General features: G+C 43.1%; 3 protein-coding genes across 5 annotated transcripts; all 3 read left to right on the top strand.

The window, feature by feature from the left end:
* Positions 1-44,044: 44,044 nt before the first annotated feature.
* Positions 44,045-73,353, top strand: CIBAR1 (CBY1 interacting BAR domain containing 1). The gene is made up of 9 exons (XM_056522328.1): positions 44,045-44,215; positions 46,346-46,580; positions 50,813-50,881; positions 51,956-52,057; positions 55,593-55,598; positions 57,949-58,053; positions 61,980-62,093; positions 69,782-69,886; positions 71,711-73,353. Exons 1-9 carry the CDS (start codon positions 44,187-44,189, stop codon positions 71,816-71,818), a joined length of 873 nt encoding a protein of 290 aa, XP_056378303.1. The 5' UTR covers positions 44,045-44,186; the 3' UTR covers positions 71,819-73,353.
* Positions 73,354-87,475: 14,122 nt separating this feature from the next.
* Positions 87,476-135,335, top strand: LOC130274242 (RNA-binding protein 12B-B-like). 2 transcript variants are annotated; one of them, XM_056522325.1, is made up of 3 exons: positions 87,476-87,551; positions 127,163-129,424; positions 133,627-135,335. In XM_056522325.1, exon 2 carries the CDS (start codon positions 127,169-127,171, stop codon positions 129,386-129,388), a length of 2,220 nt encoding a protein of 739 aa, XP_056378300.1. In that variant the 5' UTR covers positions 87,476-87,551; positions 127,163-127,168; the 3' UTR covers positions 129,389-129,424; positions 133,627-135,335. The 2 variants fall into 2 exon arrangements, with proteins under 2 accessions (XP_056378300.1, XP_056378299.1); XM_056522324.1 differs by lacking the exons at positions 87,476-87,551; positions 133,627-135,335 and adding an exon at positions 115,700-115,811 and having other exon boundaries at positions 127,163-131,196.
* On the top strand, positions 87,487-97,540 carry LOC130274243 (RNA-binding protein 12-like). 2 transcript variants are annotated; one of them, XM_056522327.1, is made up of 2 exons: positions 87,487-87,519; positions 95,521-97,540. In XM_056522327.1, the coding sequence occupies exon 2, from the start codon at positions 95,545-95,547 to the stop codon at positions 96,847-96,849; it is 1,305 nt and encodes a 434-aa protein (XP_056378302.1). In that variant the 5' UTR covers positions 87,487-87,519; positions 95,521-95,544; the 3' UTR covers positions 96,850-97,540. The 2 variants fall into 2 exon arrangements, with proteins under 2 accessions (XP_056378302.1, XP_056378301.1); XM_056522326.1 differs by lacking the exon at positions 87,487-87,519 and adding an exon at positions 87,574-87,832.
* Positions 135,336-144,179: the final 8,844 nt, after the last annotated feature.

The following is a 144,179-nucleotide window of genomic DNA, read 5'->3' as shown; positions in this document are numbered from 1 at the left end:
GAAAATACTGTGTATGCCAGAGATGAGAAGGCTGAACAAGGACCTCTCTGCAAAACATTAGTTTCTTCTTTGGTCTCAGGTTGGATTTAGTGCTCCTTGACTTCCTTATAAGAAAGATTTCCCTCGATATGTCCCTATGGAGAGTGTGTCACAAAGCCAGAGTTGTGTGAGTAAAGAAAAATTTACATATTGCTCCACAGTATGTCAACCTGTTGAGACCCTCATCAGTAGTTTCTGTAATTTTGGACTGAGAAGTTGATAATATGACAACATATTACATCTGCATTAGACATTACACATACATGTGCTTAAAAGCACCTCAAAGATTGCCAAATTCAAAAAAAGCTTCTAAAAAAAACTATTTAAGGGACAGTGACCAAATATTTATTCTTCTGGCTAGTAAAGTTCTTAAAGTTGTTTTATGGAATTCAGGTGCCAAAGGTCTTATTCATGCACTTTGCACATGAGAACAGCTTCCTTGGTAGAAGATAAGTGTGTGTTTTGTGGGAAAACCCCTTAAAGGGCTATTCCACTGCCCCAGCGTCCGGACATCACACCCCCTCCAATAGACTTGCATTAAGGGGGCGTGACATCATGAGGGGCGTGGCCAAGACATCACGACCCCCGCAGCCCGCACTCAGTGTTCAGAACTAAATGTTACGGACGCTGGGGCAGTGGAATACCCCTTTAACCTTGTCCCTAAACCCAGCATATCTTGAGATATACAGCACAAAATTTTAAACAACATCGAAAAAAATGCATTTGTCAGACAGACTCCTTGGCTGATGCCATCCTTTCGACACCCATTGGCCATCTGCTACCTATAGGCTCTCGTGCAAAAAAAATAAATAAAGTCTATATATGTTTTTACTTGATGCCTTCTGTCGATCTGTTTTTTCTGTATGAATCCAACAGAAAACTCCCATTGGATTCGGGGATGGGGGTGATTGGGGTCACTCATGTACAAGGGTCTGAGATGGTTGACACACCAGAAATTACAATCCAACCCAGGGATGTTAGTTCTAAACTGACCTCAACCAGCTTTATTCTTCATCCATAGCAAACAAACTTTAGCAATACATGTTCACATGGTACAAAACCGCTGAGCTCCATCTATGCTATACATTACACTGCCCCTAGCTGTACAATAAGTGTAGCACTCATTGCAGTACACATCACATATGTCACATACCAGAAAGTCTTCATCATTCTTGTCTTTCTCTTGGCTCCTTAGGCTTTACACTGCCTGTCTGTGTCAACTTGAACAATGTTCACACCTGAGCCGCCTCTAGCCCCTGGGATCTCTGAGGCAGAACCAATAACCTAGACTAGCCAGGAAGGGAATGGTAGGCCCCACTACCAACCTGCCTATTATTCCATGAAATCAGAGCCCGTAAACAAGACTTATCTAAGTCCCAAGAAGGCTGTGTCTTGCTAAGGATAGCCAGGTACTTTGGATTGCACACATCCCCCCCAGCTTTCCATGGAAGAGATGTGAACTTTCTTTAGTCTCAGAATCAAAGGGGAGGAACTTGCAGACATGTAATGATTCCTGACTGCCATTTCTCTCTCTGTCTCACAGTATATTAGCAGAATGCGCTAAGGAATACAGTGGTCCCTCAACATACGATGGTAATCCGTTCCAAATGGACCATCGTTTGTTGAAACCATCGTATGTTGAGGGATCCGTGCAATGTAAAGTATAGGACAGTGGTCTACAACCTGCAGACCTCCTGGGAGTTGTAGTTTTGCAACATCTGGAGGTCCGCAGGTTGAAGACCACTGGTATTGGAGGTTATACTCGCGTGTCCCCGCCGCTCCGGACTGTCACCGCTCATCACCGCTGCCCTGGATGTCGCCTTCCATCGCTGTCGCCGAGTCCCCGGGGTGTCCCCGCCGCTCCGGGAAAGGCCTCTGCTTCCCCGGCATCCTCGCTCTCCGTCGTTGCCATCACGTCGCTACGCATGCTGCTCCTATTGGATGACAGGACGGCATTTGCAGCAACGTGATGACAATGATGGAGAGCGCTGACGATGCAGGGGATCCCGATGAGGACGCTCCGGAGCCCCGAGGACAGGTAAGTGATCGTCAGCGGACAACACGGGGCACCGTAAACGGCTATCCGGTGGCAGCTGAAGCAGTCTGCGCTGCCGGATAGCCATTTATGTGATGGCCCCGACATACAAAAGCATCGTATGTTGATGCTGTCTTCAACATGCGATGGCCTCTGAGAGGCCATCGTATGTTGAAATGATCGTATGTCGGGGCCATCGTAGGTCGGGGGGTCACTGTAATATGTATTGTGTTATTGGAGAAAACGTATATGTATTAAATGAATATGAGATAATTTGTCTAGTCCAAGAAAACTTTTTATGGATATTGCTGCACTGAGTCATAAGAACCGGCAATGTGACACCAAGCAATAATACCAATCCTTTGTGACTGTAGGTAGGATATTATAATACACATAGCATTGAGTGGCGGATGGACAAGTCTTGTAGATTCTTTTTTGCTTAATATAAATATTCAGATCACATTTGACTAGGGGTAAACATATTATGATTTTGATTGATGCAAATGCTATTGCACTTTTCATTTATGAGCAGAATGACTCAATCTTCTATACAGGAGAGACAGAGTCATTATTCCAGCATATTTCATTTTAGAGGTCTAAGAAATATGTCCAAGGTTTTTATGTACCATAAGGAAATAAAAAGAAGACATTGTGATTACCATAAAAGACATATTCATTAATGTATGAATATGCAAGTTTATTAGGAACCAGATGTTTCCTAATCGTGTTACTCTTACTCTGCAACTATTAAAATCAAAAGCTACGTAAACAAGTATATTTCTTTTAAATATGTTTGGATAAAAAAGTAGTTGTTCGGTGTCAACATTTTCAGTGCCCGTGTCACTTTACTTCCTGCATTTTGTTTTAAAAAACTTATTCCACATCCAGTTTAGGTAAGAAATTAATTTATATCTACAAATAATGGGACTTACTGAAGAACCAAGGCTATTGGGTATGGAGCAGGGCTTATGGCAAGCAGCAAACCTAAATGTTTAAAGCCTACATACAGCTCCTAATCATGGTCTGTTATACTCCTCACATGCTACATTCTAAAGTGGAATTTAACTTGGTTTTAATCATTGTTATATAGTTAGTATGGTTGAAAAATACATACATCCATCAAGTTCAACCAAGGAATTAAAGGGGAGGGATATGGTTGGATGAAGGGGAAGGGATGTGATTTTATATTTCTGCATAAGCATTAATGTTGAATTGTTCTAGGAATGTATCTAATCCTGTTTTGAAGCTTTTAACTTTTCCTGCTGTGACCAGTTCCTGAGGTAGACTGTTCCATAAATTACCAGTTCTTATGATAAAGAAGGCGTGTCGCCCCTTGCGACTAAACCTTTTCTTCTCCAGAGAGAGAGAGAGCCCCCTTGTCCTTTGAGCGGGGTATCTCTACTCAAAACTAAACAAATTTAATTATTGTAATCTTTCCTATAGCCTTAGAAGCGCCTGCCTGTCATTGCATGCTATTCTGTAGTCTATGATCTACAAGTACACCCAGATCCTTCTCTACCAGTGACTCTCCCAGTTTAACCCCCCCCCCCCCAAGACATAGGATGCATGCAGATTTTTAGTACCCAGATGCATAACTGTTATATTATGTGCTCCAGCCCCACACGCTGGCCGTGAGCGCATGGTCCCGTTACCTGCTGCTGCCGGCAGAGCTGGGATTTGCATGCGGGACTCGCCTGATTCTTCTCCTGTCCCTGCCTCTGCCTCTCTGCTCCAGTGCACGTGTCACCGTCTCCTAGGGCACGCGCTGGAGCTTTAAGATTTAAAGGGGTACTCCGCCCCTAGACATCTTATCCCCTATCCAAAGGATAGGGGATAAGATGTCTGATCGCCGCGGTCCCACTGCTGGGGAGCCCTGGGATCCCCACTGCGGCACCCCGCTATCATTACAGCACAGAGCGAGTTCGCTCTGTGCGTAATGAGGGGCGATACGGGGGACGGAGCAGCGTGACGTCATGGCTCCGCCCCTCGTGACATCACGGCCCGTCCCCTTAATGCAAGTCTATCGGAGGGGGCGTGACGACCACCACGCCCCCTCCCATAGACTTGTATTAAAAGGGGCGGGCTGTGACGTCACGAGGGGTGGAGCCGTGATGTAACGATGCTCCGGCCCCTGTATTGCCCGTCATTACGTGCAGAGAGATCCCAGGGCTCCCCAGCAGCGGGACCGCGGCGATCAGACATCTTATCCCCTATCCTTTGGATAGGGGATAAGATGTCTAGGGGCGGAGTACCCCTTTAAAGGGCCAGTGTGCCCATTAGGGAAGCAACACCTGTGGCTCATTGATACATTCCTCCACCTCCCACACTTCCCTGCTGGATCTTTGTTGCCCTATAGCCTTAGAGAAAGCATTCCTGTGTATTGCCGTGCCGTGTATCATACCCTTGCTCCATGGCCTGACCTTGCTCCTTTGCCGCCTGCCTATTGACCATTTGCTACGTTCCTGACTATGTTACTGTGCCGCCTTTCCTGACATCTTGCTATCCAGACCTCGAGTTGCCTTATCCCACCTGTGCCTCAAATCTCTTCAGTCGCCTCAGTCGCCTATGTGGTCGAGCTGCGCCAAGGGTAGCGACCTGGGTGCCGCCTGCTGCAGCAAGTTCATCCCTCTTTGCGGCAGGCTCTGGTAAAAACCAACAGCACCTCAGACTCCACTCCCTGGTACAGTCCGAGTCATCTACCACACAGGTCCAGTGGATCCCCTATCATCAGTGTTCCAGTCTAGTGAAATGTGAGTGTTACAAAAACTTTACATTTATCCACACTGAACCTCATTTGCCAAATAGATGCCCAGACACTTTGTTTATCCAAGTCATCTTGTAACCTATACACATCCTCTATAGACTGTACCGTGCTACAAAACTTGGTGTCATCTGCAAAGATAGAAACAGAGCTGTTAATCCCATCCTCTATATCATTAATAAATTAATCTCTATACTATTTGGTTGAAAATAGTATGAACATATTGTGGTGAACAATCTTAGATTTTTTAATACTTTGGCATGACTTTTTGTCAGACAGAAACATAATTTACTTATAGGACCTATAGTATTAGCCATAGCAGAGAACTGCTGAAAAACAGCAGCCTTGGACTGTGTTCACATGGCTTCTTTTTTTTTTTTTTTTTTTTTTTTTAGGTTTCATTTCTTTCTGAAGGTCAGACTTTATATAGCCCTATTCTATCCAGGAAGAATTCAAGTCCTGATTCAGACCCATTCTGCAACTTCATTGTGAAAAGCTCTAATCTCAAGCATCTCCTGCCTTGTATAGATACAGACCATTTGAGTGTGATTACAATACTGCACATCTATAGATTTCATAATCTATAGATTTCTATGTATATGAGCTCCATGGCACCACTAAGCTAGGCTTCGTGGATGATGGTGTCTGTTGTTAAGTCTTACTTAAAGGGGTACCCCACCCCTAGACATCTTATCCCCTATCCAAAGGATAGGGGATAAGATGTCTGATCATGGGGGTCCCGCCGCTGGGGACCCCGCAATCTTGGCTGTGGCACCCCAGACATCCGGTGCCCGGAGCGAACTTTGCTACGTGATGGGTAACTGGCGATGCAGGGCAGAGGCTCGTGATGTCACGGTCACGCCCTGCTCGTGACATCAAGGCCATGCCCCTTCAATGCAAGTCTATGGGAGGGGGCGTGAAGCCCCCTCCCATAGACTTGCATTGAGGGGTGATGGTTGTGATGTCATGAGTGGGGCGTGGCCGTGCCGTCAGGAGCCTGCAGCGCTGCACCCGACGCTCTAAAACGAACGCCGGGTGCAGCAGGGAGATCGCGGGGGTCCCCAACGGTGAGACCCCTGCAATCAGACATCTTATCCCCTATTCAAAGGATCGGGGACAAGATATCTAGGGGTGAAGTACCCCTTTAACTATATGTATAACATTCCAACCTTGACATCAATCATTTATTTGACAGCTTGTATCCTATTCCAATGTCCTCTAATAGCCATGTTCCTTCCATAATGCTACAGAATTTACAGTGTAGAGCTCGGCTAAATGTATTCAGATCTGGAATATATTCAGTTTGTGGAGAATATGAACCAGATTGAGTATGAATAGGCACCTGATGTATTTGTGCTATCTTAATACACAATGGCACATGAAAAGCAGACTAGTACAGTATTGTTTCATATGAAGTCTGCAGATCTTGATAAAAAAATGAATTTTCAATTATACAAGGACAAGTTATCAAAAGCCAACAGAACCTTTTTTTCCTGAATAAAACGGCACAGCTGTTTCTCTGTTATGAACGCCATTTACATGTTTATGTTATTCTCATGAATTTATACAATGTAAATATCTGTTTCAATGACAAACACTCTTGGTTTAAGATGACTTGTTGGTAAATCAGGAATCGTAATGGGGGAAGATGAACTTCCCTGAATGTCAAAGATCTATACTACTGATCAAATAATTTTCCTTCTGTATGCAGGGGTACACTGACAGAATGGTAGAAGAAAGGATCTGATGAATCTAGACTTTTTTTGTGTTACTGGCCAGATCCTTGCACCTCCATTAGAACTCGGGCAGAGCAGAGATCATGCACTGAAGCTAAATAACCCCCCAACCCTTTTTAAATGATGAAAGTATAAGGTACAACTGATAAATCCCTCTTCCTGCTGTACATAGCTGCACAGTTCTTTTTATGCTCTTCCTGAAGTTGTGGACTGTAGTGGATTATGGGGAGCAGTCTGTAGGAAGGGGGGAAACCGTCTGTGTTTGAGGTGGGGAGAAATCTATGTGGGGGGGAATAAGGAGCCATCTGTGAGGGGGTCGATAGTCTGTAGGAGGCTTAAGGAATTTTTTTGTAAATAAAGGAGGTGCAGTCGTCTGTGAGAGGGGGTATATAATGTTGTCTATTTGTAAGAGGCAAGCAGTCTGTGAGAGGGGAATTAAGGAGATATGGGCCAGCCAGTGAAGGAGAGCAGTCTGAGAGAGGGACATAAAGAGCAGTCTGTCAAAAGAAGCATGACAGCAGTCTCTAAGAGGGGCAAAAAGAGTAGTCTGTGATACAGGGTGAGCAGCCTGTTAAATGGACATGAGGAGCAAGGGGGAGCATGGAGAAGGGGGGAGCATGGAGAGTAGTTTGTGTGGAGAGGTCATAAGAAGCAATCTATGAGAAGGGACATGGGGAGCAGTCTGTAGGGTGGGCCATAGGTAGGAAAACTTTGTGAGATCCCACTATTAATAGTTGATTCTTATCCTTCCTACTTTACACCATAAATTTTTATTTTCAAATATGCAATGAGTATTACAGAGGTGACCTATTCACTTAAAATAAGGTGGTAATATTTGCTCTGGCATAAAATCAAACATATTACATAATAACTGTGTAAGTATATAATCTCTTTTGAGGGAGGGAATACACACTTTGGGGCATGTAAGCTGTTATTTCAGGACCCGAGAAAAGCCCCTCATGTAAATAGTTAAGCATATGATACAGCAATGTGTTAAGGTACAGCTTACCCACTAGCCTCCACTGCGACTCGGACGAGACCGGACCCACGTCTCATGAAATATGAACAAAAGGCAAACAAAGTCCAGCACAGTCTCGATGCAATACGTTTCTTTCTATTCAGCAATCAGCCAACATAGAGAACAGGTGACGCGTTTCGGCCACAGTGTGTAGCCTTAGTCATACAACAAACAGACAGCTGTGAACTTTATTTATGGAGGAAAGGGTGGGGTCCCCACTTCAAGGGATCAACCCATGGTCGTTAACTCCATCATTTCCATCACTATAACAAAGATAAAATTGCATGTTTCAAAACATATAGTGTGAACACAATACAATTAAAAACATATAAAATTATCCTTGTTTCATCCAATGTATCCATGATGTCTTGTATTTTTCGGCATATGTGCGTTGCCATTCAAATCAAGATATATATTTTGTTTTCAATAAACATACAATATATATTATGTAGTACTTGATTCATGAAGGCAAAGTCCAAGTTGAAACATCATGATAAACCAGAGGGTCAAATATTGAACTGTGCCAAGCATTTTCCTTTTATTTTACTGTATATAAATACACCCATATATTATATGAATTATTCCTTTTTATTGATTCTATATCTTTCATGTTACCGCACATGGCAAGATAGCAAGATAAAATTTAGAAAAATAAAAAACCCACAACAAACCCCAGAGGCACGTTTGATTGGACAGTTTTAATAGTGGAGGATTACCTGTGTTTGATCCTGTCTTTCATTAAGCCCTTTCGGGTACCGTGTTTGTATTTTTATTATCCAGTAGATTTCTCTGTCTAACAGTTTCTGTAAGGCTACCTCCTCTTATTGGGGTTACTATTTTTTCAATCCCCTGAAGGTTCAAAGAGGAAAAATCCCCTCCATGGACTTCCACACGGTGTCTGGTGGCCATGGACACATATCTGGATAAAAAGTGTGGGATGTCCGACAAGCGTTTCCTAATGCGAACCTTCAGGGGATTGGATGTGCACCCTACGTATTGTACCTGGCATACTTCACACGTTAAGAGATAAACTACATTGACAGTATTGCAGTTAATGTAATGTTTTATATCATATTCTTGTTTCGTCACTGATGAAGTAAATGTTTTAGCATTTTTCATAACTCTGCAACATGTGCATTTCAAGTGTCCACACTTGTAGTTCCCCTTAACTTTAAGCCAGATAGTTTTCTTATCACTCTTGGAACAGAAGAGGCAAGGGGAAATATACCGTCCTATAGTTTTAGCTTTTTTAGATACATATTTGTATCCATGTTCAAATGCTTTAATATATTGATTATCATTCGCTACCCTAGAAATATATTTTTCTATTATTCTACATACATCTTTAACCCCTTAAGGACCCGGGGTTTTTCCATTTTTGCATTTTCGTTTTTTCCTCCTTACCTTTAAAAAATCATAACTCTTTACATTTTTCACCTAAAAAATCCATATGATGGCTTATTTTTTGCGCCACCAATTCTACTTTGTAATTTTACCAAAAAATGTACGGCGAAATGGAATTTAATGATATATTTTTATAATTCGGACATTTCCGCACGTGGCGATACCACATGTTTATTTTTATTGACACTGGGTTTTTTTTATGGGAAAAGGGGGGTGATTCAAACTTTTATTAGGGGAAGGGTTAAATGTCCTTTATTCACTTTTTTTTTTCCCTTTTTTTTTGCAGTGTTATAGCTCCCATAGGGACCTATAACACTGCACACACTGATCTCTCATGTTGATCACTGGTTTCTCATAAGAAACCACTGATCGATGATTCTGCCACTTGACTGCTCATGCCTGGATCTCAGGCACTGAGCAGTCATTCGGCGATCACACAGCGAGGAGGCAGGTAGGGACCCTCCAGCTGTCATGTAAGCTGTTCGGGATGGCGCTATTTCGCCGTGGCGATCCTGAATAGCTCCCTGAGCTAACCGGCATGGTTTCACTTTCATTTTAGATGCGGCGTTCAACTTTGAATGCCGCGTCTAAAGGGTTAATAGCGCGCGGCACCGCGATCAATGCCGCGCGCTATTAGCCACGGGTCCGGGCCGTTGTAAGAGGCCGGGCCCGACCCGCTATGACGCGGGGCCACGCCGTGGCCCCCCGTTATAGAACGGGAGCAGACTCAGGACATATAGGTACACCCTGGGTCCTTAACAGGTTAAAGGGGTACTCCGGTGGAAAACGTTTTTTTTTTTTTTTTTTTGTTTTTTAAATCCACTGGTGCCAGAAAGTTAAACAGATTTGTAAATTACTTCTATTAAAAAAATATTAATCCTTCCAGTACTTATTAGCTGCTTAATACTACAGAGGAAATTATTTTCTTTTTGGAACACAGAGCTCTCTGCTGAATCACAAGCACAGTGCTCTCTGCTGACATCTCTGTCCATTTTAAGAAATGTCCTGAGTAGGAGAAAGTCCCCATAGCAAATAAATGCTGCTCTGGACAGTTCCTAAAATGGACAAAGATGTCAGCAGAGAGCACTGTGCACATGATGTCAGCAGAGAGCTCTGTGTTCCAAAAATAAAAGAATTTCCTCTGTGGTATTCAGCAGCTAATAAGTACTGGAAGGATTAAGATTTTTTAATAGAAGTAATTTACAACTCTAAAGCCACTAGAAGGGGAGAGAGCACACCATGCAGCTGAACATGCAGATATACGATACCGCTGGTGTACACTGGCAGTCTCCGGACCCGATAAGTAACAACGCAGCACCTGCGGGGTGCACACACTAGATGAAGTATCAAACAATACAATGCAAAGAGGTAGCGTGCACTCACCGCGGGTAAACAGCTGCAGGCCCGAGGTCCGGGATCACCACGGCATAGACAGAGACGGTAAGGGGCGCTCAGAGGCTACGCCGGCTGTTTCGGACGTAGGAACGTCCCTCTTCCGGCCTCCTGGAGGCCGGAAGAAGGACGTTCCTACGTCCGAAACAGCTGGCGTAGCCTCTGAGCGCCCCTTACCGTCTCTGTCTATGCCGTGGTGATCCCGGACCTTGGGCCTGCAGCTGTTTACCCGCGGTGAGTGCACGCTACCTCTTTGCATTGTATAATTTACAACTCTGTTTAACTTTCTGGCCCCAGTTGATTTAAAAAAAAAAGAAAGGGTTTCCACCAGAGTACCCCTTTAAAGTTTTGGCTATAGGAGATAGATAATATCAATGGTTTTATATTGTTATCTTTCTTATTTTTCCAGATACTCCCATATATCACTTCTTCCCTGTTCATATTTTTAGCTATATTTTTTGCTCTATCCAAAGACCATTCATGATAACCCCTTTGGGACAATCTCTTGGTTATGTCACCCGCCTCCATTTCAAATAATTCATCAGTGGAACACTTACGTTTAGCTGTTAGAATTTCTCCCACCGGGAGATTTTTGATGACATGGGGTGGGTGACATGACCCTGCTTGTAAGATGGCATTGGCCGACAATTCTTTTCGATATGTGGAGGTTGTTATTTTGGCTTGTTCTACATCCCCCCTTAGTCTCAAATCTAGAATATTAATCTCATGTGTACGACTTTGAACAGTAAAATTAAGATTAGAAGGGTTATGGTTCAGATATTTCTCAAATTGCTGCATGGTCGGCATAGACGACTCCCTGATAAACAGGAGGTCGTCTATGTACCGACCATACCATACAATGTCCCCCACTGTAAATATTATTGTGGGAAAATTGAAACTCCTTTTCTCACCAACTCATGTAGATGTTTGCTAGTGATGGTGAAAATTTAGCATACCCCTAATCCGAATTTTTATCTAATCATGTCTAGGACCCCCGTTCTGGACCAATTTCAAACATTGGTGGAGCGGGATTTATTTAACTTGTCTCAAAGTATTTCTCCAATAAAATACATTTTGCAGTATCATAAAAGAAGTGCTTTACAGGAACTAATGGAGAATGAGGGAGTGGTGATTCACAATGCGGATAAAGGGGGGGGGATTGTGGTGTTGGACGAATGGTTATATTATAAATTAAATAGGGATATCCTGTCCTTATCAAAATACATATCAAAAATTGCCAGTAAATCCAACACCACAATTCAAAAGGATTTTTCCCGATCTGGTGGACCTCAGGGTAAAGGAAGGTAATTTAAAGGGGTACTCCGGTGGAAAACATTTTTTTTAAATCAACTGGTGCCAGAAAGTTAAACAGATTTGTAAATTACCTCTGAAAATCTTTTTCTTAAAAAAAATCTTTACCCTTCCAGTACTTTTTAGCAGCTGTATGCTACAGAGGAAATTATTTTCTTTTCAAATTTTTTTGTCTTGTCCACAGTGCTCTCTGCTGACTCCTCTGTCCGTGTCAGGAACTGTCCAGAGCAGCATAGGTTTGCAATTTCTCCTGCTCTGGACAGTTCCTGATATGGGCATCAGGTGTCAGCAGAGAGCACTGTGGACAACAAAAAAAGAAATAAAAAAAGCTGCTAAAACTTACTGGAAGGGTAAATATTTTTTAATTGAAGTCATTTACAAAGCTGTTTGACTTTATGGCACCAGTTAATTTAAAAAAAAATGTTTTCCACCGGAGTACCCCTTTAACAGTTAAAGAAGCGGAATACATTAAAATATCACACCCGATTATATCAATCTTTCATTAATTGCCGAAAGTGCATAAATATAGTCCCGTCCCCCCCCCCAAATGTGCCCGATAGTGGCCGGAATAGGATCCCAAAATGTAAGGTTATGTGAGTGGGTCGATTCCAGGTTGCAGCCTTTGGTCCCCCTTATGCCGGGTTTTTTGCAAGATACCAAAGATATTCTGGTTGCTATGGACAACATCAAGTGGGAACCTGGCATGAGGTGGATCACAGTGGCTGTAACTGCATTATACTCGGTAATTCCACATAAAGAAGCAACCACAGCCCTTAGATGGTTTATTTCTACATATGCCCCATACTCCGGTGATCTGCAGGAATATATTTTGGTGGTGGAATATTTGTTACAACACAAGTTTGATAGGGAGTTTTTCCTGATGAAGCGTCAATGGGTGCGAAATTTTCACCGTCACTAGCAAACATCTACATGAGTTGGTGAGAAAAGAAGTTTCAATTTTCCCACAATAATATTTACAGTGGGGACATTGTATGGTATGGTCGGTACATAGACGACCTCCTGTTTATCGGGGGGGGGGGGGAGTCGTCTATGCCGACCATGCAGCAATTTGAGAAATATCTGAACCACAACCCTCGTAATCTTAAGTTTACTGTTCAAAGTCATACACATGAGATGGATATTCTAGATTTGAGACTAAGGGGGGATGTAGAACAAGCAAAAATAACAACCTCCACATATCGAAAAGAATTGTCGGCCAATGCTATCTTACAAGCAGGGACCCGCCCCATGTCATCAGAAATGATAAGAGCTGTAATTGCTCCAATGATGAATTATTTGAAATGGAGGCGGGTGACATAACCAAGAGATTGTCCCAAAGAAGTTATCATAAATGGTCTTTGGATAGAGCAAAAAATATAGCTAAAAATAGGAACAGGGAAGAAGTGATATATGGTGAGTACCCAGAAAAATAAGAAGGATAACAATATAAAACCTTTGATATTCCCTACCTCCTATAGCCAAAACTTTAAAGATATTTGTAGAATAATAGAAAAATATATTCCTATGGTAGCGAATGATAACCAATATATTAAAGCATTTGAACATGGATACAAATGTGTATCTAAAAAAGCTAAAACTATAGGACGGTATATTTCCCCTTGCCTCTTCTGTTCCAAGAGTGATAAGAAAACTACCTGGCTTAAAGTTAAGGGGAACTACAAGTGTGGACACTTGAAATGCACATGTTGCAGAGTTATGAAAAATGCTATGCTATGTTATAAAACATACGGGCAACGGGCATGCTGGGAGTTGTAGTTTTGCAACATCTGGAGGTCCGCAGATTGAAGACCTCTGCATAGGAGGTAATACTCACGTGTCCCCGCCACTCCGGACCCGTCACCGCTGCCCTGGATGTCGCTCCATCGCTGTCGCCGTGTCCCCGTCACTCCGGAACGTCTCTGCTGCCGGCCGGGTATCCTCGCTCTCCGTCGCCGCCATCACGTCGTTACGCCCCCCCGACGCACGTACGTGACGACGAGGAAGGAGAGCGCCGGCCATACAGGGGATCGCTGAACGGAGAAGACACCAAGGAGGCAGGTAAGGTCCCTCCCGGTGTCCTGTAATCACTAACCCGGCTATTCAGTCGGGCTGTTCGGGACCGCCGCGGTGAAATCGCGGCGGTCCCGAACAGCCCGACTGAACAGCCGGGTTAGTGTCACTTTCCCTTAAGATGCGGCGGTCAGCTTTGATCGCCACGTCTGAAGGGTTAATACAGGGCATCACCGCGATCGGTGATGTCCTGTATTAGCCGCGGGTCCTGGCCGTTGATGGCCGCAGGGACCGCCGCGATAGGGGTGTATTCGCCGTATAAGACGCACCCAGTTTTGGGGAAGAAAAAGTGCGTCCTATTAAAACTGTCCAGTCGCACTTTGTTGTGGGTTTGTTGTGTTTTCTTTTTTGGTTATCTTGCCATGTGCGGTAACATGAAAGACATAGAATCAATAATAAGGAATAATTCATATCATATATACAAAAAAGGCGTTTTTTACACAGGGTGTATTTAGTTATGTATTTATATATAGTAAAATAAAAAGAAAATGCTTGGCACAGTTCGATATTTGACCCTCCGGATGATTCAACTTGGACTTTGCCTTCATGAATGAATGAATGAATAAAGTACTACATAATATATATTGTATGTTTATTTAATGAAAACAAAAAAAATATATATCTTGATTTGAATGGCAACGCACATATGCTGAAAAATACAAGACATCGTGGATATGTTGGATGAAACAAGGATCATTTAATTTTTTTAATTGTATTGTGTTCACACTATATGTATTGATACATGCAGCTTTATCTTTGTTATAGTGGTGGAAATGATGGAGTTAACGACCATGGGTTGATCCCTTGAAGTGGGGACCCCACCCTTTCCTCCATAAATAGAGTTTACAGATGTCTGTTTGGTTTATAACTAAGGCTACACACTGAGGCCGAAACGCGTCACCTGTTCTCTATGTTGGCTGATTGCTGAATAAAAAGAAATGTATTACATCGAGACTGTACTGGACTTTGTTTGCCTTTTGTTCATAGTTAAGCATATAGCTTAAAAAGCTAAGTGACCCTTATGTCATACTAAAAATGTGTCTACCATTGTTAGAGAGATCGTGTAAGTTGGGAATTTCTCTTCTCAAAACTTAGCATGTATTTTTATGTGCCAAATCACTATTAATGCATGATGGTTATATGGTACAGAAATAACAGCAATACAAGCCATGTAAATTGCTTTTGTTTGTACACCAAGCAAGCCTAAAGCATTACATTGCACGCATCACTTGTCACAATCTCCAGGATGCAAGATGGTCCATCCATTAGTTACATTTCTAGGTGTGACCCCTGTCTTTATGTATCCAATCATAGAACTACATGGTCATGAATAAATTATTTAAAGATGCATTACCATCTGAAATATCTCACTGAAACAGCTGACCATGTAAAATACCTAAACACAAGGGATCCACTAAGGCAAGAGCCCCTCATTTTTCTCATTTTGACATATAGAGGGTGGCATTGAGCAAAAGATTTCCCCCCCCCCCTTTTTTTTTTTTTTTGCTCTTCTAAAAAACACTCCTGTCGGTGAGTAAGACTGGGTTCACACCTGCATTGAAGGCACCATTAGGTACCTCTAACCCAGATTCCATCAAAAATAGCATACTGGGATATTGTGTCCAGTTATTCCATATACTGTGCCAGAAACCTAATGGACCACAATATAGTCAAAGTGATCTGTCATGTGGCATTAATGGTCAACACAGGTGAAAACCTAGCCTTCAGCCTTCTTTAATGAAGCTTATTTCTTCACCTCATGTGAAACTGATCTGTTTATGTATGGAAAACCACTCTTCCCTGAAAGCTCACACTAAGGCCCCTTTCACACTACTGTTGCCATACAACAGTGTGACAGCCATTGGGGCCACCGGAGAGAATAGCGGGAGAAAAAATACTGCTTGCGCTGTCTTTTCCTCCCGCTAATCCTGGTAAAAAAAACAGCAGCACCCGACGGACCTCAGTAACTATAATGGGGTCCATCAGGACCTGCTGTTGCCTGTTGCACCCCGTCAAAATGACAGCCATCAAACTAAAAAAAAAAAAGAGAGAGTATGATGGCTGTTCTTGACGGGGAGCAATGGCAGTGTGAAAGAAGCCTAAGATTGTTCACATAATGTTTACTGACCACATCAACATATATCTCTGAAATGTATAAAAAATATATACTGTCATTTTCAGGCCTCATGTATATACGAGTGAATGCACAGTATGCAAGTTTCACACTAACGTAATACAAATGCAATTTTGCAAGTCTTGGCCTGACCGGAGTTCTGATGTCGCAGTGATAATGCATTTCATACTCATCCCATTTTATTAACAACAGTAATAAATAAAAAATGAAAATGCAGTTGCTAGGTGTGTCACATTATTTCATAAAAAAATATATTATAACAAGTAATGTATACATAACAATGTACAGTTTAACTGATACTATAATAAATACAAACAGATACAAATAAAGAGTCTGGTAAAATGGCTGAAGAGGTGTGGAGAGATGTGCAGAGGTTCATTGGTACAGTAGACATTTATTCAGTTGGGATGGCAACTGAGGCCAATAAACAGGGCTGGGCAATGGAAACCCAGGACGCGACAATCTTATGTTCACCCTCATTGGCAGCAATCATTTTGGATGTGACTGTGGGTGTAAGAGTCTAGTTACTTTAGCTTGTTGTTTTCTGGAGTTGGTAGTTACTTTGCCCTTGTGTTTTTCAAGGTCTCCTCTCTTGCCTTGTTAGGCTATATTCACATGACGGAATGTCCGCACGTCCTCTCATAGACGGCTATGCATTTTTTGCGGAGTCCGAAAAAGAATGAACGTGTTTGTTTTTCCTGCGGACACAGAAATTGGAATTTTCATGCCGGGACTCTGCTGCAGTGGAATCTCCATGCCGGATTCCAATGTGGAATTCGGCACGAAAATTCTGACATGTGAACTTGGCCTTAGGATCTTAGGGTACTCCTTCACATTCTGGGGTGCACTTTGGGTGACAGTGAGACCCAACATCAGGCAGCCAGGATTTAAGGACAGGTGGCTTCTTTTAGATGGCTGGATTTACACTGGATGACATGGAGTAAGTGTGGTATCCCAGTACAGGCAAAGACAAAAGGGAAAAAAGAGGGAACACGCGCCCCTAGTGTGATACGTTTATAGACAGTGAATAAGTGCAATAAAGGTCACACTTACCACAATGTGTTGCGCTAAGGGCACAACACCATACAGCGTATTAATCAGGTTAGGTTGTCAGCAGCCACGATCCTCTGGTCTATCCTGGTTCACCGGTCCAAATAGCATCAATGAAAAATAGCAAACATGGATCTTTGCAGGCGCATGGACAGCAGTGGATAAAAGTTCATGGAGTCTTCAATACATATAGATGTTTATTTTGAGCACATAAAAGCAACGCGTTTCCTGCCAGTAGCGGGCACTTCATCAGGCAAGTGTGCATGTATACAGGTATCTCTGATATATAAGGGGCTGTAGTCTCCAATTTCTGCACAATTGCAGCCACTTCAAAACATGAGTTATCAAGCTCTATCTACAATTCTAGTGACTACTACTCAACTCAAGTATACAATTAATAGCACAGTGGCCTGCATAAATCTCAATACTACAAGTCCCAGCAAGCCTGTGAGGTATCCTGCATCCCGGTTGCCTCTACAGAAACTGCATAAGTGTAAAGACTGTTTAAAGACTGTTTCATAAGAAGTTTAAGTAAAAGTTCCAGTTATCTCATAATTCCTGCTGTGGACATTTCTTTATCGCCTGCCGTTTCTGGGTTGGTTGTCGGCAGGGTGTTATACAGAAAACAACCACATCCTGGCGTCACGACAAATCAGGGGTTAATAACACCTTGTCCCACAGGGTTAATACCACCAGACCCTGCTACACAGTTGCAATACCCCGGCACCACATAAGGTTTTACTTGAGTTCCATAAGTTTGAAATATTGCACCGAGTGCCTGATGTCCTTTTCATTCACTTGGGTGTAATAACTTGGGGTCCAGCCTTTTAGGAAATTGATTAAACACATTGGCCCTCATTTACTTAGGAAATCGGGTTGTAAGTCTATCTTGCTTTCTTACCCGACTGCTTTTTTCCCCTGGTATTTATTATTATGTCGCATCCTGTTTGTCGCACGTGGGTTTTGTTGGTTTTGGTTTCCAACTCCTCTGAGTTGTCGGGAAAAAATCCACAACAATACAACAAATTCGGGTTGGAAACCTTTATAAATACGTGGGAAAGCTCAGAAATGTCGGGTTACGCCCCTTTTTCGGGTTTGGGAGAATCCACATCGGGTCCGTCGGGAAAAAATGTTGCATCGTGTCGCAGACTGGCGCACGATGTCTGCGAGATGTCGCAGACAAAGATGCGCCAAAAAAAACTGACAAAAGAAGTTTTTGGTTTAGAATAGTAAATGAGGGCCATTGTGGTTATGATCCTTAAATCCAAAGGCTGTCCGGGCATGCTGGGAGTTGTAGTTTTGCAACAGCTGGGGGTACTCTGCTTGGGAAACACTGGTCTATGTAGAGGACAGGAGCTTCTTGTACAGTACATGCAATGTCCTAAAAAAAGTAAAATGGAGTCACCCTTACCTGGTGTCCAAAGGAGCAAGTAACCCTGGTACAGGTAAGGAGTACAGAACATGTAATACCTCCCTGTACTGTAGGGAGCGCTACCAGACATCAGTCAGTGCATACACTTCAGTAATACACGTGTTTTACCAGTAAATTGCCCATTCTGATTGGTCAGTTCTTCCGGCCAATGACACATTGCACAGATCTGGATTGTCCGTAGCATTGTATGTTGAGTCTGGTTTCAACTTACAATGGTCCAGAAAAGACCATTGTATGTTGAAACTATTGTATGTTGAGGCCATTGTAAGTTGAGGGATCACTGTACAGAATGATACAACTGGCAAAGATCAATAACTCTATAATGCATTTTCTATATTGTAATTCTATGTGCTATATGTGGTTTTACATGGGGCTGCTTTGTCCTTACTCTAATCACGACACATCAGCAATGTAATCTGTGTTCTATGAAGGACTGATGACCCAAATCTGTATATTTCCATATTCTGGGGATTTTATTTCTGCTTCCCCTTTAAAATTTAGGCTCCTTTTTTTTTCTGCATGAAGAAGTGTCACACACTTCAGTAAGCAGATCCAATGCATCTTCTGCACACGTCAGGCAGCGTTTGCTATAATCAGATGCATAATTTGCATTGTAAATGAGCTTAATATCTTCATACATCTTATAATAAATTCCTTAGCGTTAAAAATATGTCGCACAGATAAATATTAAATACAAACAACTTTATATTCAGATAAATGGCCCAAATTTAGGATTAATTTGAAATAAATTAAAATTGTAATTTAAAGAAAGAAAATACGTGTCATTTAAATGCACATCATCTATTATAGATTAGAATGATTCTGTTTTCATACAAACAATGCTCCACTTAATAATGCAAAATGTTCAGAAAGAGAATTATCTGGTATAAGACTAGGAAGGGGAATCATATGGGAAGAAAGGATTTATTATGAATTATAAAGACATATGCAATTGTTATTTAATATACTAGACTTCAAATGATGATATTACAGGGGGAAGGATTTTTTATGTATCAACAAAGCATTATCTTTTGCTGCCCTCTAGTGGCTTTCAAATTGAAGTTACTATGTACATATGTATAAAAAGTCTGTTCCAATGTCAGAAAATTGAAAGTTTTTGTTCGTATGGAGAAAATCTGACAGATTTTTTGAACAGTCGTCCGTAAAAATGAAAAATTTAATTTTTCATTTGCTCAGCCCACTGTTCCAAAGATCTGTCAAATGCCGGTGGGGTATAAATGCTCACTGCACCCCTTATTAAGTTCTGTGATGGGTGTAGTTTCCAAAATGGTATGTCATGTGTTTTTTTTTTTTTTTTTTTTACTGTTCTGGCATCCTAAATGCGACATGCCCCCAAAAACCATTTCAGCAAAATTCGCTCTCCAAAAGCCCAATGTTGCTCCTTCCCTTCTGAACCCTCTAGTGCACCCACAGAGCACTTTACATACACATATGAGGTATTTCCTTACTCGAGAGAAATGGGGTTACAAATTTTGTGGGGCATTTTCTCCTATTACTCCTTGTGAAAATGAAAAGTTTTGGGTAACACCAGCATTTCAGTGTTAAAAATCAAATTTTTCATTTTCACGTCCCACTTTAACGAAAGTTTGTCAATCACCTGTGGGGTGTTAAGGCTCACTGTACCCCTTTTTACGTGCCTTGAGGGGTGTAGTTTCCAAAATAGTATGCCATGTGGGTATTTTGTGCTGTTCTGGCACCATAGGGGCTTCCTAAATGCGACAACCCCCCCCCCCCCCCCAAATCATTTCAACAAAATTTGCTTTCCTAAAACCAAATGAGACTCCTTCTCTTCTGACCATTGTAGTTCACCCGCAGAGCATTTTACGCCCTAACATGGGGTATTTCCATACTCAGAAGAGATGGGGTTACAACTTTTGGGGGGCATTTTCTCCAATTACCCTTTGTAAAAATGCTAAATTTGGAGGGAAAATTGCACTTTAGTGGAAAAAAATGTTTTTAATTTACACATCCGACTTTAACGAAAAGTCGTCAAACACCTGTGGGGTGTTAAGGCTAACTGGACCCCTTGTTACGTGCCTTGAGGGGTGTAGTTTCCAAAATGGTATGCCATGTTTTTTTTGCTGTTCTGGCACCATAGGGGCTTCCTAAATGTGACATGCCCCTCAAAAACCATTTCAGAAAAATTCACTCTCCAAAATCCCATTGTTGCTCCTTCCCTTCTGTGCCCTTTACTGCGCCCTTCGAACACTTGACATACACATATAAGGTATTTTATTACTCAAGAGAAATTGGGTTACAAATTCTGGGGGGCTTTTTCTCCTATTACCCCTTGTAAAAATTCAAAAACTGAGTCTACAAGAACATGCGAGTGTTAAAAATTAAGATTTTGAATTTTCGCCTTCACTTTGCTGCTATTCCTGTGAAACACCTAAAGGGTTAACAAACTTTCTGAATGTCATTTTGAATACTTTGAGGGGTGCAGTTTTTATAATGGGGTCATTTATGAGGTATTTCTAATATGAAGGCCCTTCAAATCCACTTCAAAACTGAACTGGTGCCTGAAAAATTCAGATTTTGAAAATTTTTGGAAAAATTGGAAAATTGCTGCTGAACTTTGAAGCCCTCTGATGTCTTCCAAAAGTAAAAACATGTAAACTTTATGATGCAAATATAAAGTAGATATATTGTATTTTTGAATCAATATATCATTTATTTGGAATGTCTGTTTTCCTTACAAGCAGAGAGCTTCAAAGTTAGAAAAATGCAAAATTATCTATTTTTACATCAAACTTTTGAATTTTTCACCAAGAAATGATGAAAGTATCGACAAAATTTACCACTAACATAAAGTAGAATATGTCACGAAAAAAACTGTCTCGGAATCAGAATGAAAAGTAAAAGCATCCAGAGTTATTAATGCTTAAAATGACAGTGGTCAGAATTGCAAAAATTGCTCCCGTCCATAGGGTTGTAATGGGCTCCGTCCCCAAGGAGTTAAGCACGGTACGGTGCTATTTAGTTAGGCTAGGTATAGCAAAAATTTGCACTGTGAAGGCTGCGTAACAACCTGCTAGAACTTCACAGAGCCTTTTGTAATAACAGAAATCTTTATATGTCCGCTCACAAAGAGGTAAACGCTCAGTTGTTTCACTTATAGTGGTCCAAGCACTTAGTGGTTACAGTACATATGCACTTGATGGTACACTGGATAATACACTGGAATTCTATAGAACGCAAACTTCAATTTATTTAGTGGTCTCTATTAGGGTTGCCCCCTGGCTGGTATTTTACTGGCACAGCCGGTATTTTGGCCATCCTGCCGGTATTTTTATATTAGAAATGCAATGCTTGGCATTTATCCAACCAATCCTCCACCTCCCAGAATGTTACACCATATAACTATATGAGTGTTTCCCAACCAGAGAGCCTCCAGCTGTTGCAAAACTACAACTCCCAGCATGCCCGGACAGCCAACGGCTGTCCGGGCATGCTGGGAGTTGTAGTTTTGCAGCAGCTGGAGGCACCCCTGGTTGGGAAACACTCACCTATACTATATACTTCCATACAGTCCAACATGCTGGGAGTTGTAGTTTTGCAATAGCTGGAGGCACCCCTGGTTGGGAAACAGCCAACATGCTGGGAGTTGTAGTTTTCGTTTGGGGCAGCTGATGAGCCACAGGCATTCTCAGGGCATGCTGGGAGATGTAGTTTGTAACTAACCGCAACTCCGGAATTTAATTTAAAAAAAACAATCAAAAAGTCCCATCAAAACAAAAATGGTAGTGTTAAAAACTACGCGCAAAAAATGAGCCCCATACAGGCCCGTATAAGGAAAAATAAAAAAAAAGTTATAGTGGTCAGAATAGGACAAAATTTCCCCCGCATATGTGTATCCTGTGATGTTACGCATATATAATTCATTATGCAAATTAGCACGGCCGGTATTTTTTTGCAAGAAAGTTGGCAACCATAGTCTCTATAGATGGGATACATTTACTTGGTGCCAGTGACATAACTAGAGTTCTATGGTGGACCTCCAAGGCAAATTTTGGTTGCAAAACTAAGCATGCCCTAAAAAGACTATGCAACAGATAGAAAGAGCCATAGACTGGGAATCTGTGATTATAATAATGGGACTATATGTCCTCTTGGGGACTGTAGTATGATGGGACTTCAGTGAGATGTATGTATCTGATAGATTCCTCTCCGGAAATCTGTCTTCTGCACCATCTTCCTTACTCCTATACACATCACATCACCCAGCATGGTGGCAGGAAAAAACACGGCACCTCCATACACCTCACAATCTACTCCACCATGTCAGACTCCACCCACAAGTGATTTGTGGACAGCAGACAGCCAATCAGCAGGAGTCTCCAACCTTGGCTGCTCTGATTTCTTACAGGCTGCAGGCCTAAAGCAGCCTGCTGCCTATCGGAGATAGTGACAGAACAAAAAGTTGGCTCTCTGCTCTGTACTTTTGTGTGTACATTCTAAGGATGTGGACACAGTTTAGTCCAGGACTTGCCTGAGAATCCAGAGCATGTGCCCTTCCTTTTCTATGCCACTAATTGGCACGGAACTTTACCTTTTATAGATGTGCCTAAGCCCTGCCTGCAAGTGCTGTGACACAATACACTTGAGGCCACAATGTTCCAGGTCAATTCTGTGCTCCAAGGTCGATGGCTCCTTCTGACACCTCCACATCCTGCAGTAATCTTATTGTGGATCTGGTTCCACATGGTTGAAGTTAGCAATGCAGGTTTGGAGGCATGGCCAGAGTCTCGGCACGGATTAACACCAATAACCTCCTCTTACCCTCTCCTATTGCTGGTTAGGAATGAAAAGTACTTCTGGCATCCTAAGTTACATGTGGACCTTCACACAAGATTCCTTCCCTAAAACTTGTGGTGTCCCAGTACCGCATTCTATACGGTACTTATTTCTTTATGGGTCCCCATAGCCAGAGTCCCTAGGACGTAGGGATTCCTGTAATCTAGTCTACCCCTAGTCACCTCTATTCTAATGTATAAACAGTAATTTTTGCATAGGTTAATGTAAATAGCATCGTATATGTAGATAAATGGTTAATTACTTGTTTCCATTGGCGTTGCAGGACCTGCGGGTCATGTGGCAAGGTGAACTCTGTGGTATTTGGCTTAAGGACCTTAGGAGGCCCTGTGACGTAAGCAATCCCATCACACCATGTAAGGTGAATGGTAGATGTTCGGACCAATCAGATTCGCCACGCACCTGCCCATATAAGGGAGCAGCGGCCATGTTTCTCTCTCTTACCTCGTGGGCTGTCAAGCAAGCAAGACCTGTACAGCAGTAATCGCAGTGAGTTAGGCCCGAGCCTTGCGGCAACGGCTGAACAATTATAATTATAGAATGTATCACCTCCCAAACACTCTGCAGCATCTCTGGACCTAATACCTCCCTTAAATCCGGACGGATCTGCAAATCTTTTCCTAAATTACGAGACTTATTGTCTAGCTCAAGGTCCGCAACTACTGCCAGTCGCTAAGTAACCAAAGGACTGTTTGTACGAGACTGTTACTGTGCCGTGAATATTGCAAGCACTTCAGTAAACGTTATTCAAGTTCAAGTCTCCTTGTGGACCTTCAGTTATTTTATGCACCTCTCTTACTGGGAAGGGCGGCGATAGGCCGGAACACTGATTCAGCATACCAGCCCTCAGCCTGGCGTCACAAACTCTTCTAGGGTTAACATTAACCCCTTATATACCTATACCATACCACCACTACCATACACCTCCCTAGGGCTACCACAAAGCCTTTTTGGCGTTGCACAAACAGGATTCGGGTGTGTGTCTACCATTGCCACTAGTGAAAGTGTACTCCCCCTAAGAAAATAACTTTATTCATGTGTTGCTGTGTACAGGAACGGTGCTTGTGGTGCATCATACAAGGGGGCCAAGAGAAAAGTAAGGGGGGAGGCGAAGATCTGTCTACAGTTAAAATGTGTAAACTGCGTAATGAGCTCATGCTGCGATCCTCTGGTCCGGTCAGCACAGGCGGAGCCGAACTGCTGCCGGAAAAGCACGCGAAGAAAGCCCGCGCTGCGCCACGCCACGCCCCTCCCCCGGGGCGTGGACGCCAAGTTGATGTATCCCAGCTGAAAGGGAACTCAGAGGTGCAGCAGTCGTTTCTAGAGGGACCGGAAGTCAGGGTTGCACCGATAGTGTCCTTCCTGCCCAGCGCCATTTTTGAGAAGCCCGCTATAAAAGACGCCACACAGAGCAACCTCTCCAGTCTGCAGAGAGAGCCGGGGGAATACAGACATGGCGGAGAGCAGCGTTCCACGTAGTCAAGTTGGCAAAATTACGTCGGAAACACGGAAAGTTGTGGCAGTAGCAGCCCAACTTTTTCAAGAGCTTGCTGACCGTCTGAAGCGGTTGCCATTAGACGAAGAGGGGGCCTGCAATCTTCCCCCACTGCCTGATGATGAGGACGATTGGCAAGAGACACCTCCAGCAAACAGTGCAGGGACACCTGGAAGTGCGTCACCGGTGAGATTGTCCCCTCACCACAGGACCTGGGGCTTGTGGGCCGAGATCCCGTGGGAGGAGTCTGCTGTAAGTACCCCGCCAGAGGCGGCCTATTCTTCCTCTTCCAGCCCTGAGGTCATTCCTCGCTCAAGCTTGCCAAGTGCACGACCATGCTCACCGCAATTGCCGCAATGGGTGTTTCGAGATGAGCCGGAGCTGATCGAGTACATGCACAGAGTACTTCAACCGTTACCTGGGAAGACACTCCCACCAATCCCAACTGCAGAAAGGGAAAGGGCCTGTCAAGAAGCCGAGCTGGCCGAATTGATGGAAAAGTTAAAGCCCCGATACAAGGACCTCTATGCTCCAAAGCACGTACATTTGCCTTACGAAGAAAGAGTGCAGTATCAAGAGAATACCAAAGAAATGGAGGCATTGTACATCCGTAAATGGGATCACCCCCGAGAAGGGGAGGAGCCATTGGAAAGGAGAAGAGCGACTGTGGCCAAGTTCGACAAGGTCAGAGGTTATGGGACACTCCTTGACTGCCACACTGGGCAGACCATCCTCGTAAACCGGTGAGCACTGCAAAGGCCATATCTCCATAAGAAATTCTACACCTTGGAGGTGGGTGAAATTGTGGAGTACACCCCCGTCCAGAGCCTTCGTGGAGAATGGGCTGCAGCGGTCACCAGACCAACAGCCCCAACACAGCTTCCTTTCAAATATTTCCCGTTCACAGATTGGGAGTCTGATCCTTTCAACTTGAGGCCGACCAGGTCTGCTCCTAAAGCCTCCACAAGCGTACCCAAGGAGGAGGAGCCTAAAGAGTCAAGTTCATCATTTTCTGTGTACAGCAAAGAGTCAAGTGCATCATCTTCTACGTACAGCAAAGAGTCAAGTTCTTCATCTTCTTCATACCGTCGAGAGTCAAGTTCTGCACAGGGTGAAGAAAATAGGCCAAAATTGCGGCCACCCAAGTCGGTACCTAGACCCTCTCGGAGCAGTGGGAGTTTGTCCAACCCTGGGGTACCCACAGATGTACCAAGGCCCTCTCGGAGCAGTGAGAGTTTGCCAATTCCTACGATACCAACGAAAAGGTCATGGGTTGCTCCTAATTTGGAGATGGTGCTCAAGCCCTATTGCCCCACTGTGATCCCGGCTAGTAAGCCTATAACCCCTTCTCAAGCTGCCTTCCACAACTCCATTCTCACCAATGTGGTGTGGCAAAGCTATGTCAAGTCTGATCCTGCCCTTGATGTTGGCAGATATAGGGGAACCAAGAGAGGCACTACAAGAGCGAAGAAGAACATCTTCTAAAGAGACTCTAAAGTAATGTCTTATTGTTTTTCTGTCAAACCATGTTGTCTTACAGGAACCAAATTCAAGAAGAGTGCCTAGCGGGACTGTGCTAAGTTTGTTTCAGTTTAAAGTTCAGCAACGTAACCACTAAGCTTGTGCCTGACTATTAAGTCAAGAGACTCCTAGCCTGTAGGAGATTCATCAAGGACTGTACCCGGCAGAGTTGTGGTTAAGGATCGTGTTCATTTTTCTTTGGACTCCTAGTGTAGGTGGACTGCTGATCCTTACACGCCAATTTGTATATTTTCTTTGGACTCCTAGTGTAGGTGGACTGTTGATCCTTACACGCCTGCTTCATGTATAAACCACCAACTTCATAAGAACTCTCATGACAAATATTGCACTTATCGGGTGAATGCACCTGAAATATGTTGGAGTATTGATAAATATATAGTAAATTTGTATATGGTTCCGTACACAGAAAGATGTCCCTGTGTCTGTGTACATAAATAGTAAGTAAGGTTTGTACATAGAAAATATAGTCAAATGTCTATGTACATTAAAATAGCTCAGAGTTGTACATGGAAAATATCGACATCAACACTAAAAATATGTATAAATTCTTGTTCATACAAATGTACAATTAACAAACGATGTTTAGTAGTAACCCAGTAGGGGACTCCTCGGCTCCTCCGAGGGTAGTATCATTGCTGTCGCCCATCGCTAACACCTGTCTCAATCAAAAAGGATAGGGAGGATTCCCTTTCAAATAGTACTTGCACGTAGTACCCTAGATTACTCACTTAATGTACTACCTCAAAATTTCTCTAGTACATACACAAAATTAAATAAATATCTCACTTAAGTAACACTTAAGGAATTGTAGCACATTTATACCCAATTCCTGCCACTGTTAGGTACACTTCTTCTTTTCTCTTTTCATTGCGTGTGTGAGATGCTCTGCCTGGCCAGTAGGTGCTCTTACAAATACAGGAAATAAACACGTAATTCTTAAAATAACCTGGATAGGTTGTTTTGAAAGTGCTCTAGGGGAAAGTAGCGTGTAGTCGATAGACCCTAGCAACCACCCTTACTGTGACCTAGCTTCCGGCTAGCCAGTATATCCTTTTTGTGTACTAACTAACAGGTAACTTAATGTTTGGCATATAGAATGTGTGAGATAATACAAATGACTAGTCAGCTTGATGCAAAAGATAAATAGAGCTGTACTAATGTCTAGTTAGCCTTATGTATAGAGGTATATGCTAGTGTTCAGTTTAGCCTCAAAATGTATCATAAGTTTAATAAAGTTATATGGAAAGCTAGAAACTAAGGGATAGATAGCTTCTTTAAATGTCTAGATAGTATTTAAATGTCTAGATAGCATTTAATTGCCTAGATAGCATTCAATTGTCTAGATAGCATTCAATTGTCTAGATAGCATTCAGATGTCTAGATAGCATCAAAATATGTTTAGTCTACTTAGGATGTATAGCAAATGTATAAATCATCCTGTTCTATAGCATCCTGGTCTAGTCCTAGTCCCTCTGACGTCGAGGCCGACTTATCTTTAGTAAGGGGGTTTGTGGTGTCCCATTACCGCATTCTATACGGTACTTATTTCTTTATGGGTCCCCATAGCCAGAGTCCCTAGGTCGTAGGGATCCCTGTAATCTAGTCTACCCCTATAGTCGCCTCTATTCTAATGTATAAACAGTAATTTATGCATAGGTTAATGTAAATAGCATTATATATGTAGATAAATGGCTAATTACTTGTTTCCATTGGCGTTGCAGGACCTGCGGGTCATGTGACAAGGTGAACTCTATGGTATTTGGCTTAAGGACCTTAGGAGGCCCTGTGCCGTGAATATTGCAAGCACTTCAGTAAACGATATTCAAGTTCAAATCTCCTTGTGGACCTTCATTTATTTTATGCACCTATCGTTACTGGGAAGGGCGGCGATAGGCCGGAACACTGAGCCTGGCGTCACAAACTCTTCTAGGGTTAACATTAACCCCTTATATACCTATACCATACCACCACTACCATACACCCCCCCAAGGGCTACCACAAACTGTTGTAGGCCCTCTTCACTGGCCATGCATGGTACCCCCACCAATGTTCCACTACTCTATGTATTACTGAATTGTTACTATTTATAAAATGAGCAATTTCATAAAATGTCCCATCTAGAAATGTTATTGAAAGGCATTTAAAGCCCTAACAATCCGCTTATATTGTGGAGGAAGTAGCAGCCCATGCAAGGGAAGTATAGCATTACATATCATTAATGTAGCACATGGATGGGCCTGGCCCACCAGAACGGGAGCTACTCTTTGTTAGCAGCTTTCGGTTATGTCTAATAGTAGGAGTACTAAGCTGGGAACTTTCCTACAATACGGTATATGGAAGTGGGTTGTCAGCAGGAATGGTGCTATCCTGGTGCTTGAGGAAGCCCAAAGATCCCTGTGACAGTGTGAGACAACAATTTTCATCATAATAATTATTATTGTTATTATTGGGAAAATGGGCACTGTCATCAAAAACTTTTTATATGTTGTTCTTCTTGACAAAACATTAACCTTTCTAATATACAAAAAATAAAATAAATAAATAAAAACGCTCCTATTTATAGAAATTGTGGCTTAAAAAAAAGACCACTAGGGGTCCCCATACTGTCCAGAACATAATCCTGTCCAGCTGCAGCCTTATCTTTGTCTCAACTGAAGCACAGACGCGAACAAAGTGAAGGTGGTGAGAGCAGGACTATCCTTCACCTGTGCTCACTCCTGTCCTGTTTAATAGACTGCAGCAGAGAGGAGGGGGTTACAGAGCAGCCTGCAGTGATTGGATGAAGAGACCCAGCACAGCACAGTAATGAATGCATGGTAAATAAGGGTGGACACACCCCTTCCTGAACAGTGGATGTCAGAATGAGTGAGCAGCAAAACAGAGGGGTTTGTGAGCCAAATACAAATACAGAAGCTAGACACACAAAAAGACATGTAAAGCATCTGCATGATCAAGTAAGTAACATATATAAACATTATTCTCTTCTGTAGTATAACAGGTACGCTTCAATGTTATGCCATTCAGAAATATATATGTTCAGCAGACTTGAACCAATTCTTACAAAACTTTTTCTTGCATATTGAAGAAAAGTCCAAGAAAAATCAAAACATACTGCTCCCAATGATATATAAAATATTGCCCCAGATAGTGCAGCAGAGTTGAATGAAAACAAAAGGAAATTAGAATTGGGTGTTATAAAAGCCCTTTACAGTCTATTCTACATAGCACAAAAGTAACAGAAACCATTACTGGGAATAACGTGTTACTAGAACACAGAATTCAATGGCCAAAAAAAAAAAAAAGCAATTTGTCCATTGAGATCGACTACATCCATTTTCATTTCTTTAATCCCTAAATTCCTATGCATTGCTCAATTGCTTTAAAGCACTCACCCTAATGTACCATAAGTGAGGTTTTTTACACCCATTTTCAGAGTATGTAAAACATTTTTTTTAAAAAGGCCCTAGATTGGTTGCCACTGGCTTCATTAAAGGCTACCGCTAGACCACTCCGATGACAATTCAACCAACTTCAAAGACAAACACAGAAAGTACGGCTCAATTCTGTGTAAAGCTATAGAGTATGGGATAATCGGGCCATTTCTAAGCCGTATTTTAATAATGGAGGGCTATTCAGCAGACATGCAAACCACTTAACTGCATTTCAGTGAAAGGAATGGTGGCAAGCATGTTATTTAGCGATTTCGTACGATGAGGGTTTGGAAAATGTCAATATAATTTTATTTACCTGTATGTGTTGGGATCCATTGTAATCACTGCCATGGCAATAGCTCCCATTGAAAAATAGACCCCTTTGGATGTATGTTGGTGCATTATTACTTATATTGTGTGGGAAAACCATTATATCATAATGAGTTATATTACAAGATAACTTAGTATGGCGTCAGCTAAATGATGGGCACACAAAGCACTCATAGCGTTCCTCTTTGTCACAACAATACAACTTGTTCCAGTACATTAGATATTAGTGTTTAGTACATATGTGATGAAGAACAGTTGTATCACGTGTGGGTGGATTGATACAGGTCTAGTGTGTGTGAGTGGTAACTGCTGAAGACAGGACACAGGCACGTGTATATTTGCCCCTAGGGAAGGTAAGAATTTATTTATGCTTTCTAGCAAATACATACACAGTGCCTATGCCTTGCATTAGAATTCACCCCCTTGGACTTTTTAAAGGGGTACTCCGGCGCTAAGACATCTATTCCCCTATCCAAAGGATAGGGGATAAGATGCCTGATCGTGGGGGTCCCTACGCCCCCTCAATGCAAGCCTATGGGAGGGGGCGTGACAACTGTCACGCCCCCTCCCATAGGCTTGCATTGAGGGGGCGGAGCGTGACATCACACGGGGGCGGAGCAGTGACGTCACAATGCTCCGGCACCGTGATCGACAGTAATCAGACCCGGAGCGAACATGCTCTGGGGACTGATTTTAGCAGTGTACTGCGTGCAAGATCACAGGGGTCCTCAGCGGCGGGACCCCCACGATCAGGCATCTTATCCCCTATCCTTTGGATAGGGGATAAGATGTCTTAGCGCCGGAGTACCCCTTTAACCCATTTTGATACCGTTACAAACTAGAATTCCAATAGACTTTAAAAGACTTTTACTGTTTGATCAACTCAACATACATAGTACTTTGAAAGTGCAAAATATCTTATTATTATGACACAAACAATAATGATAACAAAAATGTGTTGGATGCATAAGAGTGCACCCCCCGTCCTGAGTCAATATTTGGTAAACTACTTTTTGCTGCAATTACAATCACAAGTCTTTTGGGGTATATCTCTACCAGCTTTGCACATCTATATATGGAAAGTTTTTCCATTCTTCTTGGCAAAAAAAAACTAGTTCTCAGATTGGGTGGAGACCATCTGTGAACATCAACTTTCAAGTCTTGCCATAGATTCTCAATTGGATTCAGGTCTGGGCTTTAAAGGGGTACTCCAAAAGATAGGGGATCCACTGCTGGGGATCCCCACAATCTCGTCTCCTGCCTTACACCAGAAATCCGGTGTACGGAGCAAACTTTGCTCCGTGCCGGATGACTGGCAATGCGGGGCGGAGGTTCGTGACATCATGGCCATGCCCACGCCCCACTCTTCACGGGGCGTGACGTCACGAGCGGGGCGTGACCACGATGTCAAGAGCCTCCGGTGCTGCACCCAACGCTCTAAACGAACCAAGTTTTTTTTGTAGACTGTATCGGATTTTCTTCAAGGATTGCCCTGTATTGGGTTACATTAATCTTTCCATCAATTCTGACTTGTTTCCTTGTACCTGCTAAAGAGAAGCATCCTCACAGCATGATGCTACCACCACCATGTTTCACTGAGGGGATGGTGTGCTCAGAGTGATGGGCAGTAATGGGTTTCTGCCATAAATAGTGTTTTGCACTGAGGCCAAAAATTCTATTTTGTTCTCATCTGATCAGAGAATCTTCTTCGACATGTTTGCTATTCCTCCCACATGGCTTGTGGCAAACGTCAGTGGACTGATTCTCCCGCATTAGCTGTGGATCTAGCAGCTCTTTCAGAGTTACCATGGGCCCCTTGGTCTTCTCTGATTAAGTTTCTCTTTTCTCGGCTTGTTAGTTTGAGTGGATGGCCTTGTCTTGGTAGGTTTGTGGTTGTGCTATATTCTTTCCACTTTCTGATTATGGATTGTATGGTGCTATATGAGATGTTCAAAGCTTGCGATAGCTTTTTTTATAACCTCTTTACAACTTTATCCCTGACCTGTAAGGTGAGCTCCTAAGGCTGGGTTCACATATATCAGTTGTCTGGCATAGTTTCCCTCTGCCGTGCACCCGAGGGAAACTGATGCTAGAACTGATCCCATTCATTTGAATTGGACAGTCCAAAATCATGCTTTGTCCCAATTTTGATGCCGGTTCGTTGGACACACCGGACAGCCGATGCTAGAAGCAATGGACGCCGGATGCCCTACAACTAATGGCAACTGATGCACGTTTAGGCTGAGTTTACCTATGCCGGACATATGTGAACCCAGCCTTAGTGTACATGCTGCTGTTTGTTCAGTAATTCTCTCTAAGGGTGCATTCACACCACTTTTTGTACATATACGGGTGCCGGATCTGGCGGGGGGAGGGGCAAACCGGGCACTCCTGTACCCCGGCCAGATCAGCCTGTGACTCCATTTACTTTAATGACCCGACCGGAGTCAAACAGTGACTCTGGTCGGCTCAGTTTTGACCCGTATGCGGTTTTGGACTGGACCTAAAACCGTAGTAAACTACGGTTTTAGGTCCGGTCAGGAAACCGCATACGGGTCAAAACTAACAATATCTGACGCTTTCACAGAACAGGTGTATTTGTACTGAGATATAGTTGCAGACCAATGGACTCTATTTACTCTTCCTGTGACTTGTGAAAGGAATGGCCATAGCAGATCTTTGTTATGGATTTCACAGTAAGGGGCAGAACACATATGTACTCAACACTTTTCAGATTTTTATTTGTAAATAATTTTGAAATTCGTGTAATGTTTTCCCCACTTCTAAATGATGAACTATTTTTTGCTGGCCCATTACAATGAAATAAATATGAATCTGTAGTTGTATCATGAGAAAATGCTGAAAATGCCAAGGGGGTGAATACTTATGAAAGGCAATGTTATCTATTAAGGCAACATTCACATCACGATTTTGCAATAGGGTTTTATATCAGTTGTTTTTCCCAAAACGGGAACCAAAAAACTGACATAACCATATGCACAATTCTGCATTATAAAACCATATACGGTTGCTATAATGGTGAAAAAGGCATTTGACAGTGGCACACAGACTCCTGCAGCCGGGGTACTACTACTCTCATCATGGAAAAGATTTGTTTCCATAGTAACATAATAACATAGTTCATAAGGTTGAAAAAAGACCAGAGTCCATCGAGTTCAACCTATATCCCTAATGAATATAAATCACAAGAAGAAAAGAACAGAGTCGCGACTCACCGCACTGTACTGTAAAACTTCAGGCTTTAATGCAACATGCCACAGGGTCCATGAACAAAGACGTCCGACTTCGGGAGAAAACGGGGAGGGTGCAGGGGAAAAAACAGAGTAGACAACAGACTGTTTCACATCTAGTGATGCTTCATCCGGTCTCAAAAACTCAGGTGATCCTGTGTGCTTAAATCACCTGAAGTCACGTGATACAGGTAAAACCAATACACAACACATACCTCCAAAAACACCTAAATAGTGAAAATAAGGTAAAAAATAGGATCTAACCTAGCGTACATGCTATTATATGAACGATGAAAGGTCATTCCTTTCATTGAGTCCCATTGGACCTATCGCGTTCAGTCTACTTATCCAGTAGATTTCTCGCTGTGCGAGCCGTAGCTCCTTATTCACATCGCTCATATTATCATACATGCGTTCTATGCCCGCAAAGTGAAGTGCTCTCGGGTCATTATTGTGTACAGTACGCATGTGTGCAATAAAACGGGATGCTCCTACTCCTGTTTTTAAAGAGTACAAGTGTTCTCTAATACGTTTAAACAAATGTCTTTTTGTTTTACCCACGTAGTATAATCCGCAGTTGCATATTATGCAGTATACCACGTGGGTGCTGCGGCAAGTTATAAACTGTTTTACATATATATTATAACCACCTAGATTGAAAGTATTTTTAGCTAAATTAAGGTTACATTGGGAACAATTTCTGCATGGGTAGTTACCGTTTGGGGCTATATTGCTCAACCAATTCTTTTTTTTCCATTCATTATTTCTTTGTCTTCTTTTGATAAATCCTCCTATAGTGTTGTTTCTTTTATAGGTAACAATAGGTTTACGCTCAGCTACTTCTTGTAAATCTACATCATGTTCTAACAAAAACCAGTTTTTATGTATAGCATTACGTATCGCATTGTTCATGTTAGTGTTTTGAAAAGAGAAGATAAATTTTTTATTTTCTACAGAATTAATAGCTTTTTTCTTTGGGCTTTGTACAATTTCTTCTCTACTTTTATTATTAACTCTTACCATGGCATTTTTAAGAACTTTTTCTGGATATCCCCTGGCTCTAAAATCTTTGAGCATGGTCTCTGCTTGGGTTTCAAATTTTATGGGATCATTATTAATTCTTTTCAGACGGATTAATTGACTGTACGGAATGCTGTTACGAACATGTGGGGGATGAGAGCTGTTATAGTGTAATACTGAATTTTTTGCAATATCTTTCTTGTGTCCTGTGGTAATGATTTTGTCCTGTTCTATTAAGATTTTGACGTCTAGAAATTCTAGGGTATTACCTCCCCATTGATGTGTCAAGAACATGTTCACATTGTTCGTTTGATTCAGATGTTCCACAAAATGGGCAAAGGTTTCTTTTGAACCCTCCCATACGATGAGGATGTCATCCACATATCTTAAATACTTTTTCACATGGTGGAGGTAAGGATTTCGATGGGATAGGATAAAATAATTTTCAAAAGCAGCCAAAAAAATGTTAGCGTAGGAGCATGATACTGGGCTCCCCATCGCTGTCCCATATAATTGTTTGTACCACTTGCCACCATGGGAGAAAGTATTATTCTCCAAAATAAATGTCATAGCTTCTACAATAAAATCGATAAAATCAGCCGATTTATCTGTCTTCATAAGGAGATTGCGAACTGCTTGTACTCCCGCTTCGTTCGGGATGCGTGTGTATAAGCTTTCGATGTCAATGGATACTAATGCATAGCCGTCCTGCCATTCAAAGGACTCTAACATGGTTATCAACTCTCCTGTATTTTTCAAGTACGAAGGAATGCTAGGTAAGAGGGGGGAGATAAGCCACTCAATATAGGCAGATAGTGCCTCCGTAACTGCACCTATCCCCGCCACAATTGGTCTCCCCGGAGGTTGTTTGAGGGTCTTATGTATTTTGGGGACTATGTACCATTTGGCAGGTTTTGGAACTAGGGGTATTAATTTGTCAACTATTTTTTCTGTGATAACCCTCTTATTAATATATTTCCACAACATAGATCTCATTTTTTCCATAATATGTCTGGTGGGATTTTCTTTCAAAAGCTCATACACAGTGTTGTTATTCAATTGTTTGTGAGCCTCTCTATCATGATCCTCTTTGCTCCAAATAACTATGGCTCCTCCTTTATCTGACTTAGTGACTATCAAGTCGGGTTGGTCCGCCAGCCACAATAGAGCCTTCTTTTCTGTGTAAGTAATGTTATGATTAATGGGGGGGTATATGAGAGCTTTCATGTCTCTGAGTACCGCGCTCCCGAAGTCGGACGTCTTTGTTCATGGACCCTGTGGCATGTTGCATTAAAGCCTGAAGTTTTACAGTACAGTGCGGTGAGTCGCGACTCTGTTCTTTTCTTCTTGTGATTTATATTTTCTAGTACTACATGGTTTTCACATAGAGTCAGCACCCCGCCACCCACAGACGCCGACCCTGAGGCTATCTCCCGAGTAACTCATTACACCTGCTGTGCCATAGCTTTTCTTGGTTTGAACTATTTGTACTATATCCCTAATGAGTTGATACAGAGGAACGCAAAAAACCCTCATACTAGAGGTAAAAAATCTCCCCTGACTCCAATATGGCATCAGAATAAATCCCTGGATCAACCTTCTGTCCATATAAATCTAGTATCTTTATAAATCTTTTTCAAGACACTAGAGAAAAAGGTGGAAAGAACACAGTTTGAAGGTATGCAACAAAAAAATTAGAAATTTGTAAGGGACAAGATCGACTCAGCCCAAGTCTTTTCCTGGCATTCAAAGAAAAATAATAGACATCGCAGACCACCACAGAATCAACGTTATCCAAATACTAAGAAACAACCTTCAGATTTTTGGACCTCTGATTCGGATGCCAGCCAATCGGACGAATCTACTCATCCTATATCCTCCAATCGGCAAGCTACAGTTCTCCCTGGTTCATTCCCTTTAGGAGGCGCACCAGGAGGGGCAGAAGGAGGAAAGGACGTCACAATGGTCCCCAAAAAGAGAGGAGTCACATGGAAGGACTACAGACTGTACCACCATCTAATACAGTTATCAACTTGACCTCCACTCCATTATCAGAGGACTGCCTGTTTCTTTTGACTAGAGGTTTGAACTTTGGGTTATTTAAACCATTTGACTTTACTGAGTTTGAAATTTACTTAATGAAGGCCACTCAAAAAATAAATTTTTGCAAGATGTTTAATCAGTCTAACAAAAGCAGTATTCCGCAAGTCACAAAAGGGGGTGAGGTACCATCTGTAGTGAGTCCGTTAGGTTTTTCCCCTATAGTTAATGCAAGCCCTGAAGATTCAGAGGCCATTAATACCCTGTCCCACCTGTCGGATAATGTTTAATCCGACCCAAGTTAGACATCCATGGAAGTGTTGCTGTTTAAAGGAGGTAATTCTCTAGGTTTTCCCCACCCGTCCTGGTGGGTAGTCCAATCGATCTGTTTACCAGGGCCGTTGAGAAGGAAGTTAAGGCCCTAGTATACCACCTCCCAGCAACCTTTCCTTAGGTGAAAAACGAGCTCTTAACTGGTTGGCATCAAGGTCTGATTTGAAAGTCACAAAGATCGACAAAGTTGGTGGCACAGTCGAGATGACACTTGAGGCTTATAATGCTGAAAAGCACCGCCTGTTAAGTGATACCACCACTTATCTGCCTCTTAAAAGTAATCATACTCAAAAAATTCTGGATGCATTACATTCCTTTTTAAGACAGAGTTGTGAGACAGGTATGATTTCACAAAAAAACGCTGAAGAACTTTTGCCTGAACAAACCACCTTCCCAAGGTCCACAAGTCGCAGAGCCACCCCCTCAGCTGGCCAACTGTCGCCAGGATCGGCTCTGACTGAGTTCCTTTCACAATACCTCGAATGGTTGCTAAAACCCCTTTTGTCCTCTACTCTTACCTATGTAAAAGATACTAGTGACATTCTTACTTATCTGAGTGATTTTCAGTGGCTCCCTACTTACAGGTTGGACTCTATAGACGTGGAGAGCCTGTACACCCGCATCCCACAAGATGCGGATGTACAGGCTATCCGAGAGGTCCTTCTTGAGACTGAAAAGTTACCGGAGTTTTTCTCTTTCATTTGTGATGCCCTCCTCTTTATACTTTCTCACAACGAATTCAAGGACGGCGAGGATTGGTATAGTCAGGTTACCGGCACCGCCATGGGCACGCAGGTCTCCTGTACCTATGCCAACCTATTCCTCGCCATCCTTGAACGTTGGTATCTGTTTTCCACCCTGAACCCTTTCACCCGCCACATTAAACTGTTCATCCGATATGTTGACGATATTTTTGTGGTCTGGGAGGGTTCAGAAACTTTGTTTAGTGAGTTTGTCTCCTACCTGAATACAACTAATCGTGAGAACATTTAGCTTTTTACCTATGTTTTCGGTAATACCAAATTGGATTTTTTGGACATCAAATTGAGAGTGGTAGGTGAAAATTTAGTCACCCTGGGTTACCAAAAGGCTATTGACTGCAACCTTTTGTTGCATTTTAATAGTTTTCACCCATCCCATGTCAAGAGGAGTATCCTCTACTCTCAATTTTTACGTCTTCATAGAATTAATAGTGATGACACGATATTCCAAACCCAGTCTGAAGAATTGAAAAATAGACTGCTTGAGAGACAGTATCCTCTCCCTCTCATAAATGAAAGTTTAGAAAGAGTGATGAACTTGAATAGACAGGATCTACTAAGAATAAATGAGGTCCCATGATATGTAAGATGATTTACCTTTTCCCTACAAAATACTAACCTTAACCAGACAGTGTCAAATTCTATCCGTCGTAATTGGTACATTCTTCAGGCGGATCCCGACCTGAGGGAAGTGACCACCAATCCACCTCTTATCACTTATAGAAAAAAACGCACAATAGTTGATAAGCCTAAAAAATCTGATCAAACTACAGGGAGAATTAACAAGCAACTGACAGGCCACCACTGGCTCACCAAACATGATCTTAAGGGCAATTTCCATTGTAGGAATTGCCCACACTATGCACAGAATATAGCTTAGAGAAACATACAGCTAGGAGGTTATTCACATTGTGTTAACGGTTTTATAACCTGACAAACCCCCTTTGTTGTTTACACCCTAATTTGTCCATGCAATCATTTTAATGTGGGCAAGACCATCCGCCAACTGTATGTTCGTTTTCGTGAGCATGTGCGCTCCGTACGTGTTGGTACAGGGGTCCTTAAACTTAGTGCCCACATGAACCAGACCCATGGAGGTGACTGCAGTAACCTTCGTTTTGCAGGTTTGGAGCATATATTTAATCTCCCAGATGGCAGTGATCGCCATTCAATGCTGCTACAGAGGGAGGCCCAGTGGATCATTAGACTGGATGCTACTGGTTCACTGGGTCTAAATGACTGATATGAAGTTGCTCCATTTTTATGATTTAATTATGTTTTGCATTTGCATTTTTGTATTCTTTTGTGAATTTGACATATTTCGTACATTATTCTGTAGATTACACCTTCTACCCTTGATCTCGATCACTTGATTGAAGCTGTTTCCCCGTTGCCATGGAGCTCCGCTGCGCAACGCCCTTAAAGGGGTACTCCCGTGGAATTTTTTTTTTTTTTTTTAACAACTGGTGCCAGAAAGTTAAACAGATTTGTAAATTACTTCAATTAAAAAAATCTTAATCCTTCCAGTAATTTTTAGGGGCTGTATACTACAGAGGAAATGCTTTTCTTTTTGGATTTCTCTTCTGTCATGACCACAGTGCTCTCTGCTGACCTCTGCTGTCCATTTTAGGGACTGTCCAGAGCAGCGTATGTTTGCCATGGGGATTTTCTCCTGCTCTGGACAGTTCCTAAAATGGACAGCAGAGGTCAGCAGAGAGCACTGTGGTTATGACAGAAGAGAAATCCAAAAAGAAAAGCATTTCCTCTGAAGTATACAGTTGCTAATAAGTACTGGAAGGAATAAGATGTTTTAATAGAAGAAATTTACAAATCTGTTTAACTTTCTGGCACCAGTTGATTTAAAAAAAATCAAATAAAGTTTTCTACGGGAGTACTCCTTTAAATGACGTAGCAGCGATGGCGGAAGCTGAATCCCGGCTAGAGGAAATGCATCATTGCACGAAATAGTCTGTCCCGGACCTCTCCCCTGCCACACCTGCCCATACCTGTCATGCACCTGTCAAAGCGAAATCCTGGATGGTGAGTGCAGTCTAATGTTTTGTCTTTGAATTGCAATATTTTTTCAGCATTTTTCATGTTTTCTCAGTGTGAACATGCATAAAAACAAGAAATAAAAAAACAGAGACCCAGAAGCGGTGCCTCGTGTATTATCTCAGTAAATGGAAGACCCGCCATGGGTCTATAGAAAACGGGGTTCTGTGAATTATCCACTGACCTTGAACATGTGGGAAATGCGCATATTCCTCCTTTCTGAGTTGGGTACATAGGAGATAAGAGTTGCCGACATCTCCATCTCCTATGTAGTAACCAGAGAGATAGCAAAAAAGAAAACCCCTTTTTTCAAGAGGAAATACCGTATATACTCGAGTATAAGCCGACCCGAGTATAAGCCGAGACCCCTAATTTCAACCCAAAATCCCAGGAAAAGTTATTGACTCGAGTATAAGCCTAGGGTGGGAAATACCTCATCCCCCCCTGTCATCATCCAGACCCGTCATTAACATCCTCATCATCCCCTTGTCATCATCCCACACATCCCCCCTTCATCATCCCCTTGTCATCATCCCACACATCCCCTTATCATCCCACACATCCCCCCTTCATCATCCCCTTGTCATCATCCCACACATCCCCTTGTCATCATCCCACACATCCCCCCTTCATCATCCCCTTGTCATCATCCCACACATCCCCTTATCCCACACATACCCCCTTCATCATCCCCTTGTCATCATCCCACACATCCCCTTATCATCCCACACATCCCCCCTTCATCATCCCCTTGTCATCATCCCACACATCCCCCCTTCATCATCCCCTTGTAATCATCCCACACCCCCCCCCCTTCATCATCCCCCCCCCCCCCTTCATCATCCTCTTCTCATCATTCGCCCTCAGTGGTCTTCAACCTGCGGACCTCCAGAGGTTTCAAAACTACAACTCCCAGCAAGCCCGGGCAGCCATCGCCTGTCCGGGCTTGCTGGGAGTTGTAGTTTTGAAACCTCCGGAGGTCCGCAGGTTGAAGACCACTGCGGCCTTCAACATGCGGACCTCCAGAGGTTTCAAAACTACAACTCCCAGCAAGCCCGGGCAGCCATCGGCTGTCCGGGCTTGCTGGGAGTTGTAGTTTTGAAACCTCCGGAGGTCCGCAGGTTGAAGACCACTGCGGCCTTCAACATGCGGACCTCCAGAGGTTTCAAAACTACAACTCCCAGCAAGCCCGGGCAGCCATCGGCTGTCCGGGCTTGCTGGGAGTTGTAGTTTTGAAACCTCCGGAGGTCCGCAGGTTGAAGACCACTGCGGCCTTCAACATGCGGACCTCCAGAGGTTTCAAAACTACAACTCCCAGCAAGCCCGGGCAGCCATCGGCTGTCCGGGCTTGCTGGGCGTTGTAGTTTTGAAACCTCCGGAGGTCCGCAGGTTGAAGACCACTGCGGCCTTCAACATGCGGACCTCCAGAGGTTTCAAAACTACAACTCCCAGCAAGCCCGGGCAGCCATCGGCTGTCCGGGCTTGCTGGGAGTTGTAGTTTTGAAACCTCCGGAGGTCCGCAGGTTGAAGACCACTGCGGCCTTCAACATCATCCAGCCCCCTCTCACCCCCTTTAGTTCTGAGTACTCACCTCCGCTCGGCGCTGGTCCGGTCCTGCAGGGCTGTCCGGTAAGGAGGTGGTCCGGTGAGGAGGTGGTCCGGGCTGCTATCTTCACCGGGGGCGCCTCTTCTCCGCGCTTCCGGCCCGGAATAGAGCCGTTGCCTTGACAACGACGCATCTGCGTCGTTGTCAAGGCAACGTGACTATTCTGAGGCCGGGCCCGAAGCGCTTAGAAGAGGCCTCCCCGGTGAAGATAGCAGCCCGGACCACGAATTCTACTTTGCAGTGACATTAGTCATTTTACCAAAATATGCACACCGAAGTGGGGAAAAAATTAATTGTGTGACAAAATTGAAGAAAAAATAAAAATTCTTAACTTTTGGGGGCTTCCGTTTCTACACAGTGTATTTTTCAGTATAAATGACACCTTATATTTATTCTGTAGGTCCATATGGTTAAAATGATACCCTACTTATATAGGTTTGATTTTGTATTACTTCTAAAAAAAAATCATAACTACATGCAGGAAAATTTAAACGTTTAAAACTGTCATCTTCTGACCCCTATAACTTTTTTATTTTTCCGCGTACTGGGCGGTATGAGGGCTCAGTTTTTTGCGCCGTTATCTGAAGTTTTTATTGGTACCATTTTTATATTGATCGGACTTTTTGATCGCTTTTTTATTCATTTTTTCATGATATAAAAAGTGACCAAAAATACGCTATTTTGGATTTGGAATTTTTTTTGTACGTACGCCATTGACCGTGCAGTTTAATTACCGAAATATTTTTATAGTTCGGACATTTCCGCACTATACCACATATGTTTATTTTTATTTACACAGTTTTTTTTTCAATGGGAAAAGGGGGGTGATTCTTACTTTTATTAGGGAAGGGGTTAAATGATCTTTCTTAACTTTGTTTTTTACACTTTTTTTTGCATTGTTATAGCCCCCCCTGGTGGCTATTTCACTTCACATTACACTTCAGTGTAATCGGCGGTCGATTGCTCAAGCCTGGATCTCAGGCTTGGAGCAATCAATCGCCGATCAGACGCGACGGAGACAGGTGAGGGGACCGCCGCTCGCGTTCAAGCTGATTGGGACATCGCGATTTCACCGCAATGGTCCCAATCAGCCCGACTGAGCTGCCGGGAAGCTTTTACTTTTATTTTAGACGTGGTGATCAACTTTGAATGCCGCGTCTAAAGGGTTAATAGCGCGCGACACAACGATCAGTGCCGCACACTATTAGCCCAGGGTCCCGGCCGTCATTAGCCGCCGGGACCCATCCGGTATGATGCGTGACCCTGCGTTTTATACCAGGACCGGGCGCAGGACGTACAGGTATGCCCTGTGTCCTTAAGAGGTTAAGACGTCTGAAGGTCCGTGACCTGCAGCGCCTCTTCGCCACCTCTCAGTGTGAACATAGTTGATGCCTGTGCTTTACACGTTTAGTCACTGACTATATACTGTGTAATAGTGCTGAGCGCCAATCTTCGAAATGCTAATTTATTCAGTGAATATTGAATTTTTACAGCAAACTTTGTGATTTCGCAAATATTTAGACTGTAGCGATATATGTTCGTAATGATGAAAATTCTTTATATATATTTTTTTTATATGCAAATATTTATGCGAATATCGGCACTTCCAGACTGGAGACTGATCCTTCTCTTCTTTTAGGTGAAAGATATAATTGTGCGTGCGCACTATGCGAATTTCCTTACGAATTTTCGCATGGGGGAAAAAAGAGAACGAACATAGCGAATATGCGAATTTCGCTAACGTAGGACAAATATTCGTCCATATATTCGCGAAATATCACGAATTCGAATATGGCCCCTGCCGCTCATCACTAGTGATGAGCGGCAGGGGCCATATTCGAATTCGTGATATTTTGTGAATATATTGACGGTTATTCGTCCTATGTTTGTGAAATTCGCATATTCGCTATGTTTGCTCACTTTTTTTCTTTCCATGTGAAAATTCACATAAAAATTTGCATGGGAAAAAACAAACAAAAAAAAAAACTATGATATTCGTCATTACGAATATATATAGCACTATATTCTAAATATTCGCGAAATCGTGAAGTGCCCATATTCGTGCTAAAACTACTCACCGCAGGGTACAGTGTGGCCATGCTGGCGCCTATCCTTGTGATACAGGCTGCTTACTTGGGGGGTCCCCATCTGCATCCCCCACAATAATGTACACCAGTGTATCCCAACCAGGGTGCCTCCAGCTGTTGCAAAACTACAACTCCCTTGTGATACCAGCTGCTTACTTGGGGGGGGGGTCCACATCTGCATCCCCCACCATAATGTACACCAGTGTATCCCAACCAGGGTGCCTCCAGCTGTTGCAAAACTACAACTCCCTTGTGATACCAGCTGATTACTTGGGGGGTCCACATCTGCATCCCCCACAATAATGTACACCAGTGTATCCCAACCAGGGTGCCTCCAGCTGTTGCAAAACTACAACTCCCTTGTGATACCAGCTGCTTACTTGGGGGGGTCCACATCTGCATCCCCCACCATAATGTACACCAGTGTATCCCAACCAGGGTGCCTCCAGCTGTTGCAAAACTACAACTCCCTTGTGATACCAGCTGCTTACTTGGGGGGTCCACATCTGCATCCCCCACCATAATGTACACCAGTGTATCCCAACCAGGGTGCCTCCAGCTGTTGCAAAACTACAACTCCCTTGTGATACCAGCTGCTTACTTGGGGGGTCCACATCTGCATCCCCCACAATAATGTACACCAGTGTATCCCAACCAGGGTGCCTCCAGTTGTTGCAAAACTACAACTCCCAGCATGCCCGGACAGCCTTCGGCTGTCCGGGCATGCTGGGAGTTGTAGTTTTGCAACAGCTGGAGGCACCCTGGTTGGGAAACACTATTGTCAACTACAGCTCAGAACCACACATCACGTGACAAGCTGCGGCAGCTGCACACATCAGGAACAGCGCTCTTCAGGCCCCGCCCCTATTGCCGAAGACTCCGCCTCTCCGCCACCGTCACGTGACCATGCACATCGGGACGCGTTGGTCAGTAACTATGGTAACGTCTCCCTCCACCCGGTGACTAGGACAAGCGGGGAGGAGCCAGAGCTGCGATCCTGGAGGACGCGCCATCATCATCATCATGAGCCAGACCCCAGAGGCCAGGGCTAGGTGAGGAGTGAGGGCTGGGGGGCGCCGGGTGCGGGGGGATCAACGGCTCCAGACCGTCAGCTACAATGTTCCTCCGGGCCAGGTGTGTATGAAGACCGAGGAGGGGTGTATTGTGAATGGGGACTATCACTCCCATCAGGAACAAGACATGCCTGGGCTGTGGATGCTTTACAGCAGTGTTATCCAATCTGTGGTGGTGCCAAAGGCTGTCAGGGCATGCTGGGAGTTGTAGTTCTGCAACATCTGGAGAGCAATTGGTTACTGCAGTGTTTCCCACCCAGGGTGCCTTCAGATGTGGCAAAACTACAACTCCCAGCATGCTCTGATAGCCTTTGGCTGTGTTGTGGATACTTTACAGCACACGTCAGGCCTTGCTGGGAGTTGTAGTTTTGCAACATCTGGAAAGCAATTGGTTACTGCAGTGTTTCCCACCCAGGGTGCTTTCAGATGTTGCAGGACTACAACTCCCAGCATGCTCTGACAGCGGCTGTAAAGTATCCACAACACAGCCAAAGGCTGCCCGGCATGCTGGGAGTTGTAGTTTTGCAACATCTGAAGGCACCCTGGGTGGGAAACACTGCAGTAACCAATTGCTCTCCAGATGTTTCAAGACTACAACTCTCAGCATGCTCTGGCAGACTGGCTTTCTTGTGGATACTTTACAGCACATGTCGGGGCTTGCTGGGAGTTGTAGTTTTGCAACATCTGGAGAGAAATTGGTTACTGAACATCCCCCCCGGTGCCTTCAGATGGTGCATAACTACAACTCCCAGTATGCTCTGACAGCCTTTTGCTGCACAGCCACAGATCTGCAGGGATCGTGCCGTGGATGCTTTACAGCACATATCAAGGCATGCTGGGAGTTGTAGTTTTGCAACAGCTGAAGGCACCGTGGTTTGAGAAACATTTTTCTACTCAATTCCTCTCTAGCTGTTGCAAAGCTTCAACTCCCAGCATGCCATGCCCTGTAAAGTTGGCTGTCCGGCATGCTGGGAGTTGTAGTTTTGCAACAGCCATAGATTGGATTACACTGCTGTAATCCATCCACAGCACAACCGAAGGCTCTCAGCATGCTGGGGGTTGTAGTTTTGCAACAGCTAGAGAGGAATTGAGTAGATAAATGTTTCTCAAACCAGGGTGCCTTCAGCTGTTGCAAAACTACAACTCCCAGCATGCCCTGACATGTGCTGTAAAGAATCTACAGCACGATCCCTGCAGATCTGTGGCTGTGCAGACAAAGGCTGTCGGCATGCTGGGAATTGTAGTTTGGCAACAGTTGAAGGCACCCAATGGCTTTCCAGCTGTTGCAAGACTACAACAACCAGCATGCCCTGACAGCCTTCATCTGCTCAGCCAGAGATCTGCAAGGATCGTGCTGTAGATTCTTTACAGCACATGTCAGGGCATGCTGGGAGTTGTAGTTTTACAACAGTAGTGCAGCCACAGATTGCATAACACTGCTGTGAGCATCCAGTTGTAGTTGTAGTTTTGTAATAACTGGAGAGCTATTGGTCAGAGCAGTGTTTCCCAATCCAGTGTGCCTCCAGCTGTTGCAAAACTACAACCACAGATTGGCTAACACTGCTGTAAAGCATCCACAGCACAGCCAAAGGCTGACCGGGCATGCTGGGGATTGTAGTTTTGCAACAGCTGGCAAGCCATTGATTAGAGCAATTTTCCAACCCAGTGTGCCTCCAGCTGTTGCAAAACTACAACTCCCAGAATGCCCTGACAGCCTTCAGCAAATTCCCATCAAATTCCTTTGCTGGTTAGAACAGTGTTTTCCAACCCAGGGTGCCTGCAACTGTTGCAAAACTACAGCCCTGACGGCCTTCAGCTGTTATGGCATGATGGGAGTTGCAGTTTAACAACAGCTGGAGGCACCCTGGTTGGGAAACACTGAGTTAGATACTTGCTGGAAGGTGGAGGCACACATAGGGTATGTTCACACTGAGGAAATAGCGAGGAACATTCCCTGGCTAAAAAATTTTTTTATGCATTTTAACACATTTTTATTATTTATTTAGTATTTATTCATGAATTTTTTGCTATTACTTCTGCAATGACTTGTAGTAAACCCAGTATTTATGCAGCTGGCACCTGACCTGTTACCGCTGTTTCTTACCACAGGGACAATCAGACCAGACAGATTCAAGAGTCGGTCAACAACGTAGAAAAGCACTTTGGGGAGCTTTGCCAAATCTATGCCGGGTACGTCCGTAAAACAGCGAGGCTAAGGGACAAAGCGGATCTCCTGGTGAGAGAGGTCAATGCCTATGCCGACACCGAAACTCCAAATCTCAAACATGGACTGAAGGGTTTCGCAGATGAACTTGCCAAACTTCAGGATTATCGACAGGCAGAGGTATGGAGGGATCTTTAGGAGTGGAGGCTGTGTATGATATAGGATGACCTTATAGATCATATAACGCTTAACCCCTTAAAGGGGTACTCCGGCGCTTGGACATCTTATCCCCTATCCAAAGGATAGGGGATAAGATGCCTGATCGCGGGGGTCCCCCCGCTGGGAACCCCTGTGATCTTGCACCCCATTAAAATCAGTCCCTGGAGCGTGTACTGTCGATCACGGGGACAGAGCGTTGTGACATCACGGCTCCGCCCCGTGGGATGTCACGCTCCGCCCCCTCAATGCAAGCCTATGGGAGGGGACGTGTCACGCCCCCTCCCATAGGCTTGCATTGAGGGGGCGGAGCATGACATCACACGGGGCGGAGCCATGACGTCACAACGCTCCGTCCCTGTGATCGACAGTAATCTGATTTTAACGGGGTGCGGTGTGCAAGATCACGGGGCTCCCCAGCGGCGGGACCCCCGCGATCAGGCATCTTATCCCCTATCCTTTGGATAGGGGATAAGATGTCTAAGCGCCGGAGTACCCCTTTAAGGACCACAGTTTTTTTTTTTTTTTTTTTTTTGCACTTTTCCTCCTCACCTTCTTAAATCATAATGCTTTAAATTTTCCACCTACAGACCTATATGAGGGCTTGTTTTTGCACCACCAATTTTACTTTGTAATGACATCAATAATTTCAACACAAAATCTACGGCGAAAACAGAAAAAAAAATATTTGTGGGGCTAAAATGAAAAAAAATAAAAATTAACAGCATTTTGTAACTTTTGGGGGCTTCCGTTTCTATGCAGTACATTTTTCGGTAAAAATGACACCTTATCTTTATCCTGTAGGTCCATACAATTAAAATTATACCCTACTTATATAGGTTTGATTTTGTTTTACTTCTGTTAAAAAATTATAACTTAGTAGGTTTAAAATTTCCACTTCTGACCCCTATAACTTTTTATTTTTTTATTTATTTTTTTTTGTCTGTATACGGGGATGTGTGATGGCTCATTTTTGGCTTGATTTTATCCATCTGTGGCATTGGGAGTGAATAAAACAGACATCTGTAGCTAGCAACAAGCACTGTACATGTAATGTTTGGGTGTTGAATGTATATTAGGCTGGGTTCACATTACATTTTAACCCCTTAAGGACCAAGCCCATTTTCACCTTAAGGACCAGGCCAATTTTATTTTTGCTTTTTCGTTTTTTCCTCTTCGCCTTCTAAAATCCATAACTCTTTTATATTTCCATCTACAGACCCATATAAGGGATTGTTTTCTGCATGACCAATTGTAATTTGAAAGGAAACCTCTCATTTTACCATAAAATGTACTGCGAACCCAAAATAATTTTTTTAGGGAGGAAATTTAAATGAAAACCCCAATTTTGCACATTTAAGGGTTTAGTTTTCACATTGTACAATGTACGGTAAAAATTACACGCGTTCTTTATTCTCATGGTCAATACGATTAAAAGGATACCCATGGCTAGATACTTTTATATTTTTGTGCCGCTTAAAAAAATATATATAAAACCTTTTTGTACAAAATTAGTAATCTAAAATCGCCCTATTTTGACCACCTATAACGTTTACATTTTTCCGTATATAGAGCGGTATGAGGGCTCTTTTTTTGCGCCGTCATGTGTACTTTTTATTGATACCACATTTGCATATATCAAACTTTTCTATCATTTTTTTAATAAATTTTTGTTGGAATAAAATGACAAAAAAGCCGAATTTTTGGACTTTTTTTTTTATTTTTTATGTTTACACCGTTCACGGTACGGAATCATTAACATTATATTTTGATAGTTTGGACATTTACGCTCGCGGCAATACCAAATATGTTTATTAAAAAAATTACGCTTTTTGGGGGTAAAATGTGAAAACGCACAATTAAAATTTTTATTGGGGAGGGGATTTTTTTTTTTTTTTTTACGTTTTAAGCAATATGGGACCATATACGGCTGGGGGGAGTGAAAACCCTGTATCCCAGCCTCATCCGGCCTGCATGTAATGCATTTCAATAAGCCGACTGGAGTGAAACGCTGACTCTGGTCGGCTCATTTTTGCCCCGTATGCGGTTCTCTAGCCAGACCTAAAACCGTGGTAGACCAGGGTTTTAGGTCCGGTGGGAAAACCGCATACGGAGCAAAAATGAGCCGACCGGAGTCACCCCTCAGCCGTATACGGTCCGTATGGCTTAACCCCTTAAAGACGCAGCGTTTTTCCGTTTTTGCATTTTCATTTTTTCCTCCTCACCTCAAATCATAACGCTTTCAATTTTGCGCCACCAATTCTACTTTGCAGTAACATTAATAATTTTACCAAAAAATCCACGCCGAAACGGTAAAAAAAAATCATTGCGACAAAATTGAAGAAAAAATGCCATTTTGTAACATTTGGGGGCTTCCGTTCATTGTTCAGTAAAAATGACACCTTATCTTTATTCTGTATGTCCATACAGTTAAAATGATACCCTACTTATATAGGTTGGATTTTGTATTTCTTCTGAAAAAAATCATAACTACATGCAGGAAAATTTATACGTTTAAAATTGTCATTTTCTGACCCCTATAACTTTTTTATTTTTCCGTGTTCGGGACGGTATGAGGGCTCATTTTTTGCGCTGTGATCTGAAGTTTTTGTCGGCACCATTTTTGTTTTGATGCAACTTTTTTGATCGGTTTTTATACTTTTTTTTATTTTTAATACTTTTATACAACGTGACCAAAAATATGCAATTTTATACTTTTGGTATTTTTTTTTTTTACGTGTACGCCATTGACCGTGTGGTTTCATTAACCTTATATTTTTATAGTTCAGACATTTACGCACGTGGCAATACCATATGTTTATTTTTATTATGTTTATATATTTTTTATATGGAATTTGGGAAATGGGGGGTGATTTAAACTTTTAATAAGGAAGGGGTTAATGTGTGTGTGTGTGTGTGTGTGTGTGTGTGTGTGTGTGTGTGCGTGCGTGTGTTTTAAAGTCCCTTAGGGGACTTTTAGAAGGAATCATTAGATTCCTCATACAGATCAATGTGGTTCCATAGAACCACATTGATCTGGGTGCTCTTCACTCGATTGATGAAGCCTGGTACTGCCAGGCTTAATAATTCACAGCGCAGCAGCCGACACAGGACGGGAGGTAAGCTCTCCGGCTGGACACCCCACTGGACCACCAGGGAGCAGTTAAAGGTACCTTTAGACGCCGCTGTCAGCTTTGACAGCGGCGATCTAAAGAGTTAACAGCCTGTCATGGTGATCACCGCATGTCGGCTATTCACGCAGACCACCAGCAACAGGAATCAGCTGGGGGCCGGCCAATATGGCGCGGGCTCGAGTTGGGAGCCTGCGCCATACCTGCTTAACGGCACATGGACGTGTATACACGTCCATGGTCGTTAAGGGGTTACAGGAAACCGGTCACCCGTTCATCCATGCTAAACACAATACACCGGGTGATAGTGCAGGTGAACAGGAGACCGTTGCAGGGTCCCTAGCTCCTATGCATACCTGCAGTCCGGCACCCGGTCACTCTGAAGATCGACTTCATTCTTTTGTGAATTGCGCACTGGAGGTAGGCGCGCCGGCTGGATTTGAATATTCATGGACGCTGGTCACATGAGCGCCTGTGCATAAAACAACAATCCAGCGGCCCTCACGCCTCCTCCCATAGACTTACATTGAAGGGGAGGAGCTGTGACGTCACGATACCCTGTCCCCTGCATCGCCCGTCATCAGCCACAGAGCGATTCTCGCTCTGCACTGCTGAGAAACGGGCGTGCTGCAGGAGAGATCATGGGGGTCCCCAGCGGTGGGATCCCTGCGATCTAACATCTTATCCCCTATCCTTTGGATGGGGATAAGATGTCTAGGGACGGAGTAACCCTTTAAAGGGGTACTCCGCTGCTCAGTGTTTGGAACAAACTGTTCCAAACGCTGGAGCGGGTGACATAGCCCCACCCCCTCATGATATCACGCCCCGTCCCCTCAATGCAAGTCTATGGGAGGGGGCGTGACGGCCGTCACGCCCCCTTCCATAGACTTGCATTGAGGGGTGGGGCGTGACGTCATGAGGGGGCGGGGTGTGACATCACGAGCTGCCGACTCCAGCGTTCAGAACAGTTTTGGTAAGATATACTGAAGATATATGAAATTTATGAATGTTGTTATACATTCTTGTGCACTGAAGATCCTGATGATAAATTCCTTTTGTTTTTAGGTGGAAAGACTTGAAGCCAAAGTAGTTGAACCTCTAAAAAGCTATGGAGCGATTATCAAGCTTAAAAGGGTAGGTATTGTATGTTGTGTCTTTATTGTCAATGTGTGAACATCTGTCTATATGATCTACTGCAGTGTTTCCCAACCAGTGTATGGAAACATGAAGACTTAAATCAACTTTTGACATGTTGTCCAGACGTTTCAAAAGTTGAGATCGCACAGGGTCTCACTCCTAAGAACCTCTGCAATCGCGAGTTAAGGTGAAGTCCGTGGCAGCGGGAGCCTCACTCCCCAGCTGCCAACCCAATATGACTTTTTCTCTGGATAAGCCTGTACAGTGAAAAGGTTGTATCTGCCGCACATCTCACAGCTTATAACTTTGATCACATCAAGTCTCAGGAGTGGGACCTGGTGCAGTCTCAACCTTTGAAATGTCTGGGCAACTTATTAAAAGTTGTTTTAAATGACACTGGCACATCTGCAAGGGTTATTAGTGTTTGAGTGCTGTGTTAACAAGGCTAGGCCAGGACAAGTTTTCAGCCTTTAAAGGGGTACTCTGGTGCTAGACATCCAAAGAATAGGGGATATGATGTCTGATCACAGGGGGTCCAAACACTGGGCCCTCCGCGATCTCGGGCTTAACACCCTGCCGTTCTGAACATTTATGTTCAGAACACCGGCTGTGCTAGGCTTTTGGCGGCCATGTCCCCTCTATTCAAGTCTATGGGAGAGACTGAGATGCAGCATTCGCCTATTTCCCATAGAGATGTATGGAGGGGGTGTGTCTGCCACAGCTTCGAGATCTCTATGTATGTGGATTACTGGGGTGCTGGGTTGGAGAGCACAGGGAGTTCCAGCATCCAGACTCCTCCTGATCAGACACTTATCCCCTATCCACAAGATGCCTAGCGGCGGTGTACCCCTTTAAATATAAGCAAGGATTCAAACCGTATACAGATAAAAATTTGTACACACGTTTTGATACAGTTTAGTCAGGTTTTGAGGAATCCGTTTTTTTTATCAAAAACCTGATACAGGAACTGTTCACGTGGTGTGAACCCAGCATCACACTAATAATTTGAGGTGCCATTTTCTCACGACAAAATGTCCATTTAATTTTTATTCATTTTTATTATTTTTATAGGAGGATCTTAAAGTGACCTTAAGTGCAAGAAACAGAGAATCCAAGCAGATGGCACAGCTGGAGAAAACACGTCAGAGAAACCCATCGGATCGGCAAATCATTGTATCCTTTATAGACAGACGCTATAAGCTGTACAAATCTGAAGTAGCCTGAAGTAGTGTAGGTTAAGTCAGACATTTGCATCATATAAAAATTCTGTGGTGCTATTCCCAGGGTTATATCAGGACAGAATGCAACTTTTATTATTTCCTAGCAGGACAAAAGATACTTGCTACTATGAAAGAAATTTCCATCTATTTTGGAAACTTAAAGAGTACCTGTCACCATACTAAACTTTTAAAATATTGTTTCTTATGTAATTTTAAGACACTTTACTAGTTACTTGCTGTTAAAATTCTCAACCTTTATATGTTTTTAATGTCATTGCAAAAACACCACTAGGTGGCTCTGTTCAGTTCTCGCGCAAGTTAAACTGTTATTCTGGTTCCCCTCCCGGCCTGGCAGGGGACCAAACTCAGGAAGTGCGTGCGGGGCATGGCGAGGCACAGCTCTCGCAGGCTTCAGTGACGTTGCGCCTGCTGAGGAACGCCCAGTTTCTCCTGCCGGGAGCTCACACAATGTGAGCGAGTGGGAAAGGTTTGATACACAGCTTTTTATGGCTCGGAAACTTTTTTTTTAAAGGGGTACTCCAGGGAACTAACCATAGCCCATCATTTCCCTCTCACCAGCCTATTTATTTGTCTAAATATCATTTATTAGCTATATAGAGCAGTTTCCCTCTTTCAGCTGTCACTTACATTGAGGCAGTGAGAGAAAGACGTCACTATCAGATCCACCTTGTCTTTGTGCAAACCCCTCACTAAGAGTAGCCCCCACCCTCCTGGAAGACAAAGACCATGTGATTTCTGTCTTGTTCACAGCCACACCTCCCCTCCGCTTCCTGTGTGAGAATCTTGCCGGCAGAAAAGCCCAATGTTTCCTGTGAAGATTCTCAGTCACAGCTCGGCACATAACGCTGCTCTTTGACTAATCACTGACTGGTGCCATTCAGAGCATAGCATGATTTATTTCTGGGGGAAAGGATAGTTTGAAAGAAGAGACATGTACAGGGTGTACCTGGCATCTGCTGCTGACTGTGTTTACAACAACACTGCATGCAAACAAATAGTAAGAGCAATTGGCAGCCATTACACAGAGCCGCACTGACTGCTGGGAGTTGTAGTCTGGGCTGCAAGCAAGAAAAAAGAATATTCAGGAGCCGGCAAAATCACAAGGATAACTACAGGGGACACAGAACAGGTATTGTGGTGGCTTTGGGGCATTTTTTTTTTTTTTTTTTTACTTCCCCCGCAGCACCCCTTTAAGTGCAGGAGGGGTGTTAGAAGTATTTAGGGAATATAATCTGAGTTTGTTTAGAAAATACGGTTTGATGACAGGTACTCTTTAACTTTTTTAATCCTATGTAACATTGATTTAAATAGTTGCATAGACCTTGCCTTAAAGGGGTTGTCCAGTGAAAGAAAACTTATCCCCTATCCACAGGATAGGGTAAAGTGTCTGATCGCAGGGGGTCTGACCACTCTGACCTCCCGCAATCTGAACCCTGCAGACTGCACATGCTCTATTTATTTCTATGGGAGCCCCAAAGAGACCTGAGTGCTGTACTCATACATTTCTGGTGCTTCTATTGGCAATGGATGACGCAGCATCTACAGGATGCACTTCCCTAAGACAGCCAGGGTCCCGTTCAGGTTCCTTTCAATAGGGCATAAGTTGTCTGTTCACTGGACAACCCCTTCAAAGAGAAAATGCAGTCACTGTGATTTGATATGTCCTAAATACAGCGAAAGGGAGGAGATCTTGTGGGTAAAGTCTAAGATCACCTCCGATTATAAATGAACAGGATGCTGTAGAGAGTTTGATCTATTTTTATTTTTTTTCTTTAAACACAAATGTTCCATTTACTTGTTTTTATCCTATGACTGACTTTACCACTGTGATCTTACAAGTAAGAAGATGAGTTTGACAGAGGTTTTCTACCTAATTTCTGATTTAGGGGAAATACGCTTCATATTCTCCTATGAGCAGGTACTCAAGGCTACCCATGGCAACACTGTGTGTGCAGTGAGGTTTAGAGACGGGCCCAGCGTGCCAATGTGATTGTGCCCCACAGGCCTCCAATCCACTGCACACACAGGGCTGGCACCATGTAGTCCTGTGTTTGCTAATAGGAGAATATGCTGCGTACACACAATGTGTGACCCTACCCGAAAGGTGACCTCCTCTTCGAACAATCCCTACTTAGGAATTGTTAGCTTTTTAGATAGTAAACTGATCTCAAAATGTATACCTGCGGAATCCCCCAACAATCAGTTGTAATCTACGGGGGAACCAGTCACTAAATGTTAAAGGGAACCTGTCATCAAGTTTTACCCTATATATTAAGTGATATAACCTATAATGTTACTATCCAAAAACCTGGAAACATACCATAGGTATAACAACACCTACTATAATAATAACCGGAAATATGTTACACCAAACTGAATCATAAAATCTCGCTTTATTGAAAATTTTTACACATCTCCCTTGGATAAAGCGGTCAGGGGTCTGTGAAGGGGTCTGGCTGGTGTATCCTTACTCTCCGTTACTTATGCTTGTGGGTCTTGCATGTTCACATAGATTTTTTGCACTTTGCTACTTTTCTCTCTCTTACCATATTGGGATTGATACTGGGGTTGATGCAAATTATATGTTTTTGCCTCCCCCTGATTTTTACATGTCGACCCCGTTGGTGAGTGTGTCTTCCATACAAGTGAGTTGCATATTTATTGTACATTCACTATACTGACCACCTCATATCTTGTATTTCCTCATATGTATATCTTGCCAGACACATTCCATGTTCTACCTATATATATATCGAGTGGCAAGATAAAACAGAGTTTAATATCAGGTGTCCTAACATGCCTGGATGTGTTCTGGCACGTCTAAAAATGATGTAGGTGAATGTTAATGTAGACGCACAATGTAATTTATGAGAAGTGGCACTATGCTAACAGGAAAAATTCTCCTGCTCTTTCATGTGGTCGCTCTATAGCCGTGTCACACAAATTACCAGGAACGCCATTGGGTAATCAGATTCCAATCTGCTCTTGTGACACAATCTGTGGCTACCTGTGGCGGACACATAGGTGACAAGTGAAATAAAATATATAATTTGGGGATCATTTTAATTTTAAAATGCAGAGCTGTGAGAATACACCCCACCTGCTGTCCTGTCATACTGCTACAGTGTTTTCCAAAGAGTGTGTCTCCAGCTGTTGCAACACTACAACTCCCTGCATGATAATCACAAGGTTCCTATGTTCACACTGTCTGTCAGTGTTTCCTAACCAGGGAGCCTCCAGCTGTTGCAAAACTACAACTCCCAGCATGACTGGACAACCTTTGGCTGTCCGGGCAGCTGGAGACTCCTGCTGCGAGTAAAGAGAGTGAGTCCAAAGGGTAACCCTAAACTGTAACATAGGATGACATTTTGCAGATCCAGCAGAAACCCTTGTATCACATGGTCTTACAGATTTATTGATTTGTGTTTTGACAAGAGTTACGTTTTTTTTCCTTAACCAATATAAAGTCACAGGTATAAACTGCGTCTTTGTGATAAAATCACTGGAACAGGATGGACCACCATTCTCCTTTTGCATCTGAACAAACAATAGCCATTGGTTTTACTGAAGAACTTTACTAGTGCCTGTTAAACTAAGAATATTAGACATAACTTCTGATAATACAGCATGCTTAGGAACACGAAGGTGCTGGATTATCGAAATTCCAAAACCCTTAGTAAGGTTCAATACAGTTATCCCTCAAGTTACAATATTAATCAGTTCCAGGGTGACCATTGTACGTTGAAACTATTGTATGTTGACACCATAACTCTATGGAAACCTGGTAATTCTGAAGTCCCAAAATATAATTGAAAACTAGGAAATAATGAGGATTACAGAATGATTAATAGATAGCTAATATAGATAAAACAAATCCTTTACATATAAAAGTAAGAAAGATCTGCTGGGAGCTGTAAATCACTGTCTATGTCAGTGTTTCCCAGGCAGGGTGCCCCAGCTGTTGCAAAACTACAACTCCCAGCATGCCCAGACAGCCTTTGGCTGTCTGGGCATGCTGGGAGTTGTAGTTTTGCAACAGCTGGGGCACCCTGCTTGGGAAACGCTGGTCTATGTAGAGGACAGGAGCTTCTTCAGGGTCCTGTACAGTGGAGTCGCCCTCACCTGGTGTCCAAAGGAGCAGATAACACTGGTACAGGTAAAGAGTACAGAACATGTAATACCACACTGTACAGTAGGAGGCGCTACCAGACAAGAATTCAGTGCTTACACTTAAGTAATACAGGGATTTTGCCAGTGAATGCCCATTCTGATTGGTCAGATCTTCCAGACATTTGACATGTTTCACAGATCTTTACTGTCCGTAACATTGTATGTTTTATATGGTTTCAAGTTACAATGGTCCAGAAAAGATGTTGAAAATATTGTAACCTGAAGACAAGTTGAGAGACTACTGTATATAGTAGCAGGATAGATTGCATGTATGGCCTAAGTCTCTGATGCTCAGTCCCCACTTGCCTTTGCCCTATTTCTACTTTGCTCTGACTTGTGCAGGAGCTCTGGGTGCTGGGTTAATGAATGGTGACTGTACTTGCTAATGTTCTATCCCGTTCTGAGCTGCTACATTAAAGTGTGCCTGTCACTAGCAAAATGTAGAGAATACCATTATATGTATATTTGTAATATAGATTTGGTTAAAAAATGTGTTTCTTTTTGGGTGAAAAAAAAATATTGTCCCTGCAGCTATTGCCTGTATGAGGAGACCAAATACAGGAAGTGTGGGAAGGACAAGCATTGCTCTGTACCCTGAGGACAAGCGGGGCTCTGTACCCTGAGGACAAGCGGGGCTCTGTACCCTGAGGACAAGCAGGTGCGCAGAGCCCTGCTTGTCCACCAACACATCCTGTATTTGGTTTCCTCACAGAGACACACAGGCAATAGCTGCAGGGACAAAAATATACACACTTTTTAACCAATATAATGATCTTTTCTACATTTAAATTGAAAGTTTAGCTAATTAGGGATTTTAGTAATTATTATATAGTTTAAGTGAATTTATTTGTTATACTATTGCTGAAGCAGATTATCAGAGTAAGTATAGCCACTTTAAATGAGCGCTATAGAGGAGATATCCAGTCAAAAGGGGTTAAAAAAAATGTATATAAAAATCTATATTTAACTTAAAGTAGTTAAATATATAAGCTCACCATGACACCACAATGCATCCCAGCTGATTTTTTTCAAAATCAGACCCCCATAGCCCCCATAAACAGCCTTTGAAAATCCTGTTGGGTTATCAAAAAACGCTACACATTGTTTTTTTTTTTCTTGTGTGAGTTGCAGGGAGGGGCTGCTGTGAGAAGGGAGGGGGGATGTTCCCCTCCAGCCAATCAGGGCCACTCAAACACGGCACACTGAAGCTGTCCGCTTTCTGAGCAGGGGAGGAGGGAGTGGGAAGTGTTGTCTACCATGACGCTAGTCATCAGTGTGATAAGATCTCCTGGACTTCCTGCATGGAGATAAACAGATAAACAGGGTATGTGCTCAGCAAAGATTACACTTCACATTGCAAAGTTTTATTACTTTATTATGTGCAGCTATATAAAGGTAATTTCATTTGGCTAGACATCTCCTTTAAGGCATCTCATAGATGGAAGTAGTCTGATATCTTTAATGGTATGGTCACACGTGCAGTATTTTGCTGCATATTTTCCTACCCATTGAAGTCAATGGGTAACAAAATTAGCAGCAGTAAAATATGCAGCATAATATTGCACGTGCTACCCTACCCTAAATGTACCTCCAGTGATAACGTTTTTACGTAACTGAGGATGTTTATGACCTACTTCATATGCCTGTATTAAGGCTGAAACAGAACTACAGAGAGCTACTATGGATGCAGCCAGGATCAGTCGACAGCTGGAGGAAACAATCGACAATTTCGAAAAACAGAAGATTAAAGATATAAAAGTAAGTGTTTAGTCTGCACAGTACAGGGTTGTGTTTAAAGTGCCACTGGTATTAAGAGTTAAAGGGGTTTTCCTGGACTTTTTAATTAATGGCCTTTCCTTAGTATAGGTCATCAATAACTAAGGGTGCCGGAGGATAGATCTAGGAGTCGGCACTAGCACCTTCCTGAACCACCATGCACCCACAAGTTTAGCCCATTCACAGGGCTGCAGCATGCACTCAAACAAAACTGCCCGTAAGTGGTGCTCTCCTTTTAGAAATCACTGAGTACAGATTGCAGAGAAGTATTAGAAAACTGGAGCACCCACATAAATCTTCTGTGCTATAGTGTTTAATTCATGTGCGTTAAAACAGGCAGGACACCCGACCGGATTATACAGGTGCCGCAGTAATAGCCATTTCGTTCTACTCTCAGCGCTTCGAGATGGCTATTACCGTGGCGTCCTGCCTGTTTTAAGGCATATGAAATAAAGGGGTACTCTGCTGCTCAGCGTTTGGAACAAATAGTTCTGAACGCTGGAGCCATCGCCGGTAGCTCGTGACGTCACACCCTACCCTTCGATGCAAGGCTATGGGAGGGGTGTGATAGTAAAACTTGAAATGAGACCCCATTGTGCTATAACTGGCTTGAGTAGTGAATGCTATATATATATATATATATATATATATCAATGTGTGTATGTTCCAGCATCACGTCCAAAGGGCTAAAGATATTAACATGAAACTTGGCATACATGTTACAGTGGGGATCAAAAGTTTGGGCACCCCAGGTAAAAATTTGTATTAATGTGCATAAAGAAGCCAAGGAAAGATGGAAAAATCTCCAAAAGGCATCAAATTACAGATTAGACATTCTTATAATATGTCAACAAAAGTTTGATTTTATTTCCATCATTTACACTTTCAAAATAACAGAAAACAAAAAAATGGCATCTGCAAAAGTTTGGGCACCCTGCAGAATTTATAGCATGCACTGCCCCCTTTGCAAAGGTGAGACCTGCCAGTGTCATGGATTGTTCTCAGTCATCATCTGGGAAGGCCAGGTGATGTTAATCTCAAAGGTTTTAAATGCCCAGACTCATCTGACTTTGCCCCAACAATCAGCACCATGGGTTCTTCTAAGCAGTTGTCTAGAAATCTGAAACTGAAAATAGTTGACGCTCACAAAGCTGGAGAAGGCTATAAGAAGATAGCAAAATGTTTTCAGATGTCAATATCCTCTGTTCGGAATGTAATTAAGAAATGGCAGTCATCAGGAACAGTGGAAGTTAAAGCAAGATCTGGAAGACCAAGAAAAATATCAGACAGAACAGCTTGCAGGATTGTGAGAAAAACAATTCAAAACCCACGTTTGACTGCACAATCCCTCCAGAAAGATCTGGCAGACACTGGAGTTGTGGTTCACTATTCCACTATAAAGAGAGAGTTGTACAAATATGGTCTTCATGGAAGAGTCATCAGAACAAAACCTCTTCTACATCCTCACCACAAAAATTAGCGTTTGAACTTTGCAAATGAACATATAGACAAGCCTGATGCATTTTGGAAACAAGTTCTGTGGACCGATGAGTTTAAAATTTAACTTTTTGGCCGGAATGAGCAAAGGTATGTTTGGAGAAATAGGGGGAACAGAATTTAATGAAAAGAACCTCTGTCCAACTGTTAAGCATGGGGGTGGATCAATCATGCTTTGGGGTTGTCTTGCAGCCAGTGGCACAGGGAACATCTCACGGGTAGAAGGAAAAATGAATTCAATAAAATTTCAGCAAATTTTGGATGCTAACTTGATGCCATCTGTGAAAAAGCTGAAGTTAAAGAGAGAATGGCTTCTGCAAATGGATAGGGATCCTAAACACACCTCGAAATCCACGGGGGATTACATCAAGAGGCATAAACTGAAGGTTTTGCCATGGCCTTCACAATCTCCTGACCTCAACATAATTGAAAATCTATGGATAGACCTTAAAAGAGCAGTGCGTGACACAAAGCCCAGAAATCTCAAAGAACTGGAAGACTTTTGTAAGGAAGAATGGGCAAATATACCTCAAACAGGAATTGAAAGACTCTTGGCTGGCTACAAAAAGCGTTTACAAGCTGTGATACTTGCCAAAGGGGGCAGTACAAGATATTAACTCTACAGGGTGCTCAAACTTTTGCAGACACCATTTTTTTGTTTTCTGTTATTTTGAAAGTGTAAATGATAGAAATAAAATCTAACTTTTGTTGACATAGTATAAGAATGTCTTCTCTGTAATTTGATGCCTTTTGGAGATTTGTCCATCTTTCCTTGGCTTCTTTATGCACATTAATACAAATTTTTACCTGGGGTGCCCAAACTTTTGATCCCCACTGTATATGTCAACAACAAACATAGGATAGGTAATTTAACCCTTACTCACCCCCATTTGCCAGGGTCTGGGTTTTTGTTTAAAGTCCCATACAAGTCTTTGGGAAATATGTTACCTCATAACCTCCAAACGGCTGGAGATATTTCGATAATACTTGCTCACATGTTACTTATATGTCCACTTAAAAAATAGGAAAATTAATTTAACCCTTAACTACCCCCATTTGTGAGGGTCAGGGTTTTTGTTAAAAGTCCCATGCAAATCAATGGGAAATATATGTTCCCACATAACTTCTGTACGGCTGGAGATATTTCAATAATACCTGGTACACATATTACTTATATGTAAAATAAAAAGATGATAGTTAAATTAACCCTTACATACACCCTTATATAAAAGATGTTTTTTTGTTTCAAGTCCCATGCAAGTATATGGGACTTCCAGTAGCTTGCTCCGCTCTGCATCTCCTGGTAAGTGTCAGTCCGGCTTGCAAGCCACACCCCATCTCACAAAGACACACCCACATTTTAAGCCCCACCCTTTTTGTGCATCGGTCTGGCTTGCAAATCAAGCCCAGTCCCACAAAGCCACATCCCCTTCTATTTTCAGCTTACAATATCTTCATCACAAATCCGTCCCACCTGAGGACAGGATATGAGGATGGAACATAGACTGCATATGAGGACAGGATATGAGGATGGGATAGGACAGTATATGAGGTCGGGATTTGAAGAAGGGATATGAGGACAGGATAGGAGGTCGAGATATGAGGTCGGGATATGGGGTTGGAATATGACAACAATATATGAGGACGGGGATATGAAGTCAAAAGCTTCCTCCTTTGTTGATTTTCCTCCCCAACAAGGATTAGAAAGGAAAAACCGGGCGCCATACTCAGCTAGTATGTGTGTGTGTATGTATATAATTATATATATATGTAGTAAATTTGAGTAGCCGTATTAGTCCAGTGATGCAAATCATAAAATGTAGCAGTATCTTGTAATACCTTTTTTATTCTGAATATTCTATTCAGGGTTCCTCCCTTTATCAAGTCCAAAGCAAATCTTGCTTTGGACTTGATAAAGGGAGGAATCCCGAAAGCTTGTCTCTACAAAATGCTGTTAGTCCAATAAAAAAGGTATTACAAGATACTGCGACATTTTATGATTTATAATATTTATAGATAGATATTAGAGATGAGCGAACTTACAGTAAATTCGATTTGTCACAAACTTCTCGGCTCGGCAGTTGCTGACTTATCCTGCATAAATTAGTTCAGCCTTCAGGTGCTCCGGTGGGCTGGAAAAGGTGGATACAGTCCTAGGAAAGAGTCTCCTAGGACTGTATCCACCTTTTCCAGCCCACGGGAGCACTGGAAAGCTGAACTAATTTATGCAGGAAAAGTCATCAACTGCCGAGCCGAGAAGTTCGTGACGAATCGAATTTACTGTAAGTTCGCTCATCTCTAATAAATAAATAAAATATATATGTATATACTGTAAATTGATAGAACACTCAAAGTATATCTTTTATAAATCACCAATGTTAACTTTTTTTTTTTTTTCTCTCTCTGTTTAGAAAATCTTTAGTGATTTTGTAACAGTTGAGATGTTGTTCCACGGGAAGGCTCTGGAGGTGTTGACTGCTGCCTATCAGCATATCGAGGACATTGATGAGGAGGAAGATCTAGAGGTAGGTAGCAGGGTCAGACGTGCCATGTATTGTTTGTTTTATCAAATTCTGTTAAAGGAAGACTGTCAGCACGTTCATCCACACTAAACCTTATACATTGTTGGCTTTTAGCGTGGGTGAACAGGAGTCTGAGGGGTCACTTACTTAAATATGTCCAATAGGTCCTGAGATATGTCCCCCAGAAGATCCACTGCTGTATTCAGTAAATCGCGCAGCGGGGATGGGGCTTCGCAGGGGGCGAGGCTTCTTCATTGCCTTAATTTACATAATTATTATCTGTGACTCTAAAACTGTAACTATCTAGTGAAGTGGAGTTACTAAGCACCGCCCCCTGTGAAGCCCCGCCCCCACTGCGTGATTCACTGAATTCAACAATGGATCAGAGAAGGAGCCACATTTGTTTTTGGTTTTTTTTAAAGCAAATTTTGCTGAAATGGTTTTTGGGAGACATGTCGCCTTTAGGAAGCCCCTATTGTGCCATTTCAGCAAAAAAAATCCCCACATGGCACACTATTTGGGAAACAACACCCCTCAAGGAACGTAACAAGGGGTACAGTGAGCCTTAACACCCCACAGTTGTTTGACAAATTTCCGCAAAATTTGGACGTGAAAATGAAAAACTAGATTTTTTTTTCACTAAAATGCTGGTGTTACCCCAAATTTTTCATTTTTACTAGGGGTAATAGGAGAAAAAGCTCCCAAAATGTCCCCATTTCTTCTGAGTATGGAAATACCCCATATGTGGATGTAAAGTGCTCTGCGGGAGAACTACAATGCGCAGAAGAGAAGGAGCGCCATTGGGCTCTTGGAGAGAGAATTTGTTTTGAATTGGGGGCCATGTGTGTTTTCAAAACCCCCATGCTACCAGAACAGGGGATCCCCCACATGTTACCCCATTTTGGAAACTACACCCCTCACAGAATGTAACTGGGTGCAGTGAGCATTTACGCCCCACTGGTGTATGGCAGATCTTTGGAACAGTGGGCTGTGCAAATGAAAAATTTAAATGTTCAAAAAAATCTGCCAGACACCTGTGGGGTGTAAATTTTCTCTCCAAAAGCCCAATGGTGCTGCTTCTCTTCTGAGACCTGTAGTGCACCCGCAGAGCACTTTACATCCACATATGGGATATTTATATACTATATATAGAAGAAATGGTGTTTCAAATTATGGGTGGCTTTTTTCCTATTACCCCTTGTGAAAATGAAAAATTTGGGATAACACCAGCATTTTAGTAAAAAAATACACCTTTTTCGTTTTCACGTCCAACTTTATTGAAAATCTTTCAAACACCTGTGGGGTGTTAAGGCTCACTATACCCCTTGTTATGTTCCGTGAGGGGTGTAGTTTCCAAAATGGGGTCACATGTTTTTTTGTTTTTTCAGTTTATGTCAGAACCACTGTAACGATCAGCAACCCCTGTGCAAATCGCCTCAAATGTACATGGTGCTCTCACTCCTGAGCCTTGTTGTGCACCCGCAGAGCACTTTACGTCCACATATGGGGTATTTCAGTACACATTTTGGGTGTCTTTTTTTTTTTTTTTTTTTTTCCTTTTTACCTCTTGTGAAAATGAAAAGTATGGAGCAACACCAAACATGTTAGTGTAAACAAAATTATTATTTTTTTTACAATAGCATGCTGGTGTAGACCCCAACTTTACCTTTTCATAAGGGGTAAAAGGAGAAAAATCCCACCAAAATTTGTTAGCCAATTTCTTCCGAGTACGGAAATACCCCATATGTGGCCCTAAACTGTTGCCTTGAAATAAGACGGCTCCAAAATGAGGGAGCGCCATGCGCATTTGAGGACTTAATTAGGGATTTGCATAGGGATGGACCCGTGTGCAAGAATTACCTCTGATACCAAAATTACCCTACAGCAGTGTTTCCCAAACAGAGTGCCTCCAGCTGTTGCAAAACTCCCAGCAAGCCTGGACAGTCAATGGCTGTCCGGCAATAATACTGGGAGTTGTTGTTTTGCAACAGCTGGAGGCTCCGTTTTGAAAACAGTGCCATACCAGAAGTTTAAAATTTTTTTTTGGGGGGGGGGGGGGGATTTGTGTGCAGTCATGTTGGCACCACTGAAAATTTTCTAGAAAATGAAGTATTTCTCACAGAAAAGGATTGCAGTAACAAATGTTATTTGCTATACACATGTTTATTCCCTTTGTGTGTATTGGAACTAAACCAAAAGAGGGAGGAAAAAAAGCAAATTGGACATAATGTCACACCAAACTCCAAAAGTGGTCTGGACAAAATTATTGGCACCCTTAACTTAATATTTGGTTGTACACCCTTTAAAAAATAACAGAAATCAGTCGCTTCCTATAACCATCAATAGGCTTCTTACACCTCTCAGCCGGAATGTTGGACCACTCTTCCTTTGCAAACTGCTCCAGGTCTCTCTTATTGGAAGGCGCCTTTTCCCAACAGCAATTTTAAGATCTCTCCACAGGTGTTCAATGGGATTTAGATCTGGACTCATTGCTGGCCACTTCAGAACTCTCCAGCACTTTGTTGCCATCCATTTCAGGTGCTTTTTGACGTATGTTTGGGGTTATCGTCCTACTGGAAGACCCAAGATCTTGGACGCAAACTCAGCTTTCTGACAATGGACTGTACAGTGCGACCCAAAATCCGTTGGTAATCCTCAGATTTATGATGCCTTGCACTCATTCAAGGCACCCAGTGCCAGAGGCAGCAAAACAACCCCAAAACATTATTGAACCTCCACCATATTTCACTGTAGGTACTGTGTTCTTTTCTTTGTAGGCCTCATTCTGTTTTTGGTAAACAGTAGAATGATGTGCTTTACCAAAAAGCTCTATCTTGGTCTCATCTGTCCACAAGACATTTTCCCAGAAGGATTTTGTCTTACTCATGTTCATTTTGGCAAAATGTAGTCTTGCTTTTTAGGTCTCTGTGTCAGCAGTGGGGTCCTCCTGGGTCTCCTGTCATAGCGTTTCATTTCATTTAAATGTCAACAGTTTGCGCTGACACTGATGCTCCCTGAGCCTGCAAGACAGCTTGAATATCTTTGGAACTTGTTTGGGGCTGCTTATCCACCATCCGGACTATCCTGCGTTGACACCTTGCATCAGTTTTTCTCTTCAGTCCACGCCCAGGGAGATTAGCTACAGTGCCACGGGTTGCACATTGATAATGTTGCGCACTGTGGACAAAGGCAAATCTAGATCTCTGGAGATAGACTTGTAACCTTGAGATTGTTGATATTTGTCCACAATTTTGGTTCTCAAGTCCTCAGACAGTTCTCTTCTCCTCTTTCTGTTGTCCATGCTTAGCGTGGCACACACCGACACACAATGCAAAGACTACGTGAACTTCTCTCTTTTTTTATTCGCTGCTCCCCTTCTGAATTCTGTTCCCCTTCTTCTCCAAACGTACCTCTGCTCATTCCGGCCAAAAAGTTCAATTTTAACCTCATCGGTCCACAGAACTTGTTTCCAAAATGCATCAGGCTTGTTTATATGTTCATTTGCAAAGTTCAAATGCAGATTTTTGTGGTGAGGATGTAGAAGAGGTTTTCTTCTGATGACTCTTCCATGAAGACCATATTTGTACAAGTATCTCTTTATAGTGGAATAGTGTACCACAACTCCAGTGTCTGCCAGATCTTTCTGGAGGGATTGTGCAGTCAAACGTGGGTTTTGAATTGTTTTTCTCACAATCCTGCGAGCTGTTCTGTCTGATATTTTTCTTGGTCTTCCAGATCTTGCTTTAACTTCCACTGTTCCTGATGACTGCCATTTCTTAATTACATTCCGAACAGAGGATATTGACATCTGAAAACATTTTGCTATCTTCTTATAGCCTTCTCCAGCTTTGTGAGCGTCAACTATTTTCAGTTTCAGATTTCTAGACAACTGCTTAGAAGAACCCATGGTGCTGATTGTTGGGGCAAGGTCAGATGAGTCTGAGCATTTAAAACCTTTGAGAGTGACATCACCTGGTCTTCCCAGATGATGATTGAGAACAATCCATGACACTGGCAGGTCTCAGCTTTGCAAAGGGGGCAGTGCATGCTATAAATTCTGCAGGGTGCCCAAACTTTTGCAGACGCCATTTTTTAGTTTTCTGTTATTTTGAAAGTGTAAATGATGGAAATAAAATCTAACTTTTGTTGACATATTATAAAAATGTCTAATCTGTAATTTGATGCCTTTTGGAGATTTTTCCATCTGTCCTTGGCTTCTTTATGCACATTAATACAAATTTTTACCTGGGGTGCCCAAACTTTTGATCCCCACTGTATATGTAATGTTTTTTTACCCTTTATTTAGTTGTAGTGTAGTGTAGTGTAGTGTTTTTATGATACATTCACACGGGCGGGGGTTCACAGCGAGTTTTCTGCTGGGAGTTCGAGCTGCAGCGGAAAATTTGCTGCATCTCAAACTTGCAGCTAGAAACTTGCTGTAAACCCCCTCCTGTGTGAATGTACCCAGCAAACCTCCAGCTGTTGCAAAACTACAACCCTTTGGCTGTTCGTGCATGCTGGGGGTTGCAGTTATGCATCAACTGGAAAGTTTGTTACTCAGCGTTTCGCAACCAGTGTGCCTCCAGCTATTGCAAAACAACAACTTTCAGCGTGCATTGACGGTCAAATGTCATGCTAACACTTGTAGTTATGCAACTGCTGGAGGCACACTGCTACAACCCCCAGCATCCCCTTTGGCTATCCATGCATGCTGGGGGTTGTAGTTATGCAACTGCTTTAGGTACACTTTTTCATAGAAAAAATGTGCCTCCAGCTGTTGCATAACTACAACCCCCAGCATGCACAAACTACCAAAGGGCATGCTGGGAGTTGTAGTTGTGCCTTCTGCTGTTGCTAACAACAACTCCCAATGTGCACTTTTGTGCATGCTGGGAGTTGTTGCTAAGCCACAGCAGGAAGCCAGCCTTACATCCTGCTGCTGCGCTCTTTCCCACCTGCCTACCGCCGCCGTCTCCACTCCGGGGGGCCCCACATCAGGTGAGAACTCCCGGCACCCGTTCTACGGAATAGGGGCGGAGCGGGTGCCGTCAGGGACACCAACACAGCAGGAGTCCTGATTCGAATCAGGATGATCGTGAGGTGGCACCAGTGCTACCTCAACCCTGCTGCTAAAGGGTGATAGGTGCGGTGTTGGACGGCACCTTTCACCCTTTGTTTCCAGGTCACCGGGGACCCGATTGACCCGGAATCGCAGCAAATCGTAAATCTGAATTGATCTTTGGTCCTTAAGGGGTTAAATAAGTGACACCCCCTCGTTGGATTCCTGTTCACCCACACTATAACCCAGTGTATGAGGTGTAGTGTGGGTGAACAGGCTGACAGTTTTCCTTTAGGGAGTAAGAGTTCCGGTGAATAGTAAAGGTATCAGTAAGGTAGTATAGGTATCAATTTGTGTCTCAGAGGCACGGATATGTTGGGAAAATGTCACATTGACATGCCAAAGTGTGTGTGTTTTAATGGCCCGAGTGTAGTCAGCTAGTGACAATGTTCGGGTCATTTCCAAAGCATATACAAGTTTTGGCTCAGACTGAGATACGCAGCTTGCAGCAATTTTCAGTCCGAGACTAAACTAAAATTACCTAAAAGTAGTTGAAGCTGGTCTAGGAAGGAGTTCAAGCCTGTTACATTACCCTGCAGCTAAGTCTATCACTGGCCGAGGTGGGACAGCGCTGCCACCAGTAATTAGCTGAGCGTAGTGTTGCGTATCGGGCACCAAAAGCCAGAAAAAGAATTGGGTGGAGGACAGGGCGACGATATCGACAGGGAAAGGTACAGTGGGGCAAGTTCTCCCACTTAAAAAGATGAGAGGCCTGTAATTTTCATTATAGGTATACCCCAACTATCAGAGACAGAATGAGAAAAAAAAAATCTATTAAATCACATTGCCTGATTTTTTAAGAATTTACTTGCAAATTATGGTGGAAAATAAGTATTTGGTCAATAACAAAAGTTAATCTCAATACTCTGTTATATACCCTTTGTTGGCAGTGACAGAGGTCAAACGTTTTCTGTAAGTCTTCACAAGGTTTTCATACACTGTTGCTGGTATTTTGGCCCATTCCTCCATGCAGATCTCCTTTTAGAGATGTGATGTTTTGGGGCTTTCGCTGGGCAACACAGACTTTCAACTCCCTCCAAAGGTTTTCTATGGGGGTTGAGATCTGGAGACTGGCAAGGCCACTCCAGGACCTTGAAATGCTTCTTATGAAGCCACTCCTCTGTTGCCTGGGCGGTGTGTTTGGGATCATTGTCATGCTGAAAGAGCCAGCCTCGTTTCATCTTCAATGCCCTTGCTGATGGAAGGAGGTGTTCACTCAAAATCTCACAATACATGGTCGTTTTGGTCCTTTAGCAGAAAAACAGCCCCAAAGCATGATGTTTCCACCCCCATCCTTCACAGTAGGTATGGTGTTCTTTGGATGCAAATAGGCATTCTTTCTCCTCCAAACATGACGAGTTGAGTTTTTACCAAAAAGTTCTACTTTGGTTTCATCTGACCATATGACATTCTCCCAATCCTCTTCTGGGTCATCCAAATGCTCTCTAGCAAACTTTAGATGGGCCCAGACATGTACTGGCTTAAAGCGTACCCGTCAGATCCAACAAAAAAACATTTTTTTTTTATATATCACTCCCTAATCCTGACCATGTACATCTAATTTTTATGTGTCTAGCACCTTTATCTATTTTTTTATTACACTTTTAATTTAGCTCACTAGTCTGAATTAATCTCAAAGGGAGGGGGCGTGGCCTCACTGTGCAGGTCTCCGCCCCCTCCCTCAGTATGCTGTCTGATCACATCTCCTTTAGCATTCGTAAAACTACAACTCACAGCTTGTCCTCACTGACAGTAGCGGGACACAAGATGACAGTGGGAGGATTTTTCCTATAGCTGTGAACCCTGCGCTCACAGCTGTCAATCAAGGAAGTGTGTCCATGACATAGGTGATGATACATGGACACAGCAGGACTTGTATGTGTCCAAGCAGGCAGCCCCAGATCAAGGGAGATTATCAGTGGTCTTGTATGTCTTACATTTTCTAATAATTGCTCCCACAGTTGATTTCTTCCCACCAAGCTGCTTGCCTATTGCAGATTCAGTCTTCCCAGCCTGGTGCAGGGCTACAATTTTGTTTTCGGTGTCCTTCGACAGCTCTTTGGTCTTGGCCATAGTGGAGTTTGGAGTGTGACTGTTTGAGGTTGTGGACAGGTGTCCTTTATTGTGATAACAAGTTCAAACAGGAGCCAATAATACAGGTAACAAGTGGAGGACAGAGGAGAAGCAGTTACAGGTCTGTTAGAGATAGAAATCTTGCTTGTTTGTAGGTGACCAAATACTTATTTTCCACCATAATTTGCAAATAAATTCTTTAAAAATTGGACAATGTGATTTTTATAGATTTTTTTTCTCATTATGTCTCTCATATTTGAGGTATACCTATGATGAAAATTACAGGCCTCTCATATTTTTAAGTGGGAGAAAATGCACAATTGGTGGCTGACTTTTTTGCCCCACTGTAAGTTAATGTTCATTATTTTTAATCTAGCAGCCCGGGCATAGGGGATAAAAAACAAAAATCACTAATGTTCACTAGAGGAGGTTTCCTATTTTCCAGCATGGTTTACGTGTGTTTAGTACCTACTCACAACTGTATGTATTCCATCGGTAGGTCTTCAGAAGTTCCCTTCATCCGCCGGACTTCCAGTCTCGCTTAGATATAGTACGTGCCAATTCAAGGATTGGAACATCAAAGAAGATGTCTGCTTCTTTATCAGTAAGGCTTACCTTTAATCATTTACACTTGATGTATGTCCAGCTTTACCCCACATTGTCCAGCTTTATGCCCATGATATTTCTTTTATTGTGACTGCAGAGCTGTGTAAGCGATGTGTGTGTTTTTATTGATCACGGTTTGAGATATATACACATTATTTGTTTTTTTTGTAAGGGGTCCACCAAAAAAGGAGAGAAAAATTATTGATATCAGGGGTACTCTGGTGGAAAAAAAATTTTTTTAAGTCTTTATAAGTCAACTGGTGCCAGAAAGTTAAACAGATTTAAAATAACTTCTATTTAAAAAAAATCTTTACCCTTCCAGTACTTTTAGCAGCTGTATTCTACAGAGAAAATTCTGTTCTTTATGAATTTCTTTTTTGTCTTTTCCACAGTGCTCTCTGCTGACACCTCTGTCCGTGTCAGGAACTGTCCAGAGCAGCATAGGTTTGCTATGGGATTTTTCTCCTGCTCTGGACAGTCAGGTGTCAGCAGAGAGCACTGTGGACAAGACAAAAAAGAAATTTAAAAATAAAAGAATTTCCTCTGTAGCATACAGCTGCTAATAAGTACAGGAACGGTAAAGATTTTTTAATAGAAGTAATTTACAAATCTTTCTGGCACCAGTTCATTAGAAAAAAAAATGTTTTCCACCGGAGTACCCCTTTAATACTTTGGTATTGCTACATGCCCTGACAGCCAAAGTTTTGATTGGTTGGATCTGAGTGTTCAGACCATGACCAATACCTAGAACTAGAGCGTGCTCTGTTTGGAGTCTGAACAGATCAACAGATCAAAACATGCTGGGAGTTGTAGTTTTGCAACAGCTGGAGGCACACTGGTTGGGAAACACTGCTCTACATCATGTCAAAAGTTTTTTAAGCAACAGGTACACATTGAGGGTGCATGCACACCACATTTTTGCCAGTTCCGTTCGGAACCGTATAGAAAACCGTATGCATTGACTTAACATTGTTAACCGTATGTCAAAAGCATCATTTGGTTTAGTCCGTTTTGCGTTTTATACGGTTTTGTCCGTTTTTCTACCTGTACCCAAAACCATAGACTACCACGTTTTTTAATCCGGGTGAGAAACCGCATTAAACCGTGTTTTTTTTTTTTTCATGGGAGTCAATGGGAACTTGGAATTTCAATCAAACAAGTGAAACTTTATTCAAAATGGAGTGAAAAGTTAAAAACGTATACTCTTTTTTTTTTTTTTCTCTTAAAAAACGGATGCAACCAGACATAATTTTTCTAACCGTATACTGTTTTTAACAGTATACGGGTTGAAATTTGTACACACGTTTTGATACAGTTTAGTCTTTCATCAAAAACCTGATACAGGAACTGTATTGCAAAAACGTGGTGTGCACCAACCCTGAATCAGGCTGATTGTCCCTGTCTGGCTATGTTTGCTTGGCATTATTTCCGAGCAGAATTTCGCTGGAATATTCTGTTCGGAAATTACAATGGGAATCTGCTGCACTGTCCACACAGCAGAATTTCCGCTGCAGATGTTATTGCCGTGGAAATCCTGATTCCGGCATCCACAGAAACATTGAACCGTTTAATATTTATGTCTATGGAAATGGCACCTTTCTGAGCGGTTCTAGTGCCGCCGAGTCAAGCAAATGTGCGGAATGTCTCTTCTATTTTCGAGCGGACATTCCGCCTATTTTTGCCCATGTGAAGGAAAGTGAATAAAGTACTTAAACGATTGGTAAACAAAAATCAATTTTATGTATTTTCGTGACTATTCCCATTTCTAGATAAAGCGTCTTTGTTTTTTGATCCTAAGCCTGACTATGCTTTGTATTCTCAGCAAAGTACTGGGAGCCGGCACAAAAAGAAGACAGAAGAGGCCGAGGAGGAAGAAGAAGAAAATGATCTTGACGATGAGGATGATGAGTCCACAGACGGCTACAACTGACATATTACTTTAAGCAGTAATTTCATAGAAAACGTGTGAAATAATCTATAAATATATGACCATCATATCAGTACAGTTTTATGATTTTCGGATTTATTCAGTCCGCAAGCATTGATGTTTTCTGGATGTTTTACTTCATTTGGATTGGATTCTCAGACTATTTTAAATACTGCCTTAAAGTTAAATGTTGGGTTCCTTTACTGAAATATTGTGCACTGTTTTGGTTTCCGGAAAAAAAAAGAGCAGGAGAAAACTATATGCTGGCCTATGGTCTGCCAGGGGAACTAGGGGAACAGGGCGTTTAGTGGCATACTGTGATGTCAAGTATCAAAGGGGTACTCCGGCAGAAAACTTTTTTTTATTTTTTTTAAATCAACTGGTGTCAGAAAGTTAAACAGATTTGTAAATTACTACTATTAAAAAAAAAAAATAATCCTTCCAGTACTTATTAGCTGCTGAATACTACAGAGGAAATTATTTTCTTTTTGGAACACACAAGCTCTCTGCTGACATCATGACCACAGTGCTCTCTGCTCATTTTAGGAAGCAGCATATATTTGCTATGGGGATTTTCTCCTACTCTGAACAGTTCTTAGATGAACAGAGATGTCAGCAGAGAGCACTGTGGTCATGATTGCAGAGAGCTCTGTGTTCCAAAAAGAAAATAATTTCCTCTGTAGTATTCAGCAGCTAATAAGTACTGGAAGGATTAAGATTTTTTTTTAATAGAAGTCATTTACAAATCTGTTAAACTTTCTGGCACCAGTTGATTAAAAAAAAGTTTTCCACAGGAGTACCTCTTTAAAGGGGTATTCCAGGAAATAACTTTTTTTTTTTCTATATCAACTGGTTTCAAAAAGTTAAACAGATTTGTAAATTACTTCTATTAAAAAATCTTAATCCTTCCAATAATTATCAGCTGAAGAAGTGGTTTGCTTTGGGGATTTGCTTCTACTCTGGATACAGGTGTCATCACAGAGCACTTAGACAGAAAAGAACAACTCAACTTCAGCAGCTCATAAGTACTGAAAGGATTAAGATATTTTTATAGAAGTAATTTACAGATCTGTTGTTATATTAAAAAAAAAAAAAAAAAGTTTTTTTCCTGGATAACCCCTTTAATCTGTTTTGAGTATTTAGAGGTCACCCTGTGCCTTAAATATTTAATACCTCACAGCTTTAGTAAATATTGCAGTTGTGTAACATGTTGCCAAAATGATGCACTTCCAAGACGGAATTCAAATGCAATGGTTAGAATAGTATTATTTTAACGGCGTTCCATGCGAAGGTAAACATATTTACTTAAATGTACAAAATGAACAGGAGAACAGGGATCTATTAGAGTGACTGTAGGCACGGACACTTCTCTTGAATCTACCTTGTCCATATATTTGCTTCCTTGTTAGCTGTATGCCAGGGCACAATGTATATCACAAGTGTTAATAGGGTTATCCAGCATTAGAATAACATAGCTGTTGTATTCCAAAAACAGTGTGTCGTACCTGTCTCCGGTTGTGTGCGGTATTACTGCTCCATTAATTCAGTCGAACTGAGCTGCAATACCACACACAGACTGTGAACAACATTGGCGCCGTTTCTGGAAGAATGCAGCTGTGTTTTTCTAATCCTGGATAAAACCTTTTATTGATGTGCCGAATTGTGAATTGTAATAATTCTCCTTGAGAACCATTCTCTGTTTTCTGTATGAAAAAATATATATATTGAAGGGATTGTGCAGTGACAACCAACATCCCCTATTTATAGGATAGGAGATAAGTAGCTGGGACCCCCCCGCGATCTCCTGCATGGCGCTCCGGCTCTCCTCCTGCACAGAGAGGGGGTCGGTACACGCCCTCCATGTATGTATATGGGAGAGCCAGAGATACATGAGCGCTGTACTCGAGTATCTCAGGCTCTCCCATAGAGATAAATGGAGGGCGCGTGCCCCTGTGGATAGGGGACATTTTCACTGCACAACCCCTTTAAGAAAGTGCCATGAGTGAAAAGTAGTGAGGGAACCTGTCTAGAGGGCCGGTATTAGCGGCTTGTCTTTGTACTTTGAGAAATGCAGCTGATCATAGACTGATCATAGGTTCCATTGGTCTGACTAAATACTTATGTCAGACATCTGGCTTCTAAACAGTCCTTCCAAATGACTTAAAGGGGTTCTCCACTGCTCAGCGTTTAGAACAAACTGTTCCGAATGCTGGAGTCGGTGCCAGGAGCTTGTCATGTCATAGCCCCGCCCCTTCATGATGTCACACCCCACCCCCTCAATGCAAGTCTATGGGAGGGGGCGTGACAGCCGTCACGCCCCCTCCCATAGACTTGCATTGAGGGGCGGGGCGTGATGTCATGAGGGGGCAGGGCTATGATGTCACAAGCTCCCGGCTCCAGCGTTCGGAACAGTTTGTTCCAAATGCTGAGCAGCGGAGTACCCCTTTAACTTTTCCCGTGAGATAGAACAGATAATATTCAGCCATGGTACGGATCTCTAAGAATATATCGTATATGTATGCTCACATGGGACTAAATGCAGAAGATTTTCCCAGTTAACTTTAATTAGGGAAGTCAAAATCTGCAGCCTTTCAGTGCTGTGTGAACATACCCTAAAGAACAGTATTTTATATTTACTCTACATATTTACTGTGCTGTTTTATACCACAAGCACCTCAGCAGGACTGCAGTATTGATTTGTATATCTTCTTCTGAGGTTATTACTTCTTATAAATGTTTTATTGTGCATCCTCTGTTATTGTGTATATCTTTGGCTTTGTTTTTGTGAATGCGTATTGTACAGTGAAATAAAAATATTTTATACGATCATCTTATGCGGCTCCCTAAAGACTTTAACATTCTTGATAACCAAGTAATATAGAAAAATCAAAGTTTAAAGGGGTACTCCGCTGCTCAGCTTTTGGAACAAACTGTTCCGAACACTGGAGTCAGGAACTAGTGATGTCATAGCCCTGCCCCCTTATGACCTCACGCCGTGCCCCCTCAATGCAAGTCTATGGGAGGGGGCGTGACAGCCGTCACGCCCCCTCCCATAGACTAGCATTGAGGGGGCGGGCGCGATGTCATGAGGGGGGCGAGGCTATAACGTCACGAGCTCCCGGTTCCAGCATTCAGAACAGTTTGTTCCAAACACTGAGCAGCGACGTATCCCTTTAAAGGGGTTCTCCACTGCCCTGTCTTCCGGAGCTCCGCTTGCAGCGTCCGGAAGTTTATTACTCCGGACGCTGTGTGCTGGCTTCCGTGTTCGAGGCCACCCCTTCGTGACGTCACGCCCGCCCCCTCTTGACGTCACGTCCGCCCCCTCAACGAAAGTCTATGGGAAGGGGTCGTGACAGCGGTCGCGCCCCCTTCCCATATACTTTCGTTGAGAGGGTGGGCGGGTGTGACGACACGAGGGGGTGGCCTCGAACACAGAAGCCCGCACACAGCGTCCGGAGTAATAAACTTCCAGACGCTGCGAGCGGAGCTCCGGAAGACAGGGCAGTGGAGAACCCCTTTAATATTCAATATGTATAAAGCCTGATGGGCTGTATTTGTGCGAGGGGCGGAAGTAATTATCGCTCCCTGCACTTCCAGGTGGGGCTTATTGGGAACAGGTGGGGGCGTGTGTATATAACTTCCCCCTCTCCTACAGGGGCGGAGCTGTTAAAATGATTAATATACAATATAACTTATGCAAGGGTATACAAGATGGCTGACAAAAGTCAAACCTAAAATGGATGCCATGACCTTTAGTAAAGTTAAGCTATAGCTGAATACTATAGATAGAATTGCTGAGGTATGCATAACTATACTATTCTAGGAAGGGTACTAATGTCCAATCAGTATGTAAGTTAAGCATGACATAATGTATACACCCTTAAGTTAAAGATATACTCAAACCAACCCACTAGGAGGAGATATATAGAGATAAGTATATTTATGGATATAAGGCGTAGTATAACCACGCCCACATATGTAAAGAACACACCCATAAGTACGGTATTTAAGAAGACTGCAGGATCATTATGGAAGCATTATTAAGGAAGCATCATTAAGGAAGCCTCATCCATGGAGGACGAGGAGGACATCATGAAGCAAGACTATTGAAGTAAGCCAAGCTAAGAGGAAGGAGGCGGAGCCAGACCAGTCTGATGAAGGAGGAAGCCATCTTAGATGAACTTTCCATGATGGATCCAGCCCACACAACCCTCACTTGGTGAGATTGTTCTAAGAACATGACTACACTTCCTACTGTTATTATTGTAATACTTAAGCAAGAACTGTTATTTACATAAGATTTACTAGTTTGTTCTGTTTGCCATATTGTCTATGAGCCTAAAATAAATGTATGATTGTTTACTAAATTTGACGTAACCTGAGTAATTTATTCCTCTCCAATGGTGACTGTGTCAAATGAAATTTGACCAGTATAAGAATGTAACAGGAGCACGTGTCATTTGTGGAACCCTCCCAACCCTCCCTTATCTTATTCCTTCACTATAGTGCATGCCCTCTATAGGCGTGCCCTCATTGCGCGGTTATGGCACAACTCAGACCGCTATGCTAGGGTAAGACCTTGTATAGGTATGTAGGCAATCTTTCCTGTCACTGTTACACGTATGGAGCCCCGATCACAAATAGTGTTGCAAAGAGATGTTCCTACTATCTGTCATTGTCCCCGAAAGGACTCTTAGTCTTATCTCCTTATGGCCGGTTTCTCACTAGTGCATTATGGATGCAAACCTACGCCTGACCAAGGATCTAATGACCTGAACTGACACCTGTCAGTTTGGGTCATCAGGCCGGGCCTTGTGTCTTCTACTAATGCAAAAATAAGCGCATAATACTCTGGTCTGTGGAAAATCTTTGGCCCAGATTCTTCCCAGCTCTTCCCTCTTGATGTAAATGGATTTGGCTTTCAACAGATCTTTGTTAGACAAAAAAAAAGAAAAAAAGAAATCAATCATAAACATTTTTGACATTTTGGTTTCGATCTGGCTGTATGTAGCAAAAAGTAGACGGAAACTGACAACTACAGCATATAGGTGTGCCCTAGCCTAACCTAAAGCAGGTCAACACATAAGATGATATGGAGTCAAAATGGCCGACCAACGTTTTAAAATTACACAAGAATGATGGTTGATGGCCAACGACTGTCTGCTAAAAATGTGATCTGCCAGATGGGTTATGTGTCAGTTGTTGAGTGAAACTAGAAGTGTGTGAACTGATCGTATCAAAACCATTAACCCCTTAAGGACCGAGCGTTTTTTAGTTTTTGCACTTTCGTTTTTTCCTCCTTACATTTTAAAAATCCTAACCCTTTAAATTTTGCACCTAAAAATCCATATGATGGCTTTTTTTTTTTTGGGCGCCACCAATTCTACTTTGTAATACCATCAGTCATTTTACCCAAAAATCTACGGAGAAACGGGAAAAAAATCATTGTGCGACAAAATTGAAGAAAAAAACGCAATTTTCCAAATTTTGGGGGCTTCCATTTCTACATAGTATATTTTTGGTAAATATGACACCTTAGCATTATTCTGTAGGTCCATACAATTAAAATGATACCCTACTTATATAGGTTTGATTGTTGTACTTTTGAAAAAAATCATAACTACATGCAGGAAAATGTATACGTTTAAAATTGTCATTCTAACCCCTATAACTTTTTTATTTTTCCACGAATGAGGCGGTATGAGGGCTCATTTTTTGCGCCGTAATCTGAAGTTTTTATCGGTACCATTTTTGTTTTGATCAGACTTTTTGATAGCTTTTTATTCATTTTTTTTCTGGTATAAAAAGTGACCAAAAATAAGCTATTTTGGACTTTGCGTATACACCATTGACCGTACGGTTTAATTAACAATATATTTTTATGGTTCGGACATTTACGCACACGGCGATACCACATATGTTTATTTTTATTTACACACTTTTTTTTATGGGAAAAGGGGGGTGATTCAAATTTTTATTAGGGAAAAGGTTAAATCGCAAATTCGGACAGCCGGGAAGAAGGTAAGGCACCTCCCGCTGTCCTCTCAGCTGTTCTGGAAGCCGTGGCGGTCCCGAACAGCTCCGCTGAGCTAACCGGAAGTGTATTTTCCCGTTTTAGATGCCGCTATCAACTTCAATCGCGGCATCTAAAGGGTTAATACCGGACATCAGCCTGATCGGCGATGTCTGGTATTAGCCGCAGGTCCCGGTTGCTGATAGCAACCGGGACCCCGCAGATACAAAGCGCGTAAATATACGTCCGTGGTCGTTTAATTTATTTATTAATGATATAGAGGATGGTATTAACAGCTCTGTTTCTATCTTTGCAGATGACACCAAGCTTTGTAGCACGGTACAGTCTATAGAGGATGTGTATAAGTTACAAGATGACTTGGATAGACTAAGTGTCTGGGCATCCACTTGGCAAATGAGGTTCAATGTGGATAAATGTAAAGTTATGCATCTGGGTACTAATAACATGCATGCATCGTATGTCTTAGGGGGGATTAAACTGGCAGAGTCACTGGTAGAGAAGGATCTGGGTGTACTTGTAGATCACAGACTACAGAATAGCATGCAATGTCAGGCTGCTGCTTCCAAAGCCGGCATTATATTGTCATGTATAAAAAGAGGCATGGACTCAAGGGACAGGGACATAATACTCCCCCTTTATAAAGCATTGGTACGGCCTCACCTGGAATATGCTGTTCAGTTTTGGGCACCTGTCCATAAAAGGGACACTGTGGAGCTGGAAAGGGTGCAGAGACGCGCGACTAAACTAATATGGGGCATGGAACATCTAAGCTATGAGGAGCGATTAAAGGAGTTACAATTGTTTAGTCTTGAGAAGAGACGTTTAAGGGGGGATATGATAAACGTATATAAGTATATTAATGGCCCATACAAAAAATATGGAGAAAAACTGTTCCAGGTTAAACCCCCCCAAAGGACGAGGGGGAACTCCCTCCGTCTGGAGAAGAAAAAGCTTAGTTTCAAGGGGTGACACGCCTTCTTTACCGTGAGCACTGTGAATTTATGGAACGGTCTACCTCAGGAACTGGTCACAGCTGGAACAATTTACAGCTTTAAAACAGGATTAGATACATTCCTGGAACAAAATAACATTAATGCGTATGAAGAAATATAAAATCTCATCCCTTCCTCAATATCGCGCCACACCCCTACCCCTTAATTCCCTGGTTGAACTTGATGGACATATGTCTTTTTTCGACCGTACTAACTATGTAACTATGTTAAGGATGCAATTTTTTTTTTTTTTTTTTTTTGTACCTTTTTTTCCACCTCGCCTTCTAAAAATTGAGAACGCTTTCAATTTTCCACCTACAGACCCATATGAGGGCTTGTTTTTTGTGCCACTAATTGTGCTTTGTAATTACATCAATCATTTCACCACAAAATCTACGGCAAAACCAAAACAAATTATTTGTGGGGCAAAATTGGAAAAAAAAATCTCATTTTGTCATTTTGGGGGCTTCCGATTCTATGCAGAGCAATTCTTCTGACCCCTATAACTTTTTTTTATTTTTACGTATACAGGGATCTGTGAGGGCACCCTGATCTGTAGTTGTTATCGATACCATTTTTGTTTTGAAGGGACTTTTTGATCACCTTTTATAAAAAAAAATTTGTGGGGGGGGTATACAAAGTGACCAAAAATACACAATTCTGGACTTTGGTATCTTTTATGTATACAGCATTGACCATACAGTTTAATTAACATTATATTTTTATAATTCGGATATTTACGTATGTGGCGATACCGATTACATATTTATTTTTTTACAGGAAAAGGGAGGGGGTGATTTAAACAGTTTGTTTTTTTTACACTATTTTCTAGTCCATAGGGGACTATTGCATGCAATCATTAGATTGCATACACTGATCAGTGCTATCTGTGCTCTATTGCTCCAGCCTGCTGAGACTGACTGGAACATTGAAAAACCGATCGGACGGTAAGGAGGCAGGTAAGGGCCCTCCCGACGTCCTCTCAGCTGATCAGGACATCGCAATTTCCCTGCGATCCAGATCAGCTCCGCTGAGCTGCCGGTAGTGTATTTTTTGTCAACATTGCGGCATCTAAAGAGTTAATGCTGGGCATCAGCCCTATCGCCGTTGTCCGGCATTAGCCACGGGTCCTCGCTTCACAGACCTGCTGCATGGCTGTTAAGGGGTTAAAGACAATTGTTTGCCTCTTTACATATCAGCATGATGCACTACTGACATCATGGCTCCCATCCCTGAGCGGTGACACCATTAGTACTACATGTGACCACTGAGGCCACCAATTGACTGCAGACACTAGTACAGATACCAGGGTTCTAACTGGAGCTTCTGTGCTGGATCACCACACGATTGGTTTGCCTCCCCCCTGCCCCTGCTAAAACATGACATCCCATACACCGTGCACATGACACAGCCAGTCACTGGCCGCAGTGGTCTCTTCCCACATGTATAGCATGTGACTGGGGAGGCCGGTGATTGTCTGCGTTGTCACGTGCACAATGTACAGGCTTCAGCCATTGCAGCCTTCAGGTTAGTGGCGCTGGAGCAGCAAGGAGTAAACGGTCCTAGCCTGTATGACCATTTTTTTTTTTTTTTAACTAATGTATACATCTAATAAATGGGCACGGTCATTAAAGCTAATTTTGCTATTGCTCTCCTTGTGTTTAAAAAAAAGCTGCCACTAGGTGTCACCCTACTTGTCCAGAACACATTTCCCCCCCATCTCTTGCACAGACTTTGGACTTTGGAAGTCCAATATCAGGAAATGATGGGGGGGTGCAGCCTTAGCCAATCATAGCTCATCTCACACTGAACTGCTCTGGGCTGTGTGTAGCAGAGTGAGGGAGGAAGTTTCCCCTGTATGGCTTCAGATGATGTCACAGCCTGCTGGGTAACGCCCCTTCCCAGTCTGTGAATGACTGAAACTGAGCAGAAAATACAGAGCAATATCAAGGTAGAAAACTAAAAAAAAATTAAAAAATAAAGGCAGGGTGTGGTTTATCATGATGGGGGCAGTGAACTGGGAGGATTATAACATTTAACATGGTCATGACAAGACCAAATGAGAGTTACACATATTTACCAGAAAAAAACAGCTTTTTTGGCATTGTTCCCATTGTTTTTTGTGGCCCCAAATTCTGCGTTATATTAACCGCGAGCCCGTGCCATACAGTCTGGCCCCCAGCTGATTCCTGTAGCTGGATGCCTCCGTTAATAGCCTACATGCGGCCATCGCTGTGGGCGGCTATTAACCCTTTCAGATCGCCGCTGTCAAAGCTGATAGTGGTGTCTAAAGGGACATTTATACCATCCCTGGTGGTCCAGTGGGATGTCCGAACTATGAAAATAAAATGTTAATGATCCCCTACGGTAGACAGCGTAAAAGTAAAAATAAAAAATTTCCAAAAATGCTGCTTTTTTTATCACATTTTGTTCCCAAAAATGTTTACAAAAAGTGATCTAAAAGTTTTATATATGCAAATGTGGTATCGATAAAAAGTACAGATTACGGTGCAAAAAAGGATCCCTCATACTGCCTCATATACAGAAAAATGAAAAAGTTATAGGTGGTGAAATTGGGCTATTTTATATTACTGATTTTGTACAAAAAGCTTGAGATTTTTTTTAAGCGATTCAAATATATAAAAGTATCTAGCCATTTTATTCGTATTAACCCACAGAATAAAGAACACGTTATTTTTTTTATATATATAATATAATTTTTTTTTTTGTGTTGCTTTTCAATACAAATTAACAATACATAAAATTTATTAATATTTGGTCTCCAAACCATACGGGGGTCCCACAAAACAAATATAGCATTTTTGGAATTATTATAGCTTTTGTGAGCACTATTTTGTCTGACTTGGAGATAGGTAGCTTATTCCAGGCTATAGCCTTCCTTATCACAGGGAAGGTATTTAGTTGATGGAACTCCAATACACTCCTCGATATCTGCATCCCCAGGTACTTACATTTTTAATTCTCTTTTAACATTTTTACTACAGAGTTGTCCAGTTCAGACACGTCAAGTAGGCAGGAAGATGGATTTATTAAAACAATGCAACGTGTTTCACCGCAGGTGCGGCTTTATCAGGCATGACAAACAAAGGAGGAGTTGGTCGTATATACAGGGGGGAATTAACCCTTCCCTGAACCTTAATACAGTTTAACCACTTAAGGACCAAGGAGGTACCTATACATCCTGAGTCCTTTCCCTTTCTATAACGCGGAGCCCGTGGCTAATAGTGCGCGGCAATGATCGCGGTGCCGCGCGCTATTAACCCTTTAGACGCGGCGTTCAAAGTTAAACGCTGCGTCTAAAGTGAAAGTGAATCACTGCCGGTTAGCTCAGGGGGATGTCCGTGGCAAAATCGCGGCATCCCGAACAGCTGTGGGACACGAGGAGGGTCTCCTACCTTGCCTCCTGGTGTCCGATCGCCGAATGACTGCTGAGTGCCTGAGATCCAGGCATGAGCAGTCAAGCGGCAGAATCATCGATCAGTGGTATCTTATGAGAAACCACTGATCAATGTAAAAGATCAGTGTGTGCAGTGCTATAGCCCCCTATGGGAGCTATAACATTGCAAAAAAAAAAAGTGGAAAAAAAGTGAATAAAGATCATTTAACCCCTCCCCTAATAAAAGTTTGAATCACCCCCCCTTTTCCCATTAAAAAAAAAAAAAAACTGTAAATAAAAATAAACATGTGGTATCGCCAAATGCGGAAATGTCCGAATTATAAAAATATATCAAAAAAATTCCAAAGTCCAAAATAGTGCATTTTTGGTCACTTTTTATATCATGAAAAAATGAATAAAAAGCCCAATTAATACAAAAATGGTACTGACAAAAACTTCAGATCACGGCGCAAAAAATAAGCCCTCATACCGCCCCATACACGGAAAAATAAAAAAGTTATAGGGGTCAGAAGATGACAATTTTAAACGTATACATTTTCCTGCATGTAGTTATGATTTTTTTCAGAAGTAATACAAAATCAAACCTATATAAGTAGGGTATCATTTTAATCGTATGGACCTACAGAATAAAGCGAATGTGTAATTTTTACCGAAAAATGTACTGCGTAGAAACAGAAGCCCCCAAAAGTTACAAAATGCCTTTTTTTTTTCAATTTTTTCTCGTTTCGCTGTAGATTTTTGGGTAAAATGACTGATGTCATTACAAAGTAGAATTGGTGGCGCAAAAAATAAGCCATCATATGGATGTTTAGGTGCAAAATTGAAAGAGTTATGATTGTTTTAAGGTAAGGAGGAAAAAATTAAAGTGCAAAAACAGAAAACCCCCTGGTCCTTAAAGGAGTACTCTGGAGCAGACTACTCCTGCTCCATCCTGCCCGGGCTGCAAAATAAATGAAAATAAACCATCTCTCACCTCCCTGGGTTCCCGCGGAGCACCACTACATCTGATCGGTCCTCCGGTCCATCCTCTTCATACTTCCAGGTGTAACGAAGCGTCACATGGCGCTCAGCCTATTATGGGCCAAGGCAGAACATCGCAGTGGCCGGCGATAGGCTGAGTACCATGTGACGCTTCGTTACACCCGGAAGTATGGAGAGGATGGACCGGAGGACCGATCAGATGTAGTGGTGCTCCGCGGGAACCCAGGGAGGTGAGAGATGGTTTATTTTCATTTATTTTGCAGCCCGGGCAGGATGGAGCAGGAGTAGTCTGCTCCAGAGTACTCCTTTAAGGGGTTAAACTGAATTTAAAAAACAAATGGACTCAAGTATTTCATAAATAGTAAACATATACAACAAAAAAAAAAAAGCGTACTTAACGTGCATAATGCACAATGAAAAATAAAATACAAAATATAGACATATACAATTATATCCATGTAGATACCACTACACCAGATAATGGATTATTAATATGCGTAATAGTTGCGGCACATACGTGTGTCTGTATACATAGAAAAGCAATAATAATCAAGACTCTATTGTTATTATAATAAGATGGATAATCCTTTTTACAAATAGTTTTCTATTTTTATTTTCATTTTTATTTATATCGATTTCTATCCACATATATCGTTCAATTAATCAATATACACAAAAATATATATGTACATATATACACAGACACACGCATTGCCTCAAGCAAAAATCCCATATATATTATAAAGTATATATGTGGATAGAAATAGATATAAATAAAAATGAAAATTATTTGTAAAAAGGATTATCCATCTTATTATAATAACGATAGAGTCTTGATTATTATTGCTTTTCTATGTATACAGACACACGTATGTGCCGCAAATATTACGCATATTAATAATACATTATCTGGTGTAATGGTATCTACTTGGATATAATTGTATATGTATATATTTTGTATTTTATTTTTACATTGTGCATTATGCACGTTAAGTACGCTTTTTTTGCATTATGTTGTATATGTTTACTATTTATGAAATACTTGAGTCCATTTGTTAATTCCCCCCTGTATATAAGACCAACTCCTCCTTTGTTTGTCATGCCTGATGAAGCCGCACCTGCGGTGAAACGCGTTGCATTGTTTTAATAAAGCCATCTTCCTGCTTACTTGACGTGTCTGCTCCCAGTCAGCGCCGTTGAATCCCACAACATCCAAAAGTCTTCTCCTACCATTGTCTTGCTCGGATGGGAAGGCTGCAGACTGGATCTACCACTTACTCACGCTGACCACTGTTGTGTGTGAGCTTACACAACCTCATCTGGTAAGGGCAATTCCTATTCCATTCTTGGACCCTACACCTGCGGTATTAAGCTATGGAGCGCTCTCTCTTTTTTCTTTAGCTAATCCGCATATAGGGATATTTTATCCCTTTCGTCCTCTGCTCCAAAACCTTCTATTTTTGGATCGTCTCTTATCTGGGTTGCTAGGGGATCAATAAACAGGGCGAACAAGAGGGGGAAAGAGAGAACCATCTTGAGGAGTCTCCATTGACCTCGATGCAAGCTTCTGCTTTTTTATACAATATTTTCACAATTTTTATAAATTTCTCCCCTATGCCAAATGCTCTCATTGTCCCCCATAAGCATTCCCACTTTACCCTGTCAAATGCCTTTGCCGCATCCAAGAACAGGATGGATTGGAACCCATTTTCTCCAGTTATTTGCATATTTGTATATAGTCTCCTAAAATTGAATTTGCGTTCCGGGATAATCCCATTCTGATCTTTATGGATTATTTTATTGATTATCTCTTGGAGCCTAGCGTAAATTTTATTATCGATGTTTAGAAGTGAAATCGGTCTGTAAGACTCTATTTCCCAGGGTTTTTGTCCGGTTTCAAGATAAGTATTATTTTAGCTTGGAACAGTTATCTTGGGAGAGTACCATTTTCCAGTGCATCTGTCCGTACTCTAAAAAGACAGGGAATGAGGTGTTCCTTGTATCTCCGGTATACTTCATATGGGAATCCATCGGTGCCAGGAGAAGAATTCCCTCTAATGATTCTAGGGCCCCATTTAGCTCACTTAAAGATGGGGAAGCATCTAGTTCTATTCTATCCTCTTCCGATATTGCCGGGAGGTATGTCTGCTGTAAATATGACCGAACCTCGATCTCAGAGCAGGATACCTCAAAATGCTCGGCAATACTAGAGAGGATAATCTGTGGATCGTTACTAATAGAACACATGTCATTTTTACCATAAGTGTACAGTGTGAAAACGAAACCCTCCAAAATGTACAAAATTGTGTTTTTCATTTAAATTTCCTCTCTAATAAAAATTATTATTTGGGTTCGCCATAAATTTTTTGGTAAAATGAGAGGTTTCATTACAATGTACAATTGGTCACGCAAAAAACAAGCCCTTATATGGGTCTGTAGATGGAAATATAAAAGAGTTGTGGATTTTAGAAGGTGAGGAGGAAAAAACGAAAACCCAAAAATAAAATTGGCCACGTCTTTAAGGTTAAAATGGGCTTGGTCCTTAAAGGGTTAAAGTTCCCTAAGGAGACTAAAAGTGTAAAAAAATAATAATAATAATAAAATAAAAAAAAGGAAAAAATAAACACCCATTAACCCCTTCCATATTAAGTTTGAATCACCCCCCTTTTCCCAAATTCCATATAAAAAATATGTAAACATAATAAAAGCAGGCTGGCAGTTCTGAGTGTTTAGGACTCCAGCATGAGTCAGAAATGCTTGCTGACAGGACTGATCGGGAAAAATACAGTAGAAAGAAGCATATTTTTCATTAACATGCTATTGGAAAGTTATTCAACATTCATTAAAGGGGTAGTCCAGTGGTGAAAAACGTATCCCCTATCCTAAGGATAGGGGATAAGTTTGAGATCGCGGGGGGTCCGACCGCTGGGGCCCCCTGCGATCACTCTGTACGGGGCCCCCTCTCTCTTCCGAGATAGCGGGTGTCGACCCCCGCACGAGGCGGCGGCCGACACGCCCCCTCAATACATCTCAATGGCAGAGCCGGAGATTGCCGAAGGCAGCGCTTCGGGTCTGCCATAGAGTTGTATGGAGGGGGCGTGTCGGCCGTCGACACGCCCCCTTCCCGCGGGCTGTCGGGGCTCCGTACAGGAGATCGCGGGGGGCCCCAGGGGTCGGACCCCCGCAATCTGCAACTTATCCCCTATCCTTAAGATAGGGGATAAGTTGTAAACCACTGAGTCACCACTGGACTACTCCTTTAATCTAAAATATATCAAAAGTTTATTTGATGAGAGGTACCCTTTAATTCAGCAGCAGTCCTCAATATATTTTATTTTATATGCTTTATTGTATTGTATAACTTGTTTATACGGAACAAATGAAGAAATGTCCAGCGCAGGTTCCAAGCAATGCGAACAATATTTATTCAGCGGTAACACAACATGATGACAGATAGGTGACGCGTTTCAGCCACAATCTGTGGCATAAGGCTATTTTTTTTCCAAAATGCAGTATGGTAGCGATTTTCTCCCATGGACCCCCATGTTTTTATGTTTTTTTCATGGACACTAAATAAATAAATAAATAAGGCCAGTGTCACACTGCATTAGGGGCTTTTATTACAGGTATCAAGTTGTAATTCAACAGACAACCTGAGGACAGGTGTGGCGCTGGTTTTTAGCTTTTCTATTCCTGTTACTTCTGCAGCTCATAGATCAGCGTTTTCCAACCAGGGTGCCTCCAGCTGTTGTAAAACTATAACTCCCTGCATGCCCGGACAGTCTTTGGATGTTCGGGCATGCGGGGAGTTGTAGTTTTGCAAAAGCTGGAGGCCCCCTGGTTGGGAAACACTGTCATCTATATATATATATGGTAACAAAAAACTCCCCATTATTTTCTAACAGCAGCATGATGGGAGTTGTAATTTTGCAACAGACACAGGTTTGGAGATGACAAGGTATGGCAGTGTTTCCCAACCAGGGTGCCTCCAGCTGTTGCAAAACTACAACACCCAGCATGCCAGGACAGGGCATGCTGGGAGTTGTAGTTTTGCAACAGCTGGAGGCACCCTGGTTGGGAAACACTGATCTATGGATTCGAGGGGGCGTGACGTCAGGAGGTCACGTGCACGCACACCTTATCTCCATAGAGATCGTCGTCAAGAAAAGAGAAAAAAAAAAACTAACTAAATCCGCGCATGCGTAGAGGTCAACGGTCAAAGGTCCTCGTTGCGCTTGCGCGTTCTGTCAGCTATTGCTGGGTGCTCAGCAGCTCGGAGGTAGTGGGGTCGCTGCTTGGTGTTCCGTTCTGGTAATGTCCGGGAGCGGTCTGTATGTATGTATGTATGTATGTATGTGTGTGTGTGTCCCGGTGGTGACAGGCGTGCGGCTCGGGGCTGTCAGGGCCGGGGAGTGGCGCTGTTAGTAGGCGGAGGCGCAGGTAAAGTTCAGTCGGGAGTCCGGGGCTGTACTGGAAGTGCCCTCCGCTAGGTTATAATATTACCGTATTGCGTGCAGAGAAGGAATCGTACAGTAGGTGGCGTTGCTGGCTACATCCGTCTTCAGTACCATAAAGTTAGCATTACCTAACAGGTGTGTACAGTCGGCCTACAGTCTGCCTTTGCGGACAACGCCAGTCATTGCGTAGTGGCCAGGCCGGGTTACTGCAGCTAAAACCTATCCACTTCATTGTAAATTATATATTTTTAATTCTTATCCAGTTCAATTGAACTGCAGTAAAACATGTATATGGTAAAACTCTATAGTAAAAAAAAATCACCACAGATACATGAGCACTCCAACTTTTTTTTTTTTTTTTTTTAAAGATGACGGGGAGGGGTTGCAGGCGTGGGGTTTTTGTTACATACAATGACGTTATCTTTATTCTTGTAGGTCAATTTGGTTACAACTAGGGATGTCCCAATACCATTTTTTTTTAAGACCGAGTACGAGTACCGATACTTTAATTCTAGTACTCGCCGATACCAAGTACGAGTACTTTTATTTTAAAGGGAATCTGACTCCAGGGTCACGCGGTTTCTGGCGCTGTTTACCGTATGATATGTGGGTTCTTGTTGTGTACAATGGAGGCGGCTGCTGCAATATGAGCCAAGATTTCTCTCTCCTCCATTGGGCAGAACAGGGAATTTGTATTGGCAGCGAGAACGATGACTGATGATCACATGGAGTGAGATTTATCAAAACCTGTATAGAGGAAAAGTTGCCCAGTTACCCATAGCAGCCAATCAGATCGCTTCTTTCATTTTTAACAAGACCTCTGCAAAATGAAAGTGATCTGATTGGTTGCTATGGGCAACTCAGCAACTTTTCCTTTGCATAGGTTTTGATATATCTCCCCAATGGTGAGCAGTGGTTGAAACCGGGTCACCTGCACTTTCTACCTATAAATTGAAGTTAGTGCAGGTGACTCTGCTGTGAGATTGTCTTTAATAGTAGGTAGTATCCTCTTGTAGGTAGTATAGATAGTTGAAGACATTAGACAGCAGCTCCCTGCAGACATTTGTATCAGCCCTCCTATAGCCAGCAGGGCCCCATTTTAGCCAGAAGGACATGACTTTTAGCCAGCAGGACCCCCCCTTTTAGCCAGCAGGACCCGACTTTTAGCCTGAAGGACCCCCACTTGAAGCCAGGAGGACCCCACTTTAGTTGCTTACTTGCCTGTCGCTGTCACGTTCTGCTGCTTCCTTTACTGCTGCTACTCCGTTCTGCCGTCTGCATCCTGTGGTCTTATGGAGGAGCATGTGATACACACGTCACACTGCTTCCTCCGTAGCGTTACGCTGGGCGCAGGGGAGGACGTGCAGTGACGTGGGTGTCACATGCTCCGCCATAAGACCACATGATGCAGAACGGAGCAGCATAATCGGAACAGCAGAACAAGGCTGCGGCATGATGCGGATCAGAGAAGCAGCGGAGCACTCCACCAGATATCGGATTTGGTATCCGGGGCATTAGACGAGTCCCCGATACCATGCACATGCTGGGTATCGGCCCCGATACTAGTATCGGTATCGGGACATCCCTAGTTACAACTATATCCAATTTATGTAGGTTATTTATTTTACTATATTTTATTTTTTAACCCCTTTTAAGGAGATATCCAGTGGTGAAAAGGTATCCCCTATCCTAGGGATAAGGGATAAGCTTCAGATCGCGGGGAGTCCGACCGCTGGGGCCCCCCCCCCATCTCTGTGTGGGGCCCAGGCTCGCTGGCCAGATGGCGTGTGTTGACCACCGCATGAAGCGCCGGCTGACACGCCCCCTCAATAAACTCTATGGCAGTGCCGAAGCGCTGCCTTTGGCAATCTCTGGCTTTGCCATAGCGATGTATTGAGGTGGCGTGTTGGCCGCCGCTTCGTGCGGTGGTGAACACGCGCTATCTGGCCAGCGAGCCTGGCCCCCGGGGGGAGATCGCGGGGGGCCCTAGCAGTCGGACCCCCACAACCTGAAACTTATCCCCTATCCTTAGGATAGGGGATTCGTCTTTCACCACTGGACTACCCCTTTAAGGACCAGGCGTTTTTCCGTTTTTTCCTCCTTACCTTTAAAAAAAATCATAACTTTCAATTTTGCACCTAAAAATCCATATGATGGCTTGTTTTTTGCGCCACCAATTCTGCTTTGTAATGACATCAGTCATTTTACCCAAAAATCTATGACGAAACGGGAAAAAAATCATTGTGCGACAAAATTGAAGAAAAAAACATAATTTTGTAAATTTTGGGGGCTTCCGCTTCTACGCAGTGCATTTTTCGATAAAAATGATACCTTATGTTTATTCTGTAGGTCCATACGGTTAAAATGATACCCTACTTACAGTACAGACCAAAAGTTTGGACACACCTTCTCATTCAAAGTGTTTTCTTTATTTTCATGACTATGAAAATTGTCGATTCACACTGAAGGCATCAAAACTATGAACTAACACATGTGGAATTATATACATAGCAAAAAAGTGTGAAACAACTGAAAATATGTTATATTCTAGGTGGAAATGCCTAGCTGTTCAGAATGCCGCGATTTCACCACGACTATCCTGAACAGTCCGCTGAGCTAGCCGGGGGTAGTTTAGTTTCACTTTAGATGCGGCGATCAACTTTAACGCCGTGTCTAAAGGGTTAATAGCGCGCGGCACCGCGATCAGTATCGCACGCTATTAGCCACGGGTCCTAGGTGCCAGGCCCGCCCCGCGTTATAAAACGGTAGCGGACTCAGGACATACGGTACGTCCTTGGTCCTTAAGGGGTTAAAGAAAATAAGTATGCTTAAACCGTACCCGTCAGATCCAACCAAAAAATCATTTTTTATTATATCACTCAGTACCTAATCCTGACCATGTACATCTGATTTTTATGTTCTAGAACCTTTATTTTATTACACTTTATTAGCTCACTAGTTTGAATTCCTCTCAAAGGGAGGAGGCGTGTCCTCGCTGTGCAAGTCTCCACCCCCTCCCTCAGTATGCTTTCTGCTCACATCCCCCCCCTAGCATTAGCAAAACTACAACTCCCAGCATGTCCTCACTGACTGTAGTGAGACACAAGCTGACAGTGGGAGGATTTTTCCTCCATCTCTGAGCCCTGCGCTCACAGCTGTTAATTAAGGAAGTGTGTCCATGACGTAAGTGATGACGCATGGACACAGCAGGACTAGTATGTGTCCAAGTGTGTCCAAGCAGGCAGGGGGGGGGGGGGCAGTTGTTTGTCTGGCTTTTTCAGTATGAAATACTGAAAATTGTCTCATGAAAGCAATTGCAAAACCCATTGGTTATACATGCTTTACAACATATCAAAAGTTTTTGTATCTGACAGTGCCCATTTAACCCCTTAAGGACCGGAGGTTTTTCCGTTTTTGCATTTTCGTTTTTTGCTCCTTGCCTTTAAAAAATCATAACTCTTTCAAATTTACACCTAAAAATCCATATGATGGCTTATTTTTTGCGCCACCAATTCTACTTTGTAATGACGTCAGTCATTTTGCCCAAAAATCTATGGTGAAGCGGGAAAAAAAATCATTGTGCGACAAAATTGAAAAAAAAACGCTGTTTTGTAACTTTTGGGGGCTACCGTTTCTACGTAGTACATTTTTCGGTAAAAATGACACCTAATATGTATTCTGTAGGTCCATACGATTAAAATGATACCCTACTTATATAGGTTTGATTTTGTCGGACTTTTGGAAAAAATCATAACTACATGCAGGAAAATTAATACGTTTAAAATTGTCATCTTCTGACCCCTATAACTTTTTTATTTTTCCGTGTATGGGGCGGTATGAGGGCTCATTTTTTGCGCCGTGATCTGAAGTTTTTAACGGTACCATTTTTGCATTGATAGGACTTATTGATCACTTTTTATTCATTTTTAAATGATATAAAAAGTGACCAAAAATGCACTATTTTGGACTTTGGAATTTTTTTGTGCGCACGCCATTGACCGAGCGGTTTAATTAATGATATATTTTTATAATTCGGACATTTCCGCACGCGGTGATACCACATATGTTTATTTTTATTTTTATTTACACTGTGTTTTTTTTTTTTATTGGAAAAGGGGGGTGATTCAAACTTTTAATAGGGGAGGAGTTAAATGATCTTTATTCACTTTTTTTTTTCACTTTTTTTTTGCAGTGTTATAGGTCCCATAGGGACCTATAACACTGCACACACTGATCTTCTATGTTGATCACTGGTTTCTCATAAGAAACCAGTGATCAACGATTCTGCCGCATGACTGCTCATGCCTGGATCTCAGGCACTGAGCAGTCATTCGGCGATCGGACAGCGAGGAGGCAGGAAGGGGCCCTCCCGCTGTCCTGTCAGCTGTTCGGGATGCCGCGATTAGCCGCAGCTATCCCGAACAGCCCGACTGAGCTAGCCGGGAACTTTCACTTTTAGCCGCGCGGCTCAGCTTTGAGCGCGCGGCTAAAGGGTTAATAGCGCGCGGCGCCGCGATCGGCGCTGCGCGCTATTAGAGGCAGGTCCCGGCTTCACTATGACGCCGGGCCCGCCATGATATGATGCGGGGTTACTGTGTAACCCCGCGTTATATCAGAAGAGCAGGACCAATGACGTACCGGTACGTCATTGGTCCTTAAGGGGTTAAAATGTCCCTGTTCTGACCCCTATACAGCTTTTTCTTTTGTTTTTCTGTGTATGGGACTATATTAGGTCTCATTTTTTTGTGCTGTGACCTGTAGTTTTGATCGGTACCATCACTTTTTTTAATTTTCTTTTTTCCTGATATATGAAGTGACCAAAAAAAATCTGCATTTTTGGCGTGACATTTTGTATTTCTGTTTACACTGTTCACCTTGGGATCATAAACATTTTAATAGTTCAGACTAGGGCTGCAACTAACGATTATTGTCACAACCAATTTGTTGGCCAAATAAAAAAAACTAGGATTAGGGGGCCAGGAAAGAGTTAAAGGGTTTATCCGGGGCCTCCGGTATTCTATTGCCAATCACCCAGAAGATTGCACTCAGGAACTGTAGCAGGATACCAGAGGCAACGCAGAAGTACACGTTTATTTTTTATGTACTGTTCAATGGGCATTGTTATTTAAAAAACTCCAGGAAGATCTGTCACTGCACGGAGGATGGAGAATGGAGATTCTGGCATGTGACAGGACAGAAGGCTTCTTGTGACTTGTGAAGGCTTCTGGACTCCACTCTAGGCCGCAGCCACATTTTTGAAGTCTTCTTAGGGTACTATTACATGCTGCTATTACTGTTCAGTGCTATGCTGTTGCATAGCATTGATCAGTTTATTATTTATCTATAAAGCACCCTTGGTTATGTTACAGGGCACCACACTTATAAGGGTTAAAATACATGACTGTGATACAGTGACTAAAATACAGTGAATGTGATACAGAATAAATTGCAGTCTGTTAGAGAGAGGCCTGCCCGTAAGGGCTTACAATCCACAAGTAAGATCGGTGATCGTCTTACTGCAACTATACAAGAGAATAGTGATGTCCCAATACCATTTTTTAAGAGTATGAGTACCAATCCTTTTTTTTTTTTTTTTAAGTACTCTCCACTACCAATTAGCAATATTTTTTTTTACTATGTCATGTGACAGATTTTTTTTATTTTAAGTTATTAAAAGGTAGAGCTTTTTTTATATATATATATATATATATATATATATATATATATATATATATATATATATATATAAGTTTTATTTAAAGGGACGGTGATTCTAACTGTTAGAGAGGGGGTTAATTCACATTTTATTTAATTTACTTTTTTACACTTTGTTTTCACTGATATGCCATAGCATAGCATTGATCATTGTTATCGGCGCTCCTTTATTACCGCCTACCATGGCTGGCAGCAGTAAATGAGCAACTATTGGATGGTATGGAGCACAGTAAGGGACCTCCGGACATCCTTTAAGCTGATCGGGACACCGCTATTTCACCACAGTGATCCAATCAGCATCCCTGAGCTAAACGGCAGTTAACTTCAGGACTTTTAGAGGTGATGTTCGGTATTAGCAACAGGTGCTGACTATGACGCGCGCTGCATAGTTCGGCACCGCTGTGATACCTGCCAGCAGGGGTCCCGCCGGTGAGTGTTATCGGATTAGGTATCGGGGACATATACATGAGTACAAGTACTCTTGCAAATGTCCAGTGTACCTATACCAGTATCGGGACATCCCTACAAGAGAATTCCCCCAGAGCAGGTGGTTAGTGTCCCTGAAGCCCTCAACTGTTTTGCTGCTGTCATCAGCATTGATGTCACGCGGATATCCACCATAAGTGGTGAGGTTCAGCCTGCTGATAAGCTGGAACCTACCCTCCATGAAGCTCCTGCACTCACTTCATAGATTGTAAACGCTTCAGAGTGTAAAGATACCCTCTGGTGCATTAAAGAGGTACGTCGTTACTTTTCAACTGGTGCCAGAAAGTTAAACAGATTTGTAAATTACTTCTATAAAAAAAAAAAAATCTTAATCCTTCCAGTACTTATCAGCTGCTGAATTTGAGTTTTTCTTTTGTTAGACAACAGTGCTCTCTGCTGACACCTCTGTCCGTGTCAGGAACTGTCCAGAGTAGGAGCAAATCGCAAATCCCCATAGCAAACCTCTCCTGCTCTGGACAGGTCAGTAGAGAGCATTGTGGTCAGACAGAAAAGAACAACTCAACTTCCTCTGTAGTATACAGCAGCTCATAAATACTGGAAGGATTACAATTTTTAATAGACGTAATTTACAGATCCGTTTAACTTTCTGGTACCAGATGATTTGGAAAAAAATGTATTTCCACCGGAGTACTCCTTTAAGAACAGGGTGGTCAGAGCATATATTCAGGCCCTGTTAATACATTTTTATTTTTATTTTTTTTACCCAAAAATGATGATTTAATCAAGTGTAAAATTCATCCCATAAAAATATCAAGCCCTCATATTGCTGCACTGACAGTGTCCTAAAGACTTCAGTGGTCTTACGGTGTATTTTGCAGGTCTATGTAATGGGAGGACAAATAATACCATATACTCAGCGTGTAATTGATCCAGTACTGCTGCCTCTACAGAGTACCTGGTAGAAGTGCCGTTATGATGTCCCAGTATGTGATGATGTAGCCAATCCCTTATCTTAGCATTGACATGCACTCGTGTGGCAGCTGTAGTCCAGGAAAATACATTGTGTCTGATGTACATGCAACCTATGTGCAACAAAATGTGTAGGAAAAATACATTGGGTGAAAAAATTGTACTAGTGGAGCTGCTTTGTCATTTTATCTTGTAATCTTATCACAAATCTTCATTACATCTGAATACAATATAAGGGTATGCTCACACTGAGTAAATAGTGCAGAATTCCGTGCTGAATTGCGAGTCAGAATTCTGCGGTGTGAACTCCTAACAGTGTGAATGGGTCTTCTGCAGACCTGTCCACACTGCGGAATTTTAGCGGCGGACAATTATTGTCCGCCGCTGAAATTGATCAGCGCAAAGAAAGAACATGTTCATTTTTTTTTTGCATGGAAGTCAGCGAGCACTGCATAGCATTCAATGGTGACGGTGCAGTGCCGCACGGTCCTACCGCCGATGTATTTCGGCAGCCGCCAGATGGAATCTCCGCTCGTGGAATTCTGCAAGCTGAGATACTGTTCACGTTACGTGGTGTGAACATACCCTAAGAGTGTTGCACACGTGTGCATGGAGTATATCTTGAGTAAATTCTCAATTATGTTGGGTAATTATTGTGTGTAACTTAATATGTACGTTTTCTATGCCAACAGGGAACAAATTGAGAAAGCATAAAGATGGCGCGGATTGTGCGATTACAAGGTCTTCCACCTAACGCAGACTCCAGTCACATTAAAAATTTCTTTAGTGAATTGAGGATTCCTCCTTATGGTGTTGTAATTATTGGTGGTGTAAACGGAGAGGCTTTTGTTAGATTTAAGAAAGTGTCTTGTGTGCCCTTGGCTCTGAAAATGTCAGGCCAACTACTGATGGGTTTTCCAGTATATGTTTCAGTAGATAACAAGTACAAAGCAGCATTTCAGCAGCATCCTAATCGCTGCACACACAAATGTATCCCTGGCTATTTACGTATAACCTACAGACCCTTAGATGCCCAACTTTATCATGTAAAAAGTATTTTCAAAGAATTGTCTATGAAAAGTGTAATTAAAGTTAGAAATGGGCAGGCCCTTGTACACTTTGGGGAATCGCGTCACGTCCAAAGGATCCTGGGGACTTATCAATGGCCTCAACATAAACGGGAAATGAAAAGGAATGGAAAGCGAATTGTGTTTTCTGTATTATCTGTTAAACATTCGAATGAAAAGGAATGGATCTCCTGGGGTGGTAAAATTAAGCCATGTCCGCATAAGAACAAGCAAAAACAAGGAAGCAAATGGTTACCAGAAATGTCCGTGAATGATCACGACACTGTGTGCATTCGCGAGTTTTATGCACATCTAGTGAATGTAAGTCTCCGTGCTGAAAAATCACACATAAGGAAGTTTTTGTTCGAAATTGTTGGCGACTCCCAGATCACATTTCTGTGTGACAAAAATGGCAGCAGACTACGGGAATGCTTTGTGATGTTTGTCACAGAAAATGACTACATACGGGCTCTTGAGCTGGACAAAGCAGTTCTCAAGGGTCGTCGTGTGCGGGTGCTGCCCATCTCCAAAGAGAATATGATGGAATTAATCAAAAGCAAGAAAGAAGTTGTCTTGGAGGATACAGCTTTAGAGGACAAAGGGATAGAACCTGAACTAAAATACTTATATTTAAGAAACTTTGCAGCTTGTGTGTGTAAACTTGATGTTCTTGACTTTTTAACTGGATTTACTTTGACTGAAAAGGACATATGTCTGTTGTATAATGATCATGGGGACAGTCTGGGAGAAGCGCTTGTCAGATTCTCAACAAAAGAAGAAGCATCCAGGGCTGAAAAACTAAACCATAAAAGATTCCAGGACACAGAGATCCTGTTGAGACGCATCTCCGAGGAGCAGCTGAAAGTATTTGGTGTGGACTGTTTCCTAGACCATTCTACAGCTAAGCAAGACTTCTGTGCAAGTGTGAGCGAAGCGGATGATGGGATTTATTGACTTTTGATGAGTTTCTTCAGCACTTGGACTGTAGACATTTATTCAGTTGTGCAAAAAGACTTAGGGAATTATAGAGACTGATGTGCTGACGGATCCTAGTTTCCTTTTGATGATGGAAAAAAAAATTTAAATAATTTTTTTTAAATGAGTGAGTGACATGCAAAATTACATAGTGTGCAAAGTATTAATCCAAAGTTGTATTAAAAAAAAAATATTTACAGCTGGTAAATATTAGATCATTCGAGCGGAATGGAGAATTTGACATTTCAGTAGGTATTGGTGAGATTGAACCAAAGCTCATTTCAATCTATATGTGCTAGTTAAAGAGTTTTTCTCTATAAGAATTATTTAAAAAACCTAATGGGACCCCCAACCAATCATTTAATTAGATACTGCCGCTATATCTTAGGCCTATGGGAGTGTAAACAAAAAGCTGAATTCACTCCACAGATATCTTTGGCAGTCCCAGAGAGATTGCATGGAGCATCACAAATGGTTGACAGGACCCCTGTTCTTGTTATTGGTGGTGGGTCCCAGTGGGTAAGACTGCCACAAATCAGGCACTCTTCAGGCATAATTTTTCAATTATGGGAAAACCCCTTACTGGATTAGAGAATACATACTTTACTGTTAACACATTGTTCTGTTTTATACATATAATTTGTATATTTGGTTTCAAGAAATAAAGGATTTAAAAAATACAATGTTCATCACTTATAATAGTCCTGATATAGAGATGAATACGATTCATTTAGGATCTGAAACCTAAAGTTGGCCATAGATATGACAGCTGTCACCTCCCCAGATATCTCTCCCATCTGGATCATGACTGTGCACACTTGGTTGTGTTTATTTCAGTGTAGAGGGTAGAATAAGATGCAATCAGATGCCTCTGGTTGTAACTTATCTCCCGTGCGAACAAGGGATCAGGCGCGATATAGCAAGAGGTCTATCAAGCTAAAAAGGTTTTAAGTATAAACCATACACATGCAGAAGCTGTCAGCCAAATGCTCCTTCAGCTAACAGCGATCTATCCGGACGACTTATACATGAATGCTTGGCTGAACATTTATGTGTTCTGAACGAAGAGAGTTGCGAGGAGAGGTACGGGGTAAGCTGCTGTTGTTATACAGCATCGGCATTGGCGGCTTAACCAAAAACAAAATCAACATGTCTAATGCTATTCTTCTCCTGATATCATCTGTGGGAGAGTCTGGAAAGCACTTTAGACTGGCAGCCATCTCAGCAAATTTGCTCAACTGTTTTCTTGTGTATGTGTAATGCTTATTCTGCAATGTTGGTGTTCACTGTGGACTACAAAAAGGTGACAAACACTATTGTGTCTTTAATGGAAAAAGGATCGCTCGTTACCATTGAGCAAATTGACAGTAATATTCACCAAACCCAAATCTAATCAACTTGCCTTCAATTTATTTAACATTGTAGGGGTTGGTCCTACTCCCAATTTATTAAGTCTTGTGTGAGAAAAAACAACTTTTGACATGTTCTAGCTAAATATCAAAAGTTTTGATTGCCAGGTGTTGGAGTGTTCAGACCTTCACCGCTCAGGAGAACAAGCCGGCAGAAGACTGCATGCTTATCTCCCTAACCGCCTCACCCCCCCCCCCCCCCCCCCCCCGGGTATTTTTCCAAAAATTTGCACAGTTAATTTTTTTTGTGCGTCTTTTTTGATAGAGGAAAAAGCAAGTATTTTTTGTGTATTGTGGAAAGCATTTTACAGTGGAGACTATTTATAAAGTGCGTTGTTTTTTTTTTTTGTTTTGTTTTTTTAGACACTTTATTTTTTCTTTTTTTTTTTCTTTCACAAGTACACCATGAAAAAGGACACATAGGAAAGTGTTCTACCAAGGCAGCTGGGGGATACAGGAACTGTCCCTCAACACTGCTAAACTACAACTACTCCCATCATGGTTGATGGGAGCAGCGCTGAGACGGCACTTGCTTATCCCCCCCCCCCCCCCCCGGCTGCGGGACTATTTTGGAACAGTTAGAACTACTACTCCCATCATTGACAGACTCTGCCCATGATGGGAGTTATTGTACAGGGGCTGAGGGGCAGATCGCATCGGGTAATTCTCCAGAGACCCCCAGTGATCCGCGTTTATTAACTGTAAAAGTCGGCGGGACATGCTCCCGGCGGAGGGGATTATGAATTGACAGCTGTATACAGGAGCCGGCGGGGAGTCACATGTGCCGCTGGCTTGTACAGTTAATAAATGCGGATCGCAGCGGGTCTCTGGAGAATGACCTGCTATCTGCCCCTTAGCCCTGGACTATAACTCCCATTATGGACAGAGTCTGTCCCATGATGGGAGTAGTTGTAGTACCGCAGCGCTGAGGGATGGCACTTGCACATCCCCCGGCTGTGGGACTTTAAGGACTACTACTCCCATCATGGACAGACTCCATGCATGATGGGAGTTATAGTCTAGGGGCTGAGGTGCAGATCTCAGCAGGTCATTCTACAGCTGTTGAACTACAGCCCCCCATGATGGGAGTTTTAGTTTAGCAACAATTGGAGGCTCCCTTTTTTTTCCCTTCAATGCGTCATGTTTTTTATAATGGAATTTTCAGGGTTAGTAGTGGAAGCTGTCTTATAGACTGAATCCATTACTAAGCCGGGGCTTAGCATTAGCCTCAAAATCGGCTAGCGCTAACCTACAATTATTACCCCAGTACCCATTACCACAGGGGTGCTGGTAAGAGCTGGTACCAACAGGTCCAGAGCATCAAAAATGGCGCTCCTGGGCCTAGGCGGTAACAGGCTGGTGGTATTTAGGCTGGGGAGAGCCGGTAACAATAGTCCTTGCCCACCCTGGTAACACCAGGCTGTTACAGCTTGGTTGGTATCTGGCTTATACTGAAAATAGGGGGAACCCTATGCGTTTTTTTTTTTTTGTTTTTTTTTAATAATAATAAAAATAAAAAAAAGTGGTAGGTCCCCCATTTTTCAGTATCAGCCAGATGTAACCAGGGTGGGCAAGGATAATTGTTACTGGCCCTCCCCAGCCCAAATAATGCCAGCCTGTTACCACCTAGGCCCAGGAGTGCCATTTTTGATGCTCCAGGCCTGTTTGTACCGGCTCTTCCTGGAACCCCTGTGACGGTGGGTACCGGGGTAATAATTGGGGGTTATCGCTAACTGATTTTGGGGCTAAATCTAAGCCCCGGCTAAGTAATGGATTTGGTCTACTAGACGGCTTCCACTACTAATCCTGAAACTTCAATTATAAAAAACAACGCATTGGGGAAAAAAATTATAAAAAAAAAAAAAACACTCCCCCACAGCCCTCATTAACCCTTTTATTGACATTTAAAAAAATGCTGTTCATCGTCGCAATCCACCGAATCTGACGTAGTCCTCCACATTCACCTATCTAAAATGAGAAGAACCCCCTGGGGTGTTCCTAAACAGGGAGCCTCCAATTGTTGACGTCTGCCTACTGTATCTTGTATATACAGTCATCTATAGACAGCTGTATATACAGGATAGCGCACAAAGACTTAACCCAGAAGTGCTCAGCAGCAGCGTGGGTTAACTCTTTCCTTGCTGGGCTCCTGTATAGTATAGAGTGGGGATCAAAAGTTTAGGCACCCCAGGTAAAAATTTGTATTAATGTGCATAAAGAAGCCAAGGAAAGATGGGAAAAATCTCCAAAAGGCATCAAATTACAGATAAGACATTCTTATAATATGTCAACAAAAGTTAGATTTTATTTCCATCATTTACACTTTTTATAAATAACAGAAAACAAAAAAATGGCGTCTGCAAAAGTTTGGGCACCCTGCAGAGTTAATATCTTGTACTGCCCCCTTTTGGCAAGTATCACAGCTTGTAAACGCTTTTTGTAGCCAGCCAAGAGTCTTTCAATTCTTGTTTGAGGTATCTTTGCCCATTCTTCCTTACAAAAGTCTTCCATTCCTTTTGAGATTTCTGGGCTGTCTGTCACGCACTGCTCTTTTAAGGTTTATCCATAGATTTTCACTTATGTTGAGGTCAGGAGATTGTGAAGGCCATGGCAAAACCTTCCGTTTACGCCTCTTGATGTAATCCCCTGTGGATTTCGAGGTGTGTTTAGGATCATTATCCATTTTTAGAAGCCATTCTCTCTTTAACTTCAGCTTTTTCACAGATGGCATCAAGTTAGCATCCAAAATTTGTTGAAATTTTATTGAATCCATTTTTCCTTCTACTCATGAGATGTTCCCTGTGCCACTAGCTGCAATACAACCCCAAAGCATGATTGATCCACCCCCATGCTAAACAGTTGAACAGAGGTTCTTTTCATTAAATTCTGTTCCCCTTCTTCTCCAAACGTACTTTTGCTCATTCCGGCCAAAAAGTTCATTTTTAACCTCATCTGTCCACAGAACTTGTTTCCAAAATGCATCAGGCTTGTCTATATGTTCATTTGCAAAGTTCAAATGCTGATTTTTGTGGTGAGGATGTAGAAGAGGTTTTCTTCTGATTACTCTTCCATGAAGACCATATTTGTACAAGTATCTCTTTATAGTGGAATAGTGTACCACAACTTCAGTGTCTGCCAGATCTTTCTTGAGGGATTGTGCAGTCAAACGTGGGTTTTGAATTGTTTTTCTCACAATCCTGCGAGCTGTTCTGATTTTTTTTCTTGGTCTTCCAGATCTTGCTTTATCTTTCACTGTTCCTGATTACTGCCATTTGTTAATTACATTCCGAACAGAGGATATTGACATCTGAAAATGTTTTGCTATCTTCTTATAGCCTTCTCCAGCTTTGTGAGTGTCAACTATTTTCAGTTTCAGATTTCTAGACAACTGCTTAGAAGAACCCATGGTGCTGATTGTTGGGGCAAGGTCAGATGAGTCTGGGCATTTAAAACCTTTGAGATTGACATCACCTGGTCTTCCCAGATGATGATTAAGAACAATCCATGACACTGGCAGGTCTCGGCTTTGTAAAGGGGCAGTGCATGCTATAAATTCTGCAGGGTGCCCAAACTTTTGAAGACGCCATTTTTTGGTTTTGTTATTTCGGAAGTGTAAATGATGGAAATAAAATCTAACTTTTGTTGACATATTATAAGAATGTCTAATCTGTAATTTGATGTCTTTTGGAGATTTTTCCATCTTTCCTTGTCTTCTTTATGCACATTAATGCAAATTTTCACCTGGGGTTCCCAAACTTTTGATCCCCACTGTACATGGGTACACTATGCACCCCTGTATACTATACAGCCGACAGAGGTAAGTAGTGATGCTGTGCACCCTGTATATGCTATACATCACTCCTCACCTCCTTACACTCTGAGGACCGGGGTCTCTGCATCCGGCCCATGGAGTGGTACCCTGAAGGCAGTAAAAAAAAAATTGTCATATGGTACAAAAAAATGACTGTTTCCACACACCAGCAAAAAAACGACAACGCAAGAAAAAGCTGTGACAGTTTTTCTGGCGTATTTTGCTGGTGGACAAAAAACCTCAATGGACTCTTGGCCTCAAAATCCCTGTGTACACTTTACCTGTGAGGTGCAGCTCAGGTGTACAAATAGAACTGTGTGGAGATTTGGAACTTTGCACAAAATTTTATCATGTGCCTTGCACAAGTATGGTATAATTGGTTCAATTGCACCAAATTTAGACCAACCAAAACGATCTACAAAAAACTTCTACCTACACCAACATTGATTAAATTTCCCCCTATGTATATATGTGATCACGTGTATGTAGCAGAGCTGTGTGTGATTGTGTAAATGCAGCAGTTCTGTGTGTATGCAGCAGGGCTGAGTTTGTGACTGTGTGTGTGTGTGCAGCAGAGCCGAGTGTGTGTGTGTGTGTGTGTGTGCAGCAGAGCCGAGTGTGTGATTGTGTGTGTATGTGCAGCAGAGCCGAGTGTGTGATTGTGTGTGTGCAGCAGAGCCGAGTGTGTGATTGTGTGTGTGTAGCAGAGCCGAGTGTGTGATTGTGTGTGTGTGTGCAGCAGAGCAGAGTGTGTGATTGTGTGTGTGTGTGCAGCAGAGCCGAGTGTGTGATTGTGTGTGTGTGTGCAGCAGAGCCGAGTGTGTGATTGTGTGTGTGTGTGCAGCAGAGCCGAGTGTGTGATTGTGTGTGTGTGTGCAGCAGAGCCGAGTGTGTGATTGTGTGTGTGTGCAGCAGAGCCGAGTGTGTGATTGTGTGTGTGTGTAGCAGAGCAGAGTGTGTGATTGTGTGTGTGTGTAGCAGAGCCGAGTGTGTGATTGTGTGTGTGTGTGTAGCAGAGCCGAGTGTGTGATTGTGTGTGTGTGTGCAGCAGAGCCGAGTGTGTGATTGTGTGTGTGTGTGCAGCAGAGCCGAGTGTGTGATTGTGTGTGTGTGTGTGCAGCAGAGCCGAGTGTGTGATTGTGTGTGTGTGTGCAGCAGAGCCGAGTGTGTGATTGTGTGTGTGTGTGCAGCAGAGCCGAGTGTGTGATTGTGTGTGTGTGCAGCAGAGCAGAGTGTGTGATTGTGTGTGTGTGCAGCAGAGCAGAGTGTGTGATTGTGTGTGTGTGTGCAGCAGAGCCGAGTGTGTGATTGTGTGTGTGTGTGCAGCAGAGCCGAGTGTGTGATTGTGTGTGTGTGTGCAGCAGAGCCGAGTGTGTGATTGTGTGTGTGTGTGCAGCAGAGCCGAGTGTGTGATTGTGTGTGTGTGCAGCAGAGCCGAGTGTGTGATTTTGTGTGTGTGTGTGCAGCAGAGCCGAGTGTGTGATTGTGTGTGTGTGTGTGTGTGTGTGCAGCAGAGCCGAGTGTGTGATTGTGTGTGTGTGTGTGGTCATGCTTACACATTATCACACATTCAGCTCTGCTTTATACCCATGTCGCACACTAATTTCTGCTACGTGTACACGATCACACACTCAGCTCTGGTACATGTACACAGTGGTTACCAACCAGAGGGCCTCCAGCTTTTACAAAATTGTAACTTCCAGCATCCCAAGTTTTGCAACACTAGGAGGCATTCTGGTTGGTAAATACTGATATAGAGGTAAGGGGACAGATTGTTCAGCAAAATTACATACTTTTTTAAAATCAGATGTTCTGTGGGAGATTCTCAAAAACGACTGTAATTTCTGTTCCAGCGATATTATTCACACCTTTTTTTCCTCCACCTTTTCAAAGGTCTATGAAAATATGTGAAAATTCATTTCCATTTTGAAAAGCGGCATTTTGTAACTTTTGGGGGCTTCCGATTCTACACAGTGCACCTTTCGGTAAAAATGAAACCTTATCTTTATTCTGTAGGTCCACACAGTCAGAAGGATACCTAATTTTGTACAGGTTTTATTTCATTGTACTACTTAACAAAAAAATTATAACTACATGCACCAAAATTTGTATGTTTAAAATTGTCCTTCTGACCCCTATGCCGTCTTTATTTTTCCGCATACAGGGATATATGAGGGCTCATTTTGGTGTTGGGATCTTAAGTTTTTATACGTACCATTTTTGTTTTGATGGGACTTTTTGATCACTTTTTATACTTTTTTTAGGGTATACTAAGTGACCAAAAATATGCAATTTTGGACTTTGGAATTTTTTTACGTGTACACCATTGACTGTGTGGTTTAATTAACACTTTTATAGTTCGGACATTTACACATGCGGCGGTACCACATATGTTTTACGTTTTTATTCATTTTTAAATGGGAAAAGGGAGGTGATTCTAACTTTTCTTAGGGAGGCATTCATTCACATTTATTTAACTTTTTTTTACATTACTTTATAGTCGCCATAGGGGACTATTACATGCAATCTTCTGATTACATACTGTTCAATGCTACGCCATAGCATTCACCAGTGTTATCGGTACTCGATTGCTCCAGCCTGCAGAGCAGGGCTGGCGCATCCTAGCAACGATTGGCCTGCGAGGAGGCAGGTAAGGGCTCTCAATCTGTCCTCTAAGCTGATTGGGACACCGCAGTTTCACCGTGGTGGTCCCAATCAGCTCCGCTGAGCTGCCAGGATACATTTTTTTTCTATTTTAGACACCACAAACAACTTTGATCATGGCATCTAAGGGGGTAAAGCCGGAGATCACCATAGAAGGGGAGTGGGACGAGGGGGTACAGGTACACCCTTGGTCCTAGAAGGGTTTAAAATACAAGCTTGATTCTGGTTGTTATGGGCAACTGCAACATTCTTTACACAGGTTTGGATAAATCTCTCCATTAACCATGTTTTCATTGTCTCTTAACCAGTAGGTTTATTTGTTGGTGGTCCTGGGCCTAACCTCCTCTCTACTTTCTTGGTGCAGTAAAATAGTGACTAATTTGGTTGTAAATCAAAGGCTTTAGAGTCAATGGACTGTTTGTGTGATTCATGGATGTTAGGGGGGCCCTTGACAAATGGCAAAGGAAGGGGCATGGCCCAAACTGCCAAAGTGTAGGCATTCCTTTTTAGGCCAACCTCTTATAGGTATGAAAGGAGAGTAAAACTAACCTCAAAATGTTCTTTAACTATATAAATAGCAAAAAAGTTAAAAATGAAAGTGTTGGCCCTTTAAAAAAATTATGAGAGAGAAATTATAAACGGGGATCAGGAAAAATCTAATATATTAAACAAATTCTTCTCCACTGTATTGAGAGGAAAATTAAATGCCAGGTGAAATACAGCGAGATCAGGTAAACTACCCAGTACAGGTCACCTGTCTAACCCAGGAAGAAGTACAGTGCCGCCTACAAAAAATCAAAATAGACAAATCACCAGGTCCAGATGGCATTCACCCCTGTGTTCTAAAGGAATTAAGTAATGTAATAGACAGACCCCTATTTTTAATATTCAGGGACTCTATAGTAACAGCAGGCCGTCGCTACAGGACAGGTAAACCAAGCAATTGCTTGGAGCCCCAAGCAGAGCCGGTGCTTGTCCTGCTGGGTCATCCTCCTGCCCCTATCCCGATTCAGCAGCTTGCCCTGTCAGCCGGCCAGGCCAGCAGTGCGAGACCCTGGAGCGGGAGGCAGAGACTAAAGCCCCTCCTGTCCTGTAGCATGGTGGAGCTGTCATCTGTCTAGCTCCACCACTCTCTCACCTTTCTCACATGCTGCTCTGTTCATGCAGTGCGAGTTGCGGGGACGCCATCCACAGCAGGCTGGCGCAATGACGTCACACCATCGCGTCGGCGCACATAGATTGTGTCCCCGCAGCTCGCACTGCAACAACGGAGCAGCATGTGAGAAAGGAGAGAGCTGTTCGGGCACTATGATACAGGTGATTATATATGAGGTGCACATGACAGAGGGGCATTATATGTGAGGGGCACATGACAGCCCCCCCCTGTCATGTGCCCATATAATGCCCCCCTGTTATGTGCCCCTCACTTATAATGTTCCATGTCCTGTGCCCCTCACGTATAATGCCCCCTGAGGGGGCAGGACAGTGGGCATTACATTTGAGGGGCAGAGGACATAGGGCATTATATATGTGGGGGGCACAGGACATTATGTGCACCTCACTTATAATAACCCCTGTCCTGTGCCCCTCACATATAATGCCCCCTGTGGGGAGGAGTGGGGCCTCCATGTCTATTTTGCTTGGGGCCCCCAAATTCCTTCAAACGGCCCTGAGTAACAGGGACTGTTCCCTAGGACTGGCACATGGCAAATGTGGTGCCAATATTCAAAAAGGGGACAAAAGGTGACCCCGGGAATCATAGGCCTGTTCGTTTAAAGGGGTACTCTGGTGGAAAACTATTTTTTTTTTTTTTTTTATTTTTTTTTTTTTAATCAGCTGGTGCCAAAAAGTTAAACAGATTTGTAAATTACTTCTATAAAAAAAAATCTTAATCCTTCCAGTACTTATTAGCTGCTGAATACTACAGAGGAAATTCTTTTCTTTTTGGAACACAGTGCTCTCTGCTGACATCTCTGTCCATTTTAGGAACTGTCAAGAGCAGCATATGTTTTCGATGGGGATTTTCTCCTACTCTGTACAGTTCTTAAAATGGACAGAGATGTCAGCAGAGAGCTCTGTGTTCCGAAAAGAGAAGGATTTCTTCTGTAGTATTCAGCAGCTAATAAGTACTGGAAGGATTAGGTACTGAGTAACATTCATATTTGTTTGTGTGATCTGTTGGGAGCACTTTAAAAAATGTCAAATAAATAATAAAAAAAAGTTTAAAAGTTTTTTTTTTTACGGTGAATGTTGTTATCATAGTCCGCAAATGCACATCCACCGTACATGTATGGCGAATGTTGTGAAGTGGTTAGTAACTTGAATGTGTGAACACACCCTTAGTATGAACAATTACTGGGAATGGCAATTATTTTGTGTAAAAGCTCTTAACCTGTTAAGGACCCAGGGCGTACCTGTACATCCTGAGTCCACTCCCGTTCTATAACGCGGGGCCACGGCCTCAGGCCCGGCCTCTAAAAACGTCCGGGACCCGTGGCTAATAGCACGCGGTATTGATCGCGGTGCCACATGCTATTAACCCTTTAGACGCGGTGTTAAAAGTTGAACGCCGCGTCTAAATTGAAACTAAATCACTGCCGGTTAGCTCAGGGGCTGTTCGGGATCGCCGTGGCGAAATCGCGGCATCCCGAACAGCTGTAGGACACGAGGAGGGTTTCCTACCTTGCCTCCTGGTGTCCGATTGCCGAATGACTGCTCAGTGCCTGAGATCCATGAGCGGTCAAGCGGCAGAATCATCGATCAGTGGTTTCTTATGAGAAACCACTGATCAATGTAAAAGATCAGTGTGTGCAGTGTTATAGCCCCCTATGGGAGCTATAACACTGCAAAAAAAAAGGGGGGGGGAAGTGAATAAAAATAAGTTTGAATCACCCCCCATTGAATCACTTTTCCCATAAAAAAAAAAAAAAAGCTGCACATAAACATATGTGGTATCGCCGCGTGCGGAAATGTCCGAATTATAAAAATAAATCGTTAATTAAACCACACTGTCAATGGCGTAAGCGCAAAAAAATTCCACAGTCCAAACTAGTGCATTTTAGTCACTTTTTATATAATGAAAAAATAAGTCCTATCAATGCAAAAATGGTACTGCTATAAAATTCAGATCACGGCACAAAAAATGAGCCCTCATACCGCCCCATACGCATAAAAATAAAAAAGTTATAGGGGTCAGAAAAATGACCATTTTAAACGTAGAAATTTTCCTGCATGTAGTAGATTTTATCCAGAAGTGCGACAAAATCAAACCTATATAAGTAAGGCATCCTTTTAATCGTACAGACCTAAAGAATAAAGATAAGGTGTCATTTTTTCTGAAAAATGTACTGTGTAGAAACAGAAGCCCCCAAAATTTACAAAATGACATTTTTTAAAAATGTTGTCTCACAATTAATCTTTTTTCCGTTTTGCCGTAGATTTTTGGGTAAAATGACTGATGTCATTACAAAGTAGAATTGGTAGCGCAAAAAATAAGCCATCATATGGATTTTTAGGTGCAAAATTGAAAGAGTTAAACATTTTTAAAGGTAAGGAGGAAAAACGAAAATGCAAAAACAGAAAAACCCCGGGTCCTTAAGGGGTTAAAGTGGTACTCAGGTGGAAATTTTTTTCGAATCAACTGGTGCCAGAAAGTTAAACAAATTTGTAAATGACTTCTATTTAAAAATCCTAACCCTTCCAGCACTTATCAGCTGCTGTATACTACAGAGAAAGTTATTTACAGTCTGACAACAGTGCTCTCTGCTGACATCTCTGTCCATGTTAGGAACTGTCCAGAGCAGGAGAAGTTTTCAATGGGGATTTGCTTCTAATCTGGACAGTTCCTGACACTGAGATGTCAGCAGAGAGCACTGTCGTCAGACTGAAAAGAACTACACAAATTTCTCTGTAGTTATCTGTAGTATACAGCAGTGATAAGTACTGTAAGGGTTAAGATTTTTAATAGAAGTACCGTATTTATCGGGGTATACCACGCACCGGCCTATAACGCGTACCTTCATTATACCAAGGATATTTGGGTAAAAAAAGTTTTTTACCCAAATATCCTTGATAAAATGAGGGTGCATGTGTATACCCCGATACACTGTTTCTGACCCCGCAGAAGCCCCCAGGTAAGGCAGGGGGAAGAGAGGCCGTCGCTGCCCGCTTCTCTCCCCCTGCCTTTCCTGGGGTCTAGATCCCTGCTGCCACCGCTTCTCTCCCCCTGCCATCGGCGCCGCTGCCCCATTGCCTCCCCATCCCCGGTTTTATAATTACCTGTTGCCTGGGTCGGGTCCGCGCTGCTTCTGGATCCGTTGTGGCGTCTCCTGTGTTGTTGCTATGCGCTGCGCAATGACGAGTGACATCGCGTTGAAGACGTCACTTGTCATTGTGACTCGCAGCGCATAGCAACGACAAAGGAGACGCCACACCGGAGCCAGAAGCAGCGCGGACCCAACCCCGGCAACAGGTAATTATAAAACTGGGGATAGGCGAGGTAATGGGGCAGCGGCGCCGGCAGTCTCTGGACCCCAGGATAGACAGGGGCAGAGAATCGGGCAGTGACGGCAGTCTCTGGACCCCAGGATAGACAGGGGCAGAGAATCGGGCAGTGACGGCGGTCTCTGGACCTGCAAAAGCCGCTGCAGTTCATTGATTTAAAGTGCCCGCTTTAAATCATTGAACTGCAGCGGCTTATCGGCGTATAACACGCACATAGACTTTAGGCTAAAAAATGTGTGTTATACGCCGATGAATACGGTAATTTACAAATCTGTTTAACTTTCTATCACCAGTTCATTTTTAAAACATTTGCTTTCCACTTGTTTCCACCAGAGTGCCTCTTTAAGCTTGTGTATAAAGGATATAGCTGTGTATATGCATGAGGAGAGGAGCTGTTTGTGTGTGTGTATAGTGCACATTGTGCAGAGCTGTGTGTGTATAGTGCACATTGTGCAGAGCTGTGTGTGTATAGGGCACATTGTGCAGAGCTGTGTTTGTGTGTGTATAGGGTACATTGTGCAGAGCTGTGTGTGTGTATAGTGCACATTGTGCAGAGCTGTGTGTGTATAGGGCACATTGTGCAGAGCTGTGTTTGTGTGTGTATAGTGCACATTGTGCAGAGCTGTGTGTGTATAGGGCACATTGTGCAGAGCTGTGTTTGTGTGTGTATAGGGTACATTGTGCAGAGCTGTGTGTGTATAGTGCACATTGTGCAGAGCTGTGTGTATAGGGTACATTGTGCAGAGCTGTGTGTGTATAGGGCACATTGTGCAGAGCTGTGTGTTTAGGGCACATTGTGCAGAGCTGTGTGTATAGGGCACATTGTGCAGAGCTGTGTGTATAGTGCATATTGTGCAGAGCTGTGTGTGTATAGGGTACATTGTGCAGAGCTGTGTGTATAGGGCACATTGTGCAGAGCTGTGTGTGTATAGGGTACATTGTGCAGAGCTGTGTGTGTATAGGGCACATTGTGCAGAGCTGTGTTTGTGTGTGTATAGGGTACATTGTGCAGAGCTGTGTGTGTGTATAGTGCATATTGTGCAGAGCTGTGTGTGTATAGGGTACATTGTGCAGAGCTGTGTGTATAGGGCACATTGTGCAGAGCTGTGTGTGTATAGTGCACATTGTGCAGAGCTGTGTGTGTATAGGGCACATTGTGCAGAGCTGTGTTTGTGTGTGTATAGGGTACATTGTGCAGAGCTGTGTGTGTGTATAGTGCACATTGTGCAGAGCTGTGTGTATAGGGTACATTGTGCAGAGCTGTGTGTGTATAGGGCACATTGTGCAGAGCTGTGTGTTTAAGGCACATTGTGCAGAGCTGTGTGTGTTTAGGGCACATTGTGCAGAGCTGTGTGTATAGGGCACATTGTGCAGAGCTGTGTGTATAGTGCATATTGTGCAGAGCTGTGTGTGTATAGGGTACATTGTGCAGAGCTGTGTGTATAGGGCACATTGTGCAGAGCTGTGTGTGTATAGGGTACATTGTGCAGAGCTGTGTGTGTGTATAGGGTACATTGTGCAGAGCTGTGTGTGTGTGTATAGGGTACATTGTGCAGAGCTGTGTGTATAGGGTACATTGTGCAGAGCTGTGTGTGTATAGGGTACATTGTGCAGAGCTGTGTGTGTATAGGGTACATTGTGCAGAGCTGTGTGTGTATAGGGCACATTGTGCAGAGCTGTGTGTGTATAGGGCACATTGTGCAGAGCTGTGTGTGTATAGGGCACATTGTGCAGAGCTGTGTGTGTATAGGTTACATTGTGCAGAGCTGTGTGTGTATAGGGTACATTGTGCAGAGCTGTGTGTGTATAGGGTACATTGTGCAGAGCTGTGTGTGTATAGGGTACATTGTGCAGAGCTGTGTGTGTATAGGGTACATTGTGCAGAGCTGTGTGTGTATAGGGCACATTGTGCAGAGCTGTGTGTGTATAGGGTACATTGTGCAGAGCTGTGTGTATAGGGCACATTGTGCAGAGCTGTGTGTGTGTGTATAGGGCACATTGTGCAGAGCTGTGTGTGTGTGTATAGGGTACATTGTGCAGAGCTGTGTGTATAGGGTACATTGTGCAGAGCTGTGTGTATAGGGTACATTGTGCAGAGCTGTGTGTGTATAGGGCACATTGTGCAGAGCTGTGTGTGTATAGGGCACATTGTGCAGAGCTGTGTGTGTATAGGGCACATTGTGCAGAGCTGTGTGTGTATAGGGTACATTGTGCAGAGCTGTGTGTATAGGGCACATTGTGCAGAGCTGTGTGTGTGTGTATAGGGCACATTGTGCAGAGCTGTGTGTGTGTGTATAGGGCACATTGTGCAGAGCTGTGTGTATAGGGTACATTGTGCAGAGCTGTGTGTATAGGGTACATTGTGCAGAGCTGTGTGTGTATAGGGCACATTGTGCAGAGCTGTGTGTGTATAGGGCACATTGTGCAGAGCTGTGTGTGTATAGGGCACATTGTGCAGAGCTGTGTGTGTATAGGGTACATTGTGCAGAGCTGTGTGTGTATAGGGCACATTGTGCAGAGCTGTGTGTGTATAGGGCACATTGTGCAGAGCTGTGTGTGTATAGGGCACATTGTGCAGAGCTGTGTGTGTATAGGGCACATTGTGCAGAGCTGTGTGTGTATAGGGCACATTGTGCAGAGCTGTGTGTGTATAGGGCACATTGTGCAGAGCTGTGTGTGTGTATAGGGCACATTGTGCAGAGCTGTGTGTGTGTGTGTATAGGGTACATTGTGCAGAGCTGTGTGTGTATAGGGTACATTGTGCAGAGCTGTGTGTATAGGGCACATTGTGCAGAGCTGTGTGTGTGTATAGGGCACATTGTGCAGAGCTGTGTGTGTGTGTGTATAGGGTACATTGTGCAGAGCTGTGTGTGTATAGGGTACATTGTGCAGAGCTGTGTGTGTGTGTGTATAGGGTACATTGTGCAGAGCTGTGTGTATAGGGTACATTGTGCAGAGCTGTGTGTGTGTATAGGGTACATTGTGCAGAGCTGTGTGTATAGGGCACATTGTGCAGAGCTGTGTGTGTGTATAGGGTACATTGTGCAGAGCTGTGTGTATAGGGCACATTGTGCAGAGCTGTGTGTGTGTGTGTATAGGGTACATTGTGCAGAGCTGTGTGTGTGTGTATAGGGTACATTGTGCAGAGCTGTGTGTGTGTGTATAGGGTACATTGTGCAGAGCTGTGTGTGTGTGTATAGGGTACATTGTGCAGAGCTGTGTGTCTATAGGGTACATTGTGCAGAGCTGTGTGTGTGTATAGGGTACATTGTGCAGAGCTGTGTGTGTATAGGGTACATTGTGCAGAGCTGTGTGTGTATAGGGCACATTGCGCAGAGCTGTGTGTGTGTATAGTGCAGAGCTGTGTGTGTGTATAGGGCACATTGTGCTGTGTGTGTGTGTATAATGCAGAGCTGTGTGTGTGTATAGGGTACATTGTGCAGAGCTGTGTGTGTGTGTGTAGGGCACATTGTGCAGAGCTGTGTGTGTATATAGGGTACATTGTGCAGAGCTGTGTGTGTATAGGGCACATTGTGCAGAGATGTGTGTGTGTGTATAGTGCACATTGTGCAGAGCTGTGTGTGTATATAGGGTACATTGTGCAGAGCTGTGTGTGTATAGGGCACATTGTGCAGAGCTGTGTGTGTATATAGGGTACATTGTGCAGAGCTGTGTGTGTGTGTATAGTGCACATTGTGCAGAGCTGTGTGTGTATATAGGGTACATTGTGCAGAGCTGTGTGTGTATATAGGGTACATTGTGCAGAGCTGTGTGTGTATAGGGCACATTGTGCAGAGCTGTGTGTGTATATAGGGTACATTGTGCAGAGCTGTGTGTGTGTGTATAGTGCACATTGTGCAGAGCTGTGTGTATAGGGTACATTGTGCAGAGCTGTGTGTGTATAGGGTACATTGTGCACACAATACACACACACACAGCTCTGCACAATGTACCCTATACACACACAGCTCTGCACAATGTACCCTATACACACAGCTCTGCACAATGTACCCTATACACACACACACACAGCTCTGCACAATGTACCCTATACACACACACAGCTCTGCACAATGTGCACTATATACACACAGCTCTGCACAATGGGCCCTATACACACATACACACACACACACACACACACACACAGCTCTGCACAATGTGACCTATACACACACAGCTCTGCACAATGTACCCTATACACACACAGCTCTGCACAATGTACCCTATACACACACACAGCTCTGCACAATGTGCCCTATACTCACACACAGCTCTGCACAATGTGCCCTATACACACACACAGCTCTGCACAATGTACCCTATACACACACACAGCTCTGCACAATGTGCACTATATACACACAGCTCTGCACAATGTGCACTATACACACACAGCTCTGCACAATGTACCCTATACACACACAGCTCTGCACAATGTACCCTATACACACACAGCTCTGCACAATGTACCCTATACACACACAGCTCTGCACAATGTACCCTATACACACACACAGCTCTGCACAATGTGCCCTATACACACACACAGCTCTGCACAATGTACCCGATACACACACACACGGCTCTGCACAATGTACCCTATACACACAGCTCTGCACAATGTACCCTATACACGCACAGCACTGCACAATGTACCCTATACACACACACACACAGCTCTGCACAATGTACCCTATACACACACACAGCTCTGCACAATGTACCCTATACACACACATACGGCTCTGCACAATGTACCCTATACACACACAGCTCTGCACAATGTACCCTATACACACACACAGATCTGCACAATGTACCCTATACACACACAGCTCTGCACAATGTACCCTATACACACACACAGCTCTGCACAATGTACCCTATACACACAGCTCTGCACAATGTGCCCTATACACACAGCTCTGCACAATGTGCCCTATACACACACACACAGCTCTGCACAATGTACCCTATACACACACAGCTCTGCACAATGTACCCTATACACACACACAGCTCTGCACAATGTACCCTATACACACACACAGCTCTGCACAATGTGCCCTATACACACACACACACAGCTCTGCACAATGTACCCTATACACACAGCTCTGCACAATGTACCCTATACACACACAGCTCTGCACAATGTACCCTATACACACACAGCTCTGCACAATGTACCCTATACACACAGCTCTGCACAATGTGCCCTATACACACACAGCTCTGCACAATGTACCCTATACACACACACACAGCTCTGCACAATGTACCCTATACACACACACACAGCTCTGCACAATGTGCCCTATACACACACACAGCTCTGCACAATATACCCTATACACACACACACGGCTCTGCACATACATACAGGGTACATTGTGCAGAGCTGTGTGTGTATAGGGTACATTGTGCAGAGCTGTGTGTATAGGGTACATTGTGCAGAGCTGTGTGTGTGTGTATAGGGCACATTGTGCAGAGCTGTGTGTGTGTGTATAGGGTACATTGTGCAGAGCTGTGTGTGTATAGTGCACATTGTGCAGAGCTGTGTGTATATAGGGTACATTGTGCAGAGCTGTGTGTGTATAGTGCACATTGTGCAGAGCTGTGTGTATATAGGGTACATTGTGCAGAGCTGTGTGTATAGGGTACATTGTGCAGAGCTGTGTGTGTATAGTGCACATTGTGCAGAGCTGTGTGTATATAGGGTACATTGTGCAGAGCTGTGTGTATAGGGTACATTGTGCAGAGCTGTGTGTATAGTGCACATTGTGCAGAGCTGTGTGTATATAGGGTACATTGTGCAGAGCTGTGTGTATAGGGTACATTGTGCAGAGCTGTGTGTGTATAGTGCACATTGTGCAGAGCTGTGTGTATATAGGGTACATTGTGCAGAGCTGTGTGTATAGGGTACATTGTGCAGAGCTGTGTGTATAGTGCACATTGTGCAGAGCTGTGTGTGTATAGTGCACATTGTGCAGAGCTGTGTGTATAGTGCACATTGTGCAGAGCTGTGTGTATAGTGCACATTGTGCAGAGCTGTGTGTATAGTGCACATTGTGCAGAGCTGTGTGTGTATAGTGCACATTGTGCAGAGCTGTGTGTGTATAGTGCACATTGTGCAGAGCTGTGTGTATAGTGCACATTGTGCAGAGCTGTGTGTATAGTGCACATTGTGCAGAGCTGTGTGTGTATAGGGCACATTGTGCAGAGCTGTGTGTGTATAGGGCACATTGTGCAGAGCTGTGTGTGTATAGGGCACATTGTGCAGAGCTGTGTGTGTAGGGCACATTGTGCAGAGCTGTGTGTGTAATATATATATATATATATATATATATATATATATATATATATATATATTATATATACATACACACACACACACTGGAAATAAAACTATAGGAAACCCCTCCCACACACGTGACTGATCACATGGTCATGGCGTCATCAAAGGTCCTTTAGCTGACTAGGACGTCGCGTTTCCGTGTGGTGATCGGTCCTGTTAGGGAAATCGTGGGAGGAAATAACTGGATTGTGAGGTAATGAGCCCGCGAAGCCGAGTACACGTCCGCCCGCTGTGTCTGTATGTGGAGCCGTCTCTGCGGCCTGTAGTGTGAGGTGTAATGGCGGCCCCGGGGTATACTCCTGCCCTACACGATAAGAAATCCGCTGCAGATGGCGTCACTGCTCCATATCATGGCCTAGAGGCAGTAATTCACCCCGCTGTGTATCAGAATATATGTGGTGGTATTCCTAGTAGTGTTGGTGGTGGTGGTATTCCTAGTAGTAGTGGTGGTGGTGGTATTCCTAGTAGTGGTGGTGGTATTTCTAGTAGTAGTGGTGGTGGTGGTATTCCTAGTAGTGGTGGTGGTATTCCTAGTAGTGGTGGTGGTATTCCTAGTAGTGGTGGTGGTATTCCTAGTAGTGGTGGTGGTATTCCTAGTAGTGGTGGTGGTATTCCTAGTAGTGGTGGTGGTATTTCTAGTAGTAGTGGTGGTGGTGGTATTCCTAGTAGTGTTGGTGGTGGTGGTATTCCTAGTAGTGGTGGTGGTATTCCTAGTAGTGGTGGTGGTATTCCTAGTAGTGGTGGTGGTATTTCTAGTAGTAGTAGTGGTGGTGGTGGTATTCCTAGTAGTGGTGGTGGTATTCCTAGTAGTGTTGGTGGTGGTGGTATTCCTAGTAGTGGTGGTGGTATTTCTAGTAGTAGTAGTGGTGGTGGTGGTATTCCTAGTAGTGTTGGTGGTGGTGGTATTCCTAGTAGTGGTGGTGGTATTCCTAGTAGTGTTGGTGGTGGTGGTATTCCTAGTAGTGGTGGTGGTAGTATTCCTAGTAGTGTTGGTGGGGGTAGTATTCCTAGTAGTGTTGGTGGTGGTGGTATTCCTAGTAGTGTTGGTGGTGGTGGTATTCCTAGTAGTGTTGGTGGTGGTAATATTCCTAGTAGTGTTGGTGGTGGTAATATTCCTAGTAGTAGTGGTGGTATTCCTAGTAGTGGTGGTGGTATTTCTAGTAGTAGTAGTGGTGGTGGTGGTATTCCTAGTAGTGTTGGTGGTGGTGGTATTCCTAGTAGTGGTGGTGGTATTCCTAGTAGTGTTGGTGGGGGTAGTATTCCGTGTTGGTGGTGGTGGTATTCCTAGTAGTGGTGGTGGTATTTCTAGTAGTGGTGGTGGTGGTATTCCTAGTAGTGTTGGTGGGGGTAGTATTCCTAGTAGTGTTGGTGGTGGTGGTATTCCTAGTAGTGGTGGTGGTATTCCTAGTAGTGGTGGTGGTGGTATTCCTAGTAGTGTTGGTGGGGGTAGTATTCCTAGTAGTGTTGGTGGTGGTGGTATTCCTAGTAGTGGTGGTGGTATTTCTAGTAGTAGTGGTGGTGGTGGTATTCCTAGTAGTGGTGGTGGTATTCCTAGTAGTGGTGGTGGTATTCCTAGTAGTGGTGGTGGTGGTATTCCTAGTAGTGGTGGTGGTATTCCTAGTAGTGGTGGTGGTGGTGGTGGTATTCCTAGTAGTGGTGGTGGTATTCCTAGTAGTGGTGGTGGTATTTCTAGTAGTAGTGGTGGTGGTGGTATTCCTAGTAGTGGTGGTGGTATTCCTAGTAGTGGTGGTGGTATTCCTAGTAGTGGTGGTGGTATTTCTAGTAGTGGTGGTGGTGGTGGTATTCCTAGTAGTGGTGGTGGTATTTCTAGTAGTAGTGGTGGTATTCCTAGTAGTGGTGGTGGTATTTCTAGTAGTAGTGGTGGTATTCCTAGTAGTGGTGGTGGTGGTATTCCTAGTAGTGTTGGTGGTGGTGGTATTCCTAGTAGTGGTGGTGGTATTCCTAGTAGTGTTGGTGGTGGTGGTATTCCTAGTAGTGGTGGTGGTATTCCTAGTAGTGGTGGTGGTATTTCTAGTAGTAGTGGTGGTGGTGGTATTCCTAGTAGTGTTGGTGGTGGTGGTATTCCTAGTAGTGGTGGTGGTATTCCTAGTAGTGTTGGTGGTGGTGGTATTCCTAGTAGTGGTGGTGGTAGTATTCCTAGTAGTGTTGGTGGGGGTAGTATTCCTAGTAGTGTTGGTGGTGGTGGTATTCCTAGTAGTGTTGGTGGTGGTAATATTCCTAGTAGTGTTGGTGGTGGTAATATTCCTAGTAGTAGTGGTGGTATTCCTAGTAGTGGTGGTGGTATTTCTAGTAGTAGTAGTGGTGGTGGTGGTATTCCTAGTAGTGTTGGTGGTGGTGGTATTCCTAGTAGTGGTGGTGGTATTCCTAGTAGTGTTGGTGGGGGTAGTATTCCGTGTTGGTGGTGGTGGTATTTCTAGTAGTGGTGGTGGTGGTATTCCTAGTAGTGTTGGTGGGGGTAGTATTCCTAGTAGTGTTGGTGGTGGTGGTATTCCTAGTAGTGGTGGTGGTATTCCTAGTAGTGGTGGTGGTGGTATTCCTAGTAGTGTTGGTGGGGGTAGTATTCCTAGTAGTGTTGGTGGTGGTGGTATTCCTAGTAGTGGTGGTGGTATTTCTAGTAGTAGTGGTGGTGGTGGTATTCCTAGTAGTGGTGGTGGTATTCCTAGTAGTGGTGGTGGTATTCCTAGTAGTGGTGGTGGTGGTATTCCTAGTAGTGGTGGTGGTATTCCTAGTAGTGGTGGTGGTGGTGGTGGTATTCCTAGTAGTGGTGGTGGTATTCCTAGTAGTGGTGGTGGTATTTCTAGTAGTAGTGGTGGTGGTGGTATTCCTAGTAGTGGTGGTGGTATTCCTAGTAGTGGTGGTGGTATTCCTAGTAGTGGTGGTGGTATTCCTAGTAGTGGTGGTGGTATTTCTAGTAGTGGTGGTGGTGGTGGTATTCCTAGTAGTGGTGGTGGTATTTCTAGTAGTAGTGGTGGTATTCCTAGTAGTGGTGGTGGTATTTCTAGTAGTAGTGGTGGTATTCCTAGTAGTGGTGGTGGTGGTATTCCTAGTAGTGTTGGTGGTGGTGGTATTCCTAGTAGTGGTGGTGGTATTCCTAGTAGTGGTGGTGGTATTCCTAGTAGTGGTGGTGGTATTTCTAGTAGTAGTGGTGGTGGTGGTATTCCTAGTAGTGTTGGTGGGGGTAGTATTCCTAGTAGTGTTGGTGGTGGTGGTATTCCTAGTAGTGGTGGTGGTATTCCTAGTAGTGGTGGTGGTATTTCTAGTAGTAGTGGTGGTATTCCTAGTAGTGGTGGTGGTGGTAGTATTCCTAGTAGTGTTGGTGGTGGTATTCCTAGTAGTGGTGGTGGTATTCCTAGTAGTGGTGGTGGTATTTCTAGTAGTAGTGGTGGTGGTGGTATTCCTAGTAGTGTTGGTGGGGGTAGTATTCCTAGTAGTGTTGGTGGGGGTAGTATTCCTAGTAGTGTTGGTGGTGGTGGTATTCCTAGTAGTGGTGGTGGTATTCCTAGTAGTGGTGGTGGTATTTCTAGTAGTAGTGGTGGTGGTGGTATTCCTAGTAGTGGTGGTATTCCTAGTAGTGGTGGTGGTATTCCTAGTAGTGGTGGTGGTATTCCTAGTAGTGGTGGTGGTATTCCTAGTAGTGGTGGTGGTATTTCTAGTAGTAGTGGTGGTGGTGGTATTCCTAGTAGTGGTGGTGGTATTTCTAGTAGTAGTAGTGGTGGTATTCCTAGTAGTGGTGGTGGTGGTGGTATTCCTAGTAGTGGTGGTGGTATTCCTAGTAGTGGTGGTGGTATTCCTAGTGGTGGTGGTGGTATTCCTAGTAGTGGTGGTGGTATTCCTAGTAGTGGTGGTGGTGGTGGTATTCCTAGTAGTGGTGGTGGTGGTAGTATTCCTAGTAGTCGTGGTATTCCTAGTAGTGGTGGTGGGGGTAGTATTCCTAGTAGTGGTGGTGGTGGTGGTATTCCTAGTAGTGGTGGTGGTGGTGGTGGTATTCCTAGTGGTGGTGGTGGTATTCCTAGTAGTGTTAGTGGTGGTGGTATTCCTAGTAGTGTTAGTGGTGGTGGTATTCCTAGTAGTGGTGGTGGTGGTATTCCTAGTAGTGTTAGTGGTGGTGGTGGTAGTATTCCTAGTAGTGGTGGTGGTGGTATTCCTAGTAGTGTTAGTGGTGGTGGTGGTAGTATTCCTAGTAGTGTTGGTGGTAGTATTCCTAGTAGTGTTGGTGGTGGTATTCCTAGTAGTGTTGGTGGTATTCCTAGTAGTGGTGGTGGTAGTATTCCTAGTAGTGGTGGTGGTATTCCTAGTGGTGGTGGTGGTATTCCTAGTAGTGGTGGTGGTATTCCTAGTAGTGTTGGTGGTGGTGGTGGTATTCCTAGTAGTGTTGGTGGTGGTGGTGGTATTCCTAGTGGTGGTGGTGGTGGTATTCCTAGTAGTGGTGGTGGTGGTATTCCTAGTAGTGGTGGTGGTGGTATTCCTAGTAGTGGTGGTGGTGGTATTCCTAGTAGTGGTGGTGGTGGTATTCCTAGTAGTGGTGGTGGTGGTATTCCTAGTGGTGGTGGTGGTGGTGGTATTCCTAGTGGTGGTGGTGGTGGTGGTATTCCTAGTGGTGGTGGTGGTGGTGGTGGTATTCCTAGTGGTGGTGGTGGTGGTGGTGGTATTCCTAGTGGTGGTGGTGGTGGTGGTATTCCTAGTGGTGGTGGGGGGGGTAGTATTCCTAGTGGTGGTGGTGGGGGGTAGTATTCCTAGTAGTGTTGGTGGGGGTAGTATTCCTAGTAGTGTTGGTGGTGGTGGTATTCCTAGTAGTGTTGGTGGTGGTGGTATTCCTAGTGGTGGTGGTGGTATTCCTAGTGGTGGTGGTGGTATTCCTAGTAATAGTGGTGGTATTCCTAGTAGTGGTGGTGGTAGTATTCCTAGTGGTGGTGGTATTCCTAGTGGTGGTGGTGGTATTCCTAGTAGTGGTGGTGGTATTCCTAGTAGTGTTGGTGGTGGTGGTGGTATTCCTAGTAGTGTTGGTGGTGGTGGTGGTATTCCTAGTAGTGTTGGTGGTGGTGGTGGTATTCCTAGTAGTGGTGGTGGTGGTGGTGGTGGTATTCCTAGTAGTGGTGGTGGTGGTATTCCTAGTAGTGGTGGTGGTGGTATTCCTAGTAGTGGTGGTGGTGGTATTCCTAGTAGTGGTGGTGGTGGTATTCCTAGTAGTGGTGGTGGTGGTATTCCTAGTAGTGGTGGTGGTGGTATTCCTAGTAGTGGTGGTGGTGGTATTCCTAGTAGTGGTGGTGGTGGTATTCCTAGTAGTGGTGGTGGTGGTATTCCTAGTGGTGGTGGTGGTGGTGGTGGTATTCCTAGTGGTGGTGGTGGTATTCCTAGTGGTGGTGGTGGTGGTGGTATTCCTAGTGGTGGTGGGGGGGGTAGTATTCCTAGTAGTGTTGGTGGGGGTAGTATTCCTAGTAGTGTTGGTGGTGGTGGTATTCCTAGTAGTGTTGGTGGTGGTGGTATTCCTAGTGGTGGTGGTGGTATTCCTAGTGGTGGTGGTGGTATTCCTAGTAATAGTGGTGGTATTCCTAGTAGTGGTGGTATTCCTAGTAGTGGTGGGGGTGGTATTCCTAGTAGTAGTAGTAGTGGTGGTGGTGGTGGTGGTGGTGTCGATGCTGGTAGTCCCAATGGCGGTGGTAGTAGTAATGTTAATGCTGATAGTATTAGTCCCAGTTAGGGTGGCCACCTTTCTTGCAACAAAAAAAAATACTGGCCATGCTAATTTGCATAATTAATTGTGACATCACAGGATACAGATATGCGGGGGAAATTTTGTCCTATTCTGACCCCTATAACTTTTTTGTATTTCTCCTTATACAGAGCCTGTATGGGGGACTATTTTGTGCGCCCCGATCTGTAATTTTTAACAAAACCATGTTTTGATGTGACTTGTTGATTGTGTTTGTATTAAATTCAGGAGTTAGGGCATGCTGGTAGTTGGAGTGTTGCAACAGCTGGAGTCACCCCTAGTTGGGAAACACTGACCTATTCTATATACTATTATATAGTCCCAACATGCTGGGGGTTGTAGTTTTCGTTTGGGGCAGCTGTTGAGCCACCCGCTGTATCAGGGCATGCTGGGAGTTGTAGATTTGCAACAGCTGGAGGCACCCCTGGTTGGGAAACGCTGGCCTATACTTTATACATGCAGGGAGTTGTAGTTTTTGTTTGGGCAGCTGCTGTATTAGGGCATGCTGGGAGTTGAAGTTAGTAACTGATACAGCAGCTGCCCAAACAAAAACTACAACTCCCTGCATGTATATAGTATAGGTCAGTGTTTCCCCACCAGGGGTTCCTCCAGCTGTTGCAAATCTACAACTCCCAGCATGCCCTGATACAGCGTGTGGCTCATCAGCTGCCCCAAACGAAAACTACAACTCCCAGCATGTTGGATTGTATAGTAGTATATAGTACTGGACAGTATTTCCCAACTAGGGGTGCCTCCAGCTGTTGCAAAACTACAACTCCCAGCATGCCCGGACAGCCAACGGCTGTCCGGGCATGCTGGGAGTTGTAGTTTTGCAACTGCTGGAAGTGCTCTGTTTGGGAAACACTGGTATAGTATATGGTGCAACATTCCGGGTGGATTTGTTGGATAAATACCCACCATTGCATTGCTGGTGTTTTTTTTTTTATATCAAACTGTGTGTGAGGGAAAAAAAAATTGAGTGATTGAGTGGGAGCTGCATGCAGCGCTGCAGCCTCTTAGTCTGCCGGATCATGACTACAGGACCGGCGTATCGTGACAACACAACTCTGCCCCTGTGTGATGTCATGACGTGCCCCCGCAATGCAAGTGTATGGAAGGGGCCGTGACGGCTGTCACACCCCCTCCCATAGATTTGCATTGCGGGGGGCCAGGCGTGACATCACGATACTTCGGCCCTGTAGTCCTGACCCGGCAGACTCAAGAGGCTGCAGTGCTGCATGCGAGATAAGAAGTCTTAGGGCTGGAATACCCCTTTTAAGGAAGAAGTCTCATGCTAGTATGTACAGAAAGAACTTATCCCCCCTGCAGCCTGGCGTGACGTCACGGTTGAAAAAGGACTGATGTGGCTGGGCATCGATCCTTTTCAATCAGACAGGCAGGGAGCGAGCGCTGAGAGCGCATTGGCTCCCTGGCCTCACACACCGGCCCCGCCTCCCGGCATACGCCACTGCTGCCACCTCAGGAAGGACTCAGCACAGCACTTGGGTATGTCTGCTTGGGGTGGAGGGATTTTAGCGCCCGGGGTGGGGGGGGTTTGCATAGTGCCGCGGCCATAACAAATGTATTGCTGTCAGCGGGGCAGGCGGGGTTAGCGCCGCGGCCACAGCGCTATGCAAAAACAAGTGTAATGCTTTCACCGGAGCGGGCGGGGGTTAGCGGCGCATGTATTGCTTTCAGCGGGCGGGGGTTATTGGATGCCTCCAGTTGTTTCACCTCTACAACTCCCAGCATGCCCTGACAGCCGATAGATGTCAGGGCAAGCTGGTAGTTGTAGTGGTAAAACAGCTGGAGGCACCCTGTATAGGTGAACTAAGGGCGGAAGTGCCGGCCCCAGCAGGCATCAGTGACGTGGTGCCTGGTAAGTAAGCACACTACCAGGCAGACAAAGAGGCATTTCTAAAATAGTAAAAAAAAAAATAATTTATGGCAGGGAGGGGGTTAGGGAAAGATGGGCAATAGGCAGGGAAAGAAAAAAAAAAAGATTGTGGGAGCTACCCTTTAATGAATGTTTATACAGTCATGGCCATAAATGTTGGCACCCCTGAAATTTCTTACAGAAAAGGATTGCAGTAACATGTTTTGCTATACACGTTTATTCCCTTTGTGTGTATTGGAACTAAACCAAAAAAGGAGGAAAAAAACCAAATTGGACATAATGTCACACCGAACTCCAAAATTATTGGCACCCTTTCATAATTGTGGAAAAATAAAATTTTTGCAATGTAATGCTCCTTTAAACTCATCTGGGGGCAAGTAACAGGTGTGAGCAATATAAAAATCACACCTGAAAGCAGCTAAAAATGAGAGAAGTTCACTTAGTCTTAGCATTGTGTGTCTGTGTGTGCCACACTAAGCATGGACAACAGAAAGAGAAGAGAACTGTCTGAGGACTTAAGAACCAAAATTGTTTGTAAATATTAACAATCTCCAGAGATCCAGATTTGCCTTTTCCCACAGTGCGCAACATTTTCAAGAAGTTTGCAACACATGGCACTGTAGCTAATCTCCCTGGGCGTGGATGGAAGAGAAAAATTGGTGCAAGGTGTCAACGCAGGATAGTCCGGATGGTGGATAAGCAGCCCCAAACAAGTTCCACAGATATTCAAGCTGTCCTGCAGGGTCAGGGAGCATCAGAGGCAGCGCAAACTATCTGTCCACATTTAAGCCCAGGAGGACTCCACTGCTGACAGACATAAAAAAGCAAGACTACACTTTGCCAAAATGAACTTGAGTAAGCCAAAATCCTTCTGGAAAAACCTCTTGTGGACTGATGAGAGCAAGATTCCAAAAACAGAATGAGGCCTACAAAGAAAAGAACACAGTACCTACAGTGAAATATGGTGGAGGTTCAATGATGTTTTGGGCTTGTTTTGCTGCCTCTGGCACTGGGTGCCTTGAATGTGTGCAATTGAAGAAGTCTCGGCACTCGGGATTTCTTTTCAAAGGTTTATTCAAGTATTTCCAGCGTACTGCTGCACGCGCCTCGGCTCACACCTGAGCCTTTCAAACAGCTCAGGTGTTTGAAAGGCTCAGGTGTGAGCCGAGGCGCGTGCAGCAGTACGCTGGAAATACTTGAATAAACCTTTGAAAAGAAATCCCGAGTGCCGAGACTTCTTCAACTGCATATTTGTTTTCTTCGTGCACCGGGTGAGAAACCGAAGTGCCGACCATCTTCATTCCATTTGAATGTGTGCAAGGCATCATGAAATCTGAGGATTAGCAATGGATTTTGGGTCGCACTGTACAGCCCAGTTTCAGAAAGCTGGGTTTGCGTCCGAGATCTTCGGTCTTCCAGAAGGACAATGACCCCAAACATATGTCAAAAAGCAACCAGAAATGGATGGCAACAAAGCGCTGGAGAGTTCTTAAGTGGCAGCAATGATTCCAGATCTAAATCTCATTGAACACCTGTGTAGAGATCTTAAAATTGCTGTTGGGAAAAGGCGCCTTCCAATAAGAGAGACCTGGAGCAGTTTGCAAAGGAAGAGTGGTCCAACAACCCGGCTGAGAGGTGTAAGAAGCTTATTGATGGTTATAGGACGCGTCTGATTTCAGTTATTTTTTCCAAAGGGTGTGCAACCAAATATTAAGTTACAGGGGTATTCAGATGTCTGATCAGGGCTGCGTCTCCAGTTTTGGAAACCTCCGGGTTTCTGGGACTAGGGACGTGACATCATGCCACGCCCCCTTCATTCATGTCTATTGGAGGGGTCATGACGGCCATCACGCCCTCTCCCATAGGCATGAATGGGCGGGGCGGGGGCGTGACGTCACATCCCCAGTCCCGGAAACCCTGATGTTTCCGGAACTGGAGACTCGTAGAATGCAGGTGCTGCAGGGAGATCGCGGGGGGCCCCAGCAGCGGGCCACTTGTGATCAGACCTCTTATCCCCTATCCTTTTGAATATGGGATAAGATGTTATTGCCCGGAATACACCTTTTAAGTGTGCCAATAATTTTGTCCACCCCCATTTTTTTTTTTTTTTTTAGTTTGGTGTGACACTATGTTCAATTTGCTTTCCCCCCCCCCTCCCCTCCCTTTTTTGGTTTAGTTCCAATAAATGTGTATAGCAAAACATATGTTACTGCAATTCTTTTGTTAGTGATACTTCATTTTCTAGAAATATTTCAGGGGTGCCAACATTTACAGCCATGAATGTAGGTCTGATAGGGTATTTTCTATAGGGTTCTCGTGTGTGTGTGTGTGTGTGTGTGTGTGGTCTGTAGGGATCGACCGATAAGTATTTTTTTTTTTTGGCTAATACCGATAATCTGTGGCCTTTCAGGCAGATAGCCGATGACTTATACCGATACCCACACCTCCCCCGCCCCGAAGAAGCTGTTGCAGGTAATTGATTTAAAGCGGGCGCTTTAAATCAATGAACGGCAGCGGCTTTTACGGGGCCAGAGACATCCGCCGCTGCCCGCTTCTCTCTCCCTGCCTGTCCTGGGGACCTCCCTGAGTCCAACCCCCCCCCCCCTATTCTCTGGCCAGAGACCGCCGCCGCGCGCTTCTCTCCCCCTGCCGATCCTTAGTCCAACCACTGCCGCTGCCCCATTGCCTCCCCCATCCCCGGTTTTATAATTACCAGTTCCCGGGGTCCGCGCTACTTCTGGCTCCGGCGTCGTCCTGAGCTGTCACTGTGTGCACTGACTGTGATGTCGCGTTGAGAACGTCACTCGTCATTGCGCAGCGCACCGCGTAACGCAGGACGCCGCAGGAGCAAGAAGTAGTGAGGACCCAGGAACAGGTAATTTATAAAACCGGGGATGGGGGAGGCAATGGGGCAATGGCGGTCTCTGGTCGGCGCGGTGTGGTGGCGGCGGGGCGGTGCATTATCGGATTATCTGCATGGTAATTGCCGATAACGTCCAAAATCGTGAATATCGCCAATAATATCGGCCAAACCGATAATCGGTCGATACCTAGTGGTCTGTGTTCATTTTGGGGTGTCGTAGGTTGGAGACACGTCCTATATAAATGGATGGAGCATGGAGATTTTTAATATATTGGGTTCTAGTCTGTATTTTCACAATTTCCTTTTTAATTTGATCTTTAGTATAGATAATTTATCCCAGGCAGGTTTACATTTACTTACTGTGGATTTGCCAACCATGTTTAGTGCAAGTTTGTTCCACCCGTATACAGCTCAGTAAAGTAATATTATCTCACCTCAAAGTAGTGCTGGGCAGTATACCGTTATACCGAATACCGGTATGTTTTTCCTGCACAATATGAATTTTTCTTATACCGCAATACCTGTCGGGCCCCTCCCCCCTCAAATGAATGAATTATCCCTACATCGGGGAAATAATCATATGTTCTCCCCGTCCTCCTGTGAGCCGTTGGTGCTTTAAATTAATGAGATACGGGCCACTGCGCTTTAAATGGTTGCGTCCGGGTCACATATGATTAGTTCCCCGGGTAGTATACCGATAAATACCGTGGAACCACCATGACTTACAAAAATACCGTGATATGCATTTTTGGTCATACCGCCCAGCACTACCTCCAAGTACAGCAAGTCCTTCTTCCCAGCCTGGGAGCCTGCCACAACTGCTTAGTTGCTCTCAGTAAATTCAACTACCTATTCTTCATAACCTGGCTCACTGGCAAAGAAATGAAAGTGAAAACAGGTTATCATGGGACATCATGTTTCAGTAATTCACATTTTCGGTAATGGAAAATAGATGTATTTTTATGTTTAGTTGGTAGGAATTTCTTAATTATAAAAATGAAGAATTCTGAAGTTTTATATATATACTTTCTTTTTTTTTTTTTTTCTATTTAGGTAACAATGTCACGAACCATCAGGTTAGAAGGTCTTTCAGTTTCTGTTAACCCACAAGACCTTCGATTATACTTTAGAGGATTGAAAATTCCAGAGGGCGGCATAACTATCATTGGTGGTAAACGTGGGGTGGCGTATGTTTGCTTCACAACATGGGAAGATGCACTTCTGGCTACTGAGTTTTCTGGTTTACCCATAAAGGATTCCATTGTTCTTGTCTATCCCAGCTCCAAGGCAGAAATGGAACGGTCCTTGATAAAGTATGAATCTGCTTTCTTTAGTAGAAATGGAGACCATGCGGATAGGGATTTGGATAGAAGAGACTCTGCACCTCCCAGAGCATCTGTGTATTTGCGTATTACAATTACTGCTGGAGTTACAACTACAACGTCTGTCAGAAGATACTTTGCAGGGCTCCATATTGCTGATATATTGTCCATTAAAGATGACCATGCATTAAGAAATGGTGCACTGGTAAAATTTTCTACTAGCACTGATGCCAGTGAGGGTGTGAGAAGACACAGAAATAGTAAGGATGTAGATGTTGTATGGTCTAATGAAAGAGAGTGGGTAAAGCATGGTGGCAAAGCTTACTATGATGGGGATAACCATTCCTATTCATCAAGGCATGATAGAAGACACCATTCAAGGTCTCCAGAAAGGAGTTCTAGGTCACCACGTCGTTTTAGGTCTCCACGGCACTCTAGATCTCCACGGCACTCTAGATCTCCACGGCATTCTAGATCTCCACTGAAATACTCACGAACTCACCATTTATATAATACGTTTCCATGGTGGCATTCTGAATCTTCTGTCAGTCATTCTAGGTCACCACGATTGCGTTCTCGATCTCCTCATACAAGCTCTAGGTCTCCACGAAGGCGTACAAGGTCTCCGCAAAATGCATCAAATGAGCGTGACCCAATATATGATGGAGAATTTCATGTGCATGTGACAAACCTGAGCTATACCACTAGAAAAGATGATTTGAGAAAGTGGCTTTTTAACCTTGTGGACAAAGATCACATTAAGTTTCTGTATGATGAGAAGGGTCGTAGGACAAGAGAATGCTTTGTCACATTCAAAAATGAAAAGGATTACAAACGAGTCCTCAGACTTCACAAAGTTACATTTAATGGGCGCCTTTTGTTCATAACTTCTGTCTCTAAACCAAGCATGAGAAATTTACTTACAGGCAAAGAGGCCTTATTCTCACATCATCATTCAAAGGGAAAATGCCTTTATCTAAGAAACTTTCCTTCCCATGTAACAAAAAGGGATGTCCAAAAGTTCTTTGCTGGCTTTTCCCTCAATGAAGAAGACATTTCAATGTTATGTGACAGACAAGGATTCTGCCTAGGGGAAGTATTGGTCAGCTTCTCATCTGAGGAAGAATTGGAGAAAGCTGAAAAACTGCACCGTAAAAAGTTCAAGGATAAGGAAATTCCACTAAGACGAATCCCAGAGGACAAGTTGCAAAGTTTCTTATGTGCAAATTCTGTAAGCCTTGTACCTGAAGATCCATATGATTGTGTAACACAGGAAGATGATTTAGTTGATGAGGATGATGACCAAGAAAAGAATACACCTGAGGACGGTGACCAGGATGACAACATGTTAGATGAGGATTCAGGTTTCCACCAGACTGATAATGCTCATGAATGTGTTACTCAGGCAGATGATGCACAAGATGATGTCTCTGTAGATGACGGACCAGATGATACTGCTGTCAATGAAGATGGACCAGATGATAAAACTGTCAATAAGGATGATGGACCAGATGATAACACTGTCAATAAGGATGATGGACCAGATGATAAAGCTGTCAATGAGGATGATGGACCGGATAAAACCGCTGTCAATAAGGATGACGGACCAGATGATACCGCTGTCAATGAAGAGGATGGACCGGATGATACCGCTATCAATGAAGAGGACAGACCGGATGATACCGCTGTCAATGAAGAGGACAGACCGGATGATACCGCTGTCAATGAAGAGGACGGACCGGATGATACCGCTGTCAATGAAGAGGACGGACCGGATGATACCGCTGTCACTGAAGATGACGGACCGGATGATACCGCTGTCCATGAAGATAATGCACAAAGTACCGTTTGCGGTTCAGATGAAATTAATACACATGCAAACAATGATAAAGTCAACCCAGAAGGAGCAGCCTTTAATGATGATGGACTGTGGGAGAATGTTTTTTGTACCAAATAACAATGACAAACTACATTTTTAAAACCCTTCTCTACAGTAAGTCCTGTTGCTGATGTAGTGGTAAATGCAGATGAAAAGTTGATCCCCAGTGAATGTTGGGCATATCACATTAGGAGAATATATCAGGAATATTTCCCACTGTATTCCCAATACAGAAGGCTCTGATATGCCACTGTTTAGGAATACAGTGCCTGCATTGGGTTAATGGGCCTATTGATACTCAGAATGTGTTCCTAAGATATGATGTGAACTTAGCCCAAGAAATGATTTTTTTTTTTTTCCGAAAGGTACTCCATTAAAGGCATTATCCTAAGATTTTAACTCTTTGGCAGTCCTGTAGTGAGTAAATGAAGTGGCGGGCAGGTATACGTGCTGCTCCATTAGTGAATCCAATTCTTGTAATTGTTGGGGGTCCCAATGGTCAGATCCTCACTGATCAGATGCTTATGTTGGTAGGTGCTAACTTTTAAACTGGGATAGCATATTTATTGCGATCAGTCTCCTGGCACACTTCTTGTACACCACAATTAACCAACAAGGTAAGATCTCTGAATGTATTATAAAGTGTGTGTTGACATGATGCAGACTTAAAGGGTTATTCCATGTATTTACTACTTTTAATTCAGCCTCTCAAGTCATGTATGTATTAAAATAACTTATAGTACCTGTCGGGGGTTAATCATCCACTTTTTTTGTATTTTTCATGTACCCAGAAGTTCAGTATTCTTCAGCATTATGGATGAATGTTGTCTTGAGATCCTCTCGGCTTCCTGTGCGGCTCAAAACAGCGCACCACAAGCTGATCACAGGGGGCTGGCTGCTGCTTGCCTTCCCTGTCAAACCAGCCCCCTGATGATGTGTGCATGCCTCTGCACAGCCTGTGCCAGCTTTGAGCACATCCCTGCTACTTGCAGACTGTGCTGAGATCACGTGACAGCTGACGCGACACACGTCATAAGGAGGCTGGCTTATCAAGTAAGATGAGAAGCAGCCAAGCCCCCTGTGATCAGCTGACTTGTGACGCATTGTCTCGAGTTGCCCAGAAAGCCGGGAAAGGTTCGTGACCACACTTATCCATTGTGGCTAAGAATGCTGAACTTCCAGGGGCATGAAAAATGCTAAAAGGGAAAATCCAGCCCTGACGGGTATTACAAGTTTATTAAAAACATACATGACTTTGCATCAGGGCCACATAACTAGAAAACCATCAATCCTGCAATAAAAGGGGTTATTAAGGCATTGAAAAATAGAGCAATTTTTTTCCCCAAAAAACGGTACCACTCCTGTCCTCAGGTTGTGCGTGGTATGACAATTTGGCTCCATTCACTTCAGTGAAACTGAGCTGCAATACCACAAACATGCAGACTATTTTAGTTTTTTTCAAGAAGTTAGCTCTGTTTCTAATCCTTGATAACCTCTTTAAAGGGGTACTCCAGTGGAAAACTGGTGCCAGAAAGTTTAAACAGACTTGTAAATTTACGTCTGTTAAAAATATTAATCCTTGCAGTACTTATCAGCTGATGTATGCTCCATAGGGAGTTGAGTAGTTCTTTGCAGTCAAAACACAGTGCTCTCTGCTGACACCTCTGTCCATGTCAGGAACTGTCCAGAACAGGAGAGGTTTGCTATGGGGATTTGCTCCAATTCTGAACAGTTCCTGACATGGACAGAGGTGTCAGCAAAGAGCACTGTGGTCAGACTGCAAACAATAACTCGACTTTCTCTTTAGTATACAGCAGCTGATACGTACTGGAAGGATTAAGATTTTTTAATAGAAGTAATTTACAAATCTAAGACAAAATCTAAGACAAAAATACCCCGACCTCAAGGAAGGTATATTTAATAAATGAAACTATAATTAATAAAAACTAAAATAAAAGGACCAAAGATCGTGCTTCAATTATAATAAGGTGTGTTTTATTAAAATAAAAAAACTGATAAAAATTCCACCTCACAAGGGGCCCCTTGTGAGAGGGATATATAACACCTAAAATAGATGGACTATCACTGATAACTCATAACTAATTAGTATCACAAAATACTATAACAATTGTAGACAAAATGCACTTCTATGATTAAGGCGAGGTGAACTATATGCACTGGAACAGTTAAAAATGCTGAGAGTCTCATAGAGCTCAATCTTTTTCACTGTAGGGGTGGTTGTGTAATAATGTGACAGGATCCTCTTAATGGTGAAACAATGTTCAGTATATTAAACTGAGGAAGTGTTTGAAGTTCAGTTGTTACAGTTGTTGCAATTGTTGGTTTCTCTGTGTCACTGTGTCAGGACAAATAACAAGCAACTCTGTGTAAGGACAAATAACGGGCAGCTTTGGATTACTTTACTGGTCCTTAGAGCGGAAGACTCCCGAAGTGCTGGATGGATCTAGCACTTAGATGGTTACTGCAGGTGGGCTACCTCCGGGTCCCTGCGCTGGCAGGCGTCGGGGATGGAAGATCTCAGAGGTGGCACACGCCGATGGAAAGTCCTGCCGTAGAGGCCAGGTCTGCAACAGACCGATGTTAGATGTCTCTGCCTCGTGAGGGTGGCATGTGACGTCAGTGCCGGCACCTGCAGGATGTGCTTTGATTCCTCGGCTTGCTGCCAGTCCACTCCGAACTGGATGTTGTGGACCGGGGCAGTAAGATCAGCGGGGTCGTCTTCGTGCTGGACCAGCAAAGCCACAGAAGTCCAAGTGAAATATAATTTAAAGTGCAGTCAGTGATAGTCCGCAAGACTGACTAGACGCGTTTCAGGGTATTAGAGTAAACCCCTTCTTCAGTAGTCATATGTGTGTGTATATATATATATATATATGTGCTAGATCCATCCAGCACATCGGGAGTCTTCCGCTCTAAGGACCGGTAAAGTAATCCAAAGCTGCCCGTTATTTGTCCTTACACAGAGTTGCTTGTTATTTGTCCTGACACAGTGACACAGAAACCAACAATTGCAACAACTGTTCAATTCAACACTTCCTCAGTTTAATATACTGAACATTGTTTCACCATTAAGAGGAACTTGTCACATTATTACACAACCACCCCTACAGTGAAAGATTGAGCTCTATGAGACTTTCTCAGCATTTTTAACTGTTCCAGTGCATATAGTTCATCTTGCCTTAATCATATAAGTGCATTTTGTATACACTTGTTATAGTATTTTGTGATACTAATTGGTTATTAGTTATCAGTGATAGTCCATCTATTTTAGGTGTTATATACCCCTCTCAAAAGGGGCCCCTTGTGAGGTGGAATTTTTATTTTAATAAAACACACCTTATAATTGAAGCACGATCTTTGGTCCTTTTATTTTAGTTTTTATTATAGTTTCATTTATTAAATATACCTTCCTTGAGGTCTGGGTATTTTTGTCTTTTTTTATTTATTTAATATTGGCCCCATAGGTATAGGTGCATTACCCATTTGTCCTCAGTTGGTAATATAATTGTGAGCTGCACATATTTTCCTTCTTTTTTCCTAGTGATTAATTTACAAATCTGTTTAATTTTCTGGGCCCAGTTGATATGAACAACATTTTTTCCATTGGAGTAACCCTTTAAGGCTAGGCTTCCACACAGGTTTTTTATAGGAGTTTTATTTTGGGAAAACTGCCATTGCAGTTTTTAAGCTAAAGCCAGAAATATATATAATATAAAGGAAGAACTTATATTTCTCCTTCCTAATGGATCCACTTCTGACTTTGGCTCAAAAATTGCACTGGCAGTTGTGTAAAACTTAGCCTTAAATTTACTCTTCTGTAAATCTGCCTGCAGACAGTTTTGGTAATTGTCCTCAATCACATTATTTTGCCCTGCACAGTCTATGGATCTAACCCTATCCTGCTTTAAAGGAAAACTGACAACCGTTTATCTGCACTAAACACAGTACACAAGGTTATAGTTCCGATGAACCAGATTTACATGTGGTATAAACCAGAGAGACCTGTTTTTACTTGGCATTGCTAATATGTTAATCGCTTCCATTGCGCAAAGCCGGCGACTAATGTTAGCAATGCCTGCTAATAACTGGTCTATCTCTTGACCACGGATCCGTTTAACCCACACTATATATTGGGTTTAGTGTGGGGGAATCAGTTGTCAGTTTAACTTTTTTTTTTAAAGATAATTTCTGCTGTGGGTTTTCATTATGCATGAAGAAGATTTTGCAGTGGTTTTTGGTGCAGATCAGGTCTATTCAGTGGAGTTAAGGGCTTGTTCACATTTTTGTTTTGTCAGAACGACAGGAGTTCAGCAGGCACGATGGACCCCATTCAAGTCAGTGGAATTCGTCCAGACCCGGTGGTGTCCCTCGTGCTCTGACCTGTTTTGGGTCCGTTTGGTGCCCAAAAAAACAAAAAGCCCAGAGCAGGACGAAGCATACGACTGTGTGAATTTTGCCTAATCGTTGTCCTACCTTCGCAATGTGATTTCCACTAATAAGAGTACAAATCTGCATCAGAAACACCCACACCATATAAAGTACAATGGACATTTCTAATGAAAATAATGGGACTCTGGGGGATGAATTCATGCAGATTTTGGTGTGAAATACATATGGGTTCCATGAGAATCTAGTTTTAATAAACCTTACAATTAATACCTGCCAAAAGAAAGTTAAAGGGGTACTCTGCCCCTAGACATCTTATCCTCTATCTAAAGGATAGGGGATAAGATGTCTGATCACTGGGGTCCTGCCGCTGGTACCCCTGCAATCTCTGTGCAGAACCCAGTGTTCTTTTAGAATGCCAGGTGCGGGTGGCTGGGGTCGTGATGTCACGTCTACGCCCCCTCGTGACATCACACCACACCCCCTCAGTGCAATTCTATGGGAGGGGGGCGTGGCAGCCGCCATGCCCCCTCCAATAGACTTGCATTGAGGGTGTGTGGTGTGGCATCACGAGGGGCGTGGCCGTGATGTCGCGACACCGCTGCCCGCTACAAGCGTTTGGAACAAAATGTTCTGACCACTGGGGCAGCGGAGTACCCCTTTATGCTGGTCTTTACCCACAACATCACCCTCTAAATGTTCAAAGAGCGCAATGGAGTACTGGCCCAAAAATTGTACAATAGTAATAGCTCTTTTTTTCAGTGTTTGTTCAGTCCAGTCCTCAAAGACCTCAATCGAGTTATATTTTGAATAAGATAATAAATTCTACAATATGAGGTCATTGTCTCCCTTTCACTCAAACTGTAAATCCTCTTTTTTTTAGGTGTATATTAATTGACATACTTGCTTAATTGACATAGCGTTGAGATGCACACCCTTTAGGCCTCATGCACCTGGCTATCTTCCACAGGCCCAGTTCAATGGAGAGACATGTCTGGCTGCTGCTCCAAATAACCATAGGGACATGTTTGTGTGATTGTGGGGGTTCACAGTAGTCCAACACTTATTGTGGGAAAACCCTCTTTAACCTACTCAAATCTGAAAAATAGTGGCATGCCACATCACAATCTAAATTATAGCCATTCTTCACTAAAAGCACTGATTCTAGGGGAATATATATCCCAAATACTGCACCTGACCGTGCATCAACACATGTTCACAAGTTCTTGTATGTTTCGTCTATGGGGAATCCAAAACATGAAATATTGGGGTTCTTTGAGGACTGGTGTTAAGGAAATTTTACTCTATTCCACATTGTCCTGAGACTGGGTACTAGTGCCCAAACCTGTTCCATTTTTGACCAACAACAAAAATGAATGTGTGCAGGCAAGAAGTCCAAAATCTAGGCATTTAGTGGCAAGGTTTAGTTTTTATTCTACATTACTCAGTTGTAATGTTAATGTTTTCACTTTCTGAATCAAACACTGTGTAATACTTATGTTTCCCCGTTTATTTTGGATGATATTGTTCCTTCAAGAACAATTTTTTGTTTTTCTTGATGTTTATGGTGATAAATGTCGGCTCCTTAACTGTACAATAAATGTTTTGTTTTGCAGTATGAATTGGGTTCGTATTCCTTTTAGCTATTACATAAATCTAGTATTACATAATCTAACAGTGATATTACCTAAAAAGTTCCCTAAGCATGTATGAATAGACCCTTAAAGGGAATCTGTCAGCTGTATTTGCTGCAAAGTGCTGCAGCAAACATTGGATAGCTGTTAAAGGGGTATTCCAGGCCAAAACTTTTGTTATATATATCAACTGGCTCCAGGAAAGTTTAACAGATTTGTAAATTACTTCTATTAAAAAAATCTTAATCCTTCCAATAGTTATTAGCTTCTGAAGTTGAGTTGCTGTTTTCTGTCTAACTGCTCTCTGATGACTCACGTCCCGGGAGCTGTGCAGTTCCTATGGGGATATTTTCCCATCATGCACAGCTCCCGGGACGTGACATCATCATTGAGCAGTTAGACAGAAAACTTCAGAAGCTAATAACTATTGGAAGGATTAAGATTTTTTAATAGAAGTAATTTACAAATCTGTTTAACTTTCCGGAGCCAGTTGATATATATAAAAAAAGGTTTTGCCTGGAATACCCCTTTAAAGGTATAAAAGCTAACTTCTGGAGCTGCTAGTTGTTGCCAAAATTATAAAATTGTGTATTTTTTTTTCTTCAGCCAAGTGCCAAGGAGGTGGAGCTAAGCTATGTAAATGTCAAAGCCTTGCATGCATCTTCTCTTGCCCTCAGCTGCCTCCTCTCTGATGTAAAGAGCAACGTATGTCAGTAAAGGAGGGGCTGAAAGGTGAGGGTGAACAAGGAGGTGGGCCAGGCTGTGGCACTTAACCCTTAGATGAGGCAGGGCTCCCTTGTTCTCTGGGACGTAATGCACTAGGGCATGAAGGTACCATATGGATTGTTAAATGACTAGAGTTCAAGAGCTGCGCTCCCTTGATATGGGTACTATTGGCAGCTGAATACTCACTGCTAATGAGGGGAAGACACAATTCTGCCACTTCCATAGAAGGCTAGAATGTCGGCAGATAAGAACCATTTGGCCCATCAAGTCTGCCCTATAATCTGAATCCTTTCAATAGTCCCTGGCCCTATCTTATATGAAGGAGCCTTATGCCTATCCCATGCATGTTTAAACTCCTTCACTGTATTTGCAGCTACCACTGCAGGAAGGCTATTCCATGCATCCACTACTCTCTCAGTAAAGTAATATTTCCTCATATAAACCTTTGCCCCTCTAATTTAAAACTGTCCTCTTGTGGTAGTTTTTCTTCTTTTAAAGCGTACCTGTCAGATCCAACAACAAAACATTTTTTTAAATATATCACTCTGTACCTTATCCTGACCATGTACATCAAATTTTTGTGTCTAGCACCTTTTTTATTTTTATTACACTTTTAATTTAGCTCACTTGTCTGAATTCCTCTCGAAGGGAGGGGCGTGGCCTCACTGTGCAGGTCTCCGCCCCCTCCCTCAGTATGCTGTCTGCTCACATCTCCCCTAACATTAGCAAAACTACAACTCCCAGCTTGTCCTCACTGACAGTAGCGGGACACAAGCTGACAATGGGAGGATTTGTCTTCCAGCTCTGAGCCCTGCACTCACAGCTGTCAATCAAGGAAGTGTGTCCATGACATAGGTGATGATGCATGGACACAGCAGGACTAGTATGTGTCCAAGCAGGCAGGGGGGCAGTTGTTTGACTGGCTTTTTCAGTATGAAATACTGAAAATATTCTAATGAATGCAGTTGCAAAACCTATTAGTTTTGCATGCTTTAGAAGATATCAAAAGTTTTTGTATCTGACAGCGCCCATTTAAATATGCTCTCCTCCTTTACCGTGTTGATTCCCTTTTATGTATCTAAAAGTCTATCATATCCCCTCTCTCTTCTTTCTTCCAAGCTATACATGTAAAGGTCCTTTAACCTTTCCTGGTAAGTTTTTCCCTCCAATCCATGTACTAGTTTTAATAGCTCTTCTCTGAACTCTCTCTAGAGTATCTATATTATTCTGGAGATATGGCCTCTAGTACTGCGCACAATACTCCAAGTGAGGCTTCACCAGTGTTCTGTACAGCGGCATGAGCACTTTCTACTGCTTATACCCCTCCCTATACATCCAAGCATTCTGCTAGCGTTTCCTGCTGCTCTATTACATTGTCTTCCTACCTTGTGATTTGCGTGATTACGGGTCTATGGTGACCCGGACTATAAGGGGGATCGCCGTTGTCCAAGACACTCACTATCCCCCTGAAGGGATGGGAGTGAGGTGGCAGGGGTGCCAACCCTCCTATCCCTGCTATTGGTCGTATAGACGCGATGACCAATAGCAGATGGGGGGCGGGGGGGTTACTTTCGGTTTCCCTGTTCTGCCCACCCACTATAGGCGGGGCAGGACGGGGAAACCAACAGGGACCGGTGCCGAAGGTCACTTACCGATCTGCGGAGGCTGCGGGAGACGGTGATTGGCGGGCGGCTATGGCGTGCTGCTGGCTCCCTTGATCCTACAGAAGTCGGTGAGTTGCCTATACAGTGGTCTCTAAACTATAGCCCTCCAGATGTTGCAAAACTACAACTACCAGCATACCCAGACAGCTGTTTGGGCATGCTGGGAGTTGTAGTTTTGCAACAGCTGGAGGTCTACAATTTAGAGACACTGCACAGTGATCTCCAAACTGTAGCCCTCTAGATCTTGCAAAACTACAACTCCTTGCATGCCCACACAGCAGTTTTCTGTCTGCATGCTGGGATTTGTAGTTTTGAAACATCTGGAGGGCCACAGTTTGGAGATCACTGTGCAGTGGTCTCTAAACTCTAGCCCTCCAGGTGTTGCAGAACTGCAAATCCCAGCATGCCCAAACAGCTGTCGCGGCGTGCTGGGAGTTGTAGTTATGCAACAGCTGGAGGTATGCAACTACATCTCCCAGCATGCCCTTCGGCGATCAGTACATGCTGGGAGTTGTAGTTTTGCAACAGCTGGAGACACTGGTTGGAAAATACTGAGTTGGGTAACAGAACCTAACTGAAGGTTTTCCAACCAGTGTGCCGCCAGCTGTTGCAAAAGTACAATTCCCAGCATGCACGGTCTGTCAGTACATGCTGGGAGTTGTAATTTTGAAACAGCTGGAAGTTTGCCCACCCCATGTGAATGTACAGGGTACATTCACATGGGCAGGTTTACAGTAAGTTTCCTGCTTGAAGTTTGAGCTTTTGCAAATTTTTCACCGCAGCACAAACTGCTAGCGGGAAATTCACTGTAACCCGCCCCCTTATACTTGAAAAATAAAAACGTATTGTATGACAGTGTTTCCAAAACAGAGTCTCCAGCTGTTGCAAAACAACTCCCAGCATTTCCAGACAGCGACTGACTGTCAAGGCATGCTGGGAGTTTAGCTCCCTGTTTGGGAATCACTGGCGTAGAATATCCCTATATCCAAGTAGAGGTATCATGAGACACAGCCAAATCCTTGCTCTTGACACCATTTACAAAGCCATAAGTTGAACTCCTTACTGCGCCTCTGCCTATCATTCTGAATGTTAAGCACAGGCAGAACTTCCAAAAATGAAACTGGATTCAAAATCCTGTACATCATTACCAAGTGTGATAAAAGATTCCTTCACCTCTGTAACATCATTGCAAGCCAGGTCATTTGTCCCTAGATGGACAAGAGTATCCACTTCCCCTTCCTGCTTTGTTTGGATAACAATATTAACCACTTAAGTACCAAGGACGTACCGGTACGTCCTTGGTCCTGCTCTCCTGATATGATCGTGGCGCCGTGCGCTATTAACCCTATAGCCGCGCGCTCAGAGCTGAGCCGCGCGGCTTAAAGTGAAAGTTGCCGGCTAGCTCAGTCGGGCTGTTCGGGATAGCCGCTGCTAATCGCGGCATCCCGAACAGCTTACAGGACAGCGGGAGGGCCCCTACCTGCCTCCTCGCTGTCCGATCGCCGAATGACTGCTCAGTGCCTGAGATCCAGGCATGAGCAGTCATGCGGCAGAATCGTCGATCACTGGTTTCCTATGAGAAACCAGTGATCAATGATGAAGATCAGTGTGTGCAGTGTTATAGGTCCCTATGGGACCTATAACACTGCAAAAAAAAAAAGTGAATAAAGATCATTTAACTCCTCCCCTATTAAAAGTTTGAATCACCCCCCTTTTCCAATAAAAAAAAAAAAACAGTGTAAATAAAAATAAACATATATGGTATCACCGCGTGCGTAAATGTCCGAATTATAAAAATATATAATTAATTAAACCGCTCGGTCAATGGCGTGCGCGCAAAAAAATTCCAAAGTCCAAAATAGCGCATTTTTGGTCACTTTTTATATCATTTAAAAATGAATAAAAAGCAATCAGTAAGTCCTATCAATGCAAAAATTGTACCGTTAAAAACTTCAGATCACAGCGCAAAAAATGAGCCCTCATACCGCCCCATACACGGGAAAAATAAAAGTTATAGGGGTCAGAAGATGACAATTTTAAACGTATTAATTTTCCTGCATGTAGTTATGATTTTTTCCAGAAGTAAGACAAAATCAAACCTATATAAGTAGGGTATCATTTTAATCGTATGGACCTACAGAATAAAGATAAGGTGTCATTTTTTACCAAAAAATGTACTACGTAGAAACGGAAGCCCCCGAAAATTACAAAACGGCGTTTTTTTTTTTCAATTTTGTCGCACAATGATTTTTTTCTGTTTCACCGTAGATTTTTGGGCACAATGACTGACGTCATTACAAAGTAGAATTGGTGGCGCAAAAAATAAGCCATCATATGGATTTTTAGAAAGAGTTATGATTTTTTTAAAGGCAAGGAGCAAAAAACTAAAATGCAAAAACGGAAACCCCCCCGGTCCTTAAGGGGTTAAGAATACATCTTCTATCTCTTCTAGCAGTAGCACCAGGGAGACCTCTCGCAAAACCACACTTCTTATGACTGAATCACCCAGCAGAAGCTGCTTCCTTTCAGTCTTCGCTTTTTCTTCTTCCCGTCATTTAACCCTTTAGATGCTGTGATCAATGGCGATCACAGCATCTTAAGGCATAAATGACTTGCTGGTTAGCTCAGGCGGCCAGCGGACCCCGGCGATGTGATCTTGAGGGTTCCCTTATCTTCCCACCGCTGGATCGGGGATCCAATGATGCAGCCTGGCTAAGTAATCCTATGCAATAGGCATAGCATTATACAGTGAATGCAATCTAATGATTGCATATAAAAGTCCCCATGATGATTTAAAGTGTAAAAGAAAAAAAAAAAATTCTAAAATTATATAACAGCTCCTCCCTAAATAAAATAAAAATAAGAAACATATTTGGTATTGCCACATCCGGAATAGTCTGAACTATTAAAATGTTTTATGATTTTGCACAGTGAACAGTGTAAATAAAAAACACCAAAATGCTGATTTTGGTTACATCACTTTTTTTTTTCTTTTTTTTTTTAACGTATATAGGACTTTTGATAACTTTTTATAAAAAAAAAAATAATAATAATAATTTTGGCTTATTTTCCTAAAGTGATACAGTAATAGAAATTCTGATCTACAGAATAAAGAGTACCTCATTTTCACCATATAGCTCACTAGATAAGAACAATCCCTGCACCCCCAAAGTTTTAAAATTGTGCTTTTCTTTTAAATGCCACACACAATGCACTTTTTTTCACCATACATTTTTTTTTTTTTTTTACAGTTATTAGCTGATTGCATAACCCATTCCATTGGTGTTAACTAGAGATGAGCGAACTTACAGTAAATTCGATTCGTCACGAACTTCTTGGCTCGGCAGTTGATGGCTTATCCTGCATAAATTAGTTCAGCTTTCAGGTGCTCCGGTGGGCTGGAAAAGGTGGATAAAGTCCTAGGAAAGACTCTCCTAGGACCGTATCCACCTTTTCCAGCCCACGGGAGCACCTAAAAGCTGAACTAATTTATGCAGGATAAATCATCAACTGCCGAGCCGAGAAGTTCGTGACAAATTGAATTTACTGTAAGTTCGCTCCTCTCTAGTGTTAACCAAAGGTCTGGGATGTTTCAGAAGTGAAGGGACAATAATGTCTTAATTGTAAACCAGCAGAAGTCTTCACATCAGTCCTGGACGGATGGGGAAGAAAAAAGAAAGAAGCACTCTGATCAGAGATGATGTCACCTGTGTCACTGGATAATAGTCACTGTCATCTCTCAACTTGTCTGTTATAGTAAATAATTGTATTTCCCATGAGGTAATGATTCTGGTGTATCTTCACTTCTGTGTTGTGCCCTTCCTCTGTTGTTCCTAAGGCATACATGGAGATTTTTTGTATCACATTAATCCGTAGCTACAGAAAGTCTACATGTAGCTCAGGCCTGATTGACATCTGGGTGTTACCATTCATCTGGTCCAATATTTTCCAACCAGGGTGCCTCTAGCTGTCAGCAATGACTTTATATTGTGTGTACGGACAAGGGGGAGGGTAACACTCGCTCATCAATGTATTCATACGTTTTCTACTTTTTTCTTTTTGTGCTTCTTGTGTGGTTATGTAAGCAGAAGGTAAGGAAAGTGACCAAGTAAAGAAGAAGTTTCTGGAGTGCAACAAATTTTTTTTATTTATTTATTTATTTTTTATATATTTTTTTCAATATGGGGTACTTTACTATTTTGTAAACTTCTTTCCCGGACGGAAGAGTCAGCATCACGAACTGAACACTTCCGCCAGCGAGGAGGCGTATGGATGCTGGGTGGAAAGCATTTTGGATGCTTCTTGGCATGGGAGATGACAGCTCACAGGTAATTATGAGGAGCAGGAGTGTGTAAATGAAGGCAACAGTGGGGATGGGAGAGGGAAAGTGAATGGAGGCAAGAGGTGGGGGGGGGGGGTGGAGGCAAAGCTAATGGAAGCAAAAGCGGGAGGAAAAGTGAACGGAGGCAACAGTGAGAATGGGGGTGGAGAGTGAATGAAGGCAATAGTGGGGGGGGGGGGTGATTTCTGAATGGAGGCAATAGCGAGGGGGGGATTTTTGAATCAATCCTGGCTGGTGGAGAGTGAATGGAGGCAACAACGGGGGAGGGGGTGTTGAGGGGATTTGTTAGTGTTGGCAATGAGGGATTTGTGAATGCAGGCAATAGTGGGGGTGATTTCTGAATGGAGGCAATAGCGAGGGGGGATTTGTGGAGGCAATAGGAGGGGAAGGGGGGTTAATGGAGGCAATAGTGGCTATGATGAGGGATGGAGGTAATAGATGGCAGAGTGGGGTGAATGGAGGCATAAGTGCTAGGTGGCCTTGTGTGTGGGCTGTGTGGCAGGAGGCAATGTGGGTGAGTGGTTTGTTTGCTGGAGGCAATTGGGGTAAGTGGATGGTTGAAAGGCTGGCGGCATCTGAAGGGACACTGTGTGTGGGGGAGGCTGGAGGCATTACGTGTGGGAGAGGCTGGAGGCATTTGGGGGAGAGTGAAGGCATTATGTGTGTTTGGGATGCTGGAGGCATTTGTGGAAAAGGGGAGGATGATGTTGGAAAAGTGCAGAGCCTAATATGTATGTTTTGCAGGTTCTGAGGTGAAGAGTTGTGGCTGAAAGTAATAGTCATCATGGTCTGGGGCAGATGGAGAAGAAAAAGCAAAGGGTACAACGCGGATCAGAGAAGACATCATCCTATATAGCAGCACTAATCTACATAGCTAACAGGTATATAGGTATTGTGCATTGCTTCCTTTTTAGCAAATTTTTGTCGTGCATCAAAAAAATTTTTTTTTTATTAGGGGCGCCCCGTGAAAATGGTTGAGAACCATATAGGAACTGATATAGAGGCTAAAACAAAAATGATATCTTGTCCTGTTCAAGTAAAGCAGGACCTGTCTCCATCCTCCAGGTGCTCTTTCTACTGAAGGGTGCAACAGTAACATAAACCTGCCACTGTGAGGATTATGTCACCCTTATCAGACAGCATACCCACACTGCCCTTCTACATTCTGGAGCAGAGAAAGCAGTGATGGGATGAGTTCCTACAAGGGTTTACTAAGGAGGAATGCCCTAGGATGTCTTCTCCATGTACTTAAATTAAAATATTTCTATTTTTGGTTGTGACTGCCTTTGTATTTGATACACTGCAGGATTTGCTACTTACAAAGCGTGTAGAGGTCTGTAATTTTTATCACAGGTAACTCTTCAACTATGAGACGAAATCTAAAACAAAAATCCAGAAAAATGCATTGTATGATTTTTTTTTTATATAATTTGCATTTTATTGCATGACATCATTATTTTATCATCTACCAATCATAATACCTATAGATAGTCACCCAACAACCAAAGTAATGAGGGAGGGCAAAAAACTTTATTGAATACATAATGAGTAAAACAAAAAATAAAATGAATCAGCAGCACACAGAAACAATGGCACAGAGCAAGGATCATACAGTATCACAATAATCCTATACAAGAAAAAGCATAAATATGCAAACTAGTAATAGGTGCATATAACACCAAAGAATATCAAGAAAATATATAGCAGGAATATACAGAGTGATACAAAATAATGGGGTATAGCAAAAATAATGTCTGTAGCAGAATGTCCCTGAGGAAGCGAAACACCGTAGGTGTGTGTATAGCAATCTGTCCGATGTCTATGATGTAACAGTGATTCCTGTTTTTCTTGATTGCGGGAGGTTAGAGGTTTTATGGCTTGGTTTCCATTACTATCAGCCGCAGTGAACTCTGAGTGTGTCTTTGGAACAGTGGGCTGTGAAAATGGAAAATTACATTTTTCATTTTCACGGACCACTGTTCCAAAAGTCTGTCAGACACCAGTAGAGTGTAAATGCTCACTGCACCCCTCATTACATTCCGTGAGGGGTGTCATTTCCAAAATGGGGTCACGTGATGGTTGGGGGGTCCATTGTT

The sequence above is a fragment of the Hyla sarda genome, chromosome 5, assembly GCF_029499605.1.
Source record: "Hyla sarda isolate aHylSar1 chromosome 5, aHylSar1.hap1, whole genome shotgun sequence".
Taxonomy (NCBI): domain Eukaryota; kingdom Metazoa; phylum Chordata; class Amphibia; order Anura; family Hylidae; genus Hyla; species Hyla sarda.
The sequence above is the reverse complement of the archived record's forward strand: the minus strand, read 5'-3'. Positions and strand labels throughout refer to the sequence as shown.

Excerpts from the sequence above, each read along its gene's own strand:
- LOC130274242 (XM_056522325.1), top strand. The coding sequence starts at position 127,169 with ATGTCACGAACCATCAGGTTAGAAGGTCTTTCAGTTTCTGTTAACCCA.
- CIBAR1 (XM_056522328.1), top strand. The coding sequence starts at position 44,187 with ATGAGCCAGACCCCAGAGGCCAGGGCTAG. Across the intron at positions 62,094-69,781 it reads ATGAGGAGGAAGATCTAGAG|GTCTTCAGAAGTTCCCTTCA; the intron begins GTAGGTAGCAGG and ends TTCCATCGGTAG. Across the intron at positions 69,887-71,710 it reads AGATGTCTGCTTCTTTATCA|CAAAGTACTGGGAGCCGGCA; the intron begins GTAAGGCTTACC and ends TTGTATTCTCAG.
- LOC130274243 (XM_056522327.1), top strand. The coding sequence starts at position 95,545 with ATGGCGCGGATTGTGCGATTACAAGGTCTTCCACCTAACGCAGACTCC.